The 144,179-nt window shown below is 43.0% G+C and overlaps 2 protein-coding genes and 1 long non-coding RNA gene across 5 annotated transcripts; 2 read left to right on the top strand and 1 right to left on the bottom strand.

The window, feature by feature from the left end:
• The first annotated feature begins 28,155 nt into the window (after positions 1-28,155).
• On the top strand, positions 28,156-49,732 carry LOC116364812 (uncharacterized). Its single transcript, XR_004208033.1, has 3 exons — positions 28,156-28,278; positions 48,177-48,242; positions 48,662-49,732. It is a non-coding gene; the product is annotated as an uncharacterized LOC116364812 (long non-coding RNA).
• Positions 49,733-60,336: 10,604 nt separating this feature from the next.
• On the bottom strand, positions 60,337-129,829 carry LOC109875844 (DNA repair protein XRCC4). 3 transcript variants are annotated; one of them, XM_020468270.2, is made up of 8 exons: positions 129,574-129,829; positions 120,282-120,455; positions 118,843-119,048; positions 89,544-89,704; positions 71,255-71,407; positions 70,384-70,490; positions 63,951-64,095; positions 60,337-60,590 (listed from the first exon to the last, which is right to left on the bottom strand). In XM_020468270.2, the coding sequence occupies exons 2-7, from the start codon at positions 120,418-120,420 to the stop codon at positions 63,959-63,961; spliced, it is 903 nt and encodes a 300-aa protein (XP_020323859.1). In that variant the 5' UTR covers positions 120,421-120,455; positions 129,574-129,829; the 3' UTR covers positions 60,337-60,590; positions 63,951-63,958. The 3 variants fall into 3 exon arrangements, with proteins under 3 accessions (XP_020323859.1, XP_031673546.1, XP_031673547.1); XM_031817686.1 differs by having other exon boundaries at positions 129,563-129,793; XM_031817687.1 differs by lacking the exons at positions 60,337-60,590; positions 63,951-64,095 and adding an exon at positions 69,616-70,203.
• A 23-nt stretch (positions 129,830-129,852) lies between these two features.
• Positions 129,853-136,040, top strand: LOC109875863 (protein kish-A-like). Its single transcript, XM_020468297.2, has 4 exons — positions 129,853-129,977; positions 131,876-131,985; positions 135,045-135,079; positions 135,196-136,040. Exons 1-4 carry the CDS (start codon positions 129,975-129,977, stop codon positions 135,264-135,266), a joined length of 219 nt encoding a protein of 72 aa, XP_020323886.1. The 5' UTR covers positions 129,853-129,974; the 3' UTR covers positions 135,267-136,040.
• Positions 136,041-144,179: the final 8,139 nt, after the last annotated feature.

Below are 144,179 nucleotides of genomic sequence, written 5' to 3'. Positions count from 1 at the left end.
TGGACATTGGAGATATTGCCGGACTCTCAGAACCCTCTTCATCTGTGGAGGTTGAAGTTGTCTCAGTCTCATCAATGACAGGAACAACTATTGGTTTCTCTGTGTCTGTTCGGTATTTGGTCGGTGCTGTGATCTCACTTTCCTGTGTAGTATCTGCTGAGCTTGTTCTTGGTAACGTTGTTGTTAACAAGATCTGTTCCATGTTGGATGATGGAGAGCTGGTTGTGAACATATCAGGAGTTTGGTCTCCTGTGGTCTCCTGCTCTGGTGTGGAAACCATATGCGCTGCAGTCGTGTCTTTCACGGTGGGAGACACAAGAGGCTGGCTAACTGTTGTTCCCTCTTTATGGCTTGTCAAAAATTCAGCTGTGGTAGAGCTCAAGGAATGCGATTTCGTGCTGCCTGCCTTTTTGGATGGCGTCACCTCAGTCGTGATTGTTTCTCCTAAAGTTGTTTGGGCACTTGTTGTTAAGGAAGGCAGAGTGGTGCTGGTTGGTTCCTGAGGAGTGTGTGTGTCCTGTGCTGATCCTTCCTCCTCGCCTGAGGTGGAGCCCTCAATGTCACTGGGGGTCGCTGGCGGTGAGCCATCTTCAACATCAACAGAAGTGGGTGTAGAGACGGACAGTAAAGGGGTTTGAGTGGAGATTACAACATCTGGAACAGCAGAGGTGCTCTTTGTTCCTACTGCAATTTCAGGCGCATCTGTGGACACGTGCAGTTCAGTTGTGGGAGAGACAGAGAGCTCTTCCACAGACCCTTCTGGCTGAGTCACCTCAGCATTACTGTCATCATCCGGGGGTTGTGTCTCTGATCCCTCCACCTCTTTGTCAAACACAGAGGTGCTGACTTGCTGGCTTCCTTCAGGGGGTGTGGGTGTATGAGATGTTTGGGTTTGTTCTGAAGCTTTGGTTACTGCTGTGCCAGATGGTGAAACAGTGGACACTGCTTCAGTGGACGTAGTTATGATGTCACTTGGTCCCTCTCTGGTTTCTGAAAAAGATGATACACCCTCCGCTGTTTGCTCTGTTTTGGATGGGGTGGTTTTCACAATTGTTGTGACAGGTGCAGAGGTTGCAGTCACTTCTGTCATTGCAGCGGGGCCTTGTGTGGTTTCCTCAACCTGCTCTGGAGGTGACAGAGGAGGAGTTGACTCCACATGAACCATCTCAGGGCCATAGCTTTCAAAAAATGTGTCCAGAGTGGACATTGACAAAGGCAGTGGGGAAGTTGAGAACAGTTCCTCCTTGGGCACCAAAGAGATCTCATTCTGAACCTCAGTCTCATCTGTTATAGTACCAATCTCTATCACAGAGTAATCAAAAACGGCGGGGGTCATCTCCTCCTCGCTGCCCCCCAGAGTGGTCACATTGCCCTCAAACTGGAACTGGTCTCCTCCTGGTCTCCTCCCAACCTCCTCCTCTACCCGTCTTCTCTCTGGCTCCAGGGTCACCTCATGTTTTCCATTGATGAAGCTCAGCATTGGGGTGATGGTGACAGCAGCAGAGGAGAATAAGTCAGGTTCTCCACTGGCCAGCATGGGCTCACCATCCACCAGGGAGGGGGTGGCCTGGTCAGGAACGGCAGGGATGATAGGGAACTGACTCAAAGTGTCTAAGATCAGCAGAGTCGCATCCACTGAAAATAGACAGAGAAATGGAAAGAAAAGAAGAGTGCAAAAGAGAAAGAGAAAGAGAGAGAGGGATAGAGGGAGAAAGAGGGGGGAAAGAGACTGATTAGCATACATGACAATGACACTATAAAAAGTAATTGTGTTGCTAACATTAGTTCATACATTTATTTATACTTATTACTAAATCATTATTGAAAGTGATTGATAAAGTGCTCATAATGAACAATTGTGACATTGTTCTTAAACTTATGATTAGATTTCTTTCTTCCTGAAATGTAACCTCACTGAACACAGTAATGGTCATTCTCTATAATTTTACTAAGGTGTGGATTTTCCAAAGATACAAAGAGTAGATTATGTGAAAATATACACATTCCTATCCATACAGAAATTGAAAAGCATTCCCACTGGGCACAGACGTCTAGTTTTGATTTACATTTCATTAAGTTGTGAATTCAACGTGAAATCAACAACACATTTCACCATGTCATTGGATTTAGGTTGAAAGTTGGGTGAAAAAAAATACAAAAAGCTCTGACCTTTTGCAAATCCAACACATTTTCCATGTTGATTCAACGTCATCACATAGGGGGTTGAAATGTCGTGGAAACAACGTTGATTCAACCAGTTTTTGCCCAGTGGTTTATCTCAACTTTCACAGTTCTCCGTCCAGGCTGTATTTAGTGAGTGGAAATCCCAATAAAAACAATTCCACGTTTGCCCTTCCTCTTTCAGCTGAACTCTATTCAGCTCCATGGTTTACAAAAACATTGGACCTGAAATCATGTAAGATCCCCTAGGCCTAGGTGATCAGTGGGGGGGAAGGAGTCCGCTTCTACTCCTGTTTTTTGTAGGTCCTCTGTCTAGTCACAAATAGCAGGGGATGGTAAAATCGAGTGGCAAGATGCGGCACTAAGTAGAGCTCAGCAGGTAATGCCTGTTATGTGCTTATGACTTTATGATTTGATATGGTCACAGCATCGTCACAGCAAAGATAGCATGAGAGGACTAGTCACTTTAAAGGCCAGCCTACAAATAATACAAATATTATAAATCAAATCTTCTCGTACATACTTGGAAACTTTGGCTTGTCTGCCAACTGAATACTATCCAAACCATAATCCACAGATTTATATCCCCAATTAATTTTCTAAGAAAATATGACCACAAGCCATCTAAGTGAGTCAGAAATGTAACATTTAGGCTTAACATTGAGGATTCCAAATTAAATAGTGACACTTCCAAACATCTTCGTGGAACATCGTTTGCTTGTCTGGGGTTACCACTATTGCAGTACAGGTCTTATTAAATATCTATATTGATGGTGGCCACTTCCAACTTGGATTCATAAATAATACATGTCCTTCAATACTACAGATGTAGGATCTTAATTTGATCACCCTGTTGCAGGAGAAATTTCCTGCAATGCAGGAAATGTAAAACTTGTAGTGTATGAGGTTTAAAAAGGCTTCTGAAATTTCCCCTTTGAAATTTCAGACTTGATTTACCCTTACAAAAACTGTATCAACCCCTACGACAATGTCCATTAATTATAATCCACATAAGAATTTACATTTCCTGTTGCTGCAGGATTATTTTCCTGCTGTAGCAAACTGGTTCAAATGAAGATCCTGCATCTGTACACATTCACAAACAATGAAATACCACACATACAGTATAGTGGTCCAATGACCTTGTGTGACCCTAGGCTTCATCAGTAGTTTTTTTTCTCCATCAGCTGTGTTAATTTCTTCTTCTTTTTTTATGGTAACTCAGCAGCATCCTTCACTCTCTCTAAAGCACAAAGCTATCCCCATTGTCCTACACGCTTTACGCCTTGCTTTGGAAAGCACACTAAGTGACATGCTTCACCAGTTAAGAGGATGGCATCTGGTATACCTCACTATTCAATCAGGCTGTTATGGGGAGCATTAAAGAATGCGTATACTCGGTGTAACACGGCCCTTAAGCCCATGTCCTGCGGGCTGAAAGGTTCCCCTCAGACCCCAAGTCAACTAAGGCCCTGAGTAAAGACAGACATCCTGTTCCTGCCCTGCTTTGCAAACAAGAACGGCTGTTCGGAGTCAAACCCTGAGCAGATCCATTGGATGTCAGAGTGTCTCCCTGGAGAGGAACGCGTGCCACATCTAATGATCGGCCCACACAACCGTACAGCCTTTGGAAAATAAGTCCTCACACGTCCCCTTGAGATGCACACTCGTTTTTCCCTTCCCCTTATTAATAACAAACGTTGTGAGTCAGCCAGTGCTTCACGCCCTGATCTGACGGCACTAAAATGTATTATAAACAAGGTGGTAAATGGCTTGGCAGAACACAGAGCAGTGTGGTCGTCTCTCTGTCATGGTAATCAGCTCACCATTCTTTGGCTTGATCTGTTTACCATTTTCTACTTGCAATCCAACCAGCGCCAGGGTAGGGGATAATGGTTATTCATTCACCACACACTCCTCCTCCATCTATTTCTCTCTCCCATCTGAAAAGAAAAGTTTCCCACAAGCTGTGGCTCAGATAGATTAATGGCTGGAAGAGAGAACACCTGCAGGAGCCGAGAGCTGCAGAGGCTGACACTTGTTTAAGGCCAGTGGAGCCTGGGAACACAGGAGAGCAATAACCCACCTGTTACACACACACACTCTTTAATCACTGCATCTTACCTCACCACACACTGCCAACTGCCCTACCCTTTCCCCTCCCCCCCACCACCACTGCCACCACTACCACCACCCCACCCCCGGCACTACCCCACAACTACCACTACCCCCACTACCACCCCCACCACTAGCACTACCACTACCCTCACCCCCACCACCATGCCTCCCCGCCTCCCTCTTGGCCCACCCTGCCTCAGTTGCTCCGTGGCGGGTGCCCAAGCTCCTGGTGACATATTACACATCTGTTAAAATAAAACCAGCAGCCCACATAAACCCAGGCCAGCAGTGGCTCTGGAGGGAGAGCAGTGCTCCATGCTGAGGACAGGCACAAACACTCTGCTGTGTGCGAATCATGACCTCAGCCACAAAACTCACCAGCTGCACAGCACCACTGCTCCAGAGTCCAGACCTATCTCCTGACTCTAATTCAGTGGGCAGGTAGGTCATGTGGTTGCTTTGGAGGAATCATTTTGTACTGGAGGGCACATAACTGAAGATTAAATTATAAGTGGACAAATATCAGTTTTCTGTGCTCACTGGAGTCATTGTAGCCTATAAAAAGGGCTTGATAAGTGACAATAATCACTCACATCTCCCTGATCAGAATGAACAAAATGATCCCATAAGGGTACAGTGATATTTTATTGCATGTTAAAATATCACTGTGCCCTTAGGGATAATTTTTGAGCACAGAAAACTGAGGCCAATTCCCATAAGCAAGTGGTGTCTGCTGTGGTGGCACAAACAGTCAAGCCACCAGCTACTCAGATGTCCTCACAGAGGGGGGAGATTTTTTCTTAGTGGTGACTTCACCCTAGAGGTGGTGTCCAGGCTTCAGTGTGCTGACAGGCATCTGTGCTTACTCAGGTAGGCTGCCAAGCCTCCTTCTTTACTGTCAGGCTGGCAGAGGGAGCTACGTGCGTGCGCGCACACACACACGCACAGGCTGTGCCCTGGATCTGTTGTGTGGCTCCTCTGAGCACAGTGTTGGCTTTCTCCCCAGCAGGCTGCACCAGCGGGCCTGCACTCTAAGAGGGAGTCCAGATCACCTGTACCCAGGCTCAATGGCAGCCAAACCAAGCACGTCCTGTAGCACCGTGCCAGATCACCACACTCCTTTACAACTAGTTTAGCACCACAGCGGGTCAGTAACACTGGAGTATCCCCCTCTTTTCTCATCTTTCTCATCCTCAAGGCCAGCCTATTCCTCATTTTGGCATAAAAGCTGAGGGACAAGTAGCAAATATCCCCATTTACTGTAATCTGAAGTGGGTGAGGTAATGTTACTGACACATGTAAAAGGCCACTTCAGCAGAAACTGCATGCCAATTTGCTTACAGCACATTAAGGATGTTATTGCCTTACACTGATTGAAATTAAAGAGGAAAAGTGGCATATTGACACTTGGTAAAATATTACAATCATGCTGTTAATCTATAATCCAGCATTACTCAAAAAGCATGAGTAATCACACCTGAAACACACTGGCACTCTGATCAATAACTTGCTGAAAAATAGTTATTCTTAACATTGGTAATTTACATAACCCAGGTCCTGGAGGCCTCACTGCTATGCTGACCACAAAACCTGTTCATCAAATAAACAGCTGCTTTCTGAGACAGTGTGAAGTTCTCCATTTCCCTCTGAACCCCCAGTCTGTCTGGACATCTGTTCAGCTGGACTGACTGACTGAACTGAGGTGGTCCAGGCACTAAGAACCAAGTAGTCTCTTAACGGATGTGGGGAGAGAGGATCCACTAAGGAATTCACTAGCTAGCAGGGGAGAGGGAAGCATTTACAAAAAAAGGGTTTTGCAAGTGGTCCCTTGACAGGTCTACAGGGGTGGAAATATATTTAATATATTTAATGATTAGAAATAATGTTTTTTGTTGCTCTGTAAGTGTCAGAAGGTGTACAATTGTGACAATATGCTAATGTTTCCTTTATCTTCTGTCATTTTCAAATGGTCTTCTGATGTAAATAACCTACATGATTCTTGCCTGGTCTAAGGTTTTCATGAAACACACTCAAGTAGCCTATATAGAGTAAAATGTTGTAAAATATGAGAATAGTATGACACTATAAAGGCAAAGCAACGTCGGTATTCTTCAGCATTGTTTAGACAAGCTAATTTGCTATAGCAATGTATGTGTTCAGTGCAGTAGTGGTTCCACACTATAATTGGCTATCCAAATGACAAGACAAGTCATAATCTTCCTTTTCAAGTATCCAACAACAAAAATGCCATTGTGGCGATATACATAGAGATGCATGTTTCCAATCAAATAGAATTAACTTCACCCATGCTAAATCAGAATACGGTTCGACTATGCTTAGTTTTTGCACATTGGTTTACACAAAGACGATCTTGGTTTCACGATCAAGAGAGTATAAAATATTAGCGCTCTATGCTCCTCCAAACTACAGCATCTCCAAAGGAAAACAGCTACACCATTTGCAAAGCCAAAAACTACAAACATAATGGTATTGAAATGAACAACAGTCACACCAAAGCTAATGCTGATATGGCAGCGCCTCCATGTGTGTGTGTGTGTGTGTGTGTGTGTGTGAGAGAGAGAGAGAGAGAGAGAGAGAGAGAGAGAGAGAGAGAGAGAGAGAGAGAGAGATAGAAAAAGAGAGATAGAGAGAAAGAAAGAGAAAGAGAGAGAGAGGGAGAGAGAGCAGCACATGCATTCTCCTTGGCAGAGAGTCAACCCCCCCACCCCCCTTTCAGCACCCTGGACAGCACATGGTCTTACTGTCTCTTGCCAAAACCCCCTCTACTGTACATCCATGTTCATTGGCAGAGAGCAGCAGCACAGTAGGCAATAAGTGTTAACACATGCCTGCGTTACAGACTCTCTGTCATATTGGCCTATGCCTAAACATATTGAAAAGGAAAATAGCTGTTATTCACAGTTAAACCAAAACATGTACTGTGCTTATGTTTTAAAATGCAAGTTGACAGGAGGACAGTGATCATGTTGAAGACCCACCCTAGTAATAGTAGCCTAACACATCTGACCTCCTACTAGAGCAGACATAAAGGATCCCGGGTAGGGACAGACCTGAAAGACTACTAAGCACATGTGCACCACATGACTGTGTAGTAGGCCTAATCCTATTATAGGGAGGTCCTGATCTTTCCAGGTGATGCACAGCAAACCTTAACCACTGCAATCAACTTAATTGCAGACATCCAGGTTATCACTGTCATGAAAATAAACATAATCTGGAGAGCTACTGGAAGTTTGACCTTTATATGTCATACTTTATATAGGTCACCAAATGTTGAATTGTTACAGATCAACATTTACCTCTGTTTGCCTATATCATATGACCATAGCATTAGACGTAATGGAATACAGTGAACAAGAGGTATTCTTCTTACCTGACTTGTTCTGCTTCTGCTCGTGAACATTGACAATGATGACATGGATTGGAAGTCCGTCTGGGCCCACGGTGGCTGGAGCCTTGGTGGGCTTGATCACGGTGGAGGTCATGGGGGCAGACGTGAAGTATTCTGTGTCGATGTCTGTGGGGGTGTCTGGGTCTTCAGTCAGGGTTTCACAGGGGAACTCAGGGATGTGAGTGGTGGACTCTTCAATGACCTGGACGCCTGAGGTCACATCCTCAGCTGACATCTCAATGTTGATGAGAATGGCAACTGCTGTTGTGCTCACAGAGGAAGGCTGCTTGGATGTCACGGTTGCATGTAGTGTGGTGGATTCAGTTGGTGGGGCCTGTGTTTGACTTGCCTCTTCCCTGTACACGGTGGCTGGTGTCTCTACATCATGAGGAAGAGGTTTCTGGGTGGCCTCAGCTTCAGAAACACCCTCTGTCTCAGCCGGGTGAGCGACGGCTTGCACGGTTGAATCTTGGGATGAGTGTGTGGTCAGGGCATCAGTTTCTGAGCCATCTAAAGGCTTCAATGATGAATCCGTTGGTATTGCTGAGTGTGTGGTCAGGGCATCAGTTTCTGAGCCATCTAAAGGCTTCAATGATGAATCCGTTGGTATTGCTGAGTGTGTGGTCAGGGCATCAGTTTCTGAGCCATCTAAAGGCTTCAATGATGAATCCGTTGGTATTTCTGAGTGTGTGGTCAGGGCATCAGTTTCTGAGCCATCTAAAGGCTTCAATGATGAATCTGTTGGTATTGCTGAGTGTGTGGTCAGGGCATCAGTTTCTGAGCCATCTAAATTCTTCAATGATGAATCCGTTGGTATTGCTGAGTGTGTGGTCAGGGCATCAGTTTCTGAGCCATCTAAAGGCTTCAATGATGAATCCGTTGGTATTGCTGAGTGTGTGGTCAGGGCATCAGTTTCTGAGCCATCTAAAGGCTTCCACGATGAATCCGTTGGTATTGCTGAGTGTGTGGTTCCTAGTTGTGTCGGGGTGGTGGTGGGCTCTGTGCAGGTGCCGGGATCTGTATCACACACAATTGGGAGAGTGGTGGGAGATGTGCTGGTTGAGGGGTCATAATGTACCTCTTGAGTTGGAGGAACTGGTGGAAGTCTCTCTACAATTCCTTCAGCGGATCCCTCAAGGACCTCTACTGATGAGGGTTGGGCACTAGCCTCAACGTCAATATGATCAATTGGTTGAGAAGTAGCACCACTTACTGACACATCTGGAGTGGTAGAGGCAGTCATCATTGTGGAATCATCTGTGGTTTCAAGAGTGTAGGACAGTTCAGTTACATGTAGACTGGAATCATCTGTAGTGTCCTCGGTACTAATAGGTTCATCTGTAGTTTGCTCAGAGGTGACTGGTTCTTCTGTAGTCTCTTCAGTGGTGATTGATTCAGTTGTTTCGGTTGTCGAAACTGATTGGGCGTCTTTCAGGTTTAAGGTCATCTCTGGAGTGATCCCTTCCAGGACGGTTTCCTCTGTGTTTCCATGAGCAAACATGGGTTCTGTGCTTGGAGAGGCCTCTAGAAGAATGTCAGGCTGAACCGTGCCGACTTCAATCATGGAGTGATCCTCTGGTTCTTCTGTGGCTTCAGCCAATCTCTGCCCAGATTCTGTGCTCTGTGGCTGGGCCACAATGGTGCCTAAAGACTCTTCAGGTTTGGCATCTTCCACCTGGATGGCTGCAGTGGCCGGAGGGGGAGCAGTGGAGGTAGTATCACCAGGATGTGGAGCTGTTGGACTTCCTGTTGTAGTGGGTGGAGCTTGGAACGAGTCTCCACGGCCTGGGTACGACTCAACATGGCTTGAGATTCCCTCAAAGTCATTGATGTCGGAATCGGGGAAGGGCGTTGTAATGACATTGTCAGTGGTCTGCTTGGTGATGGTGGCAATGGTAGTGTGTGGCTCTGTAGCAGCTGTTGTGTGTAGCGGGGTCACCTCCTCAAGATCATCTTCATGTGTTACCGGGGTGGGGCGAGGCGGGACCATGCTGGTTGAGAACATAGACGGAGTCACTGCTGTCTCAGCTGATTCTCCTGTCTCTGTGACAAGTTCAGAACTCAGGGTCTGGGTAGTGCTGCCTCTGTCCAGAGAAGAGAGCTCTGTTGTGGAACCAATGGGGGACGTGGCCAGCATGGGGGGGGGCGTGGTAGAACCCTCCACAGACACATCCACCCAGGTAGTCTGATTTCTCAGCTCCCTCCTAGCTGCGGACAGAAGAATAGAAATAGAGTGTATTACTGGCAATGAAATCTCCAGCACAAAAAAATGTGCCTGAAACAAAAAGAACCAATGACCGACACATAAAAATTTGGTCAGGCCCAAAAATAGTTTGTTACATAAGAACAGCATGATTAATAGACAGTAAAATCATATCCCACTGTCTCATTTTTGGACCACTTAACTATTTAATCTGGGATCTTTCATTCTATTTTCAAACTACCCAGTTCCTGTCTGAGGCTCACTGGCTGGCACCAGAATGGTACGTTTGTCTTGGCTGTACCTTGCCAACTCACTCAATCTGCCAGATTTCACACAGCACTACCCACTTACAATACAGCACACACGCTGGTGTATGGCACGACGCCAGTATAGACTTCACTATAAACCCTACAGTGAGTGTCCTCAGAAGACCCAGCCTCTATCATGACATCATCTCCCACAGCCGCAATAAGTCTAATAATGCAAACTCTGGAATAAAAGGAGAGCAACAAAAGAATGATTGATTAGCATTATTGGCTAATTGTTTATGAAACAATGCAAAGTAATCCCCTTCAAAAGTAATTCCCCTTACTAAACTTGGGACTCATCTTACAATGTTCTAAATATACTTGCAGAGTTTATAATCATTTGTAACACTTGGTCAAAAGTGTTTCTTCTTGTGAGAAAACAACCAAATCAGAGTAAAATACCGGACATGGCTTAATAAATTTGTGTTGCCATGGCATTTGAGTGTAGGGCATGAAAGAACTCTGTGTAAACATGACGCTTAGAGACACAGCTGTAGTGTTTATCACTAGTCACTCCATAAATTCTAATTTTCTCTCCAAGAAATAATGATATTATTATGAAATTATTTTTTGACATGTTATGGAGTTGACAGTCCCTAGAGCATCAGTATTGGAAACAGTTTCCCACCCCTGAGGTTTGTAATCATAACAAAGGTTCAAATTACCAAACAATGGTCATAAATTGTGTCTAGAAGTCCAGTATTATCATGTTGATCCACTCAGAACGTTCTTCCCCCCCATTCTCCCCACTAGCACAGGCTAGTTTCCCTAGCACAGGCTAGTTTCCCTAGCACAGGCTAGTTTCCCTAGCACAGGCTAGTTTCCCTAGCACAGGCTAGTTTCCCTAGCACAGGCTAGTTTCCCTAGCACAGGCTAATTTCCCTAGCACAGGCTAGTTTCCCTAGCACGGGCAGATACTGTAATGTAGGTGAGGTCATTTTCTAAGCTTTCCATTTTAAATGTTTGGACAAGTACAAACTTTGAACAGTAATTTTACATTTTCAATAGTGTCTATCGGCATGCATGTAGCCATTAAGTATGAATTAAACAGTAGTGTAAAGTACTTAAGTAAAAATACTTGAATGTACTACTTAAGTCGTTTTTTGGGGTATCTGTACTTTACTTTACTATTTACTTTTACTTCACTACATTCCTAAAGAAAATTATGTACTTTTTACTCCATACATTTTCCCTGACACCCAAAAGTACTCGTTACATTTTGAATGCATAACAGGACATGAAAATGGTCTAATTCACTTATCAGGAGAACATCCCTGGTCATCCCTACTGCCTCTGATCTGGCGGACTCACTAAACACATGCTTCGTTTGTAAATTATGTCTGAGTGTTGCAGTGTGCCTCTGGCTATTCCTAAATTAAGAAAATTGTGCCATCTGGTTTGCTTAATATAAGGATTTGAAATTAGTAATACTTTTACTTTTGATACTTAAGTATATTTTAGCAATTACATTTACTTTGATATATTTTAAACCAAATACTTTTAGACTTTTACTCAAATAGGATTTAACTGGGTGACTTTCACTTTTACTTGAGTCATGTTCTATTAAGGTATCTTTACTTTTACTCAAGTCTGACAATCGGGTGCTTTTTGCACCACTGGAATTAAACAGCACATTCACTTTTAGATGTCTTTTTTGTAGTTTTGTGGATTAGCTCTTGCTTTTTGGTCTCTTTGTGCCTGTCATCGCACGGTCTCTGGGTTTACTGGTGTTGTTCCTCGCTGTGCTCCAGCTCCTGACTTCATGTGGCTACTGGAACTGCTCCTCCAATATTCCTATTACATAGGCTAATCAGAATTATGATCCCTCCCTATAAGCTTAAAGGTTAAGCTGCTAAGTGATCAAGACTATATTCCTCCCGGTCTGGTCTCAGTGACTGGATCAAAGCTTGATTGTTCAGAAGGCACATCCTCGCTCTTTCTCTCCCTGTCCCTATGTCTGACTCACTCTCCCCCTCTCCCTCTCTCCCTCATATATATATATACACACACATACACACACACACTCCTCTCCTCAGCGGCGCAACAGGCTGTGTAAAGCAAATGACAGCTGTTCAGCATTACGTATTTTCCCTCCTTCTCTACCAGCTATCTCTGATGTAAGGTGTGAGACCATTTTTTCCCTAGCAGGGAAAACAGACCGTGGTCTGTTAGAAAGCAGAGGGAGTGCACTTTCTCACTGATGTTTGTGTGCTGTCACTGTTACCCGGTCCTTTGTTTTCTCCAGTCCAGGGACCAAATGATCCCTCCATTTTCCTCCTCTGCCACTCATCTAACTGACTAATGTTTATATAATGTCTATTTGGTGTTTTTGTGTTCCTCGAAGGGGAAATGATGAAGTGTTCGAGTCAATGGAAAAGGGGGTACTTGAAAAGCACTTAGATGAGAACAAAACCAAAAAGGGAGAGCTAAAAGGCAACACAGGGAGATCTAAAATGGAATACAGGAATGTGGAGGTAAGGATGCCCTCTTTATGTGACCTCCTAACCCTGTGACTTCTAGCGTCTCTCAGGGAGGCCCAATGGCCTGGCAGGGGGTGGCTTATCTAGCCGATCCTCGTTTAAAAAGATGGAATGGCTAGGTCAGAGGTCGGCTTATCTAGCCGACCCTCGTTTAAAAAGATGGAAAGGCCAGGTCAGAGGTCACCAAGGCTGACTGGTTTTAGAAGTCTGGTCAGTAGCTCCAAGTGAGTGTTACAGAAAAGGGGCAAACTCTGACAGCGGAAACGAGAGGAGAGAGGAGAAAAGAGAAAGATAAGGAGAGGAGAAACGGTGACAGACCTGTATCTGCACTTTCATTTGGCATCACCTGGAGATGTCATGTTTAGATAGAGTTTAAATAACTTGGATCAAATAAGTATATTACGTATTATATATATATATTATTTTTTTACATCTTATATTTGTATAGTTTATGAGGTAGTATGTGACTGTTTTCTCTGCTCAACTGCACCAATGAGGTTATTCAAAGCTAGCCACAGAGAAAGAAAACACTAAATGTGCCTAGCCTTAAAGTAATACAGCTATTACAGCCAGACAAATAATGACTGTGTAGGACCCTCCATCACACTATTGGTAAATAAATCGTCCATTAGTATCAGATTGGGCTATGCATCAAGTAAAACACCCATCAGATTGGGCTATGCATCAAGTAAAACACCCATCAGATTGGGCTATGCATCAAGTAAAACACCCATCAGATTGGGCTATGCATCAAGTAAAACACCCATCAGATTGGGCTATGCATCAAGTAAAACACCCATCAGATTGGACTATGCATCAAGTAAAACACCCATCAGATTGGGCTATGCATCAAGTAAAACACCCATCAGATTGGGCTATGCATCAAGTAAAACACCCATCAGATTGGGCTATGCATCGAGATCAAAGGCAGCAAGAGTTTAGAGTCATGATTTCATTCTACTGTTATCCAATCCCAATTTAGTTGCTGAGGGCGGGACACAAAAGGACATACAATGAGGTGAGTAATTCACTGTAACGGGCTACATAGTCTATCTAGCACGAAACGAACAACGCTCTACATAGGGATCTGTTAAGTTTGTTTTGTTGACAAAAGAAACATGAAAATTAACATGCAAATAAACCATACACTCAATACAAGGTGAGTTATACACAACATATTGAGAGTGGACTGTTTTGTAGACATTTCAGTATTTGTGTCAGAGAAGGTGCAGACAGGATGAGGATTGGTGGGTGGGAGTGAAGCAGCTGCACTCTAAAGGGGGGACATCACAGCACTGTCCTTGACCAGAAATATTAAACATTCTCTGACCTCAGTCTGTGTCTGAGTAGTGTGCTCTGAGAGTACTCTGTTAAAATCCAAAAGGAACCCTTTCCACATAGATGCCTATGTATGTTTACCTGTAAAGCAGTAGGCTCCCAGCTGGGTGGAGGGTTCTGGGAAGCCAGTCTGGTTCCTGTAGCGGTACATGGTCCTGACGCCCAGTAGACCTCCACCGCACTGCATTCTGGGTACGGCGACGGGATGGCGAGCGCTACCGTCCGAGAGCCAGCCATAGTCACATCTGTCCAGACCCTGTCTCCAGGCGGAGTGGAGCTGACCCGGCGACGCCAGTACGGCGTTCCTGTTCTCACACTCCTTCTTCGCCTCCTCAAACGTCATCTTACGGGTCACAGGCGCATAGTACACCTCACCTAAAAACAAACAGGCATTACATGTAAAGTGTGACTTTCTAGTGAAGGGGCATCAGGATGTTGTAATACAACTTATATGGGTGCTATCACTGACTATAGTGTTATCACTAACTTTTTGGTCCTTTAAATACCTGCTTGCAGGCATAATATTGTGTGCTGTAGCTTGGAAAATAAATACATGTGACTCTGGGTGACAACATAATGATGTTTGTTTCCCTGCCATGATACTAACGAGTATCACAATACTGGTATCATCCATAACAAATATGTCATTCCATTTTGACCATGGTAGCAGTGTCATGAAGACATAGAGCCATGAAGATATAGAGCCATGAAGATATAGAGCCATGAAGATATAGAGCCATGAAGATATAGAGCCATGAACATATAGACACTATAAGCCAGTGTCAGTGCAGTGGAGGGCTCTGGGCCTAAACCTTCTCCCACTAATTCATTTAGGACTACAGTACAGCATTCATTCCATTATCCTGAGGTGGGCTAGCAATGCTGACTATGTGTCACTATCAAAGAAAGTCTGTCCCTCATGCCATTAGGTCCCCCACAGTGGGTGTGGCAGTCCATAGTTAATGTAGTCAACTTCATTACTCATCATCCAAAGTTGTTTTTAAAGATGTCAACACTTATTGATTATGTTTTCAACCAGCCTGGAGTGGAATCTAGTTCAAAACAAGTGACAGTGGGGATTAAAACAACTGCATGTTTTCAGTTAAGATTTGGGTGTAACGTTCACTGTCTTCTCAGTAGTTTCCATATGAATTGTCCCATACTTTAAACCTTACAGATTTACTGCCGTAAGTTTCGGACATCCCCAGTCGCAGTGTCTGGTGTTAAATTTGTCTTTAATAAAGCAGGCGTGAGACCTATTAAATACCACAACACACAACCGTCTGTTTCTGTTCTGTTGCCATGTGTCTCAGTGTCAAGGGAAGTATACTCTGGCTTGCTAAACATTGAAAAATGTTCACTGAAAGTCTCAGAATCCATAAATATGCATTGATATGCACAGTAATACCATACAGAAACATTGTAGTATAAGGTATGACAGTGTATATACCATACAGAGGAAGTATGTATAAGGTACAGTATGACAGTGTACATACAATACAGATACCCTTATGGATTCAGGATCAGGGGTGTTTGATGCTATTTCCTACTTCACAGCAAAATAAATAAAAAGATATATATATTATGCCTTCTTGAACATGTGAATGTTCATATGCCTGAATTACAAATGTGTATGAGTTCCGTAAATATGAATAAAACATTTAAATTATGAGCCTAGTTTAACCAAGGAGAAAACACTGAGCTATATAGGGAGAAAGTTAGGACCCATGATTGGCTGAGATAATAGAGGGGGGACAATAGACAGACTACTTTCTGGAGGACAATGCCATGCTGACTCATGCATTTAAATGTGGTTTTTTAAAGAGATGGGTGGGCCTAAGGCTTTAGAGGGCGTTAACAATGTTGAATGGGCATAAACAAAAAGGAGCTCTCTAGGAAGTGTGAAAATCGTTCAAGGTCTGTTTTCTCCTAGTTATCCCACTTTGGAGAGAAGAAGTTTATCTAATTTCAAAGAAGCATAACTTTTATCATGTTTCCCCCAACTGCAGTGTATGATATTCAATTTTGAAGCTATGTTTCTGAACTTTCATAAAATGCATTAAAAGAATGAACATTTGATATAAGCTCACCTTCCTATAAGCTCACCTTCCGTCACAAATGTGTATTTGTGTACTGTGCATTATTGACATGCATACAGTGTATGTGCATTGTAAATGAAAGGGTTGAACTGTGAGCAGAACATGGTGAGGTACGGGTGGGGTGCTGCTTCCTGGCTGACATTATACTGGAGTAACTACATGCGTTCCTCAGCTAGCCTCCATAACAGTGCATTAAGATCAACACTACTACATGTTATCTTGGCCAGGTCGCAGTTGTAAATGAGAACTTGTTCTCAACTAGCCTACCTGGTTAAATAAAGATGTTCTCAACTAGCCTACCTGGTTAAATAAAGATGTTCTCAACTAGCCTACCTGGTTAAATAAAGATGTTCTCAACTAGCCTACCTGGTTAAATAAAGATGTTCTCAACTAGCCTACCTGGTTAAATAAAGATGTTCTCAACTAGCCTACCTGGTTAAATAAAGATGTTCTCAACTAGCCTACCTGGTTAAATAAAGATGTTCTCAACTAGCCTACCTGGTTAAATAAAGATGAAAAAATAAAAAATAAAATAAAAACCCTAATGGTATTATTATACTCCTTATGATCCAAGAGGATTTGACCTGATAATACCACAAGGAAGACACGTGTGATACTTTCCCAGCATGAGTGGAGGAGTGACGTTAGCGCTCAGAGACAAGTGATGGAGCACGCTGCGACTCACATTCAATTTGTCAGCAGGCTCAGCGTGAAGGATAAACACAGATAATAAAGTGTGTTGGCCGCTCTCAGGCTTTCCCTTTATGGTGCCAGAAGCATTTAAAGCTCCCATCACCACATAGTTTCTGGTGTCGTTTTTAGAGCCTTTGTGAAGGAAGGAAGGAAGGAAGGATCTGGTCCAACATTAAGAGCCTGGCAGTTTGTCTCTTTTGATGGTTGTGCCTGTCAGGGGAATAACGTTTGGCACCATGCTGCTTGTCAAAGTTACGTAGAGTTACTGTAGCCTTCACTCATTCCTATTTACAGACTGCAAGTATGTTATAAACAGGCAACAAACAAAATAGAATACAGTACATATTTAGAGAGGAAATGCCTTGCCACATGCATTTACTTGCTTACAATACCAGAATAAAGACCTAAATTGGTATATTGCCAACTCTTTCCATCACCAGGTGTGTAGAAACCCATTTCTCCCCCTGACTAGCATCAGTGTAGTTTAGCAGCTTGTCTGTGTATGGTTCCATTGGATGTGCTCATCTTGGTTTTCATTGGACGTACCACTAGCCGACCCTACATCCAACATGTTGTTCTCTTACCATCCAGCTTGTCCACATAACAGTAGACATCATAGGTCTCTGTGGCCTTCCTGGCTCCATACGTCCTCACCCCAGCCTTCCTCTGCAGGTTGCCATAGCAGCCAGGTCTAGGTCTGGTGATTGGGTATCTACACATGCAAACACAAGATAAGATCACGTCATGTAATTGATCCCCAAAGGGAAAGGCGATTGCACCAGCTAACCTGTACATCATGTCATAAATGAGAAAGCCAGGGAGTCAGAATAGAGCTGGTACTGTCACTGGCTTAAACTCAGTATATGTCAGTACACATGCAAATTCAGACCAATGACAGCTATGGCAGAGAGGGTAAACTAAAGAGTTTTATACTTCAGGCCCTGTAACAACCAGTTACCAGTAGCCTGGGAGAGAGTCCTTTTCTGATTTAGCCAATTACGTCTATTTACTTTTTGACACAAACAGAAAAGAACATGGAAGATCATCTCACCTTACTGACAGATCTGCGATCCAGCCTGCGTCACATTGGTCAAAGCCGTCATCATAGGCTGATTTAAGCTGGTCAAGCGTGGCGATGGAGGCTCCTATGGTTTGGCAGGCCTGGACAGCGCTCTTGTAGTTCATGTTGTACCTGCTGGTGCTTGCCCGGTAGTGAAACACAACACCTGGGAACAAACACGCACAGGCACACACACACACACACACACACACACACACACACACACACACACACACACACACACACACACACACAAAAACACAAATGAGTTCCTGTGTAGAAAAGTGCTCTAGTAAATAATCTATTAATAATCAAAGAGTAAAACACTGGGGCTCATGACTCCTGTCTAATAGCACACACGTGTGAAATAAATCGGGGTCTAATATGTTAATTGTGATGAGCTTAGCTTAAGATGACTAGAACCCTCTGCAATGACCACAAATGAAGATAGCACTGGATGATTTAGAGACGATACCATGACCCTGACTTCCCATATTTGTGGTAGAAGACTGACTCTGAAGAAATGAATGATAATTGCAACAAGTTGGAGAAATGGGTGTTTTCAATGTCCCGAATATGAGTTATGTCTGCCAGATAATGTAACTCCCCAAATAAAGATTGAGAATATAGTCATAGTAAATGATTGGGACACAGTTATCCTTCTACACAAAAATGAAGATTTACACCTCAGTTGCCATAGCTCTGGAACTGTTCTGCATAATATCCCACTTGGGACATAGACTGTAAACATGCCAAGATTCAAAATTGTATCTTGACACCTCATCAGTGACTGACCTTACTGTGTTTGTCTTTTATCAGATCATATCTAGTTTTCCTGGTGAGAAGATTAATTTTGCATGCCACTGTTTTCAATGAGAAACTGTTTCTTGCAAAACACTGGGAGAAAGAATGTTACACTAATACCAGATGTACTTCCTGATTAATGATTCCAATATGATTGTATCCTATGCTAAATCAAGGGGATAAAACAAGATGTCTTATTATAAGAGCATAGGGTCTCTCACCATTCAGGTAAAAAGGATGGGAACCATCAACAGGCACCAGTATCATCAAATTCACACAATACTTAGGCCTATAACGTAGCTGAGTAACTCCTCCCTATGGCATAGCCACTCCAGAAGTGATGTGCCCCATATGACGATATATATAGAGTTGGGTGTCTCTAGCACAAAATGCAGGAAACCCCAAGTCTACAGTCGACACATGTGCTCCCTACTTTCATATTTACTGAATGACACATTGAGGGAAATTGCTTTGATTTGTTACTAATACGTCTCCACCACTTCATTCAAAGGTTGGCTCATTCACTTCATAAGCTTATCAAACATTTTCCATTGTGAACTTGCCAAAATGTCAATGTGCTTAGCAGATATTTTCTCCAGCAAAAGGGAATAGGCAGAGAAACTGACTATACAGAAATAAACAGATGACACCAACCCTTGACGTCGAGGTTGACCATGTCCTGCGTGTCCTCGATACCATACATGACCTCGCAGCGGTAGGTGCCGGCGTCGCTGGCTCGGAGCTTCACCATGGTCAGAGAAGAATCCCCCACATCCTCTGGGTGGCTGGGCACTGACACACGGTTTCTGTAGATGGAGCCAATCTTAATGATGCCATTTTGGGCCACCAGCACCGTGGATTCCTTTTCTCCATCCATTTTGGTCCATTTGATGCGCAGGTAGTCTGTGCTGGTGGGGGTTACTGTGCCGTTGGCGTTGATGGAGGGCTTGGCTGTGGGCATATTGGAGAAGTGGCACGGCAAAACCACCTTCCCCGAGAGGGAGCCACTCACAGGCCTCATCATAGTTAACGTGTTGGATGCTGGGAAATATTTAAAACAAAAAAGACTAGGTAAGGCAGCTGAAAATGTATAGAGAGATTACTGAACAATGGCATGTTTTTTTCAGAGAATAACAACTTTAACTCTGGTGCAGTATCAGTATGGGTGATAAAGGACAACAACAATAAAAGCAACAAGAAACAATACATTGATTCAAGGTTGTCCCCTTCAACCACACTACCCAAGCTTTTCCTCGAGCTTAAAACATCTGTTAAATATAGTCTGGGACAAGCTCTTCATAAAATGTTAAACCTTTTATTCAAAGTTGAAACACTCTGCAAAGACTTCTAATTAGTCAAGCATATTGCTAGTTTGCTATGAACCTCTTATTCAATAACAGACATAGAGGGTGTAACATTAAGTCCCAGACAACTAAAGGACATGCATCATAGCACCAAAGTAGCCCTTGGAAAGTCAAGCCTCATCCTCAAAACTATGGGTGGGGAGCCTCCCAGTGACATACACAGAATGTGATGTACGGTCATAAAAATGTGTATGACATAAAATAGTCAAACAGGGAGGGCATGTCTGCAGCCTTAAAAGTTGTTCCACTACTATACTACCTGTCAGGAACCATAAGAAAAACTGATTCACTGTTCTTCCAGGCTATCAGAGCTAAAAATACACAATTGGCTGGTTTCCCAGACATAGATTTACCTTGGTTTTGGACTAAGGATCACGTTCAACAGATAATCTACATCGACATGCTTTTAAATCCAGGATTAGGTTTAATCTGTGTATGGGAAACCCTATAAACTACGAATGATATTTAAAATGCAATGTCAAGTCATAAATTAAGAGTTTTCAAATCATCAGAGTAAAAGCTCTTATTTGGTCCACATATCTTAAAATATATTGTTACTCTCTCTCTCTATGAAGGCCAACACCGCAAAAAAAAAGGTTTGCTATGTGGGGCACAGCGACAGTATGACACAGCTATGACAGTTTATGAGCATCGCATCTGGTCTTTCTAAACAACTCAGACTTTCTGGCAGCAGGTCGGACAGGCAAACAGTCCTCTGGAGCAACGTTATTCACAATTCCCTCAAGTATTGCTTTTTATAAAGTAATCAACACAGAGTAACTCCCAGTCTCTGTTTATGTTCCGGTTAGAACCACACCACACACAGCGCACATCCTCACGATGCCGGATGCAATGCCATGGCAACGGGATGAATCACCCTTGGCCACCTGCACGGGATTATCACATTGAAGGGAATCAATGAACGCTCGGTGCAACGTTGTACAGAATGCTTTGGAAGCGGTGTGGGACAGCCGTGAGCAAGGGCTCTAAACAGAGGGCCTTACTAGGGCTGAGAGGTGAAACCAGCTGTTTTAGCTGAATCCAGACTGGGACCTGGGCCTAATTGAAAGGTATCCTGTCTGTACAGGGTCCCGGACCTGAGGTTCTAGCTGCCCACTGCTGCCCATCATAGGGCTGACCTTACTCTGCTTGCAGGGCTCACAGGCATTGACTTGGCGTTGTCTGTCTGCTTTTTTGTTGTTGATTGGGGTGAAACCTCATTGCTGTGAGACATGGAGTTATTGATTTTTTTTTACATTTATTTAACCAGGTAGGCTAGTTGAGAACAAGTTCTCATTTGCAACTGCCACCTGGCCAAGAAAAAGCAAAGTAGTTTGACATACTGTATACAACAGAGTTACACATGGAATAAACAAACATATAATCAATAACACAGTAGGAAACTCAATATACAGCATGTGCATATGAGGGAAGATAAGGGAGGTAAGGCAATAAATAGGCCGTGGTGGTGAAGTTTTTTAAAAAATGCCTTCCTAACCATCTTAAATAAACATGCCCCATTCAAGAAATTTAGAACCAGGAACAGATATAGCCCTTGGTTCTCCCCAGACCTGACTGCCCTTAACCAACACAAAAACATCCTATGGCGTTCTGCATTAGCATCGAACAGCCCCCGTGATATGCAGCTGTTCAGGGAAGCTAGAAATCATTATACACAGGCAGTTAGAAAAGCCAAGGCTAGCTTTTTCAAGCAGAAATTTGCTTCCTGCAACACTAACTCAAAAAAGTTCTGGGACACTGTAAAGTCCATGGAGAATAAGAACACCTCCTCCCAGCTGCCCACTGCACTGAAGATAGGAAACACTGTCACCACTGATAAATCCACCATAATTGAGAATTTCAATAAGCATTTTTCTACGGCTGGCCATGCTTTCCACCTGGCTACTCCTACCCCGGACAACAGCACTGCACCCCCAACAGCAACTCGCCCAAGCCTTCCCCATTTCTCCTTCTCCCAAATCCATTCAGCTGATGTTCTGAAAGAGCTGCAAAATCTGGACCCCTACAAATCAGCCGGGCTAGACAATCTGGACCCTTTCTTTCTAAAATTATCTGCCGAAATTGTTGCCACCCCTATTACTAGCCTGTTCAACCTCTCTTTCGTGTCGTCTGAGATTCCCAAAGATTGGAAAGCAGCTGCGGTCATCCCCCTCTTCAAAGGGGGGGACACTCTTGACCCAAACTGCTACAGACCTATATCTATCCTACCGTGCCTTTCTAAGGTCTTCGAAAGCCAAGTCAACAAACAGATTACCGACCATTTCGAATCTCACCATACCTTCTCTGCTATGCAATCTGGTTTCAGAGCTGGTCATGGGTGCACCTCAGCCACGCTCAAGGTCCTAAACGATATCTTAACCGCCATCGATAAGAAACATTACTGTGCAGCCGTATTCATTGATCTGGCCAAGGCTTTCGACTCTGTCAATCACCATATCCTCATCGGCAGACTCGACAGCCTTGGTTTCTCAAATGATTGCCTCGCCTGGTTCACCAACTACTTCTCTGATAGAGTTCAGTGTGTCAAATCGGAGGGTCTGCTGTCCGGACCTCTGGCAGTCTCTATGGGGGTGCCACAGGGTTCAATTCTTGGACCGACTCTCTTCTCTGTATACATCAATGAGGTCGCTCTTGCTGCTGGTGAGTCCCTGATCCACCTCTACGCAGACGACACCATTCTGTATACTTCCGGCCCTTCTTTGGACACTGTGTTAACAACCCTCCAGGCAAGCTTCAATGCCATACAACTCTCCTTCCGTGGCCTCCAATTGCTCTTAAATACAAGTAAAACTAAATACATGCTCTTCAACCGATCGCTACCTGCACCTACCCGCCTGTCCAACATCACTACTCTGGACGGCTCTGACTTAGAATACGTGGACAACTACAAATACTTAGGTGTCTGGTTAGACTGTAAACTCTCCTTCCAGACCCATATCAAACATCTCCAATCCAAAGTTAAATCTAGAATTGGCTTCCTATTTCGCAACAAAGCATCCTTCACTCATGCTGCCAAACATACCCTTGTAAAACTGACCATCCTACCAATCCTCGACTTTGGCGATGTCATTTACAAAATAGCCTCCAATACCCTACTCAACAAATTGGATGCAGTCTATCACAGTGCAATCCGTTTTATCACCAAAGCCCCATATACTACCCACCATTGCGACCTGTACGCTCTCGTTGGCTGGCCCTCGCTTCATACTCGTCGCCAAACCCACTGGCTCCATGTCATCTACAATACAGCATGGGGATGAGGTAGATTGGATGGGCTATTTACAGATGAGCTATGAACAGGTGCAGTGATCTGTGAGCTGCTCTGACAGCTGATGCTTAAAGCTAGTGAGGGAGGTAAGTGTCTCCAGCTTCAGAGATTTTTGCAGTTTGTTCCAGTCATTGGCAGCAGAGAACTGGAAGGAGAGGCGGCCAAAGGAAGAATTGGCTTTGGGGGTGACCAGTGAGATATACCTGCTGGAGCGCGTGCTACGGGTGGGTGCTGCTATGGTGACCAGTGAGCTGAGATAAGGCGGGGATTTACCTAGCAGAGATTTGTAGATGACCTGGAGCCAGTGGGTTTGGCGACGAGTATGAAGCGAGGGCCAGCCAACGAGAGCATACAGGTCGCAGTGGTGGGAAGTATATGGGGCTTTGGTGACAAAACGGATGGCACTGTGATAGACTGCATCCAATTAGTTGAGTAGAGTGTTGGTGTCACGTTCTGACCTTTATTTCCTTTGTTTTGTATTTATTTAGTATGGTCAGGGCGTGAGTTGGGTGGGCAGTCTATGTTAGTTTTTCTATGTTTTGGGGTATTTCTATGTTTCGGCCTAGTATGGTTCTCAATCAGAGGCAGGTGTCATTAGTTGTCTCTGATTGAGAATCATACTTAGGTAGCCTGGGTTTCACTGTGTGTTTGTGGGTGATTGTTCCTGTCTCTATGTTTGCACTAGATAGGACTGTTTAGGTTTTCGCACATTTATTGTTTTGTTAGTTATTTCATGTCTAGTTCCTTTATTAAAGAACATGAATAACCACCACGCTGCATTTTGGTCCGCTTCTCCTTCACCACAGGAAAACCCTTACAGAATCACCCACCACAACAGGACCAAGCGGCGTGGTAACGGGCAACAGCAGCGAAAAGAGGAATGGACATGGGAGGACGGTTTGGACGGCAAGAATATGGACTATACTACTTGGGAGAAAATAGACAGGTGGGCGGTCGACCCAGGGAGAGTGCCGGAGCCCGCCTGGGATTCGATGGAGCAGTGCGCGGAAGGTTACAGGAGAATGAGGTTGGCGAAGCAAGCACGGCGACGCGGACGGAGGCCCGAGAGTCAGCCCCAAAAATGTCTTGGGGGGGGGCACAGGGGGAGTGTGGCAGAGTCAGGAGTCAGACCTGAGCCAACTCCCCCCGTTTATCGTGAGGAGCCAAGGAGGAGCTCAGAACCAGAGCTGGTGTTGGAGGTGAGCGAAGCAGAGACTGTGAAGGAGTTAATGGGGAAATTGGAGGAGAGAGATATGAGGGAGTTGCTGGTTTGGTGCATGAGGCACGACATTCGCCCGACGGAGCTTGTCAGGGATTTAATGGCACCTGGGTCAGCTCCATACTCATCCTGAGGTGTGTGCTAGGGGTCTGGTGAAGACTGTGCCAGCCTCACGCATCAGGCCTCCTGTGCATCTCCCTAGCCTTGCACGTCCTGTGTCATCTCAGCACAACAGTGCTCCTAGCAGTGCTAACCGTGGCGGGCGTGGTGCTGGTCAGGCACCGTGTTATGCGGTGGTTCGCACGGTGTCCCCAGTACGCGTGCTTAGCCCGGTGCGCTACACTCCAGCTTCCCACATCTGCCGGGCTAGGGTGAAGATCCAGCCAGGGCGGTTGGTGCCAGCCCTGCTCTCAAGATCTCCAGTACGCCTTCACGGTCCGGTCCATCCAGTGCCACCTCCACACACCAGCCCTCCGGTGGCAGCTCCCCACACCAGGCTTCCTGTGCGTGTCCTCGGCCCAGTACCACCAGTGCCAGCACCACGCATCAGGCCTACAGTGCGTTCCGCCTGTCCAGCGCTGCCGGGGCCTCCCTCCTCTCCGGCGCTGCTGCCGGAGTCTCCCGCCAGTCCGGCGCTGCTGCCGGAGTCTCCCGCCTGACCGGCGCTGCTGCCGGAGTCTCCCGCCTGACCGGCGCTGCTGCCGGAGTCTCCCGCCTGTCCGGCGCTGCTGCCGGAGTCTCCCGCCTGTCCGGCGCTGCTGCCGGAGTCTGAGGCACCAGAGCCCCTCTGTCCCGAGCAGCCCCCAGAGCCCCCCTGTCCCGAGCAGCCCCCCCTCTGTCCCGAGCAGCCCCCCCTCTGTCCCGAGCTGCCGCCCCCCTGTCCCGAGCTGCCGCCCCTCTGTCCCGAGCTGCCGCCCCTCTGTCCCGAGCTGCCGCCCCTCTGTCCCGAGCTGCCGCCCCTCTGTCCCGAGCTGCCCCTCTGTCCATTGAGAAGGGTCGCCGTGGTTAGGAGGCCACGGAAGCGGACAATAAGTCAGACTAAGACTATGGTGAAGTGGGGGCCACGTCCAGCACCAGAGCCGCCACAGCGGACAGACGCCCACCCAGACCCTCCCCTATAGGTTAAGGTTTTGTGGCCGGAGTCTGCACCTTTGGGGGGGGTTACTGTCACGTTCTGACCTCTATTTCCTTTGTTTTGTATTTATTTAGTATGGTCAGGGCGTGAGTTGGGTGGGCAGTCTATGTTAGTTTTTCTATGTTTTGGGGTATTTCTATGTTTCGTCCTAGTATGGTTCTCAATCAGAGGCAGGTGTCATTAGTTGTCTCTGATTGAGAATCATACTTAGGTAGCCTGGGTTTCACTGTGTGTTTGTGGGTGATTGTTCCTGTCTCTGTGTTTTGCACCAGATAGGACTGTTTTAGGTTTTCGCACGTTTGTTGTTTTGTTAGTTTATTCGTGTACAGTTTCTTTATTAAAGTACAATGAATAACAACAACGCTGCATTTTGGTCCGCCTCTACTTCACCTAAAGAAAACCGTTACAGTTGGAGGCTATCTTGTAAATGACATCGCTGAAGTCGAGGATTGGTAGGATGGTCCGTTTTAAAGAGGGTATGTTTGGCAGCATGAGTGAAGGATGCTTTGTTGTGAAATAGGAAGCCGATTCTAGATTTAATTTTGGATTGGAGATGTTTGATGTGAGTCTGGAAGGAGAATTTACAGTCTAACCAGACACCTAGGTATTTGTAGTTGTCCACATATTCTAAGTCAGAACTGTCCAGAGTAGTGATGCTGGATGGGCGTGCAGGTGCGGGCAGCGATCGGTTGTATATCATGCATTTAGTTTTATGTGCATTTAAGAGCAGTTGGAGGCCATGGAAGGAGAGTTGTATGGCATTGAAGCTCATCTGTTGTTTTTTTAAAATTTATTTTACCTTTATTTAACCAGGCAAGTCAGTTAAGAACAAATTCTTATTTTCAATGATGGCCTAGGAACAGTGGGTTAACTGCCTGTTCAGCGGCAGAACGACAGATTTATACCTTGTCAGTTTGGGGGTTTGAACTTGCAACCTTCGGTTACTAGTCCAACGCTCTAACCACTAGGCTACCCTGCCGCCCCACAGGGTAGCCTAGTGGTTAGTTAACAGTCTCCAACGAAGGGCCAGAGGTATGCAGAATGGTGTCGTCTGCATAGAGGTGGATCAAAGAATCACCAGCAGCGAGAGCGACATCATTGATGTATACAGAGAAGAGAGTCGGCCCGAGAATTGAACCCTGTGGCACCCCCATAGAGACTGACAGAGGTCCGGACAACAGGCCCTCCGATTTGACATACTGAACTCTATCGGAGAAGTAGTTGGTGAACCAAGCGAGGCAATCATTTGAGAAACCAAGGTTGTTGAGTCTGCCAATAAGAATGTTGTGACTGACAGAGTCGAAAGCCTTAGCCAGGTCGATGAATACGGCTGCACAGTAATGTCTCACAGTAATGGTTACTGTCAACCATATAAAAACAAATTATATTTTCACATACACCGGATAGATACAGCAAAGGAAGCACGGCACCCCTGGAACAGATTAGAGTTAAGTGCCTTGCACAGGGGCACAACAGATTTTTCACCTTGTCGGCTCAGGTATTTGAACCAGCAAACTTTCGGTTACTGGCCCAATGCTATAACCGCTAGAATATCTGCCACCCAAAGCACAATACTTTCCAATTGACTTAGTACCAAAAAGTGTGTTTGACTAATTGCCTACCTGAATTGTGCTGAAACACATGCATGGGTCATTCCTCAAAATAAGTGCATTTTGCATCGGTTTGATGTTTATATACACTTGAAGTCGGAAGTTTACATACACCTTAGCCAAATATATTTAAACTCAGTTTTTTTACAATTCCTGACATTTTATCCCAGTAAAAATTCCCTGGCTTAGGTCAGTTAGGATTCCCCACTTTATTTTAAGAATGTGAAATGTCAGAATAATAGTAGAGAGAAATATTTATTTCAGTTTTTATTTCTTTCATCACAATCCCAGTGGGTCAGAAGTTTACATACACTCAATTAGTATTTGGTAGCATTGCCTTTAAACTGTTCAACTTGGCTCATACACACATGACCTAAGTGTGTGTAAACTTCCGACTTCAACTGTATATTCAATTAAGTGCCCTTTAATATAGACCACAAGGAAAATTCAATAAAGGCTTGCTAAAGTTCCAAAATTCAGCATTTTGACATGTCCCTCTGTCAAAAGCTGTGCCACTTCTAGGAGGATTTTAACCCACTTAATCCCAAAATGTCTCCCAATTCCACTGTCACTGTGAAGCCCTAGTCATTTTGTTGCTTTGACAAAGTCATATCTGAAGATTATTATTTATTTAATGTGATTAGTGATTCATTTACGCATGTCCCTTATTTTAAGGACAACCATGTTATGTGAACTGAACTCTCACTTTAATATGGTGAAACAAATAATTTCTTAACAAACTCACACATACAGAAACTGTACAGAGAGAGAGAGAGAGGGAGAGAGAGAGAGAGAGAGAGAGAGTATTATTATTAATAGTAGCAGCCTGTAGTAGTAGTAGTAGCGGTAGTAATAGTAGAAGTAGAAGTGGTAGTAGGCAACACTTACCGAACCCAGATGCACTTTGACACAGGCAGTATAACCAGAGGATATGTTTTATTTTCAGTATCATCTTGAACCTGAAGGTAGGAGGGAAACACAATGAATTAACTGATTGTTATGAGACACCAGCCTTCTGCTATAAGGTCTAGCAAGATACACATTCCTCATTCATTACAGTGATGCGTCCATTGACATGTCAGCATGTTCAAAAGTGAGCGATAGCGGTGGACCAACAAAATTAGGTAATTGTTACAGGCGAACAACAACAGATCGATTAGAAAATATAATCCTGATAGCGGTTAATGGAATGGTTCTGTCCGTCCCGGTTTCTGCGGTGTCACTACAGCCCAGAACGAGTGTCCAGCGGCTCTCTCTTGCTTAGTATGATGCCCCGGTGGTCGCTAAGGACAATTTGTCTGTCTTGTCACTTCCTCCGAATGTGGGTGGTGGGATTGAGAACCCCATGGAGGTAGCCTCCTGTTAGGTCAAAAACAAATGTTTGGGGGAAAAGGGGGGACGCTCAACAGACTGGCTGTGAGTGGCCTCATTTAATTTGCACCTCGGCAATGTAAACACGAGTGACAGGTAAATCAGTTGGAACTGTTACATTATAGCCTCTCGTTCGGCTGGGCACGTTTCCCGACGTGAAATTAAAAGGTAATAAATGTTTCTGATAGCAGGCACTCGGTTATTTGAGTTGATTGTGGGAGAGAGTTCAGGGCGGGTAGGCTGTGTGACATGTTCGTCTAGAGGGGCTGGGTTGGCTAGCTGGCTGGCTGGCTGTCCTGATTCAATACACTCCACCCTAAGAACAGTAATTCAAAGAAAAAAGAATCTCTGGCGGCTGGTTACTTTTTTACCTTATTTTTTGTTGAGGGGAGGGGTAGTCGATGAGTTGCCAATTCACATTGACCATGTATTAATCTAAAACCTGTCTGTTTGATGTAACGCTCCGCGTTCTGTCAGCTTGCTCTATCATTAACCTCGTTTCCAGGCTCAATTGCTAGAGAGAGCCGGCTCGGCTGGGTGGACGAGATTACTCTCTCATCGACCAGTGAATGTCTAAAGCCACTCTAACTCAATTTGGCTAGACTTCCCTATACCACTGGATAGGCTAACAGCGGTAACCAATGGCACACAAATAGGCTTACAATAGCCCAGTGTTTGTAATGCTTTCTCGAGTTGTGCATAAAAGCGCATTGCAAGAAATGTAGACTATACACTTGTTTAAATCCCCAAGAACATTCCTTGTTATGAGTTTGCTAAAATGTGAAACATTGATTATTTTCACTGTCAACATTTCCCACTATCACATATATATATAGGGACACCTGTGGGCTACCTAATGTAAATGTCACATACATTTAACCAGGACTTGATATGACCAATATCGTTAAAATACCAACTTTGAGAACGGTGATGCGTAACTGAGTGAAACTGGTTCACCTGTCAAACTACAAATCTCAACCGTGGTCTACAGAAGAAGAACAAACATTTGGTGTCCAACAAGTGTGGACAAAATGTGAACTGTGGGCAGTGGTGTACCGTACTTAAGTAAAAATCCTTTGTAGTTTTTTGTGGTATCTGTACTTTACTTTACTATTTACATTTTGGACAACTTTTACTTTTACTTCACTACATTCCTAAAAGAATTATGTACTTTTTACTCCATACATTTTCCCTGACACCCAAAAGTACTCGTTACATTTTGACAGAAAAATGGTCCAATTCACACACTTATCAAGAGAACATCCCTGGTCATCCCTACTGCCTCTGATCTGGCGGACTCACTAAACTGAGTGTTGTAGTGTGCCCCTGGCTATCCGCCAATAAAAATAAATAAAAAACGTGCCTACTGGTTTGCTTAATGAAAGGAATTTGAAATGGTTTATACTTTTACTTTTGATACTTAAGCACATTTTAGCAATTCCATTTACTTTTGATACTTAAGTCTATTTAAAAACAAATACTTTTAGACTTTTAGTCAACTAGTATTTTACTGGGTGACTTTCACTTCTACTTGAGTCATTTTCTAGTAAGGTGTCTTTACTTTTACTCAAGTATGACATTTAGTACTTTTTATAACGCTTACTGTGAGTTACACAGACAGGGTATTTAAGGACAATACAACTTAGTCTACAAATATGCACGCACTGAACTGTTTGTCCAATGAGGCTATCATCCGCAAAGGATGCTCAAATAGAATGTAAAAATACATGTACATAACTCATTATTGTATCCCTGGTCCAAGAAAATGTATAGGCCAATAGAGACATAAAATATTATACGATTTTTTATAAGACATAAAGGCTCATACATGCTTATAACAAGTTATAAAGCATTATACCTGGATGCTTTAAGTAAAGACGTACTAATATATAGTATAATAAAATAACAACTACAAACATTACCTTAAACAAGGTTTTAACTCCATGAAATATAGAAAGAGAATCAGTTTATATCCTTGAAATTCCAGTTACTCCCAGTGTAGTCATGCGTAAAAAATGGCCAATAAATATTTGATCTGAAAGTCGGTCACTAAGCACTTATTTCCCGGGTGCGCCGATCCTCTCCAATCACTGCTTCTGTGGTGCAGTGTCCCACTCCAGTATGTTGCTTGTTCTGATCCGTGCAAGAGCAACCAAGAAGTGGTAGCCGGCTGCAAGTTCAAATTCTCTTTACACCCACTGTTATTTCGTCACGGTTGGAGAGGAGGGGCCCACTGCCCATCCCAAAAAATTGTGGACACCTTTGGGAGGGAGAAAAAAAAACATAATTAGACCCTTTGTCTAACACGAACATCCTAATCCAATAACGTTGTTGCTACACCACACAATTAACTTGCACTGGTCAGACCGTTGTCAATGAAACCATTTAACTGTCCATTTGGAACCCAGATGTACCCATGCGTCAATTAAATTAATCAATACAAAATAATGATACGTTTCTGTTCAATATTCAAATCACTAGTCAGAGCCATCATCTTTTTTCCATACTTTGATCCAAGAAAATACTGAAGATGACGGATTCCTTTGGAATAAAAGGGTGTCCAAAATGATGCTAGGTGTAGACCGCTCCTACCTAAGGGTGCGCGCAATGGAACGGAGCGCGTTAAAGGACTGATGTGTAATTCAACAACTGGATAAAGTTCCTTGTGCTAACAGGTTGGACAACACACACAACTGTAGAGGGATGAGGTCGCCCACTTTTGACAAAATTTCGATACAACCCAATCGAATCAATAGGCTACAAATGGTGCGTAAACATACACTTTTGCGCGAAAGCCTATTCCTGCCAACCTTGGGGTCCGGCGATAAACGCAAGCAAATGTATTATAATTAAATGAAAAAATCTAATGTAGCCTACTGCATGAGTAGTTGGCAAGTTCACTTCATTTGTTGCAGGCATTTCATTAAGTTCACCATTGGCAACGCAAATATGATCTAAGAACAAGGCTACTTCACGGCTCTAAGTTAGTCGGATAACTGAGACCACTGACATGACCCGACAGAGCCAGAGCCTGAGAGTCAGTGACTGATCTGACAGTGAAGCCCCTTTGCCTGTCCTTTCCACACGGGGGAGAGGCCGGACCGCTCTACCTCCGAGCTGATAGTAACGTTCATTGTCTACTGTCATGATACAGAGGCTGGATGAACCTCTGGGGGAGGTGTGTGTGTGACCAAAACTCAAAAAACGGATTCCATTCCGAAATCGTTGTCAGAGGAGCTTGTTCATTGTTAAATCAGGAATTCACATGCAGCCTTTCTCATGTAGCCAATCTCATGTAGCCTATAATCAAATCTCCTAGTTCTTGATACAGTATGTGTACTGTCATTTTATAAAGTACATTTGGTTTGTTTGGGAGAAATAATATATTAACATTTTCACATTTTACACTTTAGCCATTTAGCAGACGCTCTTATCCAGAGCTACTTACAGTATTCTTAGGTCTAATACCACACTTCTCCATAAAACAATTCATTATGAAAATCATGCTTGATCAGGCATAGGAACATTTATTTTTTAAGTAGTTATTGTTTTTGGATGAATTATTGTCATTTAAAAGTGCTTTAAGACAATATAAATGTTAGAATGTTTCACCTACTTTTGCATGACATGTTGGTCAATAATATGTATTCACAAATGTGTCATTAAACAATGTTATCATGATATGTGTTATGGAATTGTTAGTTCCTTAAAATAACTATTCCCCACAGACACTGTATTCAGACTATCCCGTCAACTATTTACACAGGGATGTCCAATCCAACATAATTCATCCCCTACATGCCTTATAGGTGATTTAAGTCTTACCATTTGGATAGTGGAGATGGCTACATAGTATAATGGGGACCTCCACACCTGTTATGTGCTTAGATGTGTTAATAGACTTTAATACAGTCTATGATCATTGATCACATAAAACTGACAACATGGCACTCCATTATCATTATAGTGGATCCACACAGTGTGATCCTTCTCTGTAAAGTATGTGAATGATGGAGCCTACCTTTGCACTGTATTTGCCTAGTCGGAGGTGTTGCTAACATTTATGATAGCAAATTTCAATTTACAAAAAAAAAGATAACTTTTTAAGGCTACTGTTTTACAGGCCTCCTGGGCCATGTACAGTGTTCCTCCTTGAGTTCATTGAATTCCTTTTGGACCTTTTAGTCATGGCAGATAATATTCTAATCTTTGGTGACTTTAATATTCACATGGAAAAGTCCACAGACCCACTCCAAAAGGCTTTCGGAGCCATCATCGACTCAGTGAGTTTTGTCCAACATGTCTCCGGACATACTCACTGCCACAGTCATACTCTGGACCTAGTTTTGTCCCGTGGAATACATGTTGTGGATCTTAATGTTTCTCCTCATAATCCTGGACCATCGGACCACCATTTTATTATGTTTGCAATCGTAATAAATAATCTGCTCAGATCCCAACCAAGGATCAAAGTCGTGCTATAAATTCTCGGACAACCCAAAGATATCCTAGATGCCCTTCCAGACTCCCTCCACCTACCAAGGATGTCAGAGTACAGAAATCAGTTAACCACCTAACTGAGGAACTCAATTTAACATTGCGCAATACCCTAGATGCAGTCGCACCCCTAAAAACTAAAAATATTTGTCATAGGAAACTAGCTCCCTGGTATACAGAAAATACCCGAGCTCTGAAGCAAGCTTCCAGAAAATTAGAATGAAAATGGTGCTACACCAAACTGGAAGTCTTCCGACTAGCTTGGAAAGACTGTACCGTGCAGTACCGAAGAGCCCTTACTGCTGCTCGATCATCCTATTTCTCCAACTTAATTGAGGAAAATAAGAATAATCCTACATTTATTTTGATACTGTCGCAAAGCTAATTAAAAATCTGCATTCACCAAGAGGATGGCTTTCATTCAGCAGTGATAAATTCATGAACTTCTTTGAGGAAAAGATCATTAGAAAGCAAATGATGGACTCCTCTTTAAATATGCATATTCCTTAAAAGCTCAGTTGTCTTGAGTCTGCACAACTCTTCCAGGACCTAGGATCAAGGGAGACACTCAAGTTTTTTAGTACTATATCTCTTGACACATTGATGAAAATAATCATGACCTCTAAACCTTCAAGCTGCATACTGGACCCTATTCCAACTGAACTACTGAAAGAGCTGCTTCCTGTGCTTCGCCCGCCTATGTTGAACATAATAAACATCTCTCTATCCAACGGATGTGTACCAAACTCACTAAAAGTGGCAGTAATAAAGCCACTCTTGAAACAGCCAAACCATGACCCAGAAAATATAAAAAGCTATCAGCCTATATCAAATCTCCCACTCCTCTGAAAAATGTTAGAAAAAGCTGTTGCACAGCAACTCACTTCCTTTCTGAAGACAATCAATGTCTTAGCACTGAGACTGCACTTGTGAAGGTGGTAAATTACTTTTTAATGGCGTCAGACCGAGGCCCTGCATCTGTCCTCGTCCTCCTAGACCTTAGTGCTGCTTTTGATACCATCGATCACCACAATCTTTTGGAGAGATTGGAAACACAAATTGGTCTAAACGGACAAGTTCTGGCTTAGATCTTATCTGTCGGGAAGACATCAGTTTGTCTCTGTGGATGGTTTGTCCTCTGACAAACCAATTGTACATTTTGGCTCTGTTTTAGGACCACTATTGTCTTCACTATATATTTTACCTCTTGGTGACGTCATTCAGAAACATAATGTTAACTTTCACTGCTATACGGATGAGACACAGCTGTACATTTTGATGAAAGATGGTGAAGCACCAAAATTGCCCTCCCTGGAAGCTTGTGTTTCAGGACATAAGGAAGTGGATGGCTGCACCTTTTCTACTTTAACTCGGAAAAAACAGAGATGCTTGTTCTAGGTCCCAAGAAACAAAGGGATCTTCTGTTGAATCTGACAATTAATCTTGATGGTTGTACAGTACAGTCATCTCAAATAAAACTGAAGGACCTCAGCGTTACTCTGGACCCTGATCTCTTTTTTGACGAACATATCAAGACTGTTTCAAGGACAGCTTTTTTTCCATCTACATAACATTGCAAAAATCAGAAACTTTCTGTCCAAAAATGATGCAGAACGATTAGTCCATGCTTTTGTCACTTCTAGGTTAGACTACTGCTCTACTTTCCGGCTACCTGGATAAAGCACTAAATAAACTTCAGTTAGTGCCAAACACGGCTGCTAGAATCTTGGCTAGAACCCAAAAATGGTATCATATTACTCCAGTGCTAGCCTCTCTACACTGGCTTCCTGTTAAGGCAAGGGCTGATTTTGTCACTCCCTGGCCATAGAGAGGCTTTTATTCTCTATTTTGGTTAGGCCAGGGTGTGACTAGGGTGGGCATTCTAGTTTCTTTATTTCTATGTTTTCTATTTCTTTGTTTTTGGCCGAGTGTGGTTCTCAATCAGAGGCGGCTGTCTATCGTTGCCTCTAATTGGGAATCATACTTGGGCAGCCTTTTTCCCACCTGTGTTTTGGTGAGTAGTTGTTTTCTGTATAGTTGATTTGCCTTACAGAACTGTTCATTTTCTCTTTGTTATTTTGTTCGGGTGTTTTGAGTAATAAATTATAATGAACACTTACCACACTGCGCTTTGGTCCGATCCTCATTCTGACGAGAGACGTTACAGAACTACCCACCACAAAAAGACCAAGCAGCGTGGTCAGGAGGAATGGACGTGGGAGGACATTTTGAATGGGAAAGGATCCTGGACGTGGGAGGAGATCCTGGCTGGGAGGGATCACTTCCCATGGGAGCAGATGGAGGCAGCAAGGAGGGAGCAATTCTACAAGAGGTCATGGCTAGCACGGAAGCCCGAGAGACAGCTCCCAAGGGGGGACACACGGGGAGATTGGCGGAGTCAGGGTTTAGACCTGAGCCAACTCCCCGTGCTTACCGTGGGGAGCATGTGACTGGTCGGGCACCGTGTTATGCGGCGATGCACACCATGTCTCCACTGCGCAGTCACAGCCTGGTGCGCTATATTCTAGCTCCTCGCATTGGCCGGGCTAGAGTGGGCATCCAGCCAGGACGGATGGTGCCGGCTCAGCGCTCCTGGCCTCCAGTGCGTCTCTTCGGCCCAGGGTATCCTGCGCCGGCTCTGCGCACTGTGTCTCCGGTGCGTCTGCATAGCCCAGTGCGTCCTGTGCTAGTGCCCCGCAGTTGTCGGGTGAAAGTAACCATCCAGCCAGGACGGGTTGTGCCAGCTTTACGCTTGAGACCTCCAGTGCGCCTCCACGGCCCAGTGTATCCGGTGCCTGCTCCACGCAACAGGCTTCCAGTGCATCTCCCCAGTCTGGTGAGACCTGTTCCGGTTCCATGTACCAGGCCTCCATATGTCTCCCCAGCCTGGTAAGCCCTGTGGCAGCTCCACGCAGCAGGCTTCAACTACGTCTCCTCAGTCCGGTGAGACCTGTTCCGGCTCCACGTTCGAAGCCTCCAGTGATGATCCATGGCACGAAGCCTCCAGTGATGATCCATGGCACGAAGCCTCCAGTGGATGATCCATGGCACGAAGCCTCCAGTGATGATCCATGGCACTAAGCCTCCAGTGATGATCCATAGCACGAAGTCTCCAGTGATGATCCATGGCACGAAGCCTCCAGTGATGATCCATGGCCCGGAGCTTGCAGTGAGGATCCATGGCACAAAGCCTCCAGCGTTGATCCGTGGTCCGGAGCCTCCAGCGACGGTCCCCGGTCTGGAGCCTGCAGCAACGGCCTCCTGTCCGGGGCCACCACCAAAGCGAAGGGATCTGCGGGCGGATGGGGGTCTACGTCCCGCACCGGAGCTGCCAGAGGCTTTTACTCTCTGTTTTGGTTAGGCCAGGGTATGACAAAGGTGGTCATTCTAGTTTCTTTATTTCTATGTTTTCTATTTCTTTGTTTTTGGCCGAGTGTGGTTCTCAATCAGAGGCAGCTGTCTATCGTTGTCTCTGATTGGGAATCATACTTAGGCAGTCTTTTTCCCACCTGTGTTTTTGTGGGTAGTTATTTTCTGTATAGTAGTTGATTTGCCTTACAGAACTGTTTGTTTATCTCTTTGTTATTTTGTTCGAGTGTTTTGAGTAATAAATTATCATGTACACTTACGACGCTGCGCTTTGCTCCGATCCTCATTCTGACGAGAGACGTTACAGATTTCAAGGTTTTAATGCTAACTTACAAAGCATTACATGGGCTTGCTCCTACCTATCTTTCCGATTTGGTCCTGCCGTACATACCTACACTACGGTCACAAGACGTAGGCCTCCTTACTGTCCCTAGAACTTCTAAGCAAACAGCTGGAGGCAGGACTTTCGCCAATAGAACTACATTTTTATGGAATGATCTGCCTATCCATGTGAGAGACGCAGACTCTTTATTGAAGACTCATCTCTACAGTAGGTCCTATGATTGAGTGTAGTCTGACCCAGGAGTATGAAGGTGAATGGAAAGGCACTGGAGCAACGAACCGCCCTTGCTGTCTCTGCCTGCACTGGGATTCTGCACTGGGATTCTCTGTCTCTAACCCTATTACAGGGGCTGAGTCACTGGCTTACTGGTGCTTATTCCATGCCGTCCCTAGGAGGGGTGAGTCACTTGAGTGGGTTGAGTCAATGACGTGATCTCCCTGTCCTGGCTGGCGCCCCCCCCCCCCCCCCCGGGTTGTGTCGTGGGGGAGATCTTCGTGGGCTATACTCGGCCTCGTCTCAGGGTGGTAAGTTGGTGGTTGTGTGCCAAGAGATGAAAAGAATCTGCCCACTCCATCAAGCAATGGGGACAACAACACAGGGCATTCACGGGACCTCATGGAACCATGGACCGCACCTGCAGAAACTGGACAACAGGGGGAAGCAGAGGAGATACCTATCATAGACTTCTCCCAGCGGACGCTTGACATACCACCTACGCCACCTCCAGTGGTAGAAACAACCAGCTGGTATGATTGAGTAGAATCAGCCAACAGTAACACGGAAGCAGCAATGTGAGAGTCAGTAGTGCATGACCTTAAATGGTAATAATAGGAAGCTTCCGTTTAACACACAGGCCTAAGGTTACGTAGGTCTACAGCACCAGTGGGAACTTCCCCTGTAAAAAGGTATATAAAGAGAACAGAGATCATAAGACAACATGATCCTCACTGACATATGAAACATGACTTCATATGGAGAATCATCACAGGTAAATTTACTATTGCACTATACTCTTTTTGTTAGACTATAACAATATTTGAGAACTGGATTATTTTGCCTAAGTACTTATTGGATCACTATCTGAATATACTTGGTTGAATTTAGTGACCCCGAGACTGAGTCTACGAAACACAGAGGTCTAAACACCTCTTGAATACAGACGAAGTGGCAGTCACTCAGTGAGACATCAGGTACAGATGTGATTGGCAATACAGGGAAACAGCAAAGTACCAGTTACAATATATTGTGTTAAAGGTGGGAGACTGGATTAGGATCAAGAAACCACCAGGAGCTGATACAGGGAAGAGACATTTTTTTTAAACACGGAAAGAGACAGCAAATAACTGAGGTTGTCAGTGCTAACCCAGTTAAAGTAGACAGTAATATAACAGTAGATATCTCCCAACTTAAGAAAGTATGTCCGCCCAGAGGTAGTGCCAGAATGGTTGCATCTGCTTAACTGCAGGTCAGGGCTGCAAGTGCGCCGTTCTGGAGATACTATATGGGTTGCCTCACACACCTGGCATGAGGATTTAGTCAAGGTTGGGGTGGTGGTGGCAGGCGAACACAAAGGTGGCAAGAACGTAAGTGTATGGATGTTACAGGGTCAGGACATATGAGCACTGTACCATGTGACAACTATGGAGAACCAACTGCCGAAGTCCAATACCAAGGACTGGCTAAATCGGCCACAGGAAGTGATAGCGGAGAGAAAGGCGGGAGACAAAGAGTAGGCCGCATACTCATGTTTAGAGCATGAGGATTACATGTATTCCCGAATTGTGTACGGGGAGTACAAGTAGTATCGGGAACCTGGGACCCTAAAAGATGCTTATGCATGTGGAACCACAGGGGAATCATACAACCTAGGAGTGTAGAAAGCATCAAGTTAAGGGAAATACGGTCTTACTAAGAGGGAGCTTGCTTATGCCAGTAATGCTAGAAGACCCTCTCTGGCCGGTAGAACAAGGACCTTTCCAGTTGGCAAAAGGGTCTAGTACCTATAGGAATAGTGAAGAGTGGCTAAAAGCCAGGGAAAGAGACCCAGTACCCCTTACGGGATATGGGACCAGTAAAGGAGAACCAGAATGTTGGATGATGGTAGACGGGAAATTTTCCCTATGGAACCCAAGAAATTACCTAAGTCAGATGCTGATAAACAGACGTGACCGGGAACAAGATGATGAATATGAATTAGACAATAACCATGAGAGAAACGACCACCATGGAGTAATAAGAAGATGCTGATGGGAAGGAATATGTAAGCCAGTGAGAGAACATCACTGGGGTAGGTTAATGAGGAAAGAAAAGACAATGTGCTGTGTCTCTAAGCTTATGGCTATAGAGGATACAGAACCCGTCCGAGGTGACAAAAGAGAAAGGCATATGGTGAAATTGGGATGGCAAATATACATTGCCCAGGACCCTAAGACTAAATTGGACTGTGTATACTCGTGCCACATGTTGGTGGACAGGAAAGCAGCTCCTGGAGAGGGAAGGGGTAGAAATGAAGCTGCTCCACCTGATCCACAAGGAAAAATTAGAAGGTTTATTAACCTAATAAAAAGGAAACCAACTCCAGACACACAAGACCCTGGAGAGGGCACATCTAGACAAAGGGATAGAGGCCATACTAGGTCCCCCATTTGTAAAAAAAAAATTAAAAATAAAACCAATTAGAACCTCCTCTGTCTCCACAGGGAAGCATGAGACTGGGGTAAGTATTCATTCCATCATAATCATAGTGCCAAGCGCTATAGTATTTGGACTAACTAGGGGTAATATACGAAAAACAAGAAAGAGAAATTATACAAGGTTTAGAGATAGAACAAGAAAGATGCCAGAATTCAATACCCGTATACAGGGCATTTACTAAGTGATGGGGGGTACCAGTACAATGCACCCCGAATAATAGAACAGACTGCCCTGGATATCCACTAGTAAAGTTAAAACAGAGATATAATATTACGAAATGGAATCTGACCTGGGATCATAATAATACCATAGTGGTGTTGTGGAAATCAGTTACCAATAACACACTCCAAGGGTATATAGTAAATATAACTAAAGGACCCGTTCTAGTTAATCAGACATGAGAATGGACAATATATGAATTCATATAAAGGCGGCCAATGGAGGGGACAGCTGGGTGATGCAGAGAATATAACAGAGATAAAATGTATCTATGATCAAAGTATGGCCAGTTCACCTTGGGAAAGTGTTGAGTGCCACAGTTTAACGACTGCTTTCAACACCTCAGCCTGGCCTCGGAGAAGAATAACAACACGTTGGCCTCGGATGAGCAAAAATAGCATGGCCACCAGTCATGCATCTGCAAGTCATGCATATGCAAGTGCAGCAATAACAACACCCCATGAACCAGGCGGAAATAATACTAGCACATCAGCACGCGACAAAACAGAAATGAACATAACACACACAGAAGGCCTAAAACAGAGTATGGATCAAGGGGGCTTAGATATATCATGTCTGAAAGGGAATAGCTCCAGGTACCGAGTAAGGCGCAGCATGCAGAGGCAGATTACAGGACCAGGCCCTGAAGCTAAATGGTAACCTGTATTGCTTGCTGTTTGGGGTTTCAGGCTGGGTTTCTGTACAGCATTTTGTGACATCAGCTGATGTAAGAAGGGCTTTATGAATACATTTGTTTGAGAGTCAGTTCTAGTGTGCTGACTGATGTTCGAACATGCAAGGATACATACATCTGGCATTGGAATGCTGATTTCCTCTCGCATGACTTCTCAAACAAGCTGATCTGTCTCTAAACCTTTGACACTGCATGTGTTGTGCGAGGCCTGCGTCTTCCTGTGTGACCTCAGGCTAAATTACAAGCAGGAAGTCAAAAATAGACAACATAAACATCATAGTGAATTTCTTACAAACTTTATTATGACAATTAATATGAGATATGAAAAACAAAAATACTTATCAAGATAAACTAAGAACCATGTCCCAACACAAAATAAAATGTGTATGGTGAAAATTTCTTAGGAGGTGAATATTTCACAAATATTACCTTCCTCTTCCACATTGTACAATGGTATTCCCCTTGACAATAAACAACACATCAAATTAAATCATCTGGTTTTGTAGACCAATGCACTGCATTGGCAGTGGTGAATCATTGAAAGTCTGTCTTCCTTTAGTTTGGCTGTGATGCTGAGACCAACCTTGAAATGGCATCCTGATTGGTTATCTGCTCAGCTCATGTTGGTGGGTCCTTCCTGAAAATGTGAAAGTTGGATGTCGTTTAGTTTCTTTAAGCAAATTTAGCCGCTAATAACAACACTAATGACTGCCCTAGTAGTCATTGAGAACAGGCTCTGTGAATCAAAACTGACAGGCAGGTCTGGTCTAGCAGTGTAGGCAAGTTGTATTGTGACATCACTGTGTTGTCTCAGAGACTCTTCAGACCAGATGAGAGCTCGAGCAGGGGTGATCAGCCTGTTTTTAGGGAAGATGGTCCTGGCCCACTGGGGGCCCTTGTAAAAGTGTTAGGTGTCGTCTCCATGCCTGTCTGCACTGCAATCATCCCCGGGCTGACCACCAGGTACCTACTATACCCCCTCCCTACAATCCAAAAGATAATCCAAAAGATTTTGGAACCTATCCTATAGGATTTTAACCTTTTGCACTGTATCTATAGAATATAATCCTTTGGAGTCCAATAGGACTGGTTTGAAAATCTGATAAGATTTTCAGATTGGATTCCAATAATTTTATTGAAATCCTATAGGATTTTTGACTAGGGTAAAATGTGTAGATCAGAGTTATTTTATAGTACAGACCCCTTGACCTTTTCCACATTTTGTTACGTTATTTACTATTTACTATTTGTGTATTAGTATTGTATTTGCGAGACATTCTACTGCACTGTTGGAGCTAGAAACAAGCATTTCACTGCACCTACTAAAACACCTGCAAATCTGTGTACACGACCAATAAACTTAGATTTTTATTTGAATCTTAGGACAGGTATCAATTACCTTTGGATAGCAAGTCAGTCATCAGGAATAACACAGAGTTGCAGAGATGTTATACAAGACCAATGGCATGGGGCATTGACTTCTGAGGTCTGAAACAACTGGAACACTTAGATTTTGGTATGAATGATCACTACCAATAAGGTTAGGATTGAGGAAGATTAGCTGATCCTAGATCTGGGACTAAGGGCAATTTCTACCCAGACCACCTTGCTTAAAGAACTTTGCCATTGACCTTGTCTGTGCCAATACTCTGCTCACCATGGCATCCTCCAGTCAACACACCATATGACTCGACGGGGCTAACAGATTTTACAAGGGGGGCCAATCTCTTCCCTCACCCCTAAAGAGAGGGAGAGACAGTGGGTTGTAACAGGGTAGGGAGATAAGAGGGCCTTCCTCAGACAGCTGCTTTAAGTTAGTGGGCTTCATGTTCAGACACATGTTGGACCCTTCCCTGGTCTGTGAGTCAGATTAACGTGTCCTGAGACGCACAGCTAGGGAACATGAAACATACAAAGGAACTTATCAAGGAAGCTTCCTGGGCCTGGTTCCGCAAAAGCGTCTGAAGGCTAAGTTAATCGTTGGAACCTTGGTAGGAGCATCGTTAAATCTCCGAGCTCTTTTCCAAAACCATTATTACTAAAGTTACTCTTGAAAACGCTTGTTTATTACCGACTGCCTCAGACCACCAGTAGAACAGCTAAGTGCATAGTTAGATGCTTTTTTGCCCTTACATGTCACTCTTTCCCCAAAGGACCTCTGCTAAACATAGAATGAAGATGTTTATCTGTCTCTGTGTGTCACGTCCTGACCTTAGTTCCTTTTTTATGTCTCTATTTTGGTTTGGTCAGGGTGTGAGTTGGGGTGGGCATTCTATGTTATTCATTCTATGTTTTCTGTTTTGTGTATTGCACCTTGCATAACTGTTCGTTTGTTGATTTTTGTTCAAGTGTTCGTTTTTATTAAACGCATTATGAATACTTACCACGCTGCACCTTGGTCCTCTTCTCCTTCTCCTTCTACCACGCTGTACCTTGGTCCTCTTCTCCTTCTCCTTCTACCACGCTGCACCTTGGTCCTCTTCTCCTTCTCCTTCTACCACGCTGTACCTTGGTCCTCTTCTCCTTCTCCTTCTACCACGCTGCACCTTGGTCCTCTTCTCCTTCTCCTTCTACCACACTGCACCTTGGTCCTCTTCTCCTTCTCCTTCTACCACGCTGCACCTTGGTCATCTTCTCCTTCTCCTTCTACCACGCTGCACCTTGGTCCTCTTCTCCTTCTCCTTCTACCATGCTGCACCTTGGTCCTCTTCTCCTTCTACCACGCTGTACCTTGGTCCTCTTCTCCTTCTCCTTCTACCACGCTGCACCTTGGTCCTCTTTTCCTTCTCCCGACGACAATCGTTACACTGTGGTCGCTGATAACTTCAGAAGTAGTTGACTAAAAATACAAAAGTTGCCAATGTTTTTGCAATTGGTACAAACAAGCAAAATATAAAAATATTATTCAAATTAAAACTGAGATGAGTGCATTAAAAGATCAATACAGTACAAGGCAACATGTAAAGTGTTGGTCCCATGTTTCATGAGCTGAAATAAAAAATCCCTGAAATTTTCCATACGCACAGATAGCTTATTTCTCTCCAATTTATGCACACATTTGTTTACTTCCCTGTTAGTGACCAAAAGGCCAGTAGCATACCACCCTGCATCCTTCTAAAGCAAAGCAGAGTTGGTCCTGGTCAGTCCCTGGATGGGAGACCAGATGCTGCTGGAAGTGGTGTAGGAGGGTGAGTAGGAGGCACCCTTTCCACTGGTCTAAAAAGAAAATCCCAATGCTGCAGGGCAGTGATTGGGGACATTGCCCTGTGTAGGGTGCTGTCTTTCGGATGGGATGTTAAACGGGTGTCCTGAGTCTCTGTGGTTACTAAAGATCCCATGGCACTTATTGTAAGAGTAGGGTTGTTAACTGCGGTGTCCTGCCTAAATTCCCAATCTGGCCTTCATGGCCACCTAATCATCTCTGGTTTACATTTGGTTCATTCATTCCTGTAACTATTCCCCAGGTCATTGCTGTAAATTAAAACGTGTTCTCATTGAACTTACTGGGTTGCCAAGATAATCCATCCATCTGACTGGTGTGGCATATCAAGAAGCTGATTAAACAGCATGATCAGTGCACAGTATTGGGGACAATAAAAGGCTACACTAAAATATGCAGTTTAGCCACAGATGTCTCAAGTTTTGAGGCAGAGTGCAACTAGCATGCTGACTGCGGGGACGTCAACCAGAGCTGTTGCCATATAATTTTATGTTCATTTATCTACCATAAACTGCCTCCAACATCATTTTAGAGAATTTGGCAGTACGTCCAACTGGCCTCACAACCGCAGACCACGTGTAACCAGCCCAGGACCTCCACATCCTGCTTCTTCACCTGCGGGATCGTCTGCTGATGAAACTGAGGAGTATTTATCTGTAATATAGCCCTTTTGTGAAATCCATAGATTAGGACCTAATATATTTATTTCAGTTCACAGATTTCCTTATATGAACTGTAACTCAACAAAATCATAGAAATGATTGCATGTTGCGTTTATATTTTTTTCCAGTATATTTTTTGATGTGTAACAATGATGTGCCAAATCTGTGATTTAGTGCATTAGCCTTTTATAGAGACATTGAACCACTGGTCACTTCCGTTTCACACTGTGTATTTAAATACTGTATCCCTGACGTAACTCAACATAATATTTCTACAACTGTACATTGTATTTTAGTTTTGTTTATACACACCGCATATGTATTTATACACTGGATTCTTGACATAGTTTATTGTAATATATCTACTGCTGTACAAATCATTCTTAGTTGATTTTGTGTAAAGGTTCCTAGATTACATACGTATAGATTGTATTTGATTATTGCTACAGTGCTACTTGGGCTGTTAATCAGATTTTTCCCGCCATTCTTGATTTCTTGTCTTTTTTGTATTTTTTCATCTTACATTTGAATTGTTCAACATGTTACTGCATTGTTAGGAGCTAGTAAGATAAGCATTTTACTGCGCCCGCTATAACATCTGCTAAACTGTGTAGGGTAAGCATTAGAATAAGACGCAATATTCCATATAGGTGATAGTATCTCTCTAGGAGCTGATCCGTCATCAGTATTATAGAATAATTATAATATTAAATGTAAGATTTGAACGGAGAAAGTGGATCCAAGAGCAGAGCTGCCTTTCTTTCCATCCTATCAGTATTGACACATGCTCCAACTAAGCACTTAGTGGAAGTTCTTCCTACATACTGTTTTGGGAAACACATGTGAGTTGTTTGGCCGTTATAGGAACAATACACTGTTAAAACACGAATTCCATCGCTATTGGGAAACCAGGCCCAGAACAGAAAACCCAATGGGATGACTAACCAAACACCAAATCTGCATACCTGCACACAGTCCTACACGATTTGCAAATACACTTCTGTCAGAAAAGAGGTCACATTTTTTTCTTCCAATGAATTCCCAGCATAATGAAATGAGATTGAGTGAATCGATAATTTCATCCACCTACAATCTACCCAACTTTTGAAATTTCCTTCTGAGAAAAAGTGAGTTGATAACAAGAAACAGACTGCTTGCGTACTCATAGACTTGAGTCAGTTACAGTAAATAGATTGCAGAAGTGTGGGATCCATTTCATTCCCTACCCCCTTGCTGTAAATACGTTAATCAGTACATACTGCTTCATAGGGGATTCAGAATCACATATTTGTGGGGAAAATCTCCAGATTCTGCAACCGAACACGGTATGAGAAACGTCACGTGGGCTAGATTTCAGCTGACTGTGCGTTAATTCATTGGTTTAAAATGGCAACTCACAATGAAAACATTGATTCTTGCTGTAGCTCAGCCACAGTTAAATGAAAAGAGCTAAGTGAGTGAGACGCTTTACAGTCAGCAGTCTAGCCAGGTTGCAATTACATGGGAGAAGGCATGATGGGTGGGAAGCTTGTCGATTGCCTAGTCTGACCAAGAGGCATGATAACAACATAATATCACAGATTGCTGATGAGAATAATCTAATTCATGCAATTAAGGAAAATGACTTTGAATAAAATCCATTTAGGATTTTCAAAGCATTTTATTTGAACAAAGCCCAATAATAACAGTTTTGGACCACCCATTGTAACAGCCTGAGGTGTGAATTTATGATAGGGACAATAAAGATCTTGCCATGTTTCCGTTGGTCTCATTGAAAATGTTCAGTCAGTTGGTGTGTGAGAATCACAGAGCACATATAGAATCATGCTCAAGACCACTCTAAAGCGAGGTCTTCATTAGCAAAATTATGGTCCTATTCAATCCATAGCGTTTGCCCAGTAAATTCACGTAAGAATATTTCACACGAGACACCGTACCGTCAGATAAACTTCTAAATCATATAACACTAAACAAGATAGTGTTTACTGTGTCCATGTTAAATGACTTCAAGGGAAAGATAGAGGTCAAGAATGTGGTTATGAGCAAAGACTCAACCATAGCTTTGTTAATCCAAAGGATGAGCTTGTGTGCAGGTATACGTTTATAATTGGGTGACCAGCGGACATATACACTGTTCCCACGTCATCCTTGGCCCTGCAATAAAAAATTAAAAAACATTTAAGTAATTTAGCAGACACTCTTATCCAGAGAGACGTACAGAAGCAATTAGGGTTAAGTGCCTTGCTCAAGGGCACATTTACAGAATTTTCACCTAGTTGCCTCGGGGATTCAAATCAATGACCTTTCGGTTACTGGCCCAATGCTGTTAACCGCTACGCTACCTGCCACCATCTGCTAGCAGTTTGGGGAAGATTGTAATGATACTAAAGTAGGCCAAGTGAACATAGAATACTGATAATACAGGAGAAGAAGCTAACCGTCTTAGAACACACACATACACACACATACACACATACCAATTAGACTCGGAAACACTGGGCTCATCTGGTTGTACTGTACATGCACACTCAGTCTCAATACACTCAGTCACTACAAAGATACTCAGTTGCCGAAGAGGATGAAAACCACTCAGGGATTTCACCTTGAGGCCAATGGTGGCTTTAAAACAGTTAAAGTTTGAAGGCTGTGATAGGAGAAAACTGAGGATGAATCAACAACATTGTAGTTTCTCCATAATTGTAACCTAATTGACGGAGTGAAAAGAAGGAAGCTTGTAAATAATAAAAAATATTCCAAAACATGCATCCTTTTTGCAACAATTCACTTTTTGTCCTGAGTGTTATGTTTGGGGCAAATCAAATACAACAAATTACAGAGTACCACTTGCCATATTTTCAAGCATAATGGTGGCTGCATTATGTTATGGGTATGCTTTGAATTTTTAAGGACTGGGGAGTTTTTCAGGATAAAAATAAATAAATAAACAGAATGGAGCTAAGCACAGGTAAAATCCTAGAGGAAAACCTAGTTCAGTCTGCACTGAGAGATGAATACACCTTTCAACGGGACAATAACATAAAACACAAGGCCAAATCTTGACCGGAATTTTTACCAAGAAGACAGTGAATGTTCCTGAGTGGCCGAGATACAGTTTTGAATTAAATCTGCATAAGAACAGCCCTTAGCCATGGTATATTGGCCATATACCACACACCTCAGGCCTTATTGCTTAATTATACCATGGCGTTTTTGAATACTCGTTTTTGATTGGCTTGAAGGTCATTCTAGAGTGTGCATTAAATCCCTATAATGCATGGTATATCAGCACGGTATAATTCAATGGCTAGTTCATTCTTACATGTTCTATGTTTGAGCTGCTTTTGAAAGCAAAAGTTGAATTGAAAACATTAACATTATTGCATTGTTGATTTAGATTTAGCAAGATAGGACTGATGGTTTGGTTTACTAAACCAGCAAGTCTATTTGACTATCAAGGTAACTACTGTAGCTATCTAGTAAACTTGCTAGCTGCTTCAGTGGATGTTGAACACAATTCCACCGGGAAACAAACACATTTCTAGTGGCAAATGTGTTCAATTATAGCGATGGTATAAAAGGGATAATCAACTCAGGGCTCTATGCGTTCTCTGGAAAATAACACAACTCAGTGGAAGGTTAGTTGCACTCCGCTAGTGCATCGTGGAACACACCTTCCACGTCATTCACTATTTTCCATAGAACGCATAGCCCCTCACTGATTATCCCGTACAGATTTATTGAATAATTTCTCTAAAACTGTCAAATTTGTTATTTTACACATTATATTTCCACAGCACTGGCAAACCATGATTGACCAACTCCCTGACCAACATGGCTGAACTTAGGACCATCGTAAGAAGGTTAATGTCTTCTAATTCCTAATTCTATGGTTCCACTCTTGCATGCAGCATCAAATAGGGACAGGCTATAAAAAAACAGCTTCATAGAATAGAATCTCAATCAAGCACAAAACATGAGTTTACAGGTCCTTATCGTGACACAATATTCCTTGTCAACATTGTGTGAATTGTAAAGAACAGGAGTCATATGCAATATACACATACCCACACTGAGAGGCTACAGTAGCCACTTTCTGATCATTCGTGAAATGGCAGATCATGTTCCCTTTTTGGTGCTAAACAGACTTACAGGCCTGAGCCCCAGGGCAAAATATGCCCCCCCTCTCTCTCACACACACAAGATGGCACAGTCAGTTCAAAGAGGGGCAGAAGGAAGGCCTACTGCTGTGTTTGTAATGCCCTGAAATGTATTCCTCCAGTTTCCAACAGCCTGCCTGCTGCCTGACCTACATACCTGTACCACCCCCGGCGTGAAGAGCCGCACTGCCCACTGCGAACACCAAGCTTGATGGGTAATGTGGTCTAACATTGCTGGGCCAACAAAACCAAATAAACTCATGAAAGGAAAGTTACCATACCTAAGAGGAGCACTGAACTGTTCAAATGTCTTCCTTTCTAGAAAAAAAAGTCTGTACTATTTTTTAGATTTTCAAGTCCCATTGATTCAAATCAGATTCAGAGCCAAACATAACCCATGATGCTATGTTTTTTTGGAGCAAACTGAACCTTTGTATCTGCCAAGCCTTAAGAAAATGCTTCCCAACAAGCAAGATCATTCCAATAGTTATCTAAAAATACTGGATGACCTACAACAGACTGCCTGGGTAAAATGAACCAGTTAATTCACTACAATTGTTTCAGTAACAGAATACTGCAAAACCCTCAAATTAAAAGACACAGACGTTGCACAGGGAAGTTGTACAGGGAACACAACATTCTCTAAATATTGCTTGTTGACTGCAGGAGCTGTGTCAGACATTACAGTACCAGCACAGTGGGTAGTCTGAACACCACATACCTATTCCCCAGACAAGGAGCCCTATGTCTCTTCTCCAACATGGCAGGACAAGCAGCAGAGCAGGAAGAGTCCTGTCATCACCAGGACTGAGAGAAGGGTGCAGGTGCACTCTTAAGTGAATTAAGATGATAAGCAAGTCATTGGACGCTTAATTTGAGGCTGGCATAGCAATCAACGCTTTCTCACTACTGGCTTTGACACATATAAGCCATAATATGTATTACATGGAAGTCTAGAGTCTCTAGAGATTGAGAAAATAATTTCAAATTCTCTACTTCAAACTCTTCCTCATATACAGTACCAGTCAAAAGTTTGGATACACCTACTCATTCAAGGGTTTTTATTTATTTTTACAATTTTCTACATTGTAGAATAGTAGTGAAGACATGGAAACAATAAAATAACACGTATGGAACCATGTAATAACCAAAAAAGTGTTAAACAAATCAAAATATATTTTAGATTCTTCAAAGTAGCCACCCTTTGCCTTGATGACAGCTTTGCACACTCTTGGCATTCTTTGGGGGCTCCCGAGTGGCGCAGCGGTCTAAGGCACTGTATATCAATGCTAGAGGTGTCATTACAGACCCTGGTTTGATCCTGGGCTGTATCACAACCGGCGGTGATTGGGAGTCCCATAGTGTGATGCACAATTGGCCCAACATCGTCCGGGTTAGTGTTTGGCCGGGGAAGGCCGTCATTGTAAATAAGAATTTGTTCTTAATTGACTTGCCTAGTTAAATAAAAGGTTAAATTCTCTCAAAACAGCTTCACCTGGAATGCTTTTCAAAGAATTGAAGAGTTCCCACATACACTGAGCGCTTGTTGGCTGATTTTCCTTCACTCTGCGGTCCAACTCATCCCAAACCATCTCAATTGGGTTGAGATCGGGTGATTGTGGAGGCCAGGACATCTGATCTAGCACTCCATCGCTCTCCTTCTTGGTCAAATAGCTCTGGAGGTGTGCCTGGAGGTGTGTTGGGTCATTGTCCTGTTGAAAAACACATTTTAGTCATGCGAAGTACAAACCAGATGGGATGGTGTATTGCTGCAGAATCCCGTGGTGGCCATGCTGGTTAAGTGTGTTTTGAATTCTAATTAAATCACTGACAGTGTCACCAGCAAAGCACCCCCACCCCACCCCATCACAACTCCTCTTCCATGCTTCACGGTGGGAACCACACATGCGGAGACCTGTTAACCTACTCTGCGTCTCACAAAGACACAGCGGTTGGAACTAAGAATCTCAAATTTGGTCCAAAGGACAGATTTCCACCGTTATAATATCCATTGCTTGTGTTTCTTGGCCTAAGCAAGTCTCTTCTTCTTAATGGTGTCCTTTAGTAGTGGTTTCTTTGCAGCAATTCAATAATGAAGGCCTTGTTCATGCAGTCTCCTCTGAACAGTTGATGCTGAGATGTGTCTGTTACTTGAACTCAGGAGCTTTTATTTGGGCTGCAATCTGAGGTGCAGTTAACTCTACTGAACTTATCCTCTGCAGCAGAGTTAACTCTTTGTTTTCCTTTCCTGTGTCGGTCCTCATGAGAGCCAGTGTCTACACAGAGCTTGATGGTTTTTGCGACTGCACTTGAAGAAACGTTCAAATTTCTAGACATTTTCCGGATTGACTTACCTTCATGTCTTCAAGTAATGATGGACTGTTGTTTCTCTTTGATTATTTAAGCTGTTCTTTCCATAATATGGACTTGGTCTTTTACCAAATAGGGCTATCTTCTGTATACCTCCCTTACCTTGTCACAACACAACTGATTGACTCAAACACATTAAGGCAAGACATAAAAAAATTAAAAAAATTGAAATGCATTCCAGGTGACTACCTCATGAAGCTGGTTGAGAGGATGCCAAGAGTCTGTAATGCTGTCTTTAAGGCAAAGGGTGGCTATTTGAAGAATCTCAAATCTCAAATATATTTGATTCTTTAATAGTTTTTTGTTTACTACATGAATCCATATGTGTTATATCAAAGTTTTGACGTCTTCACTATTATTCTACAATGTAGAAAACTTCACCAAACCTTTGACTGGTACTAAACATAATGTACAGTACTAGCTAATCTGAGGGAGGCTGAGTGGGACATTTCATTGTGGATTAGGGTTTGCAGAGGGATTAGCAGCAGCATGGCCTCCTGCTGTCATTAATAGCATCATCAGGTCATAACACACAGTGGTCAGAGGTCAGACTGGCTCCTCAGACACAGCCTCCAAGTCCAAGTTTCCCTAAAGCACAGGTCTGGGACCAGTCTACCCTCCCCAAATCCATTATGATAGACATTATGTGAGGGTTGGATGCTAAATTTTCCACCATAGTCCCATAATCCCTGTGCCTAAGAAAGTAGAGGTAACCTGCCTAAATGACTACCGTCCCATAACACTCACGTTGGTACAGTGCCTTGCAAAAGTATTCATCCCCCTCCTATTTTGTTGCATAACAACCTGCAATGTCAGAGGTTTTTTTTGGGGGGGGGGGGGGTTGTTCATGTAATGGACATACACAAAATAGTCCAAATTGGTGAAGTGAAATTTAAAAAATAACTTGTTTTTAAAAAAATCGCAATTTTGGGGGGGAGAAAGTGGTGCGTGCATATGTATTCACCCTCTTTGCTATGAAGCCTCTAAATAAGGTGCAACCAATCTGGTGCAACCAATTACCGTCAGAAGTCACATAATTTGTTAAATAACGTCCACCTGTGTGCAATCTAATTGTAATGTGGTTCTGTCCTTGAGCTGTTCTTGTCTAATGATGTTCTGTATTATGTTATTCTGTATTATGTCATTCTGTATTATGTTATTCTGTATTATGTTTCATGTTTTGTGTTGGACCCCAGGAAGAGTAGCTGCTGCTTTTACAACAGCTGATGGGGATCCTAATAAAATACCAAATACTAAATACATGATCTGACACATGATCTCAGTATTTATATACACCTGTTCTGATAGGCCCCAGAGTCTGCAACACCACCAAGAAAGCGGCATCATGAAGAACAAGGAGCTCTCCAAACAGGTCAGGGACAAAGTTGTGGAGAAGTACATATCAGGGTTGGGTTATAAATAAATAACCAAAACTTTTGAACATCCAACGGAGCACCATTAAATCCAGAGAATATGAGAGAATATGGCATCACAACAAACCTGCCAAGAGAGGGCCGCCCACCAAAACTCACAGACCAGGCAAGGCGGGCATTAATCAGAAAGGCAACAAAGAGACCAAAGATAACCCTGAAGGAGCTGCAAAGCTCCACAGCTTGGAGTATCTGTCCATAGGACCACTTCAAGCCGTACACTCCACAGAGCTGGGCTTTACGGAAGAGTAGCCAGAAAAAAAGCCATTGCTTAAAGAAAAAAATAAGCAAAATGCCAAAAGGCATGCGGGAGACTCCCCAAACATTTGGAAGAAGGTACTCCGGTCAGATGAGACTAAAATTTAGCCATGTCTAGCGCAAATCCAACACCTCTCATCACCCGAGAACACCATGCCCACAGGGAAGTATGGTGGCGGCAGCATCATGCTGTGGGGATGTTTTCCATCGGCAGGGACTGGGAAACTGGTCCAAATTTAAAGAATGATGGATGGCGCTAAATACAGGTAAATTCTTGAGGGAAACCTGTTTCAGTCTTCCAGAGATTTGAGAATGGGACAGAGGTTCACCTTCCAAGCAGGACAATGACCCTAAGCATACTGCTAAAGCAACACTTAAGTGGTTTAATGGGAAACATTTAAATGTCTTGGAATGGCCTAGTCAAAGCCCAGACCTCAATCCAATTGAGAATCTGTGGTATGACTTAAAGATTGCTGTACACCAGCGGAACCCATCCAACTTGAAGGAGCTGGAGCGGATTTTCCTTGAATAACGGGTAGAAATCCCAGTGGCTAGATGTGCCAAGCTCATAGAGACATACCCCAAGAGACTTGCAGCTGTAATTGCTGCAAAAGGTGGTTCTACAAAGTATTGACTTTGGGGGGGGTGAATAGTTACGCACGCTCAAGTTCATTTTTTTGGTCTAATTTTGTCACGCCCTGACCTTAGTTATCTTTGTTTTCTTTATTATTTTGGTTAGGTCAGGGTGTGACGACGGTGGTATATGTGTTTTCCCCTGTCTCTGGGTTTCCTCGCACTCACCCTGAGGTGCGTGTCCCCAGCCCGGTACCACCAGTGCCGGCACCACGCACCAGGCCTATAGTGCGCCTCGGCAGTCCAGTACACCCTGTTCCTCCTCCCTGCACTCACCCTGAGGTACCCGGTCCAGAGCGTCCGGCGACAGTGCCCGGTCCAGAGCATCCGCTGACAGTGCCCAGTCTAGAGCGTCCAGCGACAGTGGCCGATCCAGAGCGTCCGGCGACAGTGCCCAGTCCAGAGCGTCCGGCGACAGTGCCCAGTCCAGAGCGTCCGTCGACAGTGCCCAGTCCAGAACGTCCATCGACTGTGCCCAGTCCACAGCATCCGGCGACAGTACACAGTCCAGAGCGTCCGGCGACAGTACCCAGTCCAGAGCGTCCGGCGACAGTACCCAGTCCAGAGCTTCCGGCGACAGTTCACAGACCGGAACCTCCAACGACGTGCCACAGTCCGGAACCTCAAACGACGGGCCACAGTCCGGAACCTCCTACGACGGGCCACAGTCCGGAAACTCCTACGACGGGCCACAGTCCGGAACCTCCAACAACGGGCCACAGACCGGGGAATCCAACGGCAGGCCACAGTCCGGGGTCTCCAGCGAGGGTCCCCAGCCCGGGGCCTACGGCGAGGATCTGCAGTCCAGAGCCTCCGACGATGATCCATGGGTCTGTGCTACAAGAGCGGACTCAGAGTAAAGAAGGGGGGCGGCATCCAGAACCAGAGCCGCTACTGAGGTTAGATGCCCACCCACACCCTCCCGTATAGGTTTAGGTTTGCGGCAGGGAGTCCGCACCTTTGGGGAGGGGGGGTACTGTCACGCCCTGACCTTAGTTATCTTTGTTTCCTTTATTATTTTCCTTTATTATTTTGGTTAGGTCAGGGTGAAACAAGGGTGGTATATGTGTTTTGGCCTGTCTAGGGTTTTTGTATGTTTATGGGGTTTTTCTAGTCTAGGTGTTTTTATGTCTATGGTTGTCTAGATTGGTTCTCAATCAGAGGCAGCTGTTTATCGTTGACTCTGATTGGGGACCATATTTAGGTAGCCATATGCCTTGGATAGTTTGTGGGTTATTGTCTATGTGTAGTTGCCTGTCAGTACCTGTGTCTCATAGCTTCACGTTCGTTTTGTTGTTTTGTATAGTTTGTTTAGTGTTTATTCTTCATTAAAAGAAGAATGTATTCTTATCACGCTGCACCTTGGTCTCATCATTACGAAGAACGTGACAAATTTCTTGTTTGATACACAAAAAAAAATATTTTGCAACTTCAAAGTGGTAGGCATGTTGTATAAATAAAATGATACAAACCCCCCAAAAATCTATTTCAATTCCAGGTTGCAAGGCAAAAAAATAGAAAAAAGGGGGTGAATACTTTTGCAAGCCACTGTAGGCATGAAGTGCTTTGAAAGGCTAGTCATGGCTCACATCAACACCATCATCCAGGAACCCTAGACCCACTCCAATTCGCATTTCACCCGGAAGGATCCTCAGATGACACAAACTTAAAAGCACTCCACACTGTCCTTTCCCACCTGGACAAAAGGAACACCTATGTAAGAATGCTGTTCATTGACTACAGCCCGAAGGCCGAACACAACCCCATTCACATCGACGGGCCTGTAGTGGAGCGGGTAAAGAGATTCAAGTTCCCTGGTGTCCACATCACCAACAAACTATTATGGTCCAAACACTCCAAGACAGTTGTGGAGAGGGCACGCCAATGCCTTTTCCACCTCAGGAGACTGGAAAGATTTGGGTCCACAGATCCTCAAAAGTTCTACAGCTGCACCATCGAGAGCATCCTGACCGGTTGTATGGCAACTGCTTGGTCTCCGACAGCAAGGCGCTACAGAGGATAGTGTGTATGGCACAGTAAATCACTGCAGCCAAACTTCCTGCCATCCAAGACCTATATACTACGCGGTGTCAGAGGAAAGCACCAAAAATTGTGAAAGACAAGTCAGACTGTTCTGTCTGCTACCGCATGGCAAGCGGTACCGGAGCACCAGGTCTAGGTCCAAAAGTCTCTTTAACAGATTCTACCCCCAAGCCATAAGACTGAACAATTAATCAAATTAATCAAATGGCCAACAGGACTATTTGCATTGCTGCTACTCGCTGTTTATTATCTATGCATAGTCACTTTACCCCTACCTACATGTACAAATTACTTTGACTAACCTGTACCACCGCACATTGTATATAGCCTCGTTATTTTATTGTGTTACAGTTTTATTAAATTTTTTACTTTAGATTATTTTGTAAATATTTTCTTAAACCTCTCTGGACCTAGCCAAAAGCCAGTGAAAATGCAGAGCGCCAAATTCAAATAAATTACTATAAAAATCAAACCTTCATGAAATCACACATGTAAGATACCAAAAATGAATCCAGCCAACATGTCAGATTTCAAAAAGGCTTTTTGGCGAAAGCAATTGATACTATTATCTGAGGATAGCACCTCCGTAAACAAAGAGAGAAAGCATATTTCAACCCTGCAGGCGTGACACAAAACAGAAATAAAAATATAAATCATGCCTTACCTTTGACGAGCTTCTTTTGTTGGCACTCCAATATGTCCCATAAACATCACAAATGGTCCTTTTGTTCGATTAATTCCGTCAATATATCTCCAAAATGTCCATTTATTTGGCGCGTTTGATCCAGAAAAACACCGGTTTCAACTTGCGCAACGTGACTACAAAATATCTCAAAAGTTACCTATAAACTTTGCCAAAACATTTCAAACTACTTTTGTAATACAACTTGAGGTATTTTTTAAAAGTAAATAATCAATAAAATTGAAGACTGGATGATCTGTGTTCAATACTGGAAGAAAACAATCTGACGCTACCTTTCTGGTCACGCGCCTCTATCTAACAGTACACTTGAAGTGACCCTCGTTTTGAACAGGGCTACTTCTTCATTACACAAAGGAAAAACCTTAACCAATTTCTAAAGACTGGTGACATCCAGTGGAAGCGGTAGGAATTGCAAGAAGGTCCCTTAGAAATCTGGATTCCCAATGAAAAGTCATTGAAAAGAGAGTGACCTCAAAAAAATAAAAATCTGAATGGTTTGTCCTCGGGGTTTCGCCTGCTACATAAGTTCTGTTATACTCACAGACATGATTCAAACAGTTGTAGAAACTTCAGAGTGTTTTCTATCCAAATCTACTAATAATATGCATATCTTATCTTCTGGGGATGAGTAGCAGGCAGTTGATTTTGGGCATGCATTTCATCCGGATGTGAAAATACCGCCCCCTGTCACCAAGAAGTTTTTAACTATTTTCTTGAATCTGCATTGTTGGTTAAGGGCTTGCAAGTAAGCATTTCAAATACAACACCTGTTGTATGTGACAAACACAATTGAATTTGATTAGATCAGTGGGAATCATCATTCTACTCCGCAGGGGGGCGAGGAATTCAAGTCCAGACTGACACAGAGCTTCAGTAACAGACTCCATCTTGGGTATGCTGACCCAGTCCTCCGCTAGATGCCTCCGGGGTAGACCAGGCCATGGAGGCACCATGGAGAGAGATAGAGGGGGATTGGATGCTCCACACTAGCAGCAGTTAAAAGGTTTAGCACATCATGGGAGCCTTGTCATGAACGTGTCAGTAGACAAGATAAATAAAAAAGATCTCTTTCAGTAGGACAGGTCACTAAAAGACAAACCACAATGTCAATGCACATGCTGCCTGTACAATATCACTAGTTGGTTTGGGATGTATCAATATTTCCAAATAAAAACTGTGCACATCCCTCCACACCCTCAGCCATTAAAATTAGCAAAAATATTGTCTATGGAAATAACCACAATCTGTGCCACATTTGTCAGAACATTCTGCTGTACCATTTTAACGGCCAAGTCTCAGGGCTCTGAGTAAACATGTCTAGTTTATGAGGAAATGTTCTATGTGTCAGTATGTGCCTCTGTGCGTGTGTACAGTGTAAGTGTCGATGGTTCTAGTTTTGTAAACAAAAGACAGTGAACACAACATGTTTGTGAAGACCCTTTATTGCACTGTATATTCATGGTTTCTCTTTGTGTCTCGTGTGTGTCAGGTTTACTGTGGATCCTTTATGGGTCATTCTTTAAAATAGTGTGAGATTAGCAAGTTCTCTTAAAAGGTACAATGCAGAGGTTTTTATCTCAATATCTAATCATTTCTCAGTAACAATTAAGTACCGTAATGGGGTTGGTTTCAATTAAAATGGTCAAAAAGAAACCAAAATAGCTTGTTAGCAAAGAGCAATTTCTCAAGCAATAATTTTTGTAGGACTGTCTGGGATTGGTCTGACTGGGGAGGGGAACACTGAAAACTAGCTGATATTGGCAGAGAGGTTCGGAGCTATCTTTCTTATTGGTCTATTAACTAATTTACCACCTGGTGATGTCACCAGGCTGGCCAAAACCCCATCCCACCCAAATTTCAGGCGGTCTTTTCAAACAGCTTTAACACTAAAAGGGCTTATTCATAATTTTCACAATTTCACAGTATTATACCAACCTCATAGTGTGGACATATATATAAAACAGAGGAAAATCATGTTTTTGAGTGCACTGGGCTTCTAACAACAGTTCGGGTATAGGTGCTCATAATGCCTTTACAAGACTAGCAATTCTGTTAAAACAGACCATGATACAATAGATTACGACAGCAGCCGAAGTCAAGTAATAGTAACACTGAACCTTTACGCTACCGTTCAATGCTAAATATTTTCATGTTGAGGAATGGCACCATATCAATTTGCAATCCGTATTCTAACCATTAATCAAAGGTAATTATTGCTGTAAGGTTTAAGAAACCACACAAACAACAAATTCAGACCCTTCCCCGAGTCTGACTGATTAGCCTTACCACTGGGAACACACAAACGTAGTTTGCTCCAGAGGCGCCTCCTACTATGGCTGACCCTGTAAAACAACACATTTCACTGCACATATCTGGTATATGTGACAATGAAACACTTGTATTTTTTAGAACTGTGGTGGCAGGTCTGAATGTTATCAGACTAGACAAGACACCATGTGAAGGGAGTAGTCTCCACAGTCTTTGACATTCCCCCATGGTGTGCCGCTGCATGGTCTGACTCAGAACTTAGGCCTGGAAGTTGGCAGCTCCAGCTCTCGGGCGAAGTCAAGCTCTTGAGAAATTGCTTCCATATCTTTGGCCTCGAATTGCGACCGCGTCTTCCAAGTGATTAACTCCCAACGCCATTCCCGGGATGCACTGGAGAAGGATAAGTCACTGTCGTCACAAAACCACAAACATGTCTGTAAGTGTGTTTTTGACGCAGCACTGCATGGAGAAAACCACCAGAGGCATTTACAGTATGTAAGAAAGATGGGATGGTGTCAAATCATAGCCTGACGACTCACACTAAATTATTCCGCTGCTCTGTCGTTTGCTACATACTTTGGTCAGAGACTGCCATCATTGAAGTAGTTTTTACGTACAAAACAAAGTCACCAGCGATTGGATCGTCTCTAACCAGTCAGATTATCAAAGCCAATGACACATTTTCAAACAGACTAATTGCGGGTTAAGAAACGTTTGGCCGGAGCAAGGAGTCAAGTCAACCTTGTGACCTTGTTGATTGGATCAAGATGTTCAAATTACAGAAGGACAAGACGCAACTTGTCAAGAGACCCGTGCCAGAGACAATTCTACTGAAAATGTTGTGTAACATTTCTACAAGCAACAAATATCTAATGGTAATACATGTGACCTGATGATGTCACTGAATATTAATGAAAAATGAAAAGATCTTCAGAAGACAGCTGCATAGTTGTTGTTGTTGTGGGTTTTGGTGTGAGGATTCACTGGTCAACAGTGACCTGTCTCCTGGCTGGAGAGGTTGCATGGTTTACAGGGAGTCATCCACAGCACTAAGGAAGATTCTAATCAGGCTGGTTGGGAGCTCTGGCTGAAGTCCAGCCATACAGAGAGGGTAGGGGGGATGGGGCGATAGAGAAAGGGACAGTGTTTGAAAGAAAGAGGGAGCAAGGGATGGAGAGGAAGAAAGACAAATCCAAGAGCAGTGCTCACTGTCGTAGATCGGTTTTCTTTTCCATTGCAGTGCATGGGCTAGGGCTAAATTGCCATGAGACCGTGATATTTGTTTAAGAAAAAGAGGGTAACAACAAATTAACTCATGCCGTTTGAACTGGCCAGAGTGCAAATGAGAGAACTGCATGTTTTTACTGGAGCTAATGAGCTGCAGCTGTTAACGCCTTGTTGTACATGCTGCGTCATGGTGTTCAGCTGCAGTCTTTTGGGTGGCTGTTTATTTGCAGACACCTTGAGGAAGAAGTGATGGGTTCTCAAAAACAAGGCGAGAGGAAGTGATGCGACGCAAATTCATTTGAAAATTGGAGGCAGCAATCTTAGAAGAAAAACACATTTTTAAAAATACTCTAAAAGCTTTAGAGTTGAGCAATTATCACAGACTCACCTACAGTGGAAGAACCAATACTAATGTGTAAATTAAGACTCACAAAGGCTAAAAATGTACAAAACGCAAACACCAAATCATAACATCACATTTACATTCAGAAAGTGTGATGGGTCCTCTGCCAGTAGCTAAGGTCTATGTTCAAGCCCATTACAGCAGTGCACTTTGACAGAGAGCAATGATTTACAAGTATCCACCCACCAAACAACAGACAACACATTTTCTTTGCATGAAACTGTCCACTCAGAAAACCAAAAATGATTTCATTTCCAGGTCGTTTTAACCCCAAATTGGGTCATATATAGCATTCTTGAGTCAGAATAGACTTTTTGGGGGCATTTGGATTTTGTTTGGTTTGAATTAATTAATTAGTTGATATTATGTGCTATTAGTTCTACTTGTCACGAACCGGCTCGAAGTTTGTAACAAAAAGGAGACCACGTGGAGATAAAGAATAACAAAATATATTTATTAACTGAAGTAAACTAAATACAATTAACAATGGTGTGTGTAAGTGAGTGTTTGCGTGCATAAATGTGATAATGAGGGGTGTTGAAAGGTGCCAAAGCATACAAAACAGCCACAAAAATGCCACAACAAAAATCTATTAGTGTCTGCATGGAGTGAGTCTCCTCAATAAATGGGGATGAGGTGTATTTATCCCGGGACACACCCGAGCCCAGGTGTGTCCCATTTTGCTGACGACCCTCCCGGCTCCGCCCACCGACATCCTATTAAGGAAAACAAGAGCAAATATAAATAATTTGGCAGACAGAGTGGGAGGGTCGTCACATACTGGTGAAATTGTTCTCCCAATGCCTCTTTGTGTATGTGGAGGAATGGCCAATTTTAAAGGATGTGGCAAGATTAAATCAAATCAAATCAAATCATATATATATATATATATATATCAAGCATAATTCTGTCGAAATGACTCAGTATGTTTACCATTTGAAAGATGCATAGATCAGCTTCAGGCAGCTTCAGGGCTACACAAACAACCATGAAACCTTTAGGGTTAAGCCAACACTTTCTGTTTCTGCAAAGAAATACCAGCCGACCTACATCTAGTTTTTGTATGTATTTTTTATCTCAACCTTGAAAGACCCTTTGGTGATAATTATTATTAGTAGTAGTAGTATTTATTACATGATTAGCCATATCAAGTTCTTGCCAAAATAACTTTTAAGCCTGAATGATGCACAAAAAGGTACTCTTTGTTTGATGTAGGCATCGAATCGAGATGCCAGTGGCTGACTGGTTAACCACCCTTTACAAATTAGCCCGTTAAGCTGATCAGTTTAATGGTTCATTTGCACTATTTATGGATGTTTGCATAAGGTACATTGTATTAGTGAACATTGCAGGACACTGTGAAAGCTGAAAATAGTTTTGAACACCACAAGGGGTCACAAAGGTGCAATAAGTAAGATACGGGGCAAGAGAACAGGTGAAGGGGTCTGAAGAAAGTTTAAAGTTACACTACAGCTGTTTTTATCTGAATATCAAAACATTTCAGGGAAACAATTAAGTACCTTACTGTGATTGTTGTCAAAAATAAACAAAAATAGCATCTTAGCAAAAAGAGCAATTTCTCAAGCAAGAATATTGCTAGGACTGTCTGGCAGTGGTCTGAGTGGGGAGGGGGAAACTGAAAACTAGCTGTTATTGGCAGCTGTTATAAAACTAGCTGTTATTGGTTAATTAACTAATTTACTGCCTGGTGATGTCACCAGGCAGACCAAAACTCCATCCCACCACAACAGGCTGAAATTTCAAAACAGCCCTTGTACTAAAAAGGGCATTATCATAATTTTTACAATTTCACAGTATTATTATTATTATTATTTTTTACCTTTATTTTACTAGGCAAGTCAGTTAAGAACAAATTCTTATTTTCAATGACGTCCTAGGAACAGTGGGTTAACTGCCTGTTCAGGGGCAGAACGACAGATTTGTACCTTGTCAGCTCGGGGATTCGAATTTGCAACCTTTCGGTTACTAGTCCAACACTCTAACCACTAGGCTACCCTGCCGCCCCATTATTCCAACCTCATAGTGTGGAAATAAAAAACACAAGAAAATCATGTTTTCTACTGCAATGGGCCTTTAAGGTTCTGTAAAATTATTGAAGTGGCCAGGCTGCTAGTTCTGACTATGATTAAATCCCTCAAATAGATATTCATTCAGGCTATATATGCATGATATTAGTATGAGTATTCAGGGATGATTGTGTAGACGTGAACTTTTTGGCATGGATAACTGGTTTTCAACTGTTAAAAAAACTGGGCACTCACTTACAGTAGAAGTTGGAAGTTTACATACACCTTAGCCATGTACATTTAAACTCAGTTTTTTTGCAATTTCTGACATTTAATCCTAGTTAGGATCACCACTTTATTTTAAGAATGTGAAATGGCAGAATAATAGTAGAGATAATTATTTATTTCAGCTTTTATTTCTTTCATCTCATTCCCAGTGGGTCAGAAGTTTACATACACGCATTTAGTATTTGGTACCAATTGACTTTATATTGTTTAACTTGGGTCAAACGATTCGGGTAGCCTTTTGGCCCATTCCTCCTGACAGAGCTGGTGTAACTGAGTCAGGTTTGTAGGCCTCCATGCTTACACATGCTTTTTCAGTTCTGCCCACAAATCTTCTATATGTTTGAGGTCAGGGTTTTGTGATGGCCACTCCAATACCATGACTTTGTTGTCCTTAAGCCATTTTACCACAACTTTGGAAGTATGCTTGGGGTCAATGTCCATTTGGAAGACCCATTTGTGACCAAGCTTTAACTTCCTGACTGATGTCTTGAGATGTTGCTTCAATACATCCACATAATTTCCCTCATCATGATGCCATCTATTTTGTGAAGTGCACCAGTCCCTCCTGCAGCAAAGCACCCCCACAACATGATGCTGCCGTGCTTCACGGTTGGGATGGTGTTCTTCGGCTTGCAAGCCCTCCCCCTTTTTCCTCCAAACATAACAATGGTCATTATGGCCAAACATTTATATTTTTCTTTCATCAGACCAGAGGACATTTCTCCAAAAAGTACGATCTTTGTCCCCATGTGCAGTTTCAAACCATAGTCTGGCTTTTTTTATGGCAGTTTTGGAGCAGTGGCTTCTTCCTTGCTGAGCGGCCTTTCAGGTTATGTCGATATAGGACTAGTTTTACTGTGGATATAGATACTTTTGTACCTGTTTCCTCCAGCATCTTCACAAGATCCTTTGCTGTTGTTCTGGGATTGTTTGCACTTTTCGCACCAAAGTATGTTAATCTCTAGGAGACAGAACGCGTCTCCTTCCTGAGTGGTATGACGGCTGCGTGGTCCCATGGTGTTTATACTTGCGTACTATTGTTTGTACAGATGAACGTGGTACCTTCAGGCATTTGTAAATGGCTCCCAAGGATGAACCAGACTTGTTGAGGTCTACAAAAAAAATTCTGAGGTCTTGGCTGATTTCTTTTGATTTTCCCATGATGTCAAGCAAAGAGGCACTGAGTTTGAAGGTAGGCCTTGAAATACATCCACAGGTACACCTCCAATTGACTCAAATGATGTCAATTAGCCTATCAGAAGCTTCTAAAGCCATCACATAATTTTCTGGAATTTTACAATCTGTTTAAAGGCACAGTCACGAGCAGTGTTGGTGCAATGATTGAATAACATCTATGTGCAAATTCTGACCTTTTGGAATTGTGATACAGTGAATTATAAGTGAAATAATCTGTCTGTAAACAATTGTTGGAAAAATGACTTTTGTCATGTTATGCACAGAGTAGGTCCTAACTGATTTGCCAAAACTCTAGTTTGTTAACAATACATTTGTGGAGTGGTTGAAAAACAAGTTTTAATGACTCCAACCTTAGTGTATGTAAACTTACAACTTCAACTGTACCCAAGTATCATACATATATGATGTCAATGATTCCAAAATCATAATAATATTCATTAAATACAATGTTGACATATGACATTTTGATAATAATAATGGTGGTAGGGAGGTCAAATGTAATGAATAGGATCATTCTGATGTTGACAACTACCATATTAGGGCTTCATTGGCTGTTGCACTAACCTGTGAGTTTACTTCTGGTCTGGAGAGGGCTTCTTGACCTTTAACTCTGGGCTCTGATGGTAACAGAGGACATGCTTGCTGCTGGGCAACACATCTTTACTGTCTTGCACAATGTCCTCCATAGAGCGCGTCTGGCTTGACATGTCTGGGTGACAAACACATACACACACAAATGACATAAAAGACACCCTCTCAAAACTGTTGGTGGTGTCAGCAGTCAGAGGTGATGTATTTACTTTAAGTCAGTTTGGCTGTAAAGTGATTAAGGGGGGCCATTCAGGGCCACATTCTTTGATGAGCTCATTCATTCACAATGCCAGAAAACACACCAAGGTTATGAAAAGATCTATGAAATGTCTATAGAAAAGGTGATTGTACGGAACCAGTTTACACCTACGTATGCAACTGCCCCTTGAGGTTTAATTGACATGTATCAAATGACTGTGTCTAAGGTCCTATTATCCTAAACCTAACATGCGGACCAAACTGGACGCGCGTATCCGTCCTCGTGCGCACTTCGATTTTGTTCACCCACACCAGAAGCGATCAGGACACACAGGTTGAAATATCAAAACAAACTCTGAACCAATTATATTAATTTGGGGACAGGTCAAAAAGCATTGAACATTTATGGCAATTTAGCTAGCTAGCTTGCTGTTGCTAGCTAATTTGTCCTGGTATATAAACATTGGGTTGTTATTTAATCTGAAATGTACAAGGTCCACTTCTACGACAATTATATAAATTATATAAAACGGTAAACCTAATTTGTTTCTCATCATCTCTCCTCCTTCCTTAAGGCTTCTTTTTCTTCTTTGGAGTTGGCAATCAACTTTACAGCATTACTACAACCTACCGGAGTGTGGACCTAAGTTCATCTTTCAGTCACTCACGTGGGTATATGCATCTAAAAACCTATGAGGAGATAACACATGGGTGTATACTCCTAAAAACCAATGAGGAGCATGTTGAGCGTCACAAATAGAACCAATTTCTATTTTAGCACCTGGCCACGCAGACGCTTGCTGACGCCCATGAGCAGTGTTGGCGCAATGATTGAATAACATATATGTGCAAATGTATTTGGCAACGCTTGCGCACGTGATGCGAGCGGTGTGGTCAGCATGTAATTCCTTACTCCAACCCGGGTCCTAACCCTAATTCTTTACTCCAACCCGGGTCCTAACCCTAATTCTTTACTCCAACCCGGGTCCTAACCCTAATTCTTTACTCCAACCCGGGTCCTAACCCTAATTCTTTACTCCAACCCGGGTCCTAACCCTAATTCATTACTCCAACCCGGGTCCTAACCCTAATTCTTTACTCCAACCCGGGTCCTAACCCTAATTCTTTACTCCAACCCGGGTCCTAACCCTAATTCTTTACTCCAACCCGGGTCCTAACCCTAATTCCTTACTCCAACCCGGGTCCTAACCCTAATTCTTTACTCCAACCCGGGTCCTAACCCTAATTCTTTACTCCAACCCGGGTCCTAACCCTAATTCTTTACTCCAACCCGGGTCCTAACCCTAATTCTTTACTCCAACCAGGGTCCTAACCCTAATTCTTTACTCCAACCCGGGTCCTAACCCTAATTCTTTACTCCAACCCAGGTCCTAACCCTAATTCCTTACTCCAACCCGGGTCCTAACCCTAATTCTTTACTCCAACCCAGGTCCTAACCCTAATTCTTTACTCCAACCCGGGTCCTAACCCTAATTCTTTACTCCAACCCGGGTCCTAACCCTAATTCTTTACTCCAACCCGGGTCCTAACCCTAATTCTTTACTCCAACCCGGGTCCTAACCCTAATTCTTTACTCCAACCCGGGTCCTAACCCTAATTCTTTACTCCAACCCGGGTCCTAACCCTACAGTGCCTTGCGAAAGTATTCGGCCCCCTTGACCTTTGCGACCTTTTGCCACATTTCAGGCTTCAAACATAAAGATATAAAACTGTATTGTTTTGTGAAGAATCAACAACAAGTGGGACACAATCATGAAGTGGAACGACATTTATTGGATATTTCAAACTTTTTTAGCAAATCAAAAACTGAAAAATTGGGCGTGCAAAATTATTCAGCCCCCTTAAGTTAAGACTTTGTAGCGCCACCTTTTGCTGCGATTACAGCTGTAAGTCGCTTGGGGTATGTCTCTATCAGTTTTGCACATCGAGAGACCGAAATTTTTTCCCATTCCTCCTTGCAAAACAGCACGAGCTCAGTGAGGTTGGATGGAGAAAATTTGTGAACAGCAGTTTTCAGTTCTTTCCACAGATTCTCGATTGGATTCAGGTCTGGACTTTGACTTGGCCATTCTAACACCTGGATATGTTTATTTTTGAACCATTCCATTGTAGATTTTGCTTTATGTTTTGGATCATTGTCTTGTTGGAAGACAAATCTCCGTCCCAGTCTCAGGTCTTTTTCAGACTCCATCAGGTTTTCTTCCAGAATGGTCCTGTATTTGGCTCCATCCATCTTCCCATCAATTTTAACCATCTTCCCTGTCCCTGCTGAAGAAAAGCAGGCCCAAACCATGATGCTGCCACCACCATGTTTGACAATGGGGATGGTGTGTTCAGGGTGATGAGCTGTGTTGCTTTTACGCCAAACATAACGTTTTGTATTGTTGCCAAAAAGTTCAATTTTGGTTTCATCTGACCAGAGCACCTTCTTCCACATGTTTGGTGTGTCTCCCAGGTGGCTTGTGGCAAACTTTAAACTACACTTTTTATGGATATCTTTAAGAAATGGCTTTCTTCTTGCCACTCTTCCATAAAGGCCAGATTTGTGCAATATACGACTGATTGTTGTCCTATGGACAGAGTCTCCCACCTCAGCTGTAGATCTCTGCAGTTCATCCAGAGTGATCATGGGCCTCTTGGCTGCATCTCTGATCAGTCTTCTCCTTGTATGAGCTGAAAGTTTAGAGGGACGGCCAGGTCTTGGTAGATTTGCAGTGGTCTGATACTCCTTCCATTTCAATATTATCGCTTGCACAGTGCTCCTTGGGATGTTTAAAGCTTGGGAAATATTTTTGTATCCAAATCCGGCTTTAAACTTCTTCACAACAGTATCTCGGACCTGCCTGGTGTGTTCCTTGTTCTTCATGATGCTCTCTGCGCTTTTAACGGACCTCTGAGACTATCACAGTGCAGGTGCATTTATACGGAGACTTGATTACACACAGGTGGATTGTATTTATCATCATTAGTCATTTAGGTCAACATTGGATCATTCAGAGATCCTCACTGAACTTCTGGAGAGAGTTTGCTGCACTGAAAGTAAAGGGGCTGAATAATTTTGCACGCCCAATTCTTCAGTTTTTGATTTGTTAAAAAAGTTTGAAATATCCAATAAATGTTGTTCCACTTCATGATTGTGTCCCACTTGTTGTTGATTCTTCACAAAAAAATACAGTTTTATATCTTTATGTTTGAAGCCTGAAATGTGGCAAAAGGTCGCAAAGTTCAAGGGGGCCGAATACTTTCGCAAGGCACTGTAATTCTTTACTCCAACCCGGGTCCTAACCCTAATTCTTTACTCCAACCCGGGTCCTAACCCTAATTCTTTACTCCAACCTGGGTCCTAACCCTAATTCTTTACTCCAAACCGGGTCCTAACCCTAATTCTTAACTCCAACCCGGGTCCTAACCCTAATTCTTTACTCCAACCCGGGTCCTAACCCTAATTCTTTACTCCAACCCGGATCCTAACCCTAATTCTTTACTCCAACCCGGGTCCTAACCTATTCACTTGCCTGTACTACTGTCTCCTTTGTAGAGTAATTGGCAGGGAACTGTCAGAGTGATGGTCAGAAATTATTTAGATCAAATTATTTAGGTCAACTGATCTCAAGGAGAGTGACTGGCCATGGTTGATGAACTGAGATGCTGAAAACCTCCCCAGGTTGTAATCACTCTGTTTCCACCTTTAAACCTTTTCCCCCCTCATTCATAGGAGAGCAGGGGTGATAATGTAGTGCCTCATTTAATGTAGCCTACATACATTATAGAATATACAAGGGGGTCACCTGGGGATGCTGTAGATTTAGAGGTCTGTCATAGTCTATAGGACACCGCATCATCCACCCTTCCCTCTCTCAGCCCTGACACTCTCTCCTTTGTTTCCACTCCATAGGTCTTTGGGTCCGAAATGTACTTCCTGTAGGAGTGTGTCATAGAGTCACATGTAGACATTTACAGAGCACAGAAAAAATGACAGGAAAATTGTAGGCTAGATTTCCTTTTTCCCTCACACTTATCTGTCTGTCATTCTACTCTCTCTTATCAGGCCATAATGAAGAGGAAAACTTAAATCAGGACACTCACAGACGGACATGGGTTAACTAGGGTCAAAACAGCCACATGGGCTTACTCTGGTCTGGTCATGTTCACAGACAAACACAAAAACACAAAATAAGCACATATGGCGACAGATTTTCATTTGAATATTCTAAAATCAGCATAAAGAAAATAGGCACAGTTTCCCTTCAGTGGTGTTTCCACGAAATGGACTTGTTGCTGAGAAAAAGTCAGTGTGCGATTACATAGTACACACAAAATTAAATGTTTTATGTGCTGAATAAAAATCTAAAGTTTCATGTGTTTCCATCGCATTTTCAACTTAATAATGTTGTATGTTTTGTCCCAAAAACTGTCGCATTAAATAGCAGTTGTGCCTACTCTGGTTTTGGCACATGCACTCTGGACAACAGCTCACAGATACAGTGCAGGTAGGCTAGTCTGCATGATGAGATTATTATGGATAAGAGTATTCAAATTTATAAAAACGGCAGTCAAGCATTGATCATCATGTCATCAAAATAAGACCCTCAATATTTATTGGAAAGGAATACCAAGCTCATCATTGGGCACTCTCACCACACTGAAGTTCATTGTAACTTATTTCATCTGTAGCCTAATAAACTGCATGGTTTCCCAAGTTGTAGTGGGAGGACCACACAACATATCATCGCGTTGACTCCAAGTTTGCTACGATATGACGGATATTATAATCTGTATTTGCGCATAAAGGCATTTCCACCACCATTTCTCGCAAAATGAACTTTACCGACACAAAACGATCCCACCATGTCAAATGAACAAATTACCTGTAAGACTTTACTCGCATGAAAACTGTGGATGGAAACGTGGTTATAAACAGACAAACACTGCATGAGCTTGTCTGAGAATATATAGTCAGTTTGAGAATATTGAACAGTGCTAACACACACACACAGAATAGACCGACCCATTGGACAGAGCCACCACAACTAATCCCGATGCTACAGTATAGATGAGAGAACCATGACTGTGTTGCATTTCAAAACCGCCTGCTCCATCCCTCTGCTGGGTTTGGACCAGACACAAGGAGGCCCCGGTTCCCCCCGTACAGTAGAGACAGGGGGGTGGCTCACTCTGACGCAGACAAGGGACCACCTCGCAGGCGGACGTGCTGAACCCCTTGGAAGCAGAGAGGACTACACACAGTGGGTTTATGACTCACTGGTGAGAGCTTTCCAGGCATCCAATACCCCAGGCGGTGGCGTTTCGATCTAAACCACTGTTCTAACATCAGTTCTGTTGCCATGTGGAGTTTATGGAGCAGTAAAAATGAACATGGATAAACTTGGGAGCTCGCAGACATGGACTGGGAGAGCCTGACCTATATGTCGTCATGGTAATTCATATCATGACCTATGGCATCATGAGCAGTAAAGGGAATGGGCGAAAAATGAAACCCAGTTGAACACCCCACCCAAACTGTTGCTTGTGCTCGTGGTGCTGGAGTGGACCAATAAGAGTGTTGGTCACACTACTGTAACTTAATAGAGCACACATGAATCATATTTTACCACAGGTAGAAGCTGCTATGTCAGTGTTCCTGAACTGCACAGTGATCTAGAAAGCTATAGGTGAACCCTGTGGTTAAGAATGCTTCTTGGCACCTCTCTGTGGGTGTCGGCCAAGGCAAAATGACACTTCCACAGACCAATGGGGTGCTTGATTGATTGACACACAATGTCCTTTTATAGTCATACTCCAAATTCCAAATGGACTCCTAGACCCAATCCCTTATACCCTTGTGGAGATCTGAAATGATAGGATAGGTACATTCAATATGGTAAAAGCATCTCCTTGTCTTCTGATGGGCTAGGTGAGATTTTTTCTTACATTTATTTGTGAATTGGCATGTGCCATGCTTCCATCTTGGTGGAACAAATGAAAGTGAGAACCAATGGAAGAACACCTATGGAAAAAAAGCTCACGTAATGACAGAGTGCCACAGAATCAACATCAACAGTGTGTTTTAGGGAAATTCATTAGTCAAGCCTCGTCATGGTGTCTAAATTACAATGAGTTTCAGTATTTGGCTGCTGTATTCATGGTGGGAAAAAATTTGAATATCAGAATAGAAACACACACAAACCTCTGATGAGCACGGTGGGTGCCTGAGATGGGTGGAAGCTCTGAGGCAGGTCCTCCTCCTCCTTAATGCTGTCTCCAGCCTTGGATTTGACAGTTACCCCAGTTACCCTACGGAGAGACAGGAGTGAGGGAGAAGAGACAAAGAGAGAGAGGGATCACTCACTAAGGCATCACACTTTATTTGGGGACATCATTGACATCTCGCTCAATAATTAGATATTTTTTTGACATCTGTTTACCTTTTTCTGACATTAGCAATCGATTAAAATGTAATTAAAAATCTCAACAGATTTTCCTGGTTACACAAGCAACTAAATTAAATAAAATTAAATCCGAGACCATGAGGGACAGCAAGAGAGCCAAGCACACACAACTAAATTATGTGTCAAATCTACTATTCCGATAGTATCCCATGTAGAGCTTTCAATGTAGTATGGACTGGACTGTCTCCTCAGTTACACGCAGGCAGACAGACAGACAGACAGACAGACAGGCAGGCAGGCAGGCAGGTTGGCCTGCTCAATAAATGAGCCACTTGGGCCTCTAACTAACTTCAACAGTAGGGTAGCTGTCTTTCCACTTTGGGTTGACTATGGCTACAGCTCAATCAGAGGCATGATGAAATCATATATAACGTCCATCATTGTAGGTTTTTGTCCATCAAAAGTACAACTCAAGTCAACTACTTTCAGACAAGTTAGTCCCTCAAAAGACACCGATTGTACGTTTTCTTTTTTATCGGACAATCATCATGCGGCGGCGGCCTATGTCAGAAACTGACAAGCTGTTAAAGAGACAGGGGTGCCGGGGACATGAAGACAGACAAAACAAAGAACCCGACGGTGTGTTGGAATATGCAGTTGTTGTCCAACCGGTGGTTCTCCTGCTCTTCCACCCGCTGTTGGACGTGTCTGATGGTCTCCTGCAGGGCCCTGATCTTGCCCTTCTTCTCATTAAGCAGCATGATGAAACGAGAAAACAGGTCTCCCTCCATTGTCTCCATCTCCTGGACATGCTTCTCCAGACTGGGGATCACAGGAGAGAGAGAGAGAGAGAGAGAGAGAGAGACTGGAATATTCAAGGTTTGAGGTCATCTGCTTTTTGCCTAAAGAGCAGGAGCCAAGACTTCACCAAAGTAATCAGAAATGCAGACATTGTCTTCCTGAAAGAAGAATGGTATAGAGCAGATGGACCCACTGGTTGCCCTCTAGGTTACAGAGAGCTGGTAGTCCCATCCACCAAACAACCAGGTGTGAAACAGGGATGGGACTTAGGGGGTATGCTTATTTGGTATAGATCACACTTAACGCACTCCATTAAATTAATCAAAGCAGGAACATTTTACATTTGGCTAGAAATTAAAAAATAAATCATCTCAAAAGAGAAAAATGTACCTATATCCTCCCACTAGAATCCCCATACTTTAATCAAGACAACTTCTCCAACCTAGAGGGGGAGATCAACTATTTCCAGACACAGGGATAGGGCTGTGGCGAGCACAACATTTTGTCAGCCGGTGATTGACAAGCAAATAACTGACGGTCTCATGGTAATTGACCGTTAATTAACAAACACATTTAGCATCTCCTGGCTTCCACACATATCCTACAAGCAACTGATGGAACATAGGAACGCAGACCTTTGGAACATCTGCATTGTAAAAAGTTTAATAAATCCATGTAATATAGCCTAAACCTTCACAATAAATCCATGTAATATAGCCTAAACCTTCACAATAAATCCATGTAATATAGCCTAAACCTTCACAATAAATCCAATACTTATTTTAGACAGGTCTAAAGAAGCATGATATGAAGAAAATGTAGTCTATTTCAGAAGAACAGAATAGCATACTCTGAGTTGTCCTTATGTTAGGTCCTGATCTGGCTATGCCAAATGGCTACGGGCTACACTAGTTAATTTGCTTAGAATTCCGTGACATTATTTTACTTGATAGTATGAAGAATACAATTGAACAAAGCTGAATAAAATATAAAAGGATATTATCTCCAAACGATTTGAGGGAGTGCGCAAATGCGGCTATCATGTGTTTTATTTTATATAACCTTTATTTTAGAGGTTAACAAAGAAATAGGTACTCCTATATGCTTAATTTAGAGTTATTAATGTAACTTCAGTTATTCTACAAACATTGGGCTATATGTTTAGATTTTTTTTTACATTGTAAGGCTGCATGATGCGACACTAATCATGATTTGAAAAAAGTAGCTTGAAAGGCAATAGCTCTGCTTTGTTTTTTTGTGCAGGCTGTACACACTTGCACAGGCGGTCTCTCATTCACAATTTGACAAGCACTTGATAATGCCTCGAATTTCACGGTGGCATCCACTTTGTGTGGCTGTAATGCACCCTAAAAAAATCCATGCCTTTTGAGGCCAGTGGCTGTTGTGCTCATGGCCCGGACTGCTGTGTTGTGCCCTTCTCCCTGAGTGCTGCTAGCTCCGAAGCACCTCTCACTCACATGGCTTTCCCTCACGTGATCGGGTCTTCCTCACAGGCTAAAAGTGAAAACAGACACATCAGGGAGGCAACTGCGCCTGTCCTTATCCAATTCTGAGGTGCATATTGAAGATATTCATCAGCCAACAAGATGAGTAGGCCTAACAAACAGCAAAAGCACTAGCCTATGTCAATCTACTATTCCCCATGGTACAAAAGTTGAACCATTCTATTCTGTGCAAGGAATAAATATTCCAAACATAGTCCGTGACAGTTGTGGGATACGATAGATCCCAAATGAATACAATCACTAGCATCAACAAACCTTTATTATGCAATGTGGCTGACACAACAGATCAGAATGTTTAGCTTAAAATGTTGATAAACAATAAGGCTATTTCTTCACATTATAAGTGCAGCAATGTGCACATAGCAGTAGGCTATACGTGCAAATGTTCCAGTAGCGGAAAAACACCATTATCTAAAGAGACCGCAAATGCAATTATGCATGTAAAGCTTTTATTATAAAGGTGCATTTGTATGGTGAAAATGTTCTTCTACAAAGTTGAAACTCGTGTGCTACTTATGTATGGCAGTTAGGCTCTACACTTGCAGATGAATGTGCTTAATTTTAAGAAGTTATTTGGCCTATATAGGCCTATGGGCTAGGCTACATGAGGTGTGCAACTATGATTCAAAAAAGTCTCAAAAAAAGGCATTGTCCAATAATCCAGAGGGCGCGATCAGAGAATTCATGCAATCCGCCTTGAAACTTTCTACAGAGACTGTAAACAAGGTGGCTTTCCACCAAGTACGTAGACTTGGAGCTAGGAATGACAAGACCAAGGGTTCCTCGACCGATCATCATCAAATTTTAACACTACCAACAAAAGGAGTTGATCAAAAGCAGGGGAAGGGAGTTTAAAGGGACCAAATTCGGTCTCAATGACAAATTTCCAAGGGAGATAAACAAATGTCACAAGAACCTGTATCCAGTACAGAGGCAACAAAGGGAGAAGGGTAAGCGTGCCGTTCTCATTGTGGACAAACTCTTTATAGATGGACAGCTATTCCGAGATAGCTCCATAACACCATAGCTGTACTAAATTCTACAGGGATTTCAGGTTACGAAAAGAGAAAGTATGGGACTGTAAAAATATCTGAACACTATGAAGTGGATATGAACACACATGTACTCAATGACATGCTCGCTTATACATACGGACTTATACTTACACATACACACTAGATCTAACTCTCTTCTCTCACTCTCTCTTTCTCTCTTCTCTCTCCCTCTATTGTCATGAACTGTTTTATAATTGAATATGTTTCTTGTTCGTCTATCTTTTTTATGTCTTTGTCTACATGTTTATATATGTTTACAACAAGAAAGGGGAAGATATCAAAATAGAGGCATTGGGGAATAATAACATATTGCATGGCATACATTTGTACTGTAGTGAAGCCGTCTCTATAGTAATGCAAGGTCTCTTTCATGATCATGTGAAACGTCAATTGCGGGGATGTGTTTTTCAATGCTGTTAAAGATAATTATGATGCAACTATGATGGTGATACGATATGGATTACAATTATCATTGTGAATATTAAGGCTATACGCACTAGATGTTACACATATAAACACTCAACCATGCAAATTGCCGGAGTTATTATTGATTTGGACAGCACACATTATAGTCTTACTGTTAGATGTCGTACACACTCTCACTACAGCATATCACATCCAATATCATACACATCAACCTACTCAGATTTACAACACACATATCTTGTCTGAATTTTCTAACATTGCTGGCATTGGCTCACAGGCAAACAGGCAAGGGAATAAAACAAATAATGCTGAAACGTATTTCTTGAATTCTAAATATCAGACATTTGAAAGCTCTAATTGTGGCAATCATAATACCTCTGATGGAAGTAACTTTACAAGCACTAATTATGGTCAATTTAGACTGAGAATATAGTATCTAGTTATGGTAATGGGTGAAATAAATATTGCCAGTTAAAATTGTAAAGGTTTAGCAGATTATAAAAAAAGAAGATCAGTCTTTACGTGGCTAAAAGAAACGGTAAAGGAAATCACAAATGTTATGGACACATTAGAAATAGTGGATATTTGGAGACTAAAAAACCCAGACCTAGTGAGATAAACATGGAGGAGACTTAATCAAGCTAGTCGATTTGACTACTTTCTTGTCATTTTCTCTCTTGCGTCAAAGGTTAAAAAAGTTCTAATAGGAGAAAGAATGCGATCGGATCATCATCTAATTGGCCTTCACATAACTCTTATAGAATTTCCACGTGGACGGGGATATTGGAAATGTAATCCAAGTTTACTGGAGGCCAACTTTATTTTTAACTAAGACAAAACATCCACAGCATGATGGTAAATCCAGGGAGTTCTTTCAGAACAGGGCAGAATGCTTCATGAAACATTGCTGCGACAGTGGCAAAGTAAGTCAGCATTGTAGTCATTTTATAACAGGTGATGATAAGCAGAAATAAGGGAGTACTAACTTACTCTCATAGTAGTTTATATGAGATCCTCTTTCAAACAATCCGTTGGCCTCGTACACAGCCAATAGCTAACATTCGCCAAAGCAAACAAGCTACTGATAGTGCAACCGTAGTAACAGTACAGAAGATTAAAAATGATCAGGCCTACTGTACATATTACTGTAGAAATGATGGTTGAAAACTAGTATAGGTTGGAACTGTTACTGTTAAAATACAATAATTGTTATTCTTAACTGGAATAAACTCATTGACGAAAGATGCTTTTTGAGGCAAACACACTCACACAGTTCTGGGTTGCTCATCTACAGCAGGAAGCGGTCTCCTGCCTGACTGAGAAAGCAGTGGATGTTCTGGTCCAGTTTGGCACAGCATACAGTTGAAGTCGGAAGTTTACATACACTCTGGTTGGAGTCATTAAAACTCCTTATTCAACCACTCCACAAACCACACTGAAAATATTGAACAAATATAACAACAAATATTATGGCTGAACTCTAATGTGCTGGTTGATAAAATACCTGTATTTATGGCAAAGATGTTTGAAATTTGTATTTTGTTCTTAAATGATATTGTAAATTGGAATGGTGGAGTTGGTGGAGTTATGTCCTTCATGGAGGAATTCATCAGAATTGTACAGGAAGGTCTGCTCAATCCAAGAGTACAGCCAATTGATTACAGCATTACCCCAAAAATGGAAGAGGCAGGTGACAGTGGGAAGAGGTATGGAACTGGTTTGTCTGCCCAATATAAAGGATCAAAACTGGTATAAAATAGTATAAATAGGAAAGTATACCAGTTTCATTTGAGGACCAGGATGTTGACAACATTGCCATATAGATTGCAAAATAGTCGGGAAGAGATTTTTGATACATCGATTCCAGAGTACAGGGTTTACGAGCTGATATATAAAACAACGCAACATTCAAGACTATGTGCTTTTCAGCTAAAAGTGTAATATAGAATTATTGCCACCAACAAAATGTTGAATATTTGGGGCATAAAATCATTGAAGCTCTGCAGATTTTGTTGTCAGGATACAGAATCAATAGAGCATTTATTTTGGTATTGCCCTCAGGTAGCCGGTTTCTGGTCTCAGGTTCAGGAATGGCTGAAAATACATAGCATTGATCTAGCAGGTGTTAATGCGAGTGTAGCAAAATGCTTGTGCTTCTAGTTCCGACTATGCAGTAAAATCTAACAACTAATCTAACAAATTAACAACAACTACCTTATACACACACAAATACACACAAATGTAAAGGGATAAATAAGAATATGTACATATAAATATATGGATGAGCGATGGCGTGCGGCATAGGCAAGATGCAGTAGATGGTGTAGAATACAGTATATACATATGAGATGAGTAATGTAGCATATGTAAACATTTTTAAAGTGCCGATATTTAAAGTGACTAGTGATATCTCTATATAAAATGTATTAAAGTGGCGTTATTTAAAGTGGCTAGTGATACCTTTATTAAATTTGTTTATTTAAGTGGCCAGAGACTTGAGTCTGTATGTTGGCAGCAGCTTCTCAATGTTAGTGATGGCTGTTTAACAGTCTGATGGCCTTGAGATAAAAGCTGTTTTTCAGTCTCTCGGTCCTAACTTTGACCCACCGGTACTCACCTCACCTTCTGGATAATAGAGGGGTGAACAGGCAGTGGCTAGGGTGGTTGTTGTCCTTGATTATCTTTTTGGCCTTCCTGTGACATCGAGTGGTGTAGTCGTCCTGGAGGGTATTTAGTTTGCCCCTGTTGGGCAGACCACACCACCATCTGGAGAGCCTTGCGGTTGAGGGCGGTGCAATTGCCTTACCAGGCGGTGATACAGCCTGACAGGATGCTCTCGATTGTGCATCTGTAAAGGTTTGTGAGTGTTTTAGATGACAAGCCAAGAGGCGCTGTTGCGCCTTCTTCACCACGCTGTCTGTGTGGGTGGACCATTTCAGTTTGTCCGTGATGTGTATGCCGAGGAACTTAAAACCTTCCACCTGCTCCACTACTGTCCCGTCAATGTGGATGGGGAGGGTGCCCCTTCTGCTGTTTCCTGAAGTCCACGATCATCTCCTTTGTTTTGTTGACATTGAGTGAGAGGTTATTTTCCTGACATCACACTCCAGGCCCTCACCTCCTCCCTGTAGGCTGTCTCGTCGTTGTTGGTAATCAGGCCTACCACTGTAGTGTCGTCTGCAATCTTGATGATTGAGTTGGAAGCGTGCATGGCCACGAAGTCATGGGTGACCAGGGAGTGCAGGACAGGGCTGAGAACGCACCCTTGTGGGGTCACAGTGTTGAGGATCAGTGGGGTGGAAATGTTGTTCCCTACATTCACCACCTGGGGGCGGTCAGTCAGAAAGTCCAGGACACAGTTGCACAGTGCAGGGTTGAGACCCAGGGTCTTGAGTTTGATGACGAGTTTGGAGGGTACTATGGTGTTAAATGCTGAGCTGTAGTCAATGCACAGCTGATATGGCCATGGATATGGAGGTGATATTGTCCATGACTAGTCTCTCAAAGCACTTCATAATGACAGACGTGAGTGCAATGGGGCGATAGTCATTTAGTTCAGTTACCTTAGCTTTCTTGGGGACAGGGGACAGGTCATTTTGAAGCATGTAAGGACAAGACTGGGATAGGGATTGGTTGAATATGTCCGTAAACACACCAGCCAACTGGTCTGCGCATGCACTGAGGAAGCGGCTAGGGATGCCGTCTGGGCCGGCAGCCTTGCGACGGTTAACACGTTTAAGTGTTTTATTCATGTTGGCCACGGTGAAGGAGAGCCTACAGGTTTTAGTAGCGTGCCATGTCAGTGGCACTGTATTGTCCTCAAAGCGAGCAAAGATGTCGGTGTCAGCAAAGGGCTGGTTTTCTTTTTGTAATCTGTGATTGACTATAGACCCTGCAGCATACGCCTCGTGTTTGAGCCGTTGAATTGAATTGCGACTACTTTGAACTACTTTGTCTCTATACTGACGCTTTGCTTGTTTGATTGCCTTGCGGAGGGAATAGCTGCACTGTTTGTTTTCAGTTGTGTTTCCGGTCGCCTTGCCATGAGTAAAAGCGGTGGTTAGCGCTTTCAGTTTCGCATGAACGCTGCAATCAGTCCATGGTTTTTGGTTAGGGAAGGTTTATATGGTCACAGAGGGAACGACATCTCCGATGCACTTCCTAATAAACTCGCTCACCGAGTCAGCGTATAACAGAACTGATGTTGCAGGCAAAAGCCTGAGAAAAATCCAATCCGGAAGTGTCTCATGTTTTGAAAGCGCTGCGTTCCAATGCGTCCCTATTGAGCAGTGAATGGGCTATCAACCAGATTACTCTTTCTCCGTATTCCCGAAGGTGTCTACAGCATTGTGAAGTAGTTTTACGCATTTATGTTGAAGAATACACGTAAGCGGCTACATTGCGCAAGTGGTCAACAGATGCTCTCAGAGAGATTCTCACGTAAAATACAGAGGTAGCCATTACTCCAATCGGTCCTACTGAAAAACGAATTGTCCCGATGGATATACTATCGAATAGATATTTGAAAAACACCTTGAGGATTGATTATAAACAACGTTTGCCATGTTTCTGTCGATATTATGGAGCTAATTTTGAATATTTTTTGGCGTTTTCGTGACTGCAATTTCCAGGCGACTTCTCAGCCAAACGTGAAGAACAAACGGAGCTATTTCGCCTACAAAAATAACATTTTTGGAAAAAAGGAACATTTGCTATCTAACTGGGAGTCTCGTGAGTGAAAACATCTGAAGCTCATCAAAGGTAAATTATTTAATTTGATTGCTTTTCTGATTTCCGTGACCAAGTTACCCGCTGCTAGCTGGACAAAATGCTATGCTAGGCTATCGATAAACTTACACAAATGCTTGTCTAGCTTTGGCTGTAAAGCATATTTTGAAAATCAGAGATAACAGGGTGATAAGGCTAAGCTGTGTCTCAATATATTTAATTAGTGATTTTCATGAATAGGAATATTTTCTAGGAATATTTATGTCCGTTGCGTTATGCTAATTAGTGTCAGGCGATGATTACGCTCCCTCATGCTGGATGGGGAGTCATCAAATCTGTCGTTCTGCCCCTGAACAGGCAGTTAACCCACTGTTCCTAGGCCGTCAATGAAAATAAGAATGTTCTTAACTGACTTGCCTAGTAAAATAAAGGTAAAATAAATAAAAATATCCCAGTCCACGTGTTCAAAGCAATCTTGAAGTGTGGAATCCGATTGGTCAGACCAGCATTGTATGGACCTGAGCACGGGTCTTTCCTGTTTTAGTTTCTGTCTATAGGCTGGGAGCAACAAAATGGGGGGGATTGTGGGAGGGTTCTCGGATGGTTGAGGGACAGCTATTGGGGATCTTGGAGGGTTCAGGTCCCCATGTTTTTGGCCTGGTGGGAGATCTGTTGATGTGCCTTTGGGCAGGGAATTGACCCTGGATATTTCGGTGTGTCGCTCTGAATGGGAGTCTGTTGGATGACTGGTGTGGTGTAGTTGTTGAGTGGCTTCACTGCAAGTATATTGTATGTTTTGGATATTTAAAAAAAATAAGGTAAAAAAATAAATTTAATAAATAAAGGCATTGTTTCTTGCCTTATGCTGGACATCATTCACAAGTGATAATATTTAATGATAGACTAATATTGTCACCCATCACTAAATACTAAATAATATATGTGTGACATTTGTTTTGAATTTGAATGGACCATTATCAGTAACCTGTCTCGAAACAGAGGCAGCGTGAAAAAATACATGCACTTAAAAAGTGAATGGAGGGCACTTTTCCCGTGGTTCATTTTCATGACAGCCAGGTAGGCTATACTCCTGTTGTAAAGATAAGCAATGTGTGTTAATATTAGAAAAATATAGCAGGCCAAGCCTATAGAAAGCTGATGGGATCCTCCTCTTTTTAATATTGGCCATCACTCTTGCAATTGCATAGCCTACAGAATGTTGCGCAACATGAGCTCAATGGGCTCTCATGAAGTGTTTGAATAGATTTTCGATTACATTTGCATTGAAATCAGAGTAATTAGAGGGACAATAGAGTGCCCAGTACCAGGCAGTTAGCAAGTTTGGTTGGCTACTAATGACCATCAGTAGCATCAGAGCTTGGAGAAGCCCAATCACCATGACTAAAAGGTCAGGTGGAATTTGACTGCCTTCATAACTCACAACTCGTGATCTCAACTTACAGTCTTGTTTTCGAGTTGCTGTGCATTTTGTTGCCAACCTATTTTGCTACCTGTCAACTTTACGGTTTTTACTTTTAATTACCGTTTATATATATATATATATATATATATATATATTTTTTTTTTCCCTCAACTTTTTCACTCCGGACGCTTTATCTGGACACGATTCGTCAGGACCTCCAACAGCCGAAGCTAAGTAGTAACATTAACATGATGCCTTCTAATTGCAGTCGCTGTACTCGCCTTACGGCGAGGATAGCTGTGCTGCAAGCCCAGCTTCAGACGCAATCGTTAGGCAAGGGTAATTTCAGTGTAGGAAAGGATGAAACAGCGTCTGTGCCACCAGTAAGTACAGATAGAAGTATAAATCCCCTGGCACAGTCCCCGCAGCCGGACAACTTTCTCACGGTTTCTGGAAGGAAATGCTGTAGGAACGCTCAACCGGTGTCGCTCATTCAGCCGACAGAAACTTTCAACCGGTTTTCCCCATTAAGCAGCGAGTCGGAGTCAGAGGCCGAGTCTTCTCTGGTCTCTACTCCTCTCGTTACGGGGTCTGAGACGCCGAAGCTTCCCACCATTAGCTCTGACAAATTGAAAACTCTAGTCATTGGCGACTCCATTACCCGCAGTATTAGACTTAAAACGAATCATCCAGCGATCATACACTGTTTACCGGGGGGCAGGGCTACCGACGTTAAGGCTAATCTGAAGATGGTGCTGGCTAAAGCTAAAACTGGCGAGTGTAGAGAGTATAGAGATATTGTTATCCACGTCGGCACCAACGATGTTAGGATGAAACAGTCAGAGATCACCAAGCGCAACATAGCTTCTGCGTGTAAATCAGCTAGAAAGATGTGTCGGCATCGAGTAATTGTCTCTGGCCCCCTCCCAGTTAGGGGGAGTGATGAGCTCTACAGCAGAGTCTCACAACTCAATCGCTGGTTGAAAACTGTTTTCTGCCCCTCCCAAAAGATAGAATTTGTAGATAATTGGCCCTCTTTCTGGGACTCACCCACAAACAGGACCAAGCCTGACCTGCTGAGGAGTGACGGACTCCATCCTAGCTTGAGGGGTGCTCTCATCTTATCTACCAACATAGACAGGGCTCTAACTCCTCTAGCTCCACAATGAAATAGGGTGCAGGCCAGGCAGCAGGCTGTTAGCCAGCCTGCCAGCATAGCGGAGTCTGCCACTAGCATAGTCAGTGTAGTCAGCTCAGCTATCACCATTGAGACCGTGTCTGTGCCTCGACCTGGGTTGGGCAAAACTAAACATGGCGGTGTTCGCCTTAGCAATCTCACTAGGATAAAGACCACCTCCATTCCTGTCAGTATTGAAAGAGATCATGATACCTCACATCTCAAAATAGGGCTACTTAATGTTAGATCCCTTACTTCAAAGGCAATTATAGTCAATGAACTAATCACTGATCATAATCTTGACTGAAACATGGCTTAAGCCTGATGAATTTACTGTGTTAAATGAGGCCTCACCTCCTGGCTACACTAGTGACCATATCCCCCGTGCATCCCGCAACGGCGGAGGTGTTGCTAACCATTACAATAGCAAATTTAAATTGACCAAAAAAAAAAGACGTTTTCGTCTTTTGAGCTTCTAGTCATGAAATCTATGCAGCCTACTCAATCACTTTTTATAGCTACTGTTTACAGGCCTCCTGGGCCATATACAGCGTTCCTCACTGAATTCCCTGAATTCCTATCGGACCTTGTAGTCATAGCAGATAATATTCTAATCTTTGGTGACTTTAATATTCACATGGAAAAGTCCACAGACCCACTCCAAAAGGCTTTCGGAGACATCATCGACTCAGTGGGTTTTGTCCAACAGGTCTCTGGACCCAGTCACTGTCACAGTCATACGCTGGACCTAGTTTTGTCCCATGGAATAAATGTTGTGGATCTTAATGTTTTTCCTCATAATCCTGGACTATCAGACCACCATTTTATTACGTTTGCAATTGCAACAAATAATCTGCTCAGACCCCAACCAAGGAACATCAAAAGTCGTGCTATAAATTCACAGACTACACAAAGATTCCTTGATGTCCTTCCAGATTCCCTCTGTCTACCCAAGGATGCCAGAGGACAAAAATCAGTTAACCACCTAACTGAGGAACTCAATTTAACCTTGCGCAATACCCTAGATGCAGTTGCACCCCTAAAAACTAAAAACATTTCTCATAAGAAACTAGCTCCCTGGTACACAGAAAATACCCGAGCTCTGAAGCAAGCTTCCAGAAAATTGGAACGGAAATGGCGCCACACCAAACTGGAAGTCTTCCGACTAGCTTGGAAAGACAGTACCGAAGAGCCCTTACTGCTGCTCGATCATCCTATTTTTCTAACTTAATTGAGGAAAATAAGAACAATCCGAAATTCCTTTTTGATACTGTCGCAAAGCTAACTAAAAAGCAGCATTCCCCAAGAGAGGATGACTTTCACTTTAGCAGTGATAAATTCATGAACTTCTTTGAGGAAAAGATTATGATTATTAGAAAGCAAATTACGGACTCCTCTTTAAATCTGCGTATTCCTTCAAAGCTCAGTTGTCCTGAGTCTGCACAACTCTCCCAGGACCTAGGATCAAGAGAGACGCTCAAGTGTTTTAGTAATATATCTCTTGACACAATGATGAAAATAATCATGGCCTCTAAACCTTCAAGCTGCATACTGGACCCTATTCCAACTAAACTACTGAAAGAGCTGCTTCCTGTGCTTGGCCCTCCTATGTTGAACATAATAAACGGCTCTCTATCCACCGGATGTGTACCAAACTCACTAAAAGTGGCAGTAATAAAGCCTCTCTTGAAAAAGCCAAACCTTGATCCAGAAAATATAAAAAACTATCGGCCTATATCGAATCTTCCATTCCTCTCAAAATTTTTTGAAAAGGCTGTTGCGCAGCAACTTACTGCCTTCCTGAAGACAAACAATGTATACAAAATGCTTCAGTCTGGTTTTAGACCCCATCATAGCACTGAGACGGCACTTGTGAAGGTGGTAAATTACATTTTAATGGCATCGGACCGAGGCTCTGCATCTGTCCTCGTGCTCCTAGACCTTAGTGCTGCTTTTGATACCATCGATCACCACATTCTTTTGGAGAGATTGGAAACCCAAATTGGTCTACACGGACAAGTTCTGGCCTGGTTTAGATCTTATCTGTCGGAAAGATATCAGTTTGTCTCTGTGAATGGTTTGTCCTCTGACAAATCAACGGTAAATTTCGGTGTTCCTCAAGGTTCCATTTTAGGACCACTATTGTTTTCACTATATATTTTACCTCTTGGGGATGTTATTCGAAAACATAATGTTAACTTTCACTGCTATGCGGATGACACGCAGCTGTACATTTCAATGAAACATGGTGAAGCCCCAAAATTGCCCTTGCTAGAAGCATGTGTTTCAGACATAAGGAAGTGGATGGCTGCAAACTTTCTACTTTTAAACTCGGACAAAACAGAGATGCTTGTTCTAGGTCCCAAGAAACAAAGAGATCTTCTGTTGAATCTGACAATTAATCTTAATGGTTGTACAGTCGTCTCAAATAAAACTGTGAAGGACCTCGGCCTTACTCTGGACCCTGATCTCTCTTTTGAAGAACATATCAAGACCATTTCAAGGACAGCTTTTTTCCATCTACGTAACATTGCAAAAATCTGAAACTTTCTGTCCAAAAATGATGCAGAAAAATGTATCCATGCTTTTGTCACTTCTAGGTTAGACTACTGCAATGCTCTACTTTCCGGCTACCCGGATAAAGCACTAAATAAACTTCAGTTGGTGCTAAATACGGCTGCTAGAATCCTGACTAGAACCAAAAAATTTGATCATATTACTCCAGTGCTAGCCTCTCTACACTGGCTTCCTGTCAAAGCAAGGCCTGATTTCAAGGTTTTACTGCTAACCTACAAAGCATTACATGGGCTTGCTCCTACCTATCTCTCTGATTTGGTCCTGCCGTACATACCTACACGTACGCTGCGGTCACAAGACGCAGGCCTCCTAATTGTCCCTAGAATTTCTAAGCAAACAGCTGGAGACAGGGCTTTCTCCTATAGAGCTCCATTTTTATGGAACGGTCTGCCTACCCATGTCAGAGATGCAAACTCGGTCTCAACCTTTAAGTCTTTACTGAAGACTCATCTCTTCAGTGGGTCATATGATTGAGTGTAGTCTGGCCCAGGAGTGGGAAGGTGAACGGAAAGGCTCTGGAGAAACGAACCGCCCTTGCTGTCTCTGCCTGGCCGGTTCCCCTCTTTCCACTGGGATTCTCTGCCTTTAACCCTATTACAGGGGCTGAGTCACTGGCTTACTGGGGCCCTCTCATGCCGTCCCTGGAAGGGGTGCGTCACCTGAGTGGGTTGATTCACTGATGTGGTCATCCTGTCTGGGTTGGCGCCCCCCCTTGGGTTGTGCCATGGCGGAGATCTTTGTGGGCTATACTCGGCCCTGTCTCAGGATGGTAAGTTGGTGGTTGAAGATATCCCTCTAGTGGTGTGGTGGCTGTGCTTTGGCAAAGTGGGTGGGGTTATATCCTTCCTGTTTGGCCCTGTACGGGGGTGTCCTCGGATGGGTCCACAGTGTCTCCTGACCCCTCCTGTCTCAGCCTCCAGTATTTATGCTGCAGTAGTTTATGTGTCAGGGGGCTAGGGTCAGTTTGTTATATCTGGAGTACTTCTCCTGTCCTATTCGGTGTCCTATGTGAATCTAAGTGTGCGTTCTCTAATTCTCTCCTTCTCTCTCTCGGAGGACCTGAGCCCTAGGACCATGCCCCAGGATTACCTGACATGATGACTCCTTGCTGTCCCCAGTCCACCTGGCCGTGCTGCTGCTCCAGTTTCAACTGTTCTGCCTTCTTATTATTCGAACATGCTGATCATTTATGAACATTTGAACATCTTGGCCATGTTCTGTTTTAATCTCCACCCGGCACAGCCAGAAGAGGACTGGCCACCCCACATAGCCTGGTTCCTCTCTAGGTTTCTTCCTAGGTTTTGGCCTTTCTAGGGAGTTTTTCCTAGCCACCGTGCTTCTACACCTGCATTGCTTGCTGTTTGGGGTTTTAGGCTGGGCTTCTGTACAGCACTTTGAGATATCAGCTGATGTACGAAGGGCTATATAAATAAATGTGATTTGATTTGATTTGATCTCCGGTGTGGTGGTAATATGGTCACCGCAACAGCCTTACCCAGGGAGATGAACTAGTTTTTGGGGACATAAATGCCATAACTGGACAAGACCCTGACACTCTCAACACAAATCAAATCAAATCAAATGTATTTATATAGCCCTTCGTACATCAGCTGATATCTCAAAGTGCTGTACAGAAACCCAGCCTAAAACCCCAAACAGCAAGCAATGCAGGTGTAGAAGCACGGTGGCTAGGAAAGACTCCCTAGAAAGGGGGACAATCACCTACCTGGAGGTGAGAGCATCCCCTCCCAAATATGCCCCCCTAGACAACTAAGTCAAAACAACCAACACATTTTTTTATTAGTCACATACACAGCGTTGCAGATGTAATTGCAGGGTACAATGAAATGTTTAAGTTCTGAGCACCAACATTGCAGGTCAAAAATAGAAGTGAATGAAACAACAATAACCAGGGTAGAATGTCCTCGAGGGAATGTCTATTGGGGGAGCAGCAGAGGGGGAAGTGAGAAGTAAATTAAACAATAAAAATAATAATAAATACATATTTATAACTGTAACAATGATAAATGTCCATTTGGGGGTGGGGGCAGGGTAAATTACATCTCAAGGATGATCAATGGAAATTGGATGCACCTGAGCTCAATTTGGAGTGACATAGCAAAGGGGTGTGAATACTTATGTAAAATAGTTATTTCTGTATTCAATACCTTCGTAAAAATATCAAAAAACATGCTGTTGTCTCATTCTCATTAGGGCTATTGTGTGTAATCCACTCAGTAACATAACAAAATGTGGAATAAGTCAAGGGATATGAATACTTTCTGAAGGCACTGTTTGTGGTCTGTCGTACGATATTTACTGTAGGTAAGAAACTAATTTGACATTTGCTCAGGAAATTGTTTTCACTGAGGAAATGTTGGAGTCTGCTATTGATGAAACTGCAGAGGATTTTTCCAAGCTTACTGTTGATGCAGATTCCACGGTAGTTATTGTGGTCAAATTTAGCTCTACTTTTGTGAATTTGGATGATCAGACCTTGCTTCCAAATACTGGGGAAGATGCCAGTCCGTTGAAGACTAAGAATAGCCCATTTGATTTTGTGGTCTGTATATTTTATTATTTAGTTTAGTATACCATCAACACCACAGGCCTTTTTGGGTTGGAGGGTCTGTATTTTGTCCTGTAGCTCATCCAATGTAATTGGAGAATCCAGCTGGTTCTGGTAGTCTTTAAATATCTTATTCTAAGTTTGGCAAATGATCACATACTGTATATGTGTTTGTGCCTGGTTCTTTGTTATATGGTCAAAAAGGTTGGAGAAGTGGTTTATTGCAAAAATGTCTAAAAACATGTTCTCACTTTGCCATTATGGTGTATTGGGTGTAGATGAGTGAAAAAAAAGCTGTAACACAACACAATGTGCAATAAGTCAAGGGGTATGAATAGTTTCTGAAGGCACTGGCACTGCCGTGGGGTGAGACAAGGATGCTCCTTGAGCCCAACCCTCTTCAATATATATGTATATATATATGTATATATATGTATATATATATGTATGTATATATATATAAATGAATTGGCGAGGGCACTAGAACAGTCTGCAGCACCCGGCCTCAACTTACTAGACTCTGAAGTCAAATGTTTACTGTTTGCAGATGATTTGCTTCTGTCCCCAACCAAGGAGGGCCTACAGCAGGGATCATCAACAAGATTCAGCCGAGGGAGGGGTCATTTTGTTCTTGAGCAGATGGAACGTTATTACAAATAATTTGTAGACTAACATTTGAACACAAGAATCCCAAACAGATATATTTGACTAAAACATAATAATTTCAAACCTTGCTTACATTTGTATACGATCACTCTTTTATGTGCGGCAATACTTAAATTAAATCACTTGGAGCTGATTTGCTGGTGTTTTTACAGTATTTTATGTCCAATATTTGTATTTTTTTTAAGTTAGTTTTGCTCATACAACTTGGAGGGACAAATTCGATCCATGGGCCGCCGGTTGGGGAACTCTGGCATCACCTAGATCTTCTGCACAGATTCTGTCAGACTTGGGCCCTGACAGTAAATCTCACTAAGACAAAAATAAAGGTGTTCCAAAAAATGTCCAGTTGCCAGGACAATTCTATCTAGACACCTTTGCCCTAGAGCACACAAAGAATTATACCTACCTACCTTATACCGGCCTAAACATAAACACCATAGGTAACTTCCACAAGGCTGTGAACAATCTAAGAGACAAGGAAAGAAGTGCTTTTCATGCCATCAAAAGGAACATAAAACTCAACATCCCAATTAGGATCTGACAAAAAATACTTCAATCAGTTATAGTACCCATTGCTCTCTATGGTTCTGAGGTCTGTGGAGCACTCACCAATCAAGAATTCACAACATGGGAAAATGATCCTTCATGTACAATGCAAAACATCAAACAATGCATGCACAGAGCAGAATTAGGACTGTACCCGCTAAATATTAAAATCCATAAATAACTGTTAAATTCTACAACCACAAAGCCCCCACCTACAGAGATGAACCTAGAGAAGAGTCCCCTCAGCCAGCTGGTTCTGGGGCTCTGTTCAGAAACACAAACAGACCCCACAGAACCCCAGGACAGCAACACAATTAGACCCCCCCCCCCCCCTAAAAAATATATAAAAAATAACCATTTGACACACTGGAAAGAATCAAACAAAAAACTGAGCAAACTGGAATAGTATCTGGCCCTAAACAGAGAATACACAGTAGCAGAATACTTGACCACTGTGACTGACCCAAAATTAAGTAAATCCTTGACTATGTAGACTCTGTGAGAGAGAGAGCCAGGTATGCCTATGTGCCCACTGCCCAAATAAATGAGGTGGAAACCAGCTACACTTCCTTACCTATTGCCAAAGTTATGACCATTTCACAGACACATATTTCCCACAGATTACACAGATCCACAAAGAATGTGAAAACAAATCAAACATTGATAAACCCCCATATCTGTTAGGATAAATACCGCAATGTGCAGTCATAGCAGTGAGATTTGTGACCCATCGCCATGAAAACAGGGCAACCAGTGGAGCACAAACAACATTGTAAATAGAACCAATATTTATCTGTGTACTTATCTTCCCCTACTATTCGTACTACAACTATGTGCACAATGTTAAAAACAGTGTACAAAGCTGATAATAATACATTTGAAATATATTTATCCCTTTGAAACCTTTATGAGTGCAATGTTAACTGTATATTTTTGTATGTTTTTTATGTGCTTTTTTGTTTCTTCTCACTTTTGTTAATGGTTTATTTGGTTTATTGCTTTAAAGCCACTTTGAATTGAGAGAGAGAACTTTGGGTGGGTGTTATTGGGATGATGATGTGCCCCACCCTGGCCAGACATGAGCCACTCTACTGTCTGGCTTTTTCAGCTACTCAAGGGATCAGGGAGGAAATAAAATAAAGAAATAAAGAGGAAAAACTAAAAAAAGAAGAAATGAATTAATTAATTGAAGTCAATTCCCAGAAATCCCCAATAGTCTTTGTGGCCTGGACGTGGGTAACTCTCTCCTCTCAGTTGGGCGGCTAGTGATGATGTTATTGAGTGATGATGTCATTGTTGAGTCTCTGGGGAAAGAGGGCTAGGGAGTAGACCTAAGACGAGGAGCACGGGCACAACAACCCACAGATAAGTGGACTACATCGTAAAAGTGGAAAGTTACTTCCTTTTTTCGTGCCCTCAATCTAAACATACCCGTGCACGCGTGTACACATACACAGTCCTTACTCTGCAAGGAGGTGCTGCCGCTCCTGCCGGAGTGTCTGATTCTTCTCCTGCAGCCGTCTGTTCTCTGTCTCCAGGTCAGCGCTGTGCTCCAGAGTGTGGGCTATCATCTCCCTGTTGAGATCCACAGGGGCAGGGTGCAGCTCCACTGCACCCATGTTCACCTACACATAGAGAGATGGTTGGGAAAGTAGAGGGAGAGAGAGAAACAGACAGAAATAAAGAGGGGAACAAGATTAAGTGAAGTTCTCTTCTTGAGTGTGTGCCTGTGTGTTTATGCAAAGTGTATAAGGTGTGTGGTGTGTGTGAGGAAACAATATCAGTGTGGGATTCACTACTATCGCTTTAGAACCCACTACACAACAAGCACCCAGCTCTCTACCCACCCAAACAGGCATTCAGCAGCAAGGAAGCAGCCTCTCAGCACAAGGTATAACAGTCAACTTAATTAATCGGTCCAGACACATCTAGCTACAGTACTGTACCTCCTAGGGGCTCTTGACTGACGTGTCATTATGGGGCGTCCCACAATCGTCATTCTCTGTTTTTATACACTAATAACACAGGAATGTCTGTACATGCACACAGTGAACATCCATTGATCTGAGCGCATAGACAGAGAGCTGTCAAATATAGGGGGCCTTTCAAAAAGGATAAGAAAATAAGTCATCAAATGGTGCCAAGGTGAGGTCATCAAACAGAGACAGGGTGGAAGTTGGTTTACTGCATTTCCCTCTCTTTCTGTAACATGTTGAACATGTTGAACACACTTCTAAGCTTCACTCTCTCAGGTAATGAGGTAGCCCGCTGTGTGTCTGCTGTTGTTTCCTGAAGGAGACAGACTGGTGGTACAGTGAGTGTTCCTTATAAACCTGTCAGCTTGATGGGGGCTGTCTCTGCTTCTGGCTAGCCGTCTCCCATCTTTCACCCTCCTACAAATGGGCACTTGTCTGGGTCATATCTACTAGCCTATAGGCATCCTAAAAAGCACCTTTAAAATCTGTATGGCAAATTGACCTGTGACGGTCCTTTCTAGTGCATGTGGCTATAACAAAGTGGAAATGTAGCTACAGTAGTAACTCAATCACATCAATTGAGTTATGCTAGCTAATATGTTGTCAAATGTGATGTTGTTGAGGTCAAGGTGGCTGGAGTAGCTAACTGAATGACATACAGTGCCTTGCGAAAGTATTTGGCCCCCTTGAACTTTGCGACCTTTTGCCACATTTCAGGCTTCAAACATAAAGATATAAAACTGTATTTTTTGTGAAGAATCAACAACAAGTGGGACACAATCATGAAGTGGAACGACATTTATTGGATATTTCAAACTTTTTTAACAAATCAAAAACTGAAAAATTGGGCGTGCAAAATTATTCAGCCCCCTTAAGTTAATACTTTGTAGCGCCACCTTTTGCTGCGATTACAGCTGTAAGTCGCTTGGGGTATGTCTCTATCAGTTTTGCACATCGAGAGACTGAAATTCTTTCCCATTCCTCCTTGCAAAACAGCTCGAGCTCAGTGAGGCTGGATGGAGAGCATTTGTGAACAGCAGTTTTCAGTTCTTTCCACAGATTCTCACTTGGATTCAGGTCTGGACTTTGACTTGGCCATTCTAACACCTGGATATGTTTATTTTTGAACCATTCCATTGTAGATTTTCTTTATGTTTTGGATCATTGTCTTGTTGGAAGACAAATCTCCGTCCCAGTCTCAGGTCTTTTGCAGACTCCATCAGGTTTTCTTCCAGAATGGTCCTGTATTTGGCTCCATCCATCTTCCCATCAATTTTAACCATCTTCCTTGTCCCTGCTGAAGAAATGCAGTCCCAAACCATGATGCTGCCACCACCATGTTTGACAGTGGGGATGGTATGTGCAGGGTGATGAGCTGTGTTGCTTTTACGCCAAACATAACGTTTTGCATTGTTGCCAAAAAGTTCAATTTTGGTTTCATCTGACCAGAGCACCTTCTTCCACATGTTTGGTGTGTCTCCCAGGAGGCTTGTGGCAAACTTTAAACAACACTTTTTATGGATATCTTTAAGAAATGGCTTTCTTCTTGCCACTCTTCCATAAAGGCCAGATTTGTGCAATATACGACTGATTGTTGTCCTATGGACAGAGTCTCCCACCTCAGCTGTAGATCTCTGCAGTTCATCCAGAGTGATCATGGGCCTCTTGGCTGCATCTCTGATCAGTCTTCTCCTTGTATGAGCTGAAAGTTTAGAGGGACGGCCAGGTCTTGGTAGATTTGCAGTGGTCTGATACTCCTTCCATTTCAATATTATCGCTTGCACAGTGCTCCTTGGGATGTTTAAAGCTTGGGAAATCTTTTTGTATCCAAATCCGGCTTTAAACTTCTTCACAACAGTATCTCGGACCTGCCTGGTGTGTTCCTTGTTCTTCATGATGCTCTCTGCGCTTTTAACGGACCTCTGAGACTATCACAGTGCAGGTGCATTTATACGGAGACTTGATTACACACAGGTGGATTGTATTTATCATCATTAGTCATTTAGGTCAACATTGGATCATTCAGAGATCCTCACTGAACTTCTGGAGAGAGTTTGCTGCACTGAAAGTAAAGGGGCTGAATAATTTTGCACGCCCAATTTTTCAGTTTTTGATTTGTTAAAAAAGTTTGAAATATCCAATAAATGTCATTCCACTTCATGATTGTGTCCCACTTGTTGTTGATTCTTCACAAAAAAATACAGTTTTATATCTTTATGTTTGAAGCCTGAAATGTGGCAAAAGGTCGCAAAGTTCAAGGGGGCCGAATACTTTCGCAAGGCACTGTAACGCACAGCTCCACCCTCTCTCTCAGTCACTCTTTCCTTCTCTATGAAGTGGTCTAAATACCGGATGGCGCTAGCTGGATGAATTAGCTAGCTAGCTATGTTAGCTAGTTAGGCCATGGCTAGTAGTACCTTTTATTTCTCGCAGTCATAGACTGAATTGTACATATACTTACGATTATAAAATCAATCATAAATAATGAACAAATTGTAAAATCCTAAACTAGCAAAACACCTAAGTAGTCAGGGTTTGAGTGAGGCCAGGGTGCCAGGGACAGCATATTCCAGAACTGGTTATACGAAGCAGATGTAGATGGACAGTAGGTCTGCTGTGGTTACAGAGAAGTGCTTAATGCGCTTGAGGAGGAACTGCTTCCTGCTGGTGCTTGTGGTCATGGTGTCAACCTGGCTGCTCCAGCGCAGGTCCTGCTGGACAGTGAGACCCAGCACCCTGAACTTTGATGTCTATGACAGGGGGACACCATTGATGAAGAGGGGGTGGTGCAGGCTGGGTTTTCAGAGAAGATGACATGCATCACTACACATTTATTCTCATTGAGAAGCATGTCATTGGTAGCGGTCCAGGTGCTGAGATCATCCAGTTCCCTCTGCATTGATGATGGTTGCTGCAGTTTCGTGGTTTCAAGCAGATTCATGTCATATTTCGACACGGTTGGCAGCTTCATGTGATGCATCATTGATGAGGGCAAGGAAAATGACAGGGTCAAGGAAGGTCAGAGATGAGAAGGTCAGAGATTAGAAGGTCAGCTAGCAATAATGCAACAAGGATGCATCCACCAGATGCGGAAGCAATTGAGCCTAGGGACGAGGTTACGGTTAACGATAGGTAGCGAACAGGCTAATATTTAATTAGCTAGCTAGCTAGCTAATAGATAGATAGATAGATAGATAGATAGATAGATAGATAGATAGATAGATAGATAGATAGATAGATAGATTACCAATATTTCACCATTAAACATAGCTAGGTTTATGTAATGTTCCCTCGAGCTATCAAGCAATATTTCATGATAACATTTGGTATGTAGAAAACCAGAGAAGGCTGGTGGGAGGAGCTACAGTATAGGAGGATGGGCTCATTCTAAGGTATGGAATAAATGGAATGGTATCAAACGCATCAAATTAATTGAGGCTGTTCTCAACTGTATCTAACGGCAAAAAAAGAGCTTCTGGATATCAGGACAGCGATCACTCACCTCAGATTAAACAAATATTTTTTAATTCAACAAGCAGGACGCACAGGACATTCTCCTAACACCCGACAAGGCCAACATCCCAGATATTTGCAAGAGGAAGAGATGCAGGTACAGAGGACACAGAGTGGGATGCCTCATGAGGATCTTCAGAAAGCGAGTGGGAAAGCTGCCTTTACTGTCAATATTACTCGCCATTGTGCAATCATTGGACAAAAAATTAGACGTAAGATGGGGGGGGGGGGCTGTGCATATTTGTAAACAACAGCTCATGCACGAAATTTGAGGAAATCTCTAGATTTTGCTCGCCTGAAGTAGAGTATATTGTGATAAATTGCAGGCCACACTACTTGCCTAGAGAGTTTTCGGCTATACTTTTCCTGGCAGTTTATTTACCACCACAGACAGATGCCGGCACAAAGACAGCACTCAGTCAGCTGTATAAGGAAATAAGCAAACAGGAAACCACTCACACAAAGGCGGCGCTCCTAGTGGCCTGAGACTTTAATGCAGGGAAACTTAAATCAGTTCTACCCAATTTCTATTCAGATGTTAAATGTGCAACCACAGGGAAAAACATTCTAGATCACCTGTACATCACACACAGAGACGCGTACAAAGCTCTCCTTCGCCCTCTATTTGGTAAATCCAACCACAACTCTACAGTGCCACTGACACGGCCTGCAACGAAAACATGCGGTCTCTCCTTCACTGCAGCCGAGGTGAGTAAGACATTTAAACGTGTTAACCCTCGCAAGGCTGCAGGCCCAGACGGCATCCCCAGCCGCGCCCTCAGAGCATGCGCAGACCAGCTGGCCGGTGTGTTTACGGACATATTCAATCAATCCCTATACCAGTCTTCAAGAGGGCCACCATTGTTCCTGTTCCCAAGAGCTAAGGTAACTGAGCTAAATGACTACCGCCCCGTAGCACTCACATCCGTCATCATGAAGTGCTTTGAGAGACTAGTCAAGGACCATATCACCTCCACCCTACCTGACACCCTAGACCCACTCCAATTTGCTTACTGCCCAAATAGGTCCACAGACGATGCAATCTCAACCACACTGCACACTGCCCTAACCCATCTGGACAAGAGGAATACCTATGTGAGAATGCTGTTCATCGACTACAGCTCGGCATTCAACACCATAGTACCCTCCAAGCTCGTCATCAAGCTCGAGACCCTGGGTCTCGACCCCGCCCTGTGCAACTGGGTACTGGACTTCCTGACGGGCCGGCCCCCAGGTGGTGAGGGTAGGCAACAACATCTCCTCCCCGCTGATCCTCAACACTGGGGCCCCACAAGGGTGCGTTCTGAGCCCTCTCCTGTACTCCCTGTTCACCCACGACTGCGTGGCCACGCACGCCTCCAACTCAATCATCAAGTTTGCGGACGACACAACAGTGGTAGGCTTGATTACCAACAACGACGAGACGGCCTACAGGGAGGAGGTGAGGACCCTCGGAGTGTGGTGTCAGGAAAATAACCTCACACTCAACGTCAACAAAACTAAGGAGATGATTGTGGACTTCAGGAAACAGCAGAGGGAACACCCCCCTATCCACATCGATGGAACAGTAGTGGAGAGGGTAGCAAGTTTTAAGTTCCTCGGCATACACATCACAGACAAACTGAATTGGTCCACTCACACAGACAGCATCGTGAAGAAGGCGCAGCAGCGCCTCTTCAACCTCAGGAGGCTGAAGAAATTCGGCTTGTCACCAAAAGCACTCACAAACTTCTACAGATGCACAATCGAGAGCATCCTGGCGGGCTGTATCACCGCCTGGTATGGCAACTGCACCGCCCTCAACCGTAAGGCTCTCCAGAGGGTAGTGAGGTCTGCACAACGCATCACCGGGGGCAAACTACCTGCCCTCCAGGACACCTACACCACCCAATGCTACAGGAAGGCCATAAAGATCATCAAGGACATCAACCACCCGAGCCACTGCCTGTTCACCCCGCTGTCATCCAGAAGGCGAGGTCAGTACAGGTGCATCAAAGCTGGGACCGAGAGACTGAAAAACAGCTTCTATCTCAAGGCCATCAGACAGTTAAACAGCCACCACTAACATTGAGTGGCTGCTGCCAACACACTGTCAATGACACTGACTCAACTCCAGCCACTTTAATAATGGGAATTGATGGGAAATTATGTAAATATATCACTAGCCACTTTAAACAATGCTACCTTATATAATGTTACTTACCCTACATTATTCATCTCATATGCATACGTATATACTGTACTCTATATCATCGACTGCATCCTTATGTAATACATGTATCACTAGCCACTTTAACTATGCCACTTTGTTTACATACTCATCTCATATGTGGCGGACTGCAATAGCATCGAATAGTCCCCGTGATATGCAACTGTTCAGGGAAGTCCGGAACCAATACACGCAGTCAGTCAGGAAAGCTAAGGCCAGCTTCTTCAGGCAGAAGTTTGCATCCTGTAGCTCCAACTCCAAAAAGTTCTGGGACACTGTGAAGTCCATGGAGAACAAGAGCACCTCCTCCCAGCTGCCCACTGCACTGAGGCTAGGTAACACGGTCACCACTGATAAATCCATGATTATCGAAAACTTCAATAAGCATTTCTCAACGGCTGGCCATGCCTTCCGCCTGGCTACTTCAACCTCGGCCAACAGCTCCGCCCCCCCCGCAGCTCCTCGCCCAAGCCTCTCCAGGTTCTCCTTTACCCAAATCCAGATAGCAGATGTTCTGAAAGAGCTGCAAAACCTGGACCCGTACAAATCAGCTGGGCTTGACAATCTGGACCCTCTATTTCTGAAACTATCTGCCACCATTGTCGCAACCCCTATTACCAGCCTGTTCAACCTCTCTTTCATCTCGTCTGAGATCCCCAAGGATTGGAAAGCTGCCGCAGTCATCCCCCTCTTCAAAGGGGGAGACACCCTGGACCCAAACTGTTACAGACCTATATCCATCCTGCCCTGCCTATCTAAGGTCTTCGAAAGCCAAGTCAACAAACAGGTCACTGACCATCTCGAATCCCACCGTACCTTCTCCGCTATGCAATCTGGTTTCCGAGCCGGTCATGGGTGCACCTCAGCCACACTCAAGGTACTAAACGATATCATAACCGCCATCGATAAAAGACAGTACTGTGCAGCCGTCTTCATCGACCTTGCCAAGGCTTTCGACTCTGTCAATCACCATATTCTTATCGGCAGACTCAGTAGCCTCGGTTTTTCGGATGACTGCCTTGCCTGGTTCACCAATTACTTTGCAGACAGAGTTCAGTGTGTCAAATCGGAGGGCATGCTGTCCGGTCCTCTGGCAGTCTCTATGGGGGTGCCACAGGGTTCAATTCTCGGGCCGACTCTTTTCTCTGTGTATATCAATGATGTTGCTCTTGCTGCAGGCGATTCCCTGATCCACCTCTACGCAGACGACACCATTCTATATACTTTCGGCCCGTCTTTGGACACTGTGCTATCTAACCTTCAAACAAGCTTCAATGCCATACAACACTCCTTCCGTGGCCTTCAACTGCTCTTAAACGCTAGTAAAACCAAATGCATGCATTTCAACCGGTCGCTGCCTGCACCTGCATGCCCGACTAGCATCACCACCATGGATGGTTCCGACCTAGAATATGTGGACGTCTATAAGTACCTAGGTGTCTGGCTAGACTGCAAACTCTCCTTCCAGACTCATATCAAACATCTCCAATCGAAAATCAAATCAAGAGTCGGCTTTCTATTCCGCAACAAAGCCTCCTTCACTCAAGCCGCCAAGCTTACCCTAGTAAAACTGACTATCCTACCGATCCTCGACTTCGGCGATGTCATCTACAAAATGGCTTCCAACACTCTACTCAGCAAACTGGATGCAGTCTATCACAGTGCCATCCGTTTTGTCACTAAAGCACCTTATACCACCCACCACTGCGACTTGTATGCTCTAGTCGGCTGGCCCTCGCTACATATTCGTCGCCAGACCCACTGGCTCCAGGTCATCTACAAGTCTATGCTAGGTAAAGCTCCGCCTTATCTCAGCTCACTGGTCACGATGGCAACACCCATCCGTAGCACGCGCTCCAGCAGGTGTATCTCACTGATCATCCCTAAAGCCAACACCTCATTTGGCCGCCTTTCGTTCCAGTACTCTGCTGCCTGTGACTGGAACGAATTGCAAAAATCGCTGAAGTTGGAGACTTTTATCTCCCTCACCAACTTCAAACATCAGCTATCTGAGCAGCTAACCGATCGCTGCAGCTGTACATAGTCTATTGGTAAATAGCCCACCCTTTTCACCTACCTCATCCCCATACTGTTTTTATTTATTTACCTTTCTGCTCTTCTGCACACCTATATCTCTACCTGTACATGACCATCTGATCATTTATCACTCCAGTGTTAATCTGCAAAATTGTAATTATTTGCCTACCTCCTCATGCTTTTTGCACACATTGTATATAGACCCCCCCTTTGTTTTCTACTGTGTTATTGACTTGTTAATTGTTTACTCCATGTGTAACTCTTTGTTGTATGCTCACACTGCTATGCTTTATCTTGGCCAGGTCGCAGTTGTAAATGAGAACTTGTTCTCAACTAGCCTACCTGGTTAAATAAAGGTTAAATAAATAAAATAAAAAAAATATGTTATACTGTACTCGATATCATCTACTGTATCTTGCCTATGCTGCTCTGTACCATCACTCATTCATATATCCTTATGTACATATTCTTTATCCCCTTACACTGTGTATAAGACAGTAGTTTTTTGGAATTGTTAGTTAGATTACTTGTTCGTTATTATTGCATTGTCGGAACTAGAAGCACAAGCATTTCGCTACACTCGCATTAACATCTGCTAACCATGTGTATGTGACAAATAAAATTTGATTTGATTTGATTTGATTTATCCTCCTGATTCCTGCTTACAAGCAGGAATTAAAGCAGGAATCAACAGTGACTCGGTCTATAAAAAAAGTGGTCAGATGAAGCAGATGCTAAACTACAGGACTCTTTTGTGATCACAGACTGGAACATGTTCCGGGATTCTTCCGATGGCATTGAGGAATACACCACATCAGTCACTGGCTTTATCAATAAGTGCATCGAGGACGTATTCCCCATAGTGACTGTACGTACATACCCCAACCAGAAACCATGGATTACAGGCAACATTCGCACAGAGCTAAAGGGTAGAGCTGCCGCTTTCAAGGTGTGGGACTCTTATAAGACAAGGTGATGGAAGCTTATAAGAAATCCTGCTAAGCCCTGCGATGAACCATCAAACAAGCAAAGCGTCAACACCGTGCTAAGATTGAATCATACTACACCGGCTCCGATGCTCATCTTATGTGGCAGGGCTTGCAAACTATTACAGACTACAAAGGGAAGCACAGCCGCGAGCTGCCAAGCAGACCACCATAGTCCCTGTGCCCAAGAACACAAAGGCAACCTGCCTAAATGACTACAGACCTGTAGCACTCACATCCGTAGCCATGAAGTGCTTTGAAAGGCTGGTAATGGCTCACATTAACACCATTATCCCAGAAACCCTAGACCCATTCCAAATTGCATACCGCCCAAAAATATTCACAGATGATGCAATCTCTATTGCACTCCACACTGTCCTTTCCCACCTGGACTAAAGGAACACCTATGTGAGAATGCTATTCATTGACTACAACTCAGCGTTCAACACCATAGTACCCACAAAGCTCATCACTAAGCTAAGGATCTTGGAACTAAACATCTCCCTCTGCAACTGGATCCTGGACTTCCTGATGGACTCCGACCACAAGGCACTACAGAGAGTAGTGCATACGGCCCAGTTCATCACTGGGGCTAAGCTGCCTGCCATCCAGGATCTCTACACCAGGTGGTGTCAGAGGAAGGCCCTAAAAATTGTCAAAGACCCCAGCCACCCCAGTCATAGAATGTTTTCTCTACTACCACATGGCAAGCGGTACCGGAGTGCCAAGTCTAGGACAAAAAGGCTTTTCAACAGTTTTTACCCCCAAGCCATAAGACTCCTGAACAGGTAATCAAATGGCTACCCGGACTATCTGCATTGTGTGCCCAACCTCTCTTTTACGCTGCTGCTGCTACTCTCTGTTTATCATATATGCATAGTCACTTTAACTATACATTCATGTACATACATGCGGGAACACCAACCACTGCTCCCGCACATTGGCTAACCGAGCTATCTGCGTTGTGTCCCGCCACCCACCACCCGCCAACCCCTCTTTTACGCTACTGCTACTCTCTGTTCATCACATATGCATAGTCACTTTAACCATATCTACATGTACATACTACCTCAATCAGCCCGACTAACCGGTGTCTGTATGTAGCCTCGCTACTTTTACAGCCTCGCTGCTGTTATTTTTCACTGTCTTTTTACTGTTGTTATTTATTTCTTTACTTACCTATTGTTCACCTACTACCATTTGTGCACTATTGGTTAGAGCCTGTAAGTAGGCATTTCACTGTTGTAGTCGGCGCACGTGACAAACTTTGATTTAATATGATTTGAAGACAAAAGAAGAGAGGTCAATCTTGAGGATAGAGCTTGCTCAAAAGGGGTGCTTGCAAGTTCACCGTGCTTACTCAATAACTATTTTGGCTTGCCAGATGGTGTATTCATGACAAGTTGGAAAATCTGAACCTCTGAGTTAAAATTAAGTTATTTGCGTAGAGCTTCCTATTGGGTGATTTTGATACTTTCCAAGTGGGAAACTCAGGCCTCACAGCCACAAAGTCATAAACCCCACCTATTTCTACATTTTATCTTCTTAAAATTGGATTTTCTCTAACCCTAACCTTAAATCTAACCCTAAACTTAACCACAATGCTAACCTTATGCACTAACCCTAACCTTAAATTAAGACCAAAAAGCTAATTTTGGTTAACATGACATTTTTCACGATATAGAGCCCTACTGTGGAGGTGTCATAATACCCATAAAACCTAGCGGTCAAACAGGGAAAAGTTTCCAATAGTTTTTTTACCATTCATTTTTCCCATAGGGAATTTTAAAAACACTTAAAGGGCTGTGTTTCGTGTATCCTTACCATGGCATGACGTTTTGATAACCATGTAAATCTCTCGCGGACAAGGTGACTTTTATCAATTTATTCGCCTCTATTTACTCTCAGATTCAGAAATGCTAATTAGCATCAAAGTAGACATCATGCAAAACTACAAATCCCTCAAGCTCCTGCACGTAATCTTTAGCTGACACCTTTGCTAACAGGTATTGTGTCAATTTAAAAGATACACAAGATAGTTCACAGAATTGTCCATTTAAAGAAATGTAGCCAAATGCTTACTTGCAGGTTCCTTCTCAACAATGCAACAGCAATTACAAATGATAAAACATAAGAATACAAACATAAAGTAAATGGCTCGGTAGAATAGAATAAACCTTTTATCATAAGTATAATACAGGAAGGCACAATATTTACACGTTTCAGGGGGGATTGAGGGGCAAGTGTTTAAATGTGTTTAAATTTTGCAGTATTAACAATAGTAAATAAGAGTCTGGTAGCAGCAGTTGTGATGTGTGTGTAGCATGAATGTATGTGTGTGTGTGTGTGTGTGTGTGTGTGTGTGTGTGTGTGTGTGTGTGTGTGTGTGTGTGTGTGTGTGTGTGTGTGTGTGTGTGTGTGTGTGTGTGTGTGTGTGTGTGTGTGTGTGTGTGATATGACTGGTTTCACATTTGTTTCCACCGACTATAAGTTCAAATAGATCTAAAACAAGTGTAATTTTATATTTACAATCCCCTTATCCAAACAGATTACTCATTTACCTAGGTCTTATTAATAGCTCTTATTAAGTTGTAAATTACAGTGCATGGAGAATGGTGTTATTTCTATCAGAAAAAAGAAAGTTGATGTTTTTCCACTTGGAACCGATAGGTTGCTGGACCTTATTCATAGTTTCCTCACGTGTAAAGGTGGTGGAATTATGAGAGAATTAATACATGCATTTCCCCATACTTAAATTCAAGAAGGACGTGTGTAAAAAAGGAATTAAGTTAATTTTACGTATGCATACCTCAGGTCTAAATTCCCCCCATAGAGAAAGAGGATGCAATGCCTCATGATGAGTTGGGAAACCAGAAGGTAGTGAGGTGCTAAATCTTTGCGGGGCTGTGTTGGGGTCGTTGACCCACTGTAATAAATGCTGGCGTCTTCAAAAGCTCTCATTAAATGCTTGTAATTTTTGTCTAGGCCAGAGTTGTCCTGGCAGGCCACACAGCTGTTTTCTCCTGGCACGGTGAACCTGATCGTGTCAAAGTAGACACTCCTCACCATCACCGTTCTCTCTATGTTTCCCTTCCTGCTCTCTGTTGGTCTCTTTCTCCCCGTGTATTCTCTCTCACAAAGAAGAAGAAAACACAAGCAGAAATCAGACTTGTGAGGAAACCTGCACACCACACTTTTCAGGAAATACTCAGGCCCAGTCACAGTAAAATGAAGGAAACCTGAACACAAGTTTGTGAGAAGTTATATGTGCACAGTGTTCCTCATTCTTACTGTGACTAGACCATGCTAGTTCACTCTTATACAGTATTTAAATAACTTGCACAATGCTAGTTCACTCTTATACAATATTTAAATAACTTGCACAATAGTAGTTTATTCTGAGTTCTGCAAGTAATTTCAATTTTGGACAAACTGTTGTCCAATATTTGACATTTCTTTCCACCAGTGTTTGTATTTCATGGTACTAAAATCAATGTTTAATTCCTGTAAGGATTTCATTGTGTTTGGAGATCACTGATTTAGTTTATATGTTATTCAATACTTTGGCTTGCCGAATAGGACCCTTTATACAGCCCTGCCTCATTCATTTCTCAATAAACAAAGTTATGCTCTTCTGTTTTCAATATACAGCATAATATGTTATTGTTCACTAACTATATAGCTTTCAACACTCAAAAACATGACAATACAAAGCTAAAACACCACAATGCACATTAACCCCCCTCAGACTCCCTGTCCTTGTTTTGTGTGATTGCTAACCTAAGCGCTGCCATCGGCCTTGGTGTTGCCAAACAGCCGATGTAACGGCTGTGAAAGAGCCCCAACAACGAGGGCTGATTACGACATGGCCATGTAAATCAGCACTTTAACAATGCACTAATGGCTTCAGGATTTGGAGGAGACCACCCAGGTTATATTGAAAGACAGCTTCCCAACCTCGTAAAAATAAGACCAAAATGAAGATGTTACTGACTGATCCTATGCAGGCTGAGCCCCACAGCCTGAGAGTCTATGAAACTGTAGGCGTGCTTAATAAGAGATGATAAAAGTAATGTGCAGAGTTTAAAATGAGAGAGCTGTTTAACTAGAGGGTGTTTGTACACAGGTCTGTGTGAGTGACCGTTACATGTCTGAACGCGCAAAGGTGAATCTGAGCAAAGGTTTAGAAAGTGTACGTGTGTTCAGGGAATGATGTGTCACACTGAGTAACACTTAAGGCTTTGTTCTTACTTTAGCTCCAACCCCCTTCACTTCTTCCTTTAGATCTCCCCCTTCACCCCCGTGCCAGGGCAGCGTGTCAGTCAGCTCAGTGTGGCTAATCACAGGTCAGTCTATCTATACTGTAAAGTACAGTACATCTCTGTGACCCCGTGGTTCAACCCTGGTTCACATTACTCTGCCTGTAAGATGTGCTGTTTCATTTATCACTATAATGATAGGTTAGGGGAGTAGAAGAGGTCATAATAGCATGGGGTAAACTATAACCCTTGTGTACACTAACACGCTGAGCATTGCTGACAAGTCAGAGTGAGCCCTGAAGTCGACTGCAGCTTGGCTACTCCTGTTCTGGGCCTCTTGTAATTCAGTTGGTTTTGCAGCTCATTATATTTTGAAGATCATTATGGGCACATTTGTTTCTCTGCTCCCTCTCATTCTGACGACAAACTGTTTCCTTGACACAAGTCCTTCTTGCCAGTGACCAATGTAATGTGTTTAGGCTATGTTGGGTCCATATTGTCCTGTGAGTGGGTGTTTAAAGCCCTGGGGGCCAGGTCACTGGGTGTCCTGGGACCCCTGTCCTGGTAGAGAGAGGGAGGGCTGGAGGGTAAGAAGCTATGTTAGCAGGGGCCATAAATAACCTGTTTATGAACTAGGGCCGGTTCCATCTAAGACATTTTGAGACAAAAGATCACAGGACTAATGCAAACAATGAGTATGGTTACATAATGTGATTATTGTGAAAAGTCAGATGAATATAATAGTTCAAATTAAAACATTTACATGCTTTGGAAGAAGAACGATTTCCTTAATAATCCTGTTTACATGGACACATCTGAAATCAGGCTACCTGATGGCACTCTGATCAATGCCGAAAATCACCAAGCAAACTAAACATTCTACCACAGCAACCATGTTATTTTTGGGACATATAAAGCTTGTATGTGAAAACTACTTCTAAGATGCATACATTCAGTTGTTCTGAACTCACTTCACTCACGCTAGAGGGAGGCTCGCCCGGCTGGCGCCAACACATGAGCAGATCAAATACACTGCTGGAACACCGATTAAGGTGTTTATATGTCCTAATAATTAGAAAGACTGTCCTGAAAACCAGGTGTTTTAATCGGCATAAGTTTACTTTGATTTTGACCTTATGCCGATTAAGATAAGCAGAGTAAGGTGTTTACATGACTATTGCATAATCTGCCTACTGGCATAATTAGTTTAATATGAAATTATTACTGTGCATGTAAACGTACTCAGTGTGTGTGTGTGTGTGTGTGTGTGTGTGTGTGTGTGTGTGTGTGTGTGTGTGTGTGTGTGTGTGCGTGGATGTGTGTGTGACAGGATGAAGTCTCCTGGGAAAGACGGACAGGATGAAGTCTCCGTGGTGGAAAGACGGACAGGATGAAGTCTCCGTGGAAAGACGGACAGGATGAAGTCTCCATGGAAAGACGGACAGGATGAAGTCTCCATGGAAAGACAGACAGGATGAAGTCTCCGTAGAAAGACGGACAGGATGAAGTCTCCATGGAAAGACAGACAGGATGAAGTCTTACTTCTCTCATTCCTTTACTTTTCTTTTCCTTCTGAGACGCAGTGATAAAGCTAAAGGTCAAAGTCTATGCCGTGTGCCAGGCCTTGCCAGGGTGTGGGCAGATAACTGGGCAGGACCAGAACTGCCATCCTGTGTGACTGATATAGGCTACCCTTTCACAGAGAGCTGGGGTATTGAAAAAAAGGCCTCCTTTCAGACAGAGCAAACACATCTTTCTGTTTTCATGTGGAATTTGTTAACTTGTGAATTGTGCATTTGCATATTGCTAGTGCTGTGAACACACTTCATAGCACATATATACTTGCTATTCATTAGGGAGATTTGCATTCACCTGTCTGGTTATTTCTGTAAGTGAATATAACGAAAAGGAAGCAAGGATACAAGGGAAGGTATATCAAGGGAAGGAAGGTCAAGGGGAGGAAGGTCCTTCAGACAATTGAGATGCATCTCTGTGAGGAATTGTTGCAAGGAAACACTATAGACCAGGTATATTTTCTACGAATATTGAACAGTCCAAGTACATGATATCCTTGAGAAATGTATGAGATTCATGTTGAAAGTTACACTTACACTGTGTAAGCAATAGGGAAAGGAGAACAGAAGCCATGGATTTGACGGAAGGCAACCTAGTGGTTAGAGCGTTGGGCCAGTAACCGAAAGGTTGTTGGATCGAATCCCTGAGCTGCCAAGGTAAAAGTCTGTTGTTCTGCCCCTGAACAAGGCAGTTAACCCACTGTTCCCTGGTAGGCCGTCATTGTATATAAGAATTTGTTCTTAACTGACTTGCCTAGTTAAATAAAGGTTACATTTCAGAATACAAAAAAACAAAAAAGAACTAAGCTAATGGATACCACACACATTTGTAAATGTTTGTAAAAATATCCTATTAAATTAGATACATGGCCTTGATATGAATAATCCATTCACATACAAAATTACTTATACATACCATACATTCCCCAATTTGTAGACACACACAGTTATGACCCCAGCCTTATTACCCCAACCCGCTATGTCCAGATTTACAAACACATCTTCGACACTCAGCATATACCTCCCCACTTTGTAGTTTAACACACAACTGCCATACACACACATCCTTAAGAAATATCCTTAAAGAAAACACGTTCCATGTGCTCTCTCAATACAGGCATAACAGCCAACATACTGTATATGTACACCCATCCGCCATACAGTGCCCATATGCCCATCACACAGACACCCCTGTCTTATACATCCGACACAGATAAATGCCAGCGGTAGCGTGCGGAGTACAGCTTAGGACAATACGCCAGGGCTCAGTTTTATTGGAGAGAATGAAATGCATAGAAATAGAATGAATAGAACAGGAGTCCCAAACAAGTGAAAAAATATTTGGTTGTTCTATTCGTTGTATTTATATGCAACCTATCCGATAGGCGAAATACAGGTAGATAACTTTTGAAAAACTGGGCCCAGGCTTTTCTTTACCAGCTTCTCCTGTCAGCCCCCCTCACATCAATAACAGAGTAAGGAATCACAGTATGAGAGGAACAGACGGGGGGGTGAGGGGAGGGTAATAGCCCAAGGAAAAGAGCAGGGAGCCTGTTGAAGTAGAGGGGGGAAGACTGGAGTTGGGATACCTACTTTTTCTATATGGTATCTAAATCTTTGGTACACACCCACACAACTCTGCTTCAATCAGAGGCATAAACTAGTGCTAATCAGTGTAAGTGTCTGAGGGGATTCCCTTGTGTGTGTGTGTGTGTGTGTGTGTGTGTGTGTGTGTGTGTGTGTGTGTGTGTGTGTGTGTGTGTGTGTGTGTGTGTGTGTGTGTGTGTGTGTGTGTGTGTGTGTGTGTGTGTGTGTGTGTGTGTGTGTGTGTGTGTGTGTGTGTGTATGTATGTATGTATGTATGTATGTATGTATGTATGTATGTATGTATGTATAGACCGAGTCCAGACAGTCAGTGCCCAGAACAGAAGGTCAGCAGCAGGGAGGGGAGGTGGAATGTAGGACTGGTGAACAAAGGGATAGGGACATGACCCCAGTGAAAATGGAAACACATAGTGGGCATAGAGGGGAACAAGGCATTCCTTATGGGAGCATCCAACTCCCAAGTGAATGTCCTGAAGTCACCCTGGTTACACTGGGAGCATCCAACTCCCAAGTGAATGTCCTGAAGTCACCCTGGTTACACTGGGAGCATCCAACTCCCAAGTGAATGTCCTGAAGTCACCCTGGTTACACTGGGAGCATCCAACTCCCAAGTGAATGTCCTGAAGTCACCCTGGTTATACTGGGAGCATCCAATTCCCAAGTGAATGTCCTGAAGTCACCCTGGTTACACTGGGAGCATCCAACTCCCAAGTGAATGTCCTGAAGTCACCCTGGTTACACTGGGAGCAGGGACACAATGAACTCATTCATAAAGGCAAAGTCTACTTGATAATCTAGACATCCTTTGGTTTTCCAAAAAGTTAAGCAATTTCATCCATACTGTGATATAAGAAACTTTAAGGAAAATGACCCTGTTGCAGAGTCCGCATGGTGAAACCCCATTAATTGCTTAATATACAGTACACATAACAGACAGGATTTAGTAGAGAGTATATATTACTACAACAGACATGATTTAGTAGAGAGTACACATTATTACAACAGACAGGACTGAATAGACAGTATATATTATTACAACAGACAGGATTTAGTAGACAGTATATATTATTACAACAGACAGGACTTAGTAGACAGTATATATTATTACAACAGACAGGACTTAGTAGACAGTATATATTATTACAACAGACAGGACTTAGTAGACAGTATATATTATTACAACAGACAGGATTTAGTAGACAGTATATATTATTACAACAGACAGGACTTAGTAGACAGTATATATTATTACAACAGACAGGACTTAGTAGACAGTATATATTATTACAACAGACAGGACTTAATAGACAGTATATATTATTACAACAGACAGGACTTAATAGACAGTACACATTATTACAACAGACAGGACTACTGTTGGAGCCCACGCAACCATTAATCATAGCCATATACCCCTTTCCTAGCTCAAAATGGCATGTATCTCTGGAAAACAATGATGTGTGTGTGTGTGTGTGTGCATACGTGCTTGTGTGTGATCGTATAGCACTGTGTGTGTGTTTTGGGGTGGGAGGGGGTCTTTATTATGGGAAGCGTGGGCAACTAGCGGAAAGCTTGCCCTGTCAGCAGCAGATCCACCTTGCAGAGGCTGTGGGGAAGACAATGAGATGGAAGTGAGAGGTGGCAATGCCCTGATAAAGACTGATCATTTGAGGCTTTCTAAACAGTTTAGTGTGTGCCATGGAACATGATGACACTATTGGGTCACATTTCTGATTGTACCAGAAAGACTCCAGCAAGATTGTGGGAGAAATCTGCATGTCAAAATGACTGCAGTTCTTTAACAAATATCTGTAAGTGCAACTTGTGCAAACAGACAAAAAGATGAATGATGGACACCCAGACAGACCACATGGATTAGTCCTAAATTGTATCCTCCATTGTGGTCTAGAGAATCTTAATTTTTAGCTTTCTTCCAATTGTCATACAGAACTGGCCGTCTCAATTTCTTTGTAATTTGCAACCAAATACACAATTTGAGTTGTATTAATTGTCCTACTTTTCAGTCACTCTGGTCCCTGTCTGCTTTTGTTGGTTTAGCGATTTATCCAAACACAAATTAGCGTCATTGCACCACTACACAAAACTGTGAAAATGGAAACACAAAACGGGACGACATTATTTATTGGAGAGGATACTAATTGTATCCGAGAGGGGTCTGGATTAGGACTTAAATGATTCTGGATTTCACCACTACTTGTTCTGCCCAACACTGAACATGTTCTTAGTAAGACATTATCTGCAGTTCTTTAAGTAAAACAGACATCTAGATATTTTCCTTGCAGTGTTACCTGTATCAGAGCTTGTCTGTTTCGGTTGGCAAGCTCAACAGTCAAGTCGCCCTGCGTATCTATCAATGCATTCTGCCTAACAAAAGCCACAGCACCCTAGACAAGGGCACCACTATATGACTGTTTGCCAACAATGACGTATCTGTGTGTATTCACAGACGTGTTTGGTTTTGGGCTGGGTGGGGACAATTCATTTTCATTTCAATCACACTGTTTCCTTTAGTTTTCTTCACTGTTCTTCCTCTTTTCTGCCACAGAAGCAGGTGTTGGAGTAGCTCCACGCCCAGTAGAGACAGCTAGATGAGACAGTGGTATCATTGGTATAGAATGGGTTGGACATGATATAGACCTTTAGACACCCTACAGTAGTACAATAGCATGGATACTGGCAACACAGTGAGAAAGGCCATGTATAGTCTAGTCATAATATGGATAAGTACAATCTTTAATGTGAGTTAATGTAGCGCAAAGAAAAGGACAGGGAAGTTTCCTTGTCCATATAAATCCAATAGGAAGCATCATAATCCGCAAAAACATTATGTTTGTCCTCTCTCTCAGACCAAAGGTTGAGAGAACGCCAAGAGCGTGCAAAGCTGTCATCAAGGCAAAGGGTGGCTACTTTGAAGAATCTCAAATATAAAATATATTTTGATTTGTTTAACACTTTTTTGGTTACTACATGATTCCATATGTGTTATTTCATAGTTTTGATATCTTCACTATTATTCTACAGTGTAGAAAATGGTCAAAATAAAGAAAAACCCTTGAATGATTAGGTGTGTCCAAACTTTTGACTGGTACTGTATATATATATATATATATATATATATATATGAAAAAAAGGATTTGTCTGACACGGTAAAGCAGTTATCCCCCAGCCTGTTAGTTCTCTAGAACCCCTGACAGATGATGTTGCTGAGAATATCCTGATAGTATCCAACTTCACCTCAACACCGAACTAGCACATCTCAATTCGTTCAAGTAATACTTTCACAGAGGAGCATCAATGAATCAACTGAAGATCCAAACAAGAGAACCTGAACATGTGTCAAGTGCAGTGTACTGTAGGTATTCCTCTAAATATATGGCTGTGGGCAATGCATGCAAGTGAGCGGCTGCAAGAATGCCCTTGCCACAAGTCATGGGTCAAATCAAAATGTATTTGTCACGTGCGCCGAATACAACAGGTGTAGACCTTACAGGGAAATGCTTACTTACAGGCTCTAACCAATAGTGCAACAAAGGTATTAGGTGAACAATAGGTAAGTAAAGACATAAAAAACTGTCTAAAGACAAACAAATAACAGCGCGGGGCTATATACAGTAGCGAGGCTATATACAGTAGCGAGGCTATATACAGTAGCGAGGCTATATACAGTAGCGAGGCTATATACAGTAGCGAGGCTATATACAGTAGCAAGGCTATAAGAGTAGCGAGGCTACATACAGACACCGGTTAGTCGGGCTGATTGAGGTGGTATGTACATGTAGATATGGTTAAATTGACTGTACATATATGATGAACAGAGAGTAGCAGTAGTGTAAAGGAGGGGTTGGCAGGTGGTGGGTGGCGGGACACAATGCAGATAGCCTGGTTAGGCAATGGGAGCACTGGTTGGTCGGGCCAATTGAGGTAGTATGTACATGATTGTATAGTTAAAGTGACTATGCATATATGATAAACAGAGAGTAGCAGCAGTGAAAAATAGAGGTTGGGCACACAATGCAGATAGTCCGGGTAGCCATTTGTTTACCTGTTCAGGAGTCTTATGGCTTGGGGGTAAAAACTTTTGAAAAGCCTTTTTGTCCTAGACTTGGCATTCCGGTACCGCTTGCCATGTGGTAGTAGAGAAAACAGTCTATGACTGGGTTGGCTGGGGTCTTTGACAATTTTCAGGGCCTTCCTCTGACACCGCCTGGTGTAGAGGTCCTGGATGGCAGGCAGCTAAGCCCCAGTGATGAACTGGGCCGTACGCACAACCCTCTTAAGTGCCTTGCGGTCGGAGGCCAAGCAATTGCCGTACCAGGCAGTAATGCAAACAATCAGGATGCTCTCGATATTGCAGCTGTTGAACCTTTTGAGGATCTCAGGACCCATGCCAAATCTTTTTAGTTTCCTGAGGAGAATAGGCTTTGTCATGCCCTCTTCACGACTGTCTTGGTGTGTTTGGACCATTCTAATTTGTTGGTGATGTGGACACCAAGGAACTTGAAGCTTTCAATCTGCTCCACTACAGCACCGTCGAAGAGAATGGGGGTGTGTTCGGTCCTCCTTTAACTGTTGTCCACAATCATCTCCGTAGTCTTGGTTACGTTGAGGGATAGGTTGTTATTCTGGCACCACCCGGCCATGTCTCTGACCTCCTCCCTATAGGCTGTCTCGTCGTTGTTGGTGATCAGGCCTACCACTGTTGTGTCGTCTGCAAATTCAATGATGGTGTTGGAGTCGTTCCTGGCCATGCAGTCGTGGGTGAACAGGAAGTACAGGAGGGGACTGAGCATGCACCTCTGGGGGGCTCCAGTGTTGAGGATCAGCGTGTTCCTACCTACCCTCACCAGCTGGGAGCGGCCCATCGGGAAGTCCAGGATCCAGTTGCAGAGGGAGATGTTTAGTTCCAAGATCCTTAGCTTAGTGATGAGCTTTGAGGGTACTATGGTGTTGAACGCTGAGCTGTAATCAATGAATAGCATTCTCACATAGGTGTTCCTTTAGTCCAGGTGTGAAAGTGCAGTGTGGAGTGCAATAGAGATTGCATCATCTGTGAATCTGTTTGGGCGGTATGCAAATTGGAATGGGTCTAGGGTTCTGGGATAATGTAGTTAATGTGAGCCATTACCAGCCTTTCAAAGCACTTCATGGCTACGGATGTGAGTGCTACAGGTCTGTAGACATTTAGGCAGGTTGCCTTTGTGTTCTTGGGCATAGGGACTATGGTGATCTGCTTGAAACATGTTTGTATTACAGACTCAATTAGGGACATGTTGAAAATGTCAGTGAAGACAACTGCCAGTTGGTCAGCACAAGCCTGAAGCACACGTCCTGGTAATCCGCCGTGTCACTGGGCAGCTCGTGGCTGTGCTTCCCTTTGTAGTCTGTAATAGTTTGCAAGCCCTGCCACATAAGACGAGCGTCAGAGCCGGTGTAGTATAGTTCAATCTTAGCCCTCTATTCACACTTTGCCTGTTTGATGGTTCGTCGCAGGTCATAGCAGGATTTCTTATAAGCTTCGGGGTTAGAATCGTGCACCTTGAAAGCTGCAGCTCTACCCTTTAGCTCTGTGCGAATGTTGCCTGTAATCCATGGTTTCTGGTTGGGGTGTGTACGTACAATCACTATGGGGATGACGTCCTCGATGCACTTATTGATAAAGCCAGTGACTGATGTGGTGAACTCGAACATGGTGAACTCGAACTGGAACATGTTCCAGTCTGTGATAGCAAAACAGTCCTGTAGTTTAGCATCTGCTTCATCTGACCACTTTTTTATAGACCGAGTCACTGGTGATTCCTGCATTAATTGTTGCTTGTAAGCAGGAATCAGGAGGATAGAGTTGTGGTCGGATTTACCAAATAGAGGGCGAAGGAGAGCTTTGTTCGCGTCTCTGTGTGGAGTACATGTGATCTAGAATTTTTTCCACTCTTGTTGCACATTTAACATTTGGGAGAACTGATTTAAGTTTCCCTGCATAAAAGTCTCTGGCCACTAGGAGCGCCACCTCTGGGTGAGTGGTTTCCTGTTTGCTTATTTCCTTATACAGCTGACTGAGTGCGGTCTTAGTGCCAGCATCTGTCTGTGGTGGTAAATACATAGCCACGAAAAGTATAACTAAAAACTCACTAGGCAAGTAGTGTGGCCTGCAATTAATCACAATATACTCTACTTCAGGAGAGAAAAATCTAGAGACTTCCTTAGATTTCGTGCAGCAGCTGTTGTTTACAAATATGCACAGACTGCCCTCCCTCGTCTTGACGGTGCTGCGTATATCCCGCAAGCTGAATATCCATGTCATCATTCAGCCACGATTCTGTGAAACATAGGATATTACAGTTTTTCATGACCCGTTGGTTGGATATTCGTGATTGTACCTTGTCTAATTTATTGTCCAATGTTTGCACGTTGGCGAGTAATATTGATGGTAACGGCAGCTTTCCCACTCGCTTTCTGCGGATCCTCACGAGGCATCCCACTCTGTGTCCTCTGTACCTGCATCTCTTCCTCTTGCAGATAACTGGGATGTTGGCCCTGTCGGGTGTTCGGAGAATGTCTTGTGCGTCCTGCTTGTTGAAGAAAAAATCTTCTTCTTATCTGAGGTGAGTGATCGCTGTCCTGATATCCAGAAGCTCTTTTTTTGCCGTAAGATAGTGGCAGAAACATTATGTACAAAATAAGTAACAAATAACGCGAAAACCCCCCCACATTATAGCACAATTGGTTGGGTGCCCGTAAAACTGCTGCCATTTCTTCCGGCGCCATTTTTCAATGGGTATGAGAGGGTATGAGAGAAGTGACTCAACACGCAAAACCTCAAAATATTGGAGAGCCTCCATAGGAAGCCTCTGGGAATTCCCTGGGACTGGATGCTCCTGGACCTGCCCTGTCCTCTGGGAATCAGAGGAGCAGTGACAGTCAGGGTGTTCCCCCCTCAGCTAGGCTAGCCAACAACATCAGCCACACATCAGCCTGTGGTCTGTGTGGAATGGTGACAACTCAGGCAGGCCTGTCATGAGGGAACGTAGTGTGGAGTGTGTGCCATATACTGAACATGGGGGTGCTATTTTCCCCCAGGCATGGCAGTTTGTGCGAATGGGGAAAAAGCATACAGTGGCTAGTGCATTGTGTAGAAGGGTAAAGACTTCATAACGTAGGGAGGCTCTACAAGAGTATAGTCCAACATACCATAGTACACAGGACTTCTTTACTGAAGCCCAACAAATCAATATGCATATGAACGCATTCACAGTATGTTTGAAATCAATGCAAGCAACGGGTGACAATGCTTAAGAAGGAGAGTTGGAAACTAAACAAAATACCTAAATCACTAATCAATGTGCTTCAGGAAAAGCACCTTCAGGAAACTACCCCAGAACTGGAACTGTCCTGTAGGTGTTTTTAAGCAGGAAGGGAATCCCAGACAAGGTATAGACAATTCCTAGGGCGGCAGGGTAGCCTAGTGGTTAGAGCATAGTAAGCGAAAGGTTGCAAATTCGAACCCCCGAGCTGACAATGTACAAATCTGTCGTTCTGCCCCATAACAGGCAGTTAACCTGTTCCTAGGCCTTCATTGAAAATAAGAATTTGTTCTTAATTAACTGACTTGACTAGTTAAATAAAGGTAAAATAAATAAAAAATCCCAGACACGGTATAGTCATATTTAACTAGGTTATACAGTATGCTACTGTACAAAACCATGAGTTGGTGTCTGTTGAAATGAGGCCATGGGAGCTATGTAAAAACCCACAAAGTTAGCGTCATTGCCACAGAAATTCCAGCTGACTGAGAATGTTACCCTCTTCCTTCATCATCCCTTCTACCCCATGTGACATCTAAAATTCAACGAAGTCAGTATAAACTATATAACGAAAAGTATGTAGACACCTGCTCGTCAACATCAAAATCATGGGCATTAATATGGAGTTGGTCCACCCTTTGCTGCTATAACATCCTCCACTCTTCTGGGAAGGCTTTCCACTAGATGTTGGAACATTGTTGCGGGGACTTACTTCCATTCAGCCACAAGAGTATTAGTGTGGTTGGGCAATGATGTTGGGTGATTAGGCCTGGCTCGAAATCGGCGTTCCAATTCATCCCAAAGGTGTAGCATTAAGATTTCCCTTCACTGGAACTAAAGGGCCTAGCCTGAACCATGAAAAACAGCCCCAGGCCATTACTCATCCTCCGCCAAACCTTACAGTTGGCACTTCAATAAGCATTTCTCAACGGCTGGCCATGCCTTCCGCCTGGCTACTTCAACCTCGGCCAACAGCTCCGCCCCCCCCGCAGCTCCTCGCCCAAGCCTCTCCAGGTTCTCCTTTACCCAAATCCAGATAGCAGATGTTCTGAAAGAGCTGCAAAACCTGGACCCGTACAAATCAGCTGGGCTTGACAATCTGGACCCTCTATTTCTGAAACTATCTGCCACCATTGTCGCAACCCCTATTACCAGCCTGTTCAACCTCTCTTTCATCTCGTCTGAGATCCCCAAGGATTGGAAAGCTGCCGCAGTCATCCCCCTCTTCAAAGGGGGAGACACCCTGGACCCAAACTGTTACAGACCTATATCCATCCTGCCCTGCCTATCTAAGGTCTTCGAAAGCCAAGTCAACAAACAGGTCACTGACCATCTCGAATCCCACCGTACCTTCTCCGCTGTGCAATCTGGTTTCCGAGCCGGTCATGGGTGCACCTCAGCCACACTCAAGGTACTAAACGACATCATAACCGCCATCGATAAAAGACAGTACTGTGCAGCCGTCTTCATCGACCTCGCCAAGGCTTTCGACTCTGTCAATCACCATATTCTTATCGGCAGACTCAGTAGCCTCGGTTTTTCGGATGACTGCCTTGCCTGGTTCACCAATTACTTTGCAGACAGAGTTCAGTGTGTCAAATCGGAGGGCATGCTGTCCGGTCCTCTGGCAGTCTCTATGGGGGTGCCACAGGGTTCAATTCTCGGGCCGACTCTTTTCTCTGTGTATATCAATGATGTTGCTCTTGCTGCGGGCGATTCCCTGATCCACCTCTACGCAGACGACACCATTCTATATACTTTCGGCCCGTCTTTGGACACTGTGCTATCTAACCTCCAAACAAGCTTCAATGCCATACAACACTCCTTCCGTGGCCTCCAACTGCTCTTAAACGCTAGTAAGACCAAATGCATGCATTTCAACCGGTCGCTGCCTGCACCTGCATGCCCGACTAGCATCACCACCCTGGATGGTTCCGACCTAGAATATGTGGACGTCTATAAGTACCTAGGTGTCTGGCTAGACTGCAAACTCTCCTTCCAGACTCATATCAAACATCTCCAATCGAAAATCAAATCAAGAGTCGGCTTTCTATTCCGCAACAAAGCCTCCTTCACTCAAGCCGCCAAGCTTACCCTAGTAAAACTGACTATCCTACCGATCCTCGACTTCGGCGATGTCATCTACAAAATGGCTTCCAACACTCTACTCAGCAAACTGGATGCAGTCTATCACAGTGCCATCCGTTTTGTCACTAAAGCACCTTATACTACCCACCACTGCGACTTGTATGCTCTAGTCGGCTGGCCCTCGCTACATATTCGTCGCCAGACCCACTGGCTCCAGGTCATCTACAAGTCTATGCTAGGTAAAGCTCCGCCTTATCTCAGCTCACTGGTCACGATGGCAACACCCATCCGTAGCACGCGCTCCAGCAGGTGTATCTCACTGATCATCCCTAAAGCCAACACCTCATTTGGCCGCCTTTCGTTCCAGTACTCTGCTGCCTGTGACTGGAACGAATTGCAAAAATCGCTGAAGTTGGAGACTTTTATCTCCCTCACCAACTTCAAACATCAGCTATCTGAGCAGCTAACCGATCGCTGCAGCTGTACATAGTCTATTGGTAAATAGCCCACCCTTTTCACCTACCTCATCCCCGTACTGTTTCTATTTATTTACTTTTCTGCTCTTCTGCACACCAATATCTCTACCTGTACATGACCATCTGATCTTTTATCACTCCAGTGTTAATCTGCAAAATTGTAATTATTTGCCTACCTCCTCATGCCTTTTGCACACATTGTATATAGACCCCCCCTTCGTTTTCTACTGTGTTATTGACTTGTTAATTGTTTACTCCATGTGTAACTCTTTGTTGTATGCTCACACTGCTATGCTTTATCTTGGCCAGGTCGCAGTTGCAAATGAGAACTTGTTCTCAACTAGCCTACCTGGTTAAATAAAGGTGAAATAAAAATAAATAAAAAAAATAAAAAACTATGCATTCGGGCAGCTAGTGTTCTCTTGGCATACGCCAACCTCAGATTCGTCCGTCGGACTGCCAGATGGTGAAGCGTGATTCATCACTCCACACACCACTCTTTACAGCTATCTGTCACTGTTCTCATTGTCAACTAGACCACACTACTGAGTACTGTTGTTAACTTAACATTTACAGGCAATATAAAATGTTACACATTTTACAGAGATAGTCCCCTATTCAGCAGAGACTGGGTGTGTGCGCCTATAGATTAATAGATTGTGTGATCAGTGTTCCTGATCCGAGATCAGAGTTTACGAGCATAGTGAATGTGATAGCAATAGCACCCAGGTCGTTTCTTTACATAGTTATATCATACAATCACTAGTGTGAAGGGACGCTGTGTTGACATAATGATTGGGCAAGCTGCTGTGGACATTCAAGCCAAAATGAGGAATATCACCTGGTGCCACAATGCTACCTCAGACTCTGAAGCAACAGGTGTAGACTGTTAACCACCTGGCAAGAGACACTCTCTCCCTCTCCCTCTCGGAAAGAACGTTAGTTAATATTTCCAACAGTGACTTAACTCAAGCAATATCATTATAAAGAGCATACTGTGTCATGAACTACCATAATAACAGTATTAAAAACATTGCTAATGCTAATACATTAGCAATGTTTGCAAATACACAATCTTCAAGTCGATTCAAAAGCTTGATCTTTTCCACCAGCAATGTTGAGGCTATAAAATGCACTGTTAGGAGTTTGATGTCAGAGTAACTCATCTAAAACACCTGCTTAAGAGCAGTTTAACAGCAAAACCTTATATTATATATAGTGTATCATTACAACTTCTAGGGGTCATGTGCATCAGATATTAATGTCAGGTTAAGTTCAACATCTGTTTTGTACTCTTTCTTCTCCTTTCTTGTGCTCCCGAAGGAAACTTGCCTCATCTTAGTCACTTTTGTACCCTACAATTATCTTGCTAAGAAGACTTGTTACACTTTCAACTTCTGTGTGTGTTGAAAAAGAAAGAGAGAGAGAAAAAGAGCTAAGAAAAGAAGCAGGTGATAACCCAGCTAAGTTGTTAAAGTTTAATGCAAACAGACCCCAGGAATCCTCAACAAAGGCCTACCACACACACACACACACACACACACACGCACACACACACACACACACACACACACACACACACACACACACACACAGTTTGTATTAGTCCTCTGTATCTGACCTTTTGTCTCACATCGTCTCAGATGGAGCCGGCCCTAGTTCATAAACAGGTTATTTATGGCCCCTGCTAACAGAGCTTCTTACCCTCCAGCCCTCCCTCTCTCTCTCTACCAGGACAGGGGTCCCAGGACGCCCAGTGACCTGGCCCCCAGGGCTTTAAACACCCACTCACAGGACAATATGGACCAAATCCTACCTTGAGATCTGTGCAAAGACTAAGAATGTTCTCACAAATCCCCCATTGATTTCTATGCATGATTTACGCACAGGGACTAAACCATTCTGTTCTGATAAGATGGGTAATAAATTGCCAGATTGTTATCTTGGTTTCTCCTCAAGTGGCCCTCAAGGGAACACAACCTTCTTTATCCTGGATTGTGGAGAAACAATACATCTTATCTTTAAACAGCCCCTTGTAAACCCTCTTAGTGACTTCCTGTGTATTTTTTGTGTGTGGCTAGTGACCTACGTCCTTGGGGCATCATGGGAAATGAAGTGTGTGGTCAAACAAATTGAGCCGCACATAAGAAAAACCTATGGGAAACCAGAAGACTAGAGGATCTTGCAATGAGAGCCATTAGGCCTAGTAACAGTTTACATTTGGGGACATGTTCACAGGCCCAGATTAAGCCGACTTTCAAATCCTTGACTAAAAAGAATGTTCAATGGAAACTCTCCATTGGTCCAGGAGTAGTACAGATGTAGGATCTTAATTTGGACCAGTTTGCTACAGCAGGAAAATAAATCTGCAGCAACAAGAAATGTGAATTATTTTAAAAAATGAAATTTTTGTAGGGGTGGATACATTTTTCGTAAGTTAAAATCTAGCCTGAAATTTCAAAGTGGAATTTACAAACTACAGAATACTTTTTAAACTTGAAATTAACTATGTTTTAAATGTCCTGTATTGCAGGAAAGTTCTCCTGCAACAGTGTGATCAAATTCATATCCTACATCTGTATGAGTAAAAACCAGCAGTGGATTGGGCTACTATTCTACCTGGTATGTTAGCATAAACATTGGGATGTAGCCTGTATCTCCATCTGAAAGGGAAGGAGTCGTGTGGGGTGTCATGCTATAGTAGCCATGGCCGACACTTACCAAAACGCCTCTCTGGGTCTTCTTGTCATACGACAGACAACCGTGGTCAGAGGAGAGGTGGAACAGGTACTCCTCCTTTTCTGCCACTCTTCCTCTTCCTCTTTCGCTTTCTCCTCCTCCGGTCAGTGCCTGATGAAGATCTTCCACATATTTCTCCCTTTTCACTCCCAACTCTGTGGCTTTCCCAGTCATCTCCTCCTCTGGTACTGTAAGAGTACAAAGCAGGGGTTAAAACAAGAAGACACAACTTTAGTCCCCAAGGTTTCTTCTGGCATTGATCCTCACTTTTCAATCAGAGATTCTACTTAGCTACCTACATGTAGCTGTGTGGACTGGCCAGTCAATTATATTGATGCCAGTAAATAGGACTGGAGTTGTATAAAATTGCTGCCGTGATTATACCGAAGTCTCACTGGAAGGACAATGCATACTTTAAATGCATGTATAAAGGAGGCTTAAAGATTAGGGGAAAATGTGCATTATGGGAAACATCACCACTGTTTGCCCCAGTGCCTTTGCTATTGTTTTTGTTTTGTTGATAAAAACAATGTAGAGGGGCATTCGGCAAAAAAAATCTAAAAATCAGTACACTGCTGTCCTATCGCACGTGCTACGATATGGGGGACGGTTCATTTTCAGTAAGTTCTTTGTTGTTGTAACACCCCAAACAGACGTGGCAGTCTCACCAATTAAGAATTCCAGCTTTAAGGAAAGCATGCAAGGAAGCCAAGGAGAAGATCATTAACTGCTCTCCAAGGGGCCAGGGTCCCAATTAACACAGGTTCAAACACACACACACTCACACATGCACGTGCATATCTGTCACAATGCCGTTACTGCCGGTCATCTCCCAGATGGACAGCCAGAGAAGAGAGTAGCTATGTTCCATGTGTACATGAAAGCAAACATAGCAGTGCTTTGTTGCCATTCCTAAATGACACAAAACAAATGGTGCACTAAGTAACTTCTTAGTTGAAAGACACAGTGTGGCATTCACTCGGACACCCCTCAACACACACACACACACACACACACGTATACGCACACACACGCACACACACAAAGACAGGCCTTGTAAGGCTTCATCAATGTAATACACCTGTAAGCTGCACCATGTGAGTGAATATGGATGATGAAACAAGCCCGCTGCTGTCCCTCTGGCTAACAGACCAGCAGTCACAGTGCTATGAGTCGAGGTACATAGTTGGGCCAGGTGCCTACTTAAGAGGCCTTATGAAGAGAACCCCAAACACACCTGGTGACAACACAGTCTGGAGGATGGTGAAGGAGTCGGGCCTCTACCGTGTGTGTGTGTGTGTGTGTGTGTGTGTGTGTGTGTGTGTGTGTGTGTGTGTGTGTGTGTGTGTGTGTGTGTGTGTGTGTGTGTGTGTGTGTACGCATCTACATACATGCTTGTGTAAGCCGCATCTAGCCCTTACCTTCTCCGATCCAGGACGAGCTGCCGTTACTGAGGGCGAGAGTGAAACCAGCACCCAGGTCTTCGGCCCAGTCCACCCGCAGGAAATAGGGGATGCTTGGGTCCAACACCACACTGATCTGACGGACCGTACCACTCATGCCTCCCAAATACCGTCCCACTTCTAGCTCCAGACCTGCAGAGATAGAGACCCAAGGGACAGACTTTAGACAAGGACAATCTTCATCATGTACATAAAACACTCTTGATGTGACAACTTTTTAAAAATAAAAAAAGCTTTTTCTGTTACGTATTTTGAGTATTAACAGTGGTTGCATCAATGCCGGGCATTGTTTCATTGCTCATGGTTTACTGTGAATACAAGCCCCCATGCAAATTCACTCAGGGATTGGGCAGTGTCAGTGTGTTGCAACAAAGGGCCTTTTAGGAGGTTGTATATGTGTGTGTGTGTGTGACGTTAAAACCACAGAGGATATCCATGGGGTCTGGCATTGGGGTGTTGGCTCTCTAACCACCAACAAAGTGCAGAATAAAAGAAAAGAGCACAACATCCTGGTTGTTTAACAGCTAACTCAATTAGAATGTTGTGTATCAAAACATATATGTTAGGCCTAGACTGAATCACTTGAATCCCTGCAGGTTTTGCCAGACAAAGATTTATCCTCAATCACAAAAATGATAATCTGAGGATTACAAACCAATCTCAGATTCCCCTACCTGCAACATTTCTTCAAATCTCCCAATACAGAAACCATTGATGAATTAGAAATGTATTGGAAAATGTGTTTTCCTCGACAAAGCCAGGGAAACTTTTACTTGATTACGAATGTCCATGCCAAAAAGCATGATTACAGCTTCCAGGTGAAGTGAGAGGTGAGTTGGACTATTGCCTGCCAAAGTATAGGGCTGAGTGAAAAGAACAGCTTCATTGGCAGTTGGCCATTTGGACACGTTTGAAGAAATGAAAAGGAGCCCATTCAGAGAGGGAGCCAAAAGTTATGTGTACACATTTTTTTCTCCCTAAAAAAGCCCAAGGAGCAGGTCAAGGTGATTCAAAATCATTGGTACAGCTGAGACCTTTCCTCTCTCACACACACACAGACACACACACAGCAGATTAAAGTTGACCCTTTGTGCTCTGAGGAGGGTTTGGTTAGGCAGGATGGAGGGGTAAAGGATGAGGAGAGAAGGGGGGTAGGGTCAACTTTAACCTCATAAAGAGAGCCCAGCTTCTCATTAGTTACTGTAACATCTGTCTGAAGGGACGATGATCCTGCAGTAATGACAGAAGGACACTCCAATTAAATAAACACTGTGCTGACTCTCAGGAATGGAGCATTGCCCATAGAGCTTCAAAGCCAATGCTGGAATTCTGGCCATGTCATCCTCATATCCCTTACACACAATCATCCCTGTATCCCTAAATCATGACACAAACTCCCTCCCTTTCACCTGCAGCCCCTCACTCCTCTATTCTCCTCTCACTAACTCTGTAATTCTTTGTTCACTCCTCCCCTCTTTCCCAATGTTATATTCTGTCCTTTCTGTTCTGAAGCACGTTTGACAGGGTCTCAATGGTTGAAGTCTCAATGGTGCAGTACCCTACTGTAGGGGTTATGAAAATGTACCGTAGCCACAAAGTAAACCCTGCCTATATCTTCAATTTCTCATCTTAAAATTGTATTTTAAACCTAACACTAACCTTAACCCCACTCCTAACCATATGCCTAACACAAACCTTAAATTAAGACCAAAAAGCTAATTGTTTAAAAATTATTCTAATAAATGCAACAGTAGGAAAATCGACAAAGTACTCCAAACTTTTGAATCCGTGTATAAAATGTATTGTCAAATTTCACGTTATTCTTAGAATGATATCATATATACATTTTCTTATTGTATCAGGTATATTTTTTAAATATATTTAGTGTAAAAAAAAAAGATGATATGTTCCTCATTTCCATAAATACACAGGGTACTGTATATTTACATATATGAACACATTAACAAAAAAGGGTTTGAACAGGGCTGCAACCAGCACACCTGAACAGCCTAGACTGCCTTAATTACTTACTCAACAAGTGTGAATAGCAGGATACCCTCAGAATAAAAATCAACACACTTGGATCACACTAGATTACACCTGTCTAAACATCAAATGAAATTGTATTGGTCAAATACACATATTTAGCAGATTTTTTTATTTATTAACGGGGAGCCCGTTATTGCGACTGTAGCTAAATATTTTTCATTGTTTGCAAATTTATACATAATAATCACTATTATCATTTTCGGGAGGAGCCTTCATTTCAGCGCATCTAATTTGTAAAAATTTCAACCAATTTCTAAGAATGATTATAAAAACGTTACCTTGACTATTAAGACAAAAAACAGGGGGTACATTTAAAAAAGGGTGGAAATACATGTTGTGAATGAAATATTTTGCCATGATGAAATCTTGGAAATAAAAACAATGAAATATTTTTTGGGGTTAAATCCAAACAAGCACTTGTTCTTTATAATAATCACTGTAACTTATAGACCACACTGTTTTTTGTTTTATTATTTGTATTTATTTTGGGTTTTTACACGTTTGCGCAGTCTGTTCATTGAAAGAGATGGCAATTTTATATGTAAAATACGACTGTAATATTTATTTTATGTATATACACTGCTCCAAAAAATATAGGGAACACTTAAACAACACAATGTAACTCCAAGTCAATCACAAAATCAAACTGTCCACCTAGGAAGCAACACTGATTGACAATAAATTTCCCATGCTGTTGTGCAAATGGAATAGACAACAGGTGGAAATTATAGGCAATTAGCAAGACACCCCCAATAAAGGAGTGGTTCTGCAGGTGGTGACCACAGACCACTTCTCAGTTCGTATGCTTCCTGGCTGATGTTTTGGTCACTTTTGAATGCTGGCGGTGCTTTCACTCTAGTGGTAGCATGAGACGGAGTCTACAACCCACACAAGTGGCTCAGGTAGTGCAGCTCATCCAGGATGGCACATCAATGCGAGCTGTGGCAAGAAGGTTTGCTGTGTCTGTCAACGTAGTGTCCAGAGCATGGAGGCGCTACCAGGAGACAGGTCAGTACATCAGGAGACGTGGAGGAGGCAACAAGAAGAGAACACCAAGATTGGCAAATTCACACACACACTACTGAGCCTCATTTTGACTTGTTTTAAGGACATTACATCAAAGTTGGATCAGCCTGAAGTGTGGTTTTCCACTTTAACTTTGAGTGTGACTCCAAATCCAGACCTCCATCGGTTGATAAATTTGATTTCTATTGATCATTTTTGTGTGATTTTGTTGTCGGCAAATTCAACTATGTAAAGAAAAAAGTATGTAATAAGAATATTTCATTCATTCAGATCTAGGATGTGTTATTTTAGTGTTCCCTTTATTTTTGGAGCAGTGTATATATACAGTGGGGCAAAAAAGTATTTAGTCAGCCACCAATTGTGCAAGTTCTCCAACTTAAAAAGATGCGAGAGGCCTGTATAATTTTCATCATGGGTACATTTCAACCATGACAGACAAAATGAGAAAAAAAATCACATTGTAGAATTTTTTATGAATTTATTTGCAAATTATGGTTTATCTCAATACTTTGTTATATGCCCTTTTTTGGCAATGACAGAGGTCAAAAGTCTTCACAAGGTTTTCACACACTGTTGTTGGTATTTTGGCCCATTCCTCCATGCAGATCTCCTCTAGAGCAGTGATGTTTTGGGGCTGTTGCTGGGCAACACAGACTTTCAACTCCCTCCAAAGATTTTCTATGGGGTTGAGATCTGGAGACTGGCTAGGCCACTCCAGGACCTTAAAATGCTTCTTACGAAGCCACTCCTTCATTGCCCGGGCGGTGTGTTTGGGATCATTGTCATGCTGAAAGACCCAGCCACGTTTCATCTTCAATGCCCTTGCTGATGGAAGGAGGTTTTCACTCAAAATCTTACGATACATGGCCCCATTTGAGTTTGAGTTTATTTTTATTTTTACAGGGACAGTGCTCATTAATCAACATTTCAGTAAAAGTGCCGGTTTTAGCCAGTCCCTGGGCAGGTTATTAAAAACAATTACAATATAGACAATAGCAACATAGAACAAGCAAGACATAGCAACATAGGACAAGCAAGACATAGCATACAGACAGAGCAACATAGGACAAACAAGACGTAGCATACAGACAGAGCAACATAAAACAAAAAGCAGCAAGACAAAATTCATAAAAGCAACAAAGTGTTTCCACACCTCACAAGCTACAGACAACAGACAACATTCATTCTTTCCTTTACACAGATCAGTCGTCCTGGTCCCTTTGCAGAAAAACAGCCCCAAAGCATGATGTTTCCACCCCCATGCTTCACAGTAGGTATGGTGTTCTTTGGATGCAACTCGGCATTCTTTGTCCTCCACACACGACGAGTTGAGTTTTTACCAAAAAGTTATATTGTGGTTTCATCTGACCATATGACATTCTCCCAATCTTCTTCTGGATCATCCAAATGCTCTCTAGCAAACTTCAGACGGGCCTGGACATGTACTGGCTTAAGCAGGGGGACACGTTTGGCACTGCAGGATTTGAGTCTCTGGCGACGTAGTGTGTTACTGATGGAAGGCTTTGTTACTTTGGTCATTGCTCTCTGCAGGTCATTCACCAGGTCCCCCCGTGTGGTTCTGGGATTTTAGCTCACCGTTCTTGTGATCATTTTGACCCCACGGGGTGAGATCTTGCGTGGAGCCCCAGATCGAGGGAGATTATCAGTGGTCTTGTATGTCTTCCATTTCCTAATAATTGCTCCCACAGTTGATTTCTTCAAACCAAGCTGCTTACCTATTGCAGATTCAGTCTTCCCAGCCTGGTGCAGGTCTACAATTTTGTTTCTGGTGTCCTTTGACAGCTCTTTGGTCTTGGCCATAGTGGAGTTTGGAGTGTGACTGTTTTAGGTCCGACTCATCAAAAGAAAATCTCAATTTGGATGAGGTCGGGGGATTGTGGAGGCCAGGTCATCTGATGCAGCACTCCATCACTCTCCTTTGTGGTAAAAAAAATAGCCCTTGCACAGCCTGGAGGTGTGTTGGGTCATTGTCCTGTTGAAAAACACATTATAGTCCCACTAAGCCCAAACCAGATGGGGTGGCGTATAGCTGCAGAATGCTGAGGTAGCCATGCTGGTTAAGTTTGCCTTGAATTCAAAATAAATCGCAGACAGTGTCACCAGCAAAGGACACCCACACCATAACACCGCCGCATTCATGCTTTAAGGTGGAAAATACACATGCAGAGATCATCCGTTCACCCACACCTCGTCTCACAAAGACATGACGGTTGGAACCAAAAATCTCCAATTTGGACTCCAGACCAAAGGACAAATTTCCACCGGTCTAATGTCCATTGCTCGTGTTTCTTGGCCCAAGCAAGTATCTTCTTCTTATTTGTGTCCTTTAGTAGTGGTTTATTTTTGGCAATTCGACCATGAAGGCCTGATTCACGCAGTCTCCTCTGAACAGTTGATGTTGACATGTGTCTGTTACTTGAACTCTGTGAAGCATTTATTTGGGCTGCAATTTCTGAGGCAGAGAAGTCTAACGAACTTATCCTCTGCAGAAGAGGCAACTCTGGGTATTCCTTTCCTGTGGCGGTCCTCATGGGAGAGTTTCATAATAGCACTTGATGGTTTTTGCAACTACACTTGAAGACACTTTCAAACTTCTTGAAATATTCCGTATTGATTGACAATCATGTCTTAAAGTTATGATGGACTGTCATTTCTTTTTGCTTATTTGAGCTGTTCTTGCCCTAATATGGACTTGGTCTTTTACCAAATAGTGCTATCTTCCGTATACCCCTTTACCTTGTCACAACACAACTGATTGGCTCAAACGCGGGAAGAAATTCCACAAATTAACTTTGAACAAGGCACACCTTTTAATTGAAATGCATTCCAGGTGACTACCTCATGAAGCTGGTTGAGAGAATACCAAGAATGTGCCAAGCTGTCATCAAGGCAAAGGGTGGCTACTTTGAAGAATCTCAAATATAAAATATATTTGTTTAACAATGTTTTTGGTTACTACATGATTCCATATGTGTTATTTTATCGTTTTGATGTCTTCACCATTATTCTACAATGTAAAATAGTACAAATAAAGAAAAACCCTTGAATGAGTAGGTGTTCTAAAACTTTTGACCGGTATTGCAGTCTATCACAGTGCCATCCGTTTGTCACTAAAGCCCCATACACTACCCACCACTGCGACCTGTATGCACTCGTTGGCTGGCCCTCGCTACATATTCGTTGCCAACCCCACTGGCTCCAGGTCATCTATAAGTCTTTGCTAGGTAAAGCCCTGCCTTATCTCAGCTCACTGGTCACCATAGCAACACCCACCCTTAGCACACGCTCCAGCAGGTATATCTCATTGGTCATCCCCAAAGCCAACACCTGCTTTGGCCGCCTTTCGTTCCAGTTATCTGCTGCCAATGACTGGAATGAATTGCAAAAATCACTGAAGCTGGAGATTTACATCTCCCTCACTAATTTTAAGCATCAGCTGTCAGAGCATCTTTCACTGTATGTGTACACAGCCCATCTGTAAATAGCACACCCAACTACCTCATCCCCATATTGTTATTTATTTTTTTGCTCTTTTGCACCCCAGTACCTCTACTTGCATATCATCATCTGCACATCTATCACTCCAGTGAAATGCTAAATTGTAATTATTTTGCCACTATGGCCTATTTATTGCCTTACCTCCCTAATCTTACTACATGTGCACACACTGTACATAGATTTTTATTTTGTGTTTTTGACTGTACGTTTGCTTATCCCATGTGTACCTCTGTGTTGTTGTTTTTGTCACACTGCTTTGCTTTATCTTGGCCAGGTTGCAGCTGTAAATGAGAACATGTTCTCAACTGGCCGACCTGGTTAAATAAAGGTGTTCTCAACTGGCCGACCTGGTTAAATAAAGGTGTTCTCAACTAGCCTACCTGGTTAAATAAAGGTGTTCTCAACTAGCCTACCTGGTTAAATAAAGGTGTTCTCAACTAGCCTACCTGGTTAAATAAAGGTGTTCTCAACTAGCCTACCTGGTTAAATAAAGGTGTTCTCAACCTGCCGACCTGGTTAAATAAAGGTGTTCTCAACTGGCCGACCTGGTTAAATAAAGGTGTTCTCAACTAGCCTACCTGGTTAAATAAAGGTGTTCTCAACTAGCCTACCTGGTTAAATAAAGGTGTTCTCAACCTGCCGACCTGGTTAAATAAAGGTGTTCTCAACTGGCCGACCTGGTTAAATAAAGGTGTTCTCAACTAGCCTACCTGGTTAAATAAAGGTGTTCTCAACTAGCCTACCTGGTTAAATAAAGGTGTTCTCAACTAGCCTACCTGGTTAAATAAAGGTGAAAATAAAAATAATAAAAAAACATTACAAACTGTTATATGCAAATCTCTTTTGATTACAAGGGAAATGATTTTGTCAAAATCAAAACAAATGTACCAGTAAGAAATAAAGATTACGGCCATGTGACACTATGATCTTGTGTAGAGCACATTGAGCTGCCTGAAAAATGTGAACTAGGCCTAGGTGATAAAAGGTCATTCTCTATAGAGGATGAGTTATGGAGGATATGAAGTCAAACAACCCCAGCCACTAATTCAAGGTGCTTCCAAGAGATAAGTGATTCTCTAATTACATATAGCCAAGTCACTGCAGCCAAGGCCTGGACAACCAGAAGTGTAATTAACTGACATTCCCAACATGCTCTGCACTTGCAAAACTGATGATTTGCCTATGGGCAGAAACATCAGAGAATCACTTTGGCGGCATGACAACAGCACTGTGAAATATTGGGACTTTGTTTTGCTACTAGGCCTAGTTCATGAAGTCGCTCGCCCCTCCCCCACCACTTTCATGATCAGCCCATGGGAGTTTGAACAGATTGGGCATGATTGAAAAATATGGTGTCTCAATATTTGTTGTTAAAAGTGACGCTTCAGGGCATATCAAGTGGCACTGAAACCAATGTTAATGGTCATTACATTGGCAGGTGAATTGTCTACATGGTATATAGTCCCACCTGTCCATGGCTTGCACAATGTTGTAGACATGCTCATTAACTACTTTGTAGCTTACTTTTTGCATATCTAAATAATGGAAAATAAACATATTTAATTGTGTAGTCCTAAATACGTAAACCACGAGGCATCACAGTTGAAAGGAGAATTTGTACCAATCCTGCAACACTTTATTTACATGACTAATTGTGTAACATACTAGTCATTGGAACACCACGTGTGTATTCATTAGTCGCACACTGTAGCAAAACTTTTGGACCATAGCGAAAGGTTTTGCAATGAAAACTCCTATTGGACAAATTCCAGTAAGTCCCTCCCTGTTTGGATCCTAGTGAATACGCCCCTGGGAACTTTGATTATTGTCTTGTCGACTCATGACCAGGACCTTAAATGATTTAATCAAGGACATGTATTTTTAATATCAATAATAACTAGGTGAAGAAGGCTAGTGTGCAGTGTGTTATTTAAAAGAGATTGAATTACAACAAACATTCCAAATCCGATTCAAATAAACACTTCTGGAGCTAACAAGTCTCAATTCCAAGAAATCATGACCAAATTCCCCTCTGCATTTTACTGTAGAACACAGTTGATTTATGTGTGGTTTCGATTCAAAATTCTTGCATTAATGGTACATTAGGAGTGTCTAAGAGGCAGGCGTTGGGGAGATCATAAAACATGGTTTAAATGCAATCATGTCAAGATGTCTTCGAGGTATAGTCGGAGGGAGGGGGCATATTGTGAAAACTTGTGACGTGAGAAAATGACCACAAACATGTCTAACGTCAGAGAAAAAGAGAGCACATCATTGCCAGTAACTGTTTGAATGTTTACACCCATAACAGTAACCTTAAATGTAGAAACTTTAGTAATGTTCAATTGTTAATCTTCTCCTTCCCTGCCTACATGATTGTAAACTGTCGGAAAACTGTCACTGTTCGCTGAGAGTTCTACTATAAATAATAACACGACTCTGTTGTATCGAACTTTTGATAACTAGATAGTATCGTTCACTATTTTTCCTCCATTCAAATGTAGCTCATTTGATATTGACCACACCTTCATCAGGAAGTAAGCAAGCAACTTCTCAATCAACTTTGCACGCATTCATTATGAATAAAAACATTTTCCGATATACATCGCATGTAACCTGCATGACGCAAGAGAAACAAATCTTACATGAAACTTGCCTCTTATGAATGAGTTCACCTCAGAGTAATAACTTGACTTCCGCGTTTCAGAAGTAGGTTAGGTATTGTCACTGTCTCTAGCGTTTAAATTGTTCACCACTGAAATAAATGATGCACTGACTGCATGTGTTTTCGACACTAAAGAAACCAACTGAAATAGATAGCTAATAGTTTGCGCTAGCTAGTGCAACATACTTTAAATTCTGCACTTCAGAGAATCAACGCATGTTTTGAAAGCAAAGATATTTGAAGTTTGATAACTTAGCCCATAAAAATGTCCAGTAAATGGTAAGCCAATCAGGGAAGGGCTTGTGTGAGTGCGTAATGACGCACTAGTAACTAGGTCATTTCAAAGGACGAAGAGGAAGTGTGATGTGGCTTTGAGAAATTTAGCTACAAAAATGGTAAGAGTGAGAGTTGTTCAACTTTTCAATATCAATTCGTGACAATGGTTGATATAGATTTTCGTATATAGTATCCAAATACCTCTATATGACATGAGTAGCTGGCAAATGTTTCTGCAGACAGTATGTGTAGCTAGCTTGCTTGTTAGCAAACATCTCGATCTGTGTTGTCTCAGTTTCTCCTATCATACTGACCTAGCCCTTTGTGATAGCCTATTTGTTAAATGTCGGTTGCATATCCACATGGTAGATGCCAATCAGTGTAACAGTTCGCAAACTCGACGAAATTGTGCCACGTCTGGTGCTTTAAAGACAACCGGGTTTGAGAACTCAAAAATAGGTCAAATGATGACGTCAGTGATCTTCGGGTTGGAAAGTGGGGACTCTAGAAAGAGGCCCGAGTTTTCGAAATGTAATTCCGAGTTGGATGACCGTTCAAAACGATTTTTCCCATTCGGAACTAGTTTTTTCCGAGTTCCCAGTTTTCTAACGAGGCATTAGCCTTTCCGTTCCGGGCCACCAATGTAGCATGCCTTTGTGTTTTATACCGCATTCACGTGCTAGTCAGAACTTGAACATTTCCGACTTTCTAACTGGTTCTATTTATACACGAGCAGCGTTCAACGAATCAGCAAGTCGAACACTTCTGTGTTTCCCAGTTCCGACTAGAATGGGAAGGCGGCATTATGCGCCGTTTACTTCGTGACCTATTTCATTACGCCTTACATCACCTTCACTGAGTCTTTGCGTTACGCCTTACATCATCTTCACTGAGTCTTTGCCTGGTGGCGGAGCCTTTGTAACGCAAAATATGGAGGATAGCCTGGAACATCAGCTAGCGAAATATGGGATGGGTATAATTTGTGCCACGTTTCAACGGGAATCTGTGTCAAAAACTTCGTAAAGTACAAGGTTGCCAACAAACAACACATACAAAGTAACATTGTCAATCCACCAGCGAACTAGCTGCCGAATAGGCATCCATTTATTCTTAGTTTGTCGATAGGCTACCAGAGTGAGTACAGGCATTTTTCGGGATAAACATTGTGAGTAAAACACGTAATTAAATAGCCCACTCCCTCCCCCGGTATCTTATTCTGCCGCTAAACAACTTTGTGTGCGTTTGTTGGCAACCTTGAACGTTTTTGGAACGGAATCCTGTTGGAATGTTCCACAAATTATACCCACCGCAAAATAGGACTTTTTCGAACAAGAGAGGGTTCATATTGTTTCGGGTGATAACATGTTTTGTAAAGTTCTTTTTTTCTCAATTTGTTTAATTTAATTTATAAACCGGGTGGTTTGATCCCTGGATGCTGAACATATGACAAAACAATACTTTTTACTGTTCTAATTACATTGGTAACTAGTTTATAATCACAATAAGGCGCCTCTGGGATTTGTGGTATATGGCCGTATACCACAGCCCTAAGCCGTGGTATATTGGCCACGTACCACATCCCCCTGGGCCTTAATGTTTAAATATAGCAAGTCAAGCTAGCTTGTACTGCAGCGCAGCTAGCTGGCTAAAAGGTAGGCTAGGTTGAAGATTCCATTGTAGCTAGCACCCCACCTTATAATTAGCATCAAAAATGTCATTACCATCGCATTAAACTTAAATGGGAAGCAACAGTCATATAATATAATTGTCTTAACAGCCAATGGGTATTATTTAACATTACTAACTATTAAAATGGTACTTATTTATAGGAATGGTTAATTGTTTGAGAAGGTCCTCAGCTAAAGCAGCCACTAGCTAATGTTACAGGCTTGGGCTAGGTTTAGAGCCTTTATACCAGATCAAACTTGATTTCAAATATTGTATGCCCAATTGTTGGGATGCTAAGAATTTGTTAGTCTGATGCATTTCTTTCATTTGTCTCACTCTCCTCTTGCAGTCTGCCATTTTTAACTTCCAGAGTCTTCTGACTGTGATTCTTCTGCTCATCTGTACATGTGCCTACATCCGAGCTCTAGCCCCCAGCCTGCTAGACAAGAACAAGTCAGGGTAGGTACCATTTGAGTTCAGTTTATACATTTAAGGGCAACTCGAGGTGTTGGCCCATGTTACAAGGTCTATGAGTATATCACAAGCAAACCGTGCAACTTAATTCCCGATCTGTGAGTGTACTGTTTGTGTCAAGTTTTCCACGTCAGAAGGTCCTTAATTGGTAGAAAATTCTGATTTTAAAAAGGCATTATTTACAGTGCCCAATAAATAATGAAATCCAATTGTTAGATGGTACCAGGGCCTAAAATGTACTTTTTGGACCACCAGCCACTGTGGCAGGTAGATCTTTTTTTAAATCTTAAAGCCACTCAGATTTTTTTTCCAGACAAAATATATTTTTGCCATGCATATATAAAAGAAGAAACTAAAAGCAGATGACCATGCTTTGTAATGTTTCTAAAACAACATTTCTTAGTAAAGATACGAGCCTACCAGACGAGCTAAATTACTTCTATGCTCGCTTCGAGGCAAGCAACACTGAAGCATACATGAGAGCATCAGACGTTCCGGATGACTTTGTAATCACTCTCTCCGTAACCGATGTAAAACCTTTAAACAGGCCAACATTCACATGCATTACCAGGACGTGTACTCTGAGCATGCGCTGACTAGGGAGTCTCTTTGCTGTCCGTGGAAGCAGAAGACTCAAACTAGCATTGAAAAACAACCAAGCTGGGCCTCCCGGGTGGCGCAGTGGTTAAGGGCGCTGTACTGCAGCGCCAGCTGTGCCACCAGAGACTCTGGGTTCGCGACCAGGCTCTGTCGCAACCGGCCGCGACCGGGAGGTCCATGGGGTGACGCGCAATTGGCCCAGCGTCGTCTGGGTTAGGGAGGCCGGTAGGGATAGGGCCGGTAGGGATATCCTTGACTCATCGCGCACCAGCGACTCCTGTGGCGGGCCGGGCGCAGAGCACGCCCTTATCCAAGGTTGCACGGTGTTTCCTCCGGCACATTGGTGCTTCCGGGTTGGATGCGCGCTGTGTTAAGAAGCAGTGGTTGGTTGGGTTGTGTATTGGAGGACGCATGACTTTCAACCTTCGTCTCTCTCTGTAGCGATGAGACCAGATAGTAGCTACTAAACATTTGGATACCATGAAATTGGGGAGAAAAAGGGGTAACATTTGGGGGGGGAAAGAGAAAAAAAGAAAAACAACCAAGCTTGTGAGCAAAACAATGTGAGCAAAGAAACACGAGCACAAAGTCTAACTTTGTAGACTTGCGCAAAATTAGACCATTTTTAAGCCCGTGTGCAGCACTTCGCTGCATTTTTCTGTTAGCGTCTAACAACTGGATTTAACAGCCTCCCAACTATCGATATACATTCTAATGTGGGACGCTTCTCCAATGTTATGCCCGAAGACAGAATGTTACTGCACTGGGCTACCAGATATAATGCAGTTATAAGGACAAAGCAGTGTACCATAAAGTTCAACTAGAAGAACAATACTTTTTCTATTAACCTGCCTCTAGATAGCGTTGTTTGTTAGCTATTGACAGTGACACATTAATACTTGTGTTAAACTATTTTTGCTTTATTTCTCAACAAATAAACAACTTGTCAGAGAATGTTAGACCAGCCTATTCTCCTCTCCATTGGGTCATTATTTTTCTTGGGAGAACACAGTCCATGATTCACTATAATGAGGCTGAGGTAACCTAGTTTCACACAGCTAGAGCTAGGAGGGACGCAGTAAGTATTTTGCGCAGGAATGATTTGTTCTTGAGTGTTTTTGGTTGTGATGTGCCACAGCAAATGTTTCATCATGGGTCCAATGCGTGTTGCGATTGATTGAATCTCTCAGACTAGCATCACTGCTACATCGACCAATATTCTTATCTCTATGAAAAGGATGTGTTGTTGGTGACAACCTAAAACAACACTTGTTTCCTGTACTACTCTTTCTGTGGCAAAATAAAACAATCACTGGAAAACATTCTGTTTGCCCCAAAAATTGTCTGGGTAGCTATTTGACTAGATGTTCAGCAGTCTTATGACTTGGGGGGGGGGGGGGGGGGGGGGGGGGGTAGGAGAGCTGTTTCGAAGCCTCTTGGACCTAGACTTGGTGCTCCGGTACAGCTTGCCGTGTGGTAGCGGAGAGAACAGTCTCTTACTAGGGTGGCTGGAGTCTTTGACAATTTTCATGGCCTTCCTCTGACACTGCCTGGTATAGAGGTCCTGGATGGCAGGAAGACTAGCCCCAGTGATGTACTGGAACGTTCGCACTACCCTCTGTAGGCCGAGCAGTTGCCATACCAGGCAGTGATGCAACCAGTCAGGATGCTCTCGATGATGCAGCTGTAGAACCTTTTGAGGATCTGAGGACCGATGCCAAATCTTTTCTCCTGAGGGGGAATTGGTTTTACAGGGCCTTCAGAAAGTATTCACACTCCTTGACTTTTTCCATATTTTGTTGTACAGCCTGAATTTAAAATGAATTAAATTGAGATGTTTTGTCACTGACATTCAATAAATGTGCAAAAACTTCTACAAACATGTTTTCACTTGGTCATTAAAGGGTATTGTGTGTAGATGATTAAAACATATATATTTTGATTTCAGGCTGCAACACAACAAAATGTGAAACTTTCTGAAGGCACTGTAGGTGTCTAGTCCTGCTGAGTAGAATTCATATCATGGAGCTTCTTCAGATAGGAGGCGCCATTGCCTCCTCTTCTACCACCACGATAAGAGCCCGTACATGGGCACGGATGTGAACTGGCTGGCCTGTTTGTGTCTCCTCTGTGGAGATAATGCTCAATGTCCAGTGTCTCTCCTGTGTTATCACACACAGTGGAGCTGTGAAAGAGGCCTTCCTGGTTGCCACCTCATGGCTCAGTAGCTCATCCTCAACCCCTGGCTATAGGCCCCCTACAGCAGCAGGGATGTGATAGTGGCCAAGTCCTATCTTCAGACTCAAGTATTTCTGTCTTTCCTTTTGATGTGGCTTAGGGGATAGGCACGAGGAGGGATTGTGTAGGGTTTGGCCACCATGTTTAATTATGAAGTTATACGTTTTTTATTGAGCTGTTGAATTAAATATGTTGTTCCCTTTCAGAATTTTGGGAATATTCTGGAAGTGTGCCAGAATAGGTAAGCTATGTACAGCCTTTTTTTCTTAATCGTTTAGCTGATTGCTAATATGTCGATTTGCTATATAAGAACACAGTCTTATAACTCTTTTTCTCTCTTGCTCTCTTTTTTTTTAGGTGAACGTAAGAGTCCCTGGGTGGCTTTTTGTTGTGTCTTGATGGCTTTCAGTATCCTGTTTGTACAGTAGCACACCAGACGAGGAGGGGGGAAGAGGAACAAGAAAGGAGAAGAAGCTTCAAATGGACTGTACGATCCACAACGCACAGCAGAACCTGGATAGAGAGAAAGGGGAAACTCATCTCCACCATAGTAATGGATAGAGCGAGGGGTCTGTGTATGAGGCTTGGGTTGTCAGTGGTTGTCCCCTCGCCCATAAGGAGTGTGTGAAATTCACCAGGGACTCTTGTCGGTGTGTGTAATATTTACTCCAGTCATGGGGGGGGGGGGGGGGGGGGGGGCAAATGTCTCCTCCACTATTCAGTCAAATGCTTCAATGACTCAGTTTCACCCTCTCTTTGTTCATGGGATCAAAACATTGTTTCCTCTCTTGTGCTAGAGGTTGGTCATAGAATTTCAAACATATCGTGAAAGACAGTGGTTTGTATTTTGCCTTGATTGGGCACTAAACTAACTACTGTGTTTTTGTAATTGAGAAGTGTAATTTTTTGAGGACATGTATGCTTTCTCCGTGAAAATTATATTACGATCGGGGAACACCTGTTTCATGGGGAATTTTATATTTGTTAATTGAACTGCAACGTGGAAAGTTTCTAATGCATTTACAACACAAGCTCATAGTCATTTATATTATTGAGAGGTTATTGTTGGAAGTCAATGTGATCAAAATAACATGACACCCAGCAGTCATAAGGCTGATTGTCTTAACTACATGTCAGTTTCACAGAGCAGTGTATTTTTCGTGTTGTAATGGGTCTATTTATTAAATAACCTTTTGAAAATGTTTGAGGCGCCCAGTTTGTTACATAGTCAAGTACTTTAAGATCCATGCATCTATGCTTATTTCATATTTGGTATCTGTCAATCCTAGATAACCCTGGGAATGCACTATGGTACAGTTGAAGTCTGAAGTTTACATACACCTTAGCAAAATACATTTAAACTTTTTTCACAATTCTTGACATTTAATCCTAGTAAAAATTCCCTGTCAAAATTCAGTTAGGATCACCACTTTATTTTAACAATGTGAAATGTCAGAATAATAGTAGAGAGAATTATTTATTTTAGCTTTAATTTCTTTCATCACATTCCCAGTGGGTCAGAAGTTTACATAAATTCAATTAATATTTGGTAGCATTGCCTTTAAATTGTTTAACTTGGGTCAAACTTTTTGGGTAGCCTTCCACAAGCGTCCCACAATAAGTTGGGTAAATTTTGGCCCATTCCTCCTAACAGAGCTGGTGTAACGGAGTCAGGTTTGAGGCCTCATTGCTCGCACACGCTTTTTCAGTTCTGCCCACAAATTTTCTATAGGAGTGAGGTCAGGTCTTTGTGATTTCCACTCCAATACCTTGACTTGTTGTCCTTAAGCCATTTTGTCACAACTTTGGAAGTATGTTTGGGGTCATTGTCCATTTGGAAGGCCCATTTGCGACCAAGCTTTAACTTTAACTGATGTCTTGATGTTGCTTCAATATACAGTAGTATTGAGTGAGCCACCAATTGTGCAAGTTCTCCCACTTAAAAAGATGAGAGAGGCCTGTAATTTTCATCATAGGTACACTTCAACTATGACAGACAAAATGATGGTAGGTGTGTTACTGATGGTAGGCTTTGTTACTTTGGTCCCAGCTCTCTGCAGGTCATTCACTAGGTCCCCCCGTGTGGTTCTGGGATTTTTGCTCACCGTTCTTGTGATCATTTTGACCCCACGGGGTGAGATCTTGCGTGGAGCCCAAGATCGAGGGAGATTATCAGTGGTCTTGTATGTCTTCCATTTCCTAATAATTGCTTCCACAGTTGATTTCTTCAAATCATGCTGCTTACCTATTGCAGATTCAGTCTTCCCAGCCTGGTGCAGGTCTACAATTTTGTTTCTGGTGTCCTTTGACAGCTCTTTGGTCTTGGCCATAGTGGAGTTTGGAGTGTGACTGTTTTAGGTTGTGGACAGGTGTCTTTTATACTGATAACAAGTTCAAACAGGTGCCATTAATACAGGTAATGAGTGGAGGACAGAGGAGCCTCTTAAAGAAGAAGTTACAGGTCTGTGAGAGCCAGAAATCTTGCTTGTTTGTATGTGACCAAATACTTATTTTCCACCATAATTTGCAAATCAATTAATAAAAAATCCTACTGTGATTTTCTGGATTTTTTTCCTTCTCATTTTGTCTTTCATAGTTGAAGTGTACCGATGATGATTATTATTATAATTACAGGCCTCTCATCTTTTTAAGTGGGAGAACTTGCACAATTGGTGTCTGACTAAATACTCTTTTGCTCCACTGTATCCACATAATTTTCCTTTCTCATGATGCCATGTATTTTGTGAATTGCACCAGTCCCTCCTGTAGCAAAACACCCCCACAACATGTTGCCACCCCGTGCTTCATGGTTGAGATGGTGTTCTTCGGCTTGCAAGCCTCCCCCTTTTTCCTCCAAACCACGTTCATGGTCATTATGGCCAAACAGTTCTATTTTTGTTTCATTAGACCAGAGGACATTTCTCCAAAAAGTACAATCTTTGTCCCCATGTGCAGTTGCAAACTGTAGTCTGGCTTTTTTTATGGCGGTTTTGGAGCAGTGGCTTCTTCCTTGCTGAGCAGCCTTTCAGGTTATGTCGATATAGTACTCGTTTTACTGTAGATATAGACATTTTTGTACCGGTTTCCTCCAGCATCTTCACAAGGTTCTTTGCTGTTGTTCTGGGATCGATTTGCACTAAAGTACGTTCATCTCTAGGAGACAGAATGCGTCTCCTTCCTGAGTGGTATGGCGGCTGCGTGGTCCCATGGTGTTTATACTTGCGTACTATTGTTTGTACAGATGAACGTGGTACCTTCAGGCGCTTGGAAATTGCTCCCAAGGATGAACCAGACTTGTGGAGGTCTACAATTTTTTTTCTGAGGTCTTGGCTGATATCTTTTGATTTTTCCCATGATGTCGAGCAAAGAGGCACTGAGTTTGAAGGTAGGCCTTGAAGTACATCAACAGGTACACCTCCAATTGACACAAATGATGTCAATTAGCCTATCAGAAGCTTCTAAGCCATGGCACCATTTTCTGGGATTTTCCAAGCTGTTTAAAGGCACAGTCAACTTAATGTATGTAAACGTCTGACCCACTGGAATTGTGAATTATAAGTGAAATAATTTGTCTGTAAACAATTGTTGGAAAAATTGTGTCATGCACAAAGTAGATGTCCTAACCGACTTGCCAAAACTATAGTTTGTTAACAAGACATTTGTGGAGTGGTCGAAAAACAAGTTTTAATGACTCCTTCCGAAGTGTATGTCAACTTCCACTGTATGTCTATTGTAATGTTTACAGTAGGGTCATATAAGGATAATGTGCTTACCCTATCTGAGCTCCTCTGGATTCTCTCCTGACTGAGGGAGACAGTGAGGGGATTCTGATGCCCTTGTGTTGTCGGCTATGACCTCACACTCATCACTCTTCTATTGCTAAGGTTGTAGCACTCTGGTGAGGATGACAAACGATACAAGACGCCACTTCTCATTTCTGCACCCTTAATGCAGTAGTGCTCTGTTCTTTTTTAGTCTTCTACTTTAAAAGTGCAGAGGAAACTTTTTCTCAATTCGTTTTGAACCTTTGGGCCTTGCTGAAGCTTGTCTGTGAGACCAACTACTTGTGAAAAGCTTAAACACTACATTTCACTAGGTATCAATGCTGAACACACACAGGTTTTCCTACGCTATTTCCCCATTGTCAGTTGTTAGAAAAGTGTCAACTGTGGTAACTTAACAGGCAGAAGTGTCGACATACAAGAACCATGGTAGCCTAACTGGCAGCGTCCATCAATAGAATGCCCCGGTCCCCATATTGGTGCATATCTGTTTTGGCATATTCTGATTAAGATGACCCATCAAGCAGAGCCTGCCGGTAATGCAGTGATAATCAGGCCATGACGCAGATACAGGAGCCACTGAGGAGTAGTGGCCTCAGTCATCACTGCTGCTATCTTAAAGAGGCCTGATATGGGACCTGAGAGACAGTGTTGGGCTTGTGGACCAAGCTGTCTTGGTTGAAGATGAAAGGGTAAACTCGGGTCTGTTTTTCTCTGTGTGATGGTAGTAGCAATGTCATTATGGAGGGAGAGGGATAGTGCAGATTATTAAAACAAAATGAAGGAGTCCTCAGTGTTTATTCAGTCTAGTATAGCAGGACTGAGATGTGACTGATGTGAATTATTGACATTAAGCTTGGCTAATACTTAAACAGTTTGGCACATGTCAACCCTTGTGAAAGTGGAGATGTGCTTTCTTTTAATTGCTCTGTTCATTTTAATCTGCCTAAATCCTCTTACTCAATTAATAACCATTGACAAAAAAAGACTACCTGGCGAAAAACTCTGGAGTAGGTTGCCCAAAACAACAGTTCACCCATTCATGTCGATAATAAAATAGTCTTTCCTGATTCTTGGTAATATATTTGAGTTGGCTGCTCTGAATTTACCCACGGTGATGCCAAAGGGTAAGAACCAGAAAAAAATCAGACTGTGGCCATTTCCTGTTAAACCTTTCAGTTGGATTTCCAAATTATTGGTTTTATATCATTACCCCCCCCCCCCCCCCCCCCCCCCCACACACACACCACAGGAGGTTGGTGGCACCTTAATTGGGGAGGACGGGCTCATGGTAATGACTGGAGCGGAATAAATGGAATTATATCAAACACATGGTTTCCAGGTGTTTGATGACATTCCATTTGCTGCTTTACGGCTATTATTATAAGTCGTTATCCCCTCGGCAGCCTCCTGTGACACACACACTTCGTGTGAAAACCACACATTATCACAACAGACTTGTCCTGACATGGCACCAACAGTGGGTCTCAATTCACTCTGGGAAACGCCAACACAAAACATTCCACTCTCTGCTATTCCCCAGGTCTCAATCCCCACTGTGACAATACACAGAGTTAGCTTGACAGGAGCAACTAACCCTTTAATGAAATGGTCAAACCTTTCTTGATAATTGTGTCTTTGGCACTCAGGGATCATGAAAGTGATATATATATATTTTTATTTTATTTAGTTATTGTGCAATTAGACAGGCTGACCCAAAACAGGCTAATTGTTATACAGCCAGCCCCAAACTAAATGGAGTATTAATCAAGCTAAACTAGTGGGATGAATAGCTTAGCTGTGTATAATGATTTCACCTCTACTGTGGCACACAGACAAATGATGACAGAGTCATCTCAGGAACAAAGCCCTGTCTTTCATCTCTGGGCAAAGGCTGCTTCTCCCAATTCCCTGGGTGGTGTTTTAAAGGACAATCACTTTGTATTTATTGCTGTGTTAAATAGTTACTGTATAGCCAATAGCATCATCATTATCACAATGTATATCCCCAATTGGTTTTGACTGGTCTTGGTTTACCATGTTGGCTTCATGGTTGGCAGTTGTTGGTCCAGCACCTAACTCACTCTACTACAGTTTAGTTTTTAAGAATACGGTTTCAAATAAAGTTTTTATTTTGATTGTAATTTGGTATTTTGGGATAAACCCATGTAACCTCTACATTTATGAGGTATAAAACTGAAGCCCAGATGTAAGTGACTCCATGAAGTGGCACGAAATTAAGATTTCTGATCCAAAACACCTAATTTAATACGCTGGTCAATTTAATGCGCAATTAATTCATATGAATAGATATGGTTCATGTCAGGCCTGTTCTAATACATGTATTCCCTCTCCTTAGAAAGTTGAAATTGATGGATGGTTGGTGGGGAAGCCTGAGGACCTAAGACAACAGTACAACAGTAAGCTTAGCTCATTTGGTTGAGTTTCTGTCCTCTAGATTTCCTCTCTACATTAATGACTGGAAAAAGCCTGTCATATTGAGCATTGAGGACATGTCTATTGAGAAACAGCACAGCAGATGTATTACTGGTTCTGGGGTGGAATGGGTTCATCATGTATTCCTCTCACTGCTTTCAGAGCATGTTGCGATGATCAAATATTCAACTGAGGCCCTGCATGGTAGGACCAGACAGACCATGTGCTCCTTTGATCATTAGCATGGACTCGTTTGACATCTTCAAAGGCAATCAAGCTAATAAACTGTCCACGACCGGATCACAGGAGTCACACAGGAGACCTAACAGACCTTTCAACATGTTAGCTAGGGAGGAGAGAGAGAGATGGCTTATTGATGAGAGAGGTAGGGAGGATGTTACAGTAGGATGTTAGAAAGGCAATATGCATGGCTGGAGTTAGTTAGAATGGGATTATATTGGATATTAATACATTTTTGTTTTACAGAGTTAGTTTCTCACTTCTTACCTTCTGTCTGACCCCATGTTTATCCATGGCCTTTTCTGTTTGTTTAATTGTTTCTCTTTAGTTTATTGAAGCTTTAGAGGCCAAATCTGTTATTGCTGTGGTGTCACACAGAGCAACCACAGGCAGCTAAGCAAGCCCCACTGTAAAGAACACAACATTCTCATTCCTGAAGTCTTCAGTCATTTTCCCTCCAATGAGAAAGGATTACAAAGTGAAAAATGATACCCTCATAATGTAAATGGTTGACGCCATAAAAATCACCTGTCCTCGGTTGCAACACTCCACTCCCCAACATCAGCACAATAACTGTTCATCTGGAGCTTCATGAAATGGTTTTCCATGGCCGAGCAGCCACATGGAAACCTAAGATCACCATCCGCAATGCCAAGCGTCAGTTGGAGTGGTGTAAATTATGCCGCCATTGGACTCTGGAGCAGTGGAAGCGCATTCTCTAGAGTGATGAATCACTCTTCATCATCTGGAAATTCGATGGACAAATCTGAGTTTTGCGGATGCCAGGTGAACGCTACCTGCCCGAATGCATACCGCCAAATGTAAAGTTTGGTGGAGGAGGAATAATGGTTCGGGCTTGCCCCCTTAGTTCCAGTGAAGGGAAATCTTAACGCTACAGCATACAATGACATTATAGACAATTCTGTGCTTCCAAATTTGTTGAAACATTTTGGGAAAGGCCATTTCCTGTTTCAGCATGACAATGCCCTCGTGCACAAAGCAAGGTCCATACAGAAATGGTTTGTCGAGATCGGTGTGTAAGAACTTGACTGGCCTGGTCTTAACCTCATCGAACACCTTTGGGATTAATTGGAACGCCGATTGCAAGCCAGGACTAATTGCCCAACATCAGTGCCTGACCTCACTAATCCTCTTGTGCCTGAATGCAAGTAAGTCCCCGCAGCAATGTTCCAAAATCTAGTGAAAAGCCTTCTCAGAAGATTGAAGGCTGTTCTAGCAGCAAAGTGGGGACCAACTCCATATTAATAACATGATTTTGGAATGAGATGTTTGACGAGCAGGTGTCCACATACTTTTGGTCATGTATTGTATAAAGTGGCTAAAACACTATGTAACATTATTAGAGTGACCCATGTTCAATGACTATGTACATAGGGCAAAAGTCTCTAAGGTAGAGTACCAGGTGGTCAAGACTCTCACTGTAGGCTGTCTCTTCGTTTTTGGTAATCAGGCCTTGTTGTGTCTTCAGCAAATTTGATCAAATCAAAGTTTATTTGTCACTTGCGCCGAATACAACAGGTGAAATGCTTACTTACAGGCTCTAACCAATAGTGCGGAGAAAAAAAAGTGTGTGTGTGTAGGTAAGTAAAGAAATAAAACAACAGTAAAAAGACAATAAGAGTAGCAAGGCTAAGAGTGAAAATAAGAGTAGCAAGGCTATATACAGACACCGGTTAGTCCGGCTTATTGAGGTAGTATGTACATGTAGGTATCGTTAAAGTGACTATGCATATAAGATAAACAGAGAGTAGCAGCAGCGTAAAAGAGGGGTTGGGGGGTGGCACACAATGCAAATAGTCCGGGCAACCATTTGGTTACCTGTTCAGGAGTCTTATGGCTTGGATGTAAAAACTGTTGAGAAGCCTTTTTGTCCTAGACTTGGCACTCCGGTACCGCTTGCCATGTGGTAGTAGAGAGAACAGTCTATGACTGGGTTGGCTGGGGTCTTTGACAATTTTCAGGACCTTCCTCTGACACCGCCTGGTGTAGAGGTCCTGGATGGCAGGCAGCTTAGCCCCAGTGATGTACTGGGCCATACACACTACCCTCTGAAGTGCCTTGTGGTCGGCGGCCGAGCAATTGCCATACCAGGCAGTGATGCAACCGGTCAGGATGCCCTCGGTGTTGCAGCTATAGAAACTTTTGAGGATCTCAGGACCCATCATTGAGTTGGAGACGTGCGTAGCCACACAGTCATGGATGAACAGGGTGTACAGGAGAGGCCTGTGGGGGTCTGGGGTAAGGTTAGTATTAAGGGTTAGGGAAAATATGATTTTGAATGGGAGTAAATTTTTTGGTCCACACAAGGATAGCAAAATGTGTTTGTGCGTGCATGTGACTTTTAGGTTACCTTCACCCCAACAGATGCAATCTGTTACAGAAAACTAACGAGATAAAGAGAAAAGCCAAGTCCTGCTGGGCAACTCCCCACGGCCTCAGAAACTGGGGCACTGTGTTTCCTTTGAAGATGGCTTTCCCTCCGAGGGCGGTTCGTTACGCTCTCGACAGCCCTGGGCGGAAGTGGTATGTAACAGGCTATTCCCACATGGGCCTGGGAGCCCTCTCCCTGTGCCAAGATAGCTGAGTCAGCCATAGCTAGGATGTGCTGTTAACCGTGGTCCTGGAAAGGTTACGTAAAACCTAAGCTCTCTCACTTCAAAGAACACCTGACCTGGTGGATTCAGGGTCGTCAAAGCTCCCCAATCTGGGTCACAGGCCCGGGTCACTAGATTATAACCAGGTTTGAAGGTGGACAATATAATGATTAACACTGTCTTATAGTTCTCCATCTGGTTGAATCTCTGTGTTCATTTTAGATACAGCATATTCCTGTTCAGTAGATAATTGTCAAACTGGCAGAAT

Source organism: Oncorhynchus kisutch, linkage group LG3 (genome assembly GCF_002021735.2).
Source record: "Oncorhynchus kisutch isolate 150728-3 linkage group LG3, Okis_V2, whole genome shotgun sequence".
Classification (NCBI taxonomy): domain Eukaryota; kingdom Metazoa; phylum Chordata; class Actinopteri; order Salmoniformes; family Salmonidae; genus Oncorhynchus; species Oncorhynchus kisutch.
Note: the sequence above shows the minus strand (reverse complement) of the source record. Positions and strands in the feature narration are given on the sequence as shown.

Bases quoted from the DNA above. Each gene is read 5' to 3' on its own strand.
- LOC109875863 (XM_020468297.2), top strand. The intron at 131,986-135,044 runs GTAGGTACCATT...GTTCCCTTTCAG, and splicing joins CTAGACAAGAACAAGTCAGG to AATTTTGGGAATATTCTGGA. The intron at 135,080-135,195 runs GTAAGCTATGTA...CTTTTTTTTTAG, and splicing joins CTGGAAGTGTGCCAGAATAG to GTGAACGTAAGAGTCCCTGG.
- LOC109875844 (XM_020468270.2), bottom strand. From the start codon at position 120,420: ATGAGTGGTACGGTCCGTCAGATCAGTGTGGTGTTGGACCCAAGCATC. The intron at 70,491-71,254 runs GTTGGACAACAA...GTCTCTCCGTAG, and splicing joins GAAGAGCAGGAGAACCACCG to GGTAACTGGGGTAACTGTCA. The intron at 64,096-70,383 runs GTTTGTGTGTGT...TTTGTCACCCAG, and splicing joins ACCCACCGTGCTCATCAGAG to ACATGTCAAGCCAGACGCGC.